The sequence below is a fragment of the Heteronotia binoei genome, chromosome 13, assembly GCF_032191835.1.
Source record: "Heteronotia binoei isolate CCM8104 ecotype False Entrance Well chromosome 13, APGP_CSIRO_Hbin_v1, whole genome shotgun sequence".
Classification (NCBI taxonomy): Eukaryota; Metazoa; Chordata; class Lepidosauria; order Squamata; family Gekkonidae; genus Heteronotia; species Heteronotia binoei.
In genome coordinates, this window is record NC_083235.1 from 18,933,722 (window position 1) to 19,075,524 (window position 141,803).

Genomic DNA, 141,803 nt, shown 5'->3' on the forward strand with positions numbered 1-141,803 from the left:
GGTTGCTGTGAGTCGGCTGTGACTCAGTGGCACTTCCCACCACCATGGTTGTTATACAGACTGTGAAGCCAAGAGGAAGCTAGGTTCACACCACAGGCAGAAAACACAGTGTGAATTCTCTTTCTTACGATGTCTGTCTTCACCCAATATTGGACCTTCAAGTCCATTTTCAAAGGGCTGCAGAGCCTCCAAGGCAGGGTGGTTAAATTCTTCCACTATTCAAATCCTTTTAACTGTTTTACTCTTTTAAATACTGTTTTAAATATGGAGCAATTTCTCTGTCTTTCTCTCTCCGGCTTTGCAAAATGAACTACATGATGTAAGAAAGACCCAAGGGGCACAGCGATGGACTGGTTAAATTGTAAGATAAATGTTCTTTCTCAAGATGGGCCTTAGTGGCTATATTTTGCTTATGAGCTCAGGATATCTCACTTGGAATATGTAGAAGTATGCTGATCAAATTCTCTGCAAAATGGGCAGCAGATACAGCATGTTGTTTTTAATTCTATGTTCCACAGCCACTTTGATGTACATCTGGGTCTGTCTTGCTTGGTTGGGGGCATGTTAATTTAACAGTGCAGTCTCGAAGTGTAGCCTTTGATTCTGCAGATTAATTCATTAAGAGTGTTTGCAGTAAGGATTCCTGCCTCGGTGAAGTGGAGCTATGCTGCCAATTAGCTGCATGCTGTACCCTTCAGAACTAGAAATCCTACAGATCTAGAGTTGGAAGGGGCCATACAAACCATCTAGTCCAACCTCCTGTACAATGCAGGATCAACCTGAAGCATGCCTGACAAGTGTTTGTCCAACCACTGCTTGAAGATTGTCAGTGAGGGGGAACTCACCACCTCCCTGGGCAGCTGATTCCACTGCTGAGCCACTCCTCCTGTAAAAAAAAGAATTAATTATACCCAACTGGTTAGCTTTCTGTCTGCAATTAAAACCAACATTGTGAGTCCTCTCCTCTGCTGCCAACAGGAACAGCTCCCTACCTTCCCCTAAGTGATAGCCTTTCAGATATTTCAAGAGAGCAGTCATGTCCCTTTCTCAACCTCTTCTCCAGACTGAACATTCCCAGGTCCTTCAGCCTTTCCTCATACGGCTTAGTCTCCAGGCTCCTGATCATTTTTGTTGCTTCCCTCTGCGCAAAGTACTCTAGGTTGTGTACTGACTAATGTGGTTCACAGCAGGACTATGACATCTTGCAATTTGGATGTTACAACTACTATAACTGCTGTAGTGTGAAAAACACATTAAGTGGGCATGTGCGTGCACATGTGACTTTGCTGCAGTTTAAGATGCTTCAGAACTAAGCAGAAAACCATCAAAGGAGAAATCTTAGACATGTTGTATTTCCAGCCAGCTTTATAAATCCAGTTTCGCTCCTAAACTTATTATCTTTACCTTTTAAAGAGTACCCCCCCCCCCTTTGATTTTCTTGTCCTTTGGACAGTTGAATAGTCTTCATCCAAAATTTAAGCATTCTTAAAAATGAAAATTCTCTTGATTAATGGATGCTTGCCTTGATGACGTCACACAAACCATATACTTTGCATTCCAGTTACTTCAAACAATTGGTGGGTTCCTGATGTAATATTTTAGAAATCCGATATGCATGTGTTGAAGTTCCTAGCTTCTTCCTTGCTTTTCTGTGGTTCTGTTACTTGCTGCTTTATGCAGTTATCAAATCCTCATTCTTTAATTTTAGCACATTAAATGCCAAGCATCAAAGCGAAATTTTCCAGGAGTCTCAGCCTATGTAGTGAGAAGAATAAATGGGCAACAGTGACCTCTCGTGGCATGATAAACATGATGCACTCTAGCTGGAGACGACTTTAAGGCAGCGGTCCCCAACCTTTTTGACACCAGGGCCCGGGTTTGTAGAAGACAATTTTTCCAGACCAGGCGGGGGAGGGGGGGGATGGTTTTGGGATGATACAATTATGCACTTTATTTTGGTGTGCTGGTTAAGTGTGCGGACTCTTATCTGGGAGAACCAGATTTGATTCTCCTCTCCACTCACAGCTGCTGGAATGGCCTTGGGTCAGCCATAGCTCTTGCAGAGCTGTCCTTGAAAAGGCAGCTGCTGTGCAAGCTCTCTCAGCCCCACCTACCTCACATGATGTCTGTTGTGGGGGAGGAAGATAAAGGAGATTGTGAGCCACTCTGAGATTTCGAGTGGAGGGCAGGATATAAATCCAATGTCATCTTATTATCACAACATTGTAATATATAATGAAATAATTATACAACTCACAGCCGGGTTGCTAACAGGCTACGGACTGGTACTGGTCCATGGACCGGGAGTTGGGGACCCCTGCTTTAAGGGCTTGTAGCTATGAGGACAAATGTCTCCACTTTCTGTGTGGATATAGACTAGAACCATAGGCTTTGAAAAGATTCCTTGGTTCAATTTGAACCCATTACACTCACTTTATGAGTAGGGTCAAAGTGACAGCATTTCATAGGATTTTTCCAGACAGGTAGCATGATACTCCTGCAAGGAGGAGTAAACAGGAGGCTAGTGGCACCTTAAATGACAGCAAGATTTTATTCCAGTTTAAATTTTTGGAGACTAGAACCCACTTTATCAGATGTAAAGCAAAGGCACCTGCAGATCCAGGCCTGTAGCCACAGGGGAGCCTGGCTTCCAGACAGAGCCCCCTGATTGGAACTGGGAGAGCACAGTGCAGAGAGGAGGGAGGTGGAGGAAGCTGCATGTAATAGGTGGTTGGATAGAGCTGCTGGCTGCAAGGTGCTGGGATGGGGGAAAGGGAGATGGAAGGGAACCCCCGCTTGCACACAACATTCAAGTCCGTTCTTGACTCCAAAGCTTTAGGGTTGTTTGCCTTGGCCACTTTCAGAGCCTCCAGATTTTGCCCCTACCCTGCAGTGGATGGGAAAGGGTGCCTCCTGACTTTTAAAAATGCCCAACTTTTAAAATCCTGGTTACGGCCCTGAGCAGATCGTTTGTGTGGAGGAACATGTCTAGTGAATTGAACATATTACATAGGGAAGGGCACGTAGAGGTGTTTACAGGAAACGAAAGATCCCCTGTGCAAGCACCAGTCGTTTCCGACTCTGGGGTGACATTGTTTTCACGGCAGACTTTTTACGGGGTGGTTTGCCATTGCCTTCCCCAGTCATCTACACTTCCACCCCCAGCAAGCTGGGTACTCATTTTACCAACCTTGGAAGGATGGAAGGCTGAGTCAACCTGGAGCCGGCTACCTGAAAACAGCTTCCACTGGGGATCGAACTCAGGTCATGAGGAGAGCTTAGGACTGCAGCATTGCAACTTTAACACTGCGCCACGGGGCTCTAATTTTATGCCTTGACATAAGTGAAGATCCCTTCACAGCATCTGACAAAGTAGGTTCTACAGAACCTTTTGCTGGAGTAAAAGATGAATCGTCTGGGCAGTCCAGGCTAGCCTGATCTCATCCAATCTTAGAAACTAAGTACGGTCAGCTCTGGTCCGCTCTGTATTTGGATGGGAGACCATCAAGGAAATTCAGGGTTATGAAGCAAAGGCAGGGAATGGCAAACTATCTCGGAATATCTCTTGCTTTGAAAACTCTAAAGGTGTACCATAAGTCAGCTGTGACTTGATGGTACTTTGCACTGCCACCAGGCTGTATTTTATTTAATGTCAGAAGGGGCTACTAATTTAGTCCAACCTCCCAACCCACCAACACAGGAACGACAAGCATCATATCCCCAACAAATAGTATCCAATTGGTAGTTAAAACCTCCAGCAATGAAGAACCCATCACCTTACAAGGGAGAGCATTCCAGTGTTGAAGATGTGTCACTGTCAAGTTCTTCCTCAAATTCAGATGAAACCTCCTTTGCCGTAGATTATATCCATTAGTCCCATCATGACATGACCAAAAATATGTCCAAACCCATCCCCCATGTGGCATCCCTTTTGATAGTCTCTTCTCCAAAATAGAGATTCCCAGCTCTCTGAACCTTTGCTCATAGGGCACAGTCTTCAAACCTGTCACTGATTTCCTTGTCCTACACTGGACTCCTTCTAGGGTTGCCAAGTCCAATTTAAGAAATATCTGGGGACTTTGGGGGTGGAGTCAGAAGCAAGGTTATGACAAGCCTAACTGAAATCCAAAGGGAGTTATGGCCACATTTATAGGGACTGAACGAGCTTTAAATGAAGGATAGGGGCACCTTATTTTGGGGCACATAGAATTAGACCCCCTGGTTCAATCTTTTTTAAACTTGGAGAATGTTTTGAGGAGAGGCACCAGATGCTATGCTGAAAATTTGGTGCTTCTACTTCAAAACACTGCCCCCCAGATCAATTCTCCATTATATCCTATAGGAATCAGTCTCCATAGGAAATAATGGAGTGCCCAGCAGACTCCCCTCCCCCCGCTTTCTGATTACCCTGAAGCGGGGGAGGGGAGCTCCAAACACGGGGATCCCCTGCCCCCACCTGGGGATTGGCAACCCTAACTCATTCCCTAAACTTTGGAGCTGAAAAGTGAACATACCATAAATGTGCCATAAGACTCCTCTAATCTTTCTGTCCTGGATAATTGTTTGCCAGTTTCATGTTTCCAGAAATTGGTAGTGGGGGGGAGAAGTTTAGGACAATTCTGTAGCAGTTTACTATTGTCTCCATATTGCCGGGCAGGGGGCCCTGAGGAACTGTGGTTCACTGGCAGTGCCTCCGCTTGGCATGTTGCAGAAGGTTCCAGATTCAATCCTGGGCGTCTCCAGTTAAAAAGATAAGGTAGGAGGTGATGTGAAAGCCAAACCAGACCCTGAAGAGCTGCCGCTAGTCTGAGTAGACAATACTGATCTCGATGAACTGATGGTCTGATCCAGGATAAAGGCTTAGGCAGCTTCATGCGCGTGTCTTCTGCACAGCCACCAGCGGTGTTCCATAGGTCTCAAACATGCCGCAAGGGAAAGGCATTTTTTGAATTCATAGCAAAAAGAAATCCCCTTTCCCGCATCTCTCTCTCCCCCCACCTCCCATCCGATTGCAATACCTTCTCATTGCCCTCGCCCCCTCTCTGCTTAAAGGCGGGGTTGGGGCGACTGTTTGCCGCTTTTTGTTGTTTGACGGTTTGAAAACGGGGATTTCGAATACAACCAACTGGGTTGGTCCAGTTTCTTTAAAAACCACGCGACCCGCTCTGTTGAGATTTCAGCTCGGGGGGGGGGGGTTAAACTGCCATTTTTGCAGATGTGGACTCTCTCCCCCCCCCCCCCCCCTTAAGACGTTCAAAAAGAAACGGGAAAACAGGGTCAAAGTCCAACCTCTAGACCTTCTACGCAGCCGGACCGGCCCAGAGGAAACCCCTTCCCAAAATCCCAACCCCGAGCAAGGCCCTTTTAAGAAGACAACGTAACGGCCTGCAACTGTCGTTCGTTAACAAAGAAAACCCCCAAACACTGTCTGTTGCCACAGTTACTGGGCACGCATGCGCCTGAGCGGTAACGAGCGGGCTCCAACGCCCTCCTTGGGAAGACGATTGGACAGAGGGAGGGCTTTAGGGCGCCTGCGCCGTGGCGGGACGGCTTGAATCGAGCGGAAGCCGCGGGATGGAGTTGGAGGAACTTCGTTTGGGCGGGTGACTAGAGCGCTTTCTTTGGGGAGGCGGGTGGGAACAACCGGGGATGGGGAAGGAAGCGAGCCAACAAGGTTGCGTCGCTAGCTTGCGTGCTTGCTGGAGTTAGAGGAGTTGCGTGTACTGAGACGGAGAAGTGGTTTTGTGAACGTCCCGCCTTTTCCCTGTTTTGTGATGGGAGATTTCTGGAGATTCGATGGTGAAAGGTAGAGTTTGGGGAGGGATCCCAGTGGCCTATAGTGGCGTAGAGGCCACCCTCCAATGCAGCCGTATGCTGCAGGGGAACTTATCTTTGTCTCTTGGAGAGAAGCTGTAATACCGGGAGATATCCAGGCCCCACCTGGAGGTTGGCAAGCCTTAAAAGCATAGCTTTTATTATAATTTTCAAGCAAACAATTATCACATTCAGTCATAAGGTAATTCGGTAGCATTTTCATGCACATTGTTGTACTCAAAAGCAGTTAATATTCAATTATGTAACATATAAAAGATATGAAAATAAGGTTATTACTAACTTAACTATTATGCAGTAACTACTTGCATCTCTAATTACAAAAAATAGAGCTAATATAATTTCTTATAGTTCTCTAATCTTAGTATTGTTAGCATTCTTATTTCCATTATAACTGTGATGATCTTGCAATTTTCAGGCATTTATTTTTGAAGGATAAGGTATTCCAGAATCAGGTACCAAATAGTGTCAAAGTCAGTAAGTTGGCTTTCCTCAATGCGTCTGTGGGCTTTTCTGCATGAGGCTTTGGAATGTTTTTGAAGAAGCCACAGTGCCTGAGGTTGTCCCTTTCCACACAAATATGAGTTGGGTATCTCCAGGGGGTCTGGAAAGCAGTGTGTGATTCAGTGGAACCCTGGATCTTTTGCAAAACACTGTGAAGTCTGGTTGAAAGTGACAGTGCAAATGGAAAGCATGGTAGCTTTTGGCCAGTGGTTCCCAAACTTCCTGAAGTTGTGCCCACTTCTTAACTTTGTTCTGTGTCGTGGGGCCCCACTTACAAAATAACTGTGCCATACTTTCCTCTCACTTGAAATTCAAGAATGTTGCATCATTATTGTGAAATTAGGGCTGGACTGAATCTCAGTCATCTGCCTATGCTAAAAAGGTAAAGGTAGTCCCCTGTATACGCACCAGGCATTTTTGACTCTGGGGTGATGTTGCTTTTACGACGATTTCACAGCAGACTTTTTATGGGGTGGTTTGCCATTGCCTTCCCCACTGCTTATGCTAATCCTGTGCTGTTTCAATTTCTGTATTAATTAGACTCTATAGTTGAAACTTTGGTTCTGTTCCCAGGAGGTTTTGGGATGCTTCACATCACACTGGGTCCTTCCTGGTACCATAAAATTGTCTTTCAGCCTCACGTGACTTTTGCATTTTGGTGTGTTTATATACTATCAAATTCTAAATAGTTGCCATATCAGAAACTATCTTCCTTGACTCTCTGGGTCACCCTGACTTTCCTTGGCCTTTTTGATCCAGCATGATAGGGAGAAAAGATTGAGCTCTGTTGTGTACATCACTATATGTCAGACACTCATCACAGAGTCAGTTGCTCCTATGGATGGAGAAAGGTACTTAATGTATTCTTGTTCCTGACTGTTCTTGCCAGCAACCCATGTTTTCTGGGCCTTGACAAGAGCATCCAGGGATAGCCTTTCTAAAATTACTATGCATAATGTTCAGGTATTGAATTTGGATTAATTATGCATGGTATATGTTTTAAGGAACTTACATTTGGGATTGATGCGAAATAAGAGGCTTTTTTTTTTTTTAGAACAGTTGTCTTGCTTTCTCTCTTGATGCAACTGGGAAACCAGCTTCTCCCCCTCCCCAAATGAACACAAAGGAAATGGGATTGCATGAAAGAGTTCCTGCAGCCCTCATTTCCTTGATAATTCCAAGCGGGCAGCCATGTTACACTGAGCTTATTTATATTGCATTATTTGTGCTTAGTGTTTATTAATTGATAGCTTATTGAGCAGCAAGCTAGAATTCATAGCTTTTTTTTCAGATAAAGCAAAAAGAAACCTATATCTACCCTCAAGCCTTCCAGAGCATCCTTTCCTTGCTGACTTCATTCCATCTAGTTCCACCTGATCTCATGACCCACCTGTGAGAAAGCCACAGCCCACTTCAGGTCTTGCCCCACAAACTGAGAAGCACAAATTTAGGTAGAAAGAAATGCAAGAGAAAGATGGGGCTGGTGAAAAACATTGACTTAGAAGACTTATTGTGTGTGTGTGTGTTTTTTTTTACCTTTTCAGCGCAGAAGTGAGCCTTCCAAAGGAGCAAACTGAACAAGTAAGAACTAGTTTTAAAGTGTATGGATCATCTCCTGTTTAAGTAAGTCTAAATCTGTGCTTAAGGCTGGCACATTTTTCCATGCAGAAACAGCCTTTAAATGTGTTGTGGTGTTTTATGTAGGTACTTATTTAAATGTGCTGTGGTGTTTTATGTATTTATTTAAAACAGTTATATACCACCTTTGTACACAGGTAGAATCATCAAGGTGGTGAACATCATGATTTTAAAACAAACTTTTTAAGTATATATAAAAACTTGACAACAGAATTTATACACACCCATGTAAACACAACCAGAGAGGAGGGCTAAAAGAGTTTATTGGAGTGGTTTATGTGCTAAATGATTCAAAAAAGTCTTTACCCACTGGTGGAAGACAATGATAGATGGAGACACACAAATTTCCAGAGCTTTGGTACCACACCTGAGAAGGTCTTTTCTTGGGTTGCCACCTATCCAGCCTCAGATGGTGCGGGCACCCAGATCAAGGCCTCTGAAGATGACTGGAATGGTTGGGTAATATGGGAGAAGGCTGCCATTAAGGGCTGCTGGTCCCAGTGTGTGTAAAGCTCTAAAGGTCAATACCAGCACCCTGAATTGTCCCTGGAAGCAAATTGGGAGCCAGTGCAGATAGAACAAGACTGAAATAATATGATCCCTGCAACTCACTTCAGTCAACATTCTGGCCATAGCATTCTGCACCAAGTGTCACTTCCAGATAGTCTTCAAGGGCAGCCCCAAGAGCAAGCATTCAACCAGCACAGCTTTTTCAGGAGGTCCTGCGTTTGTTGAGTTTCTGCATCTCATTTAGCTGTTTAAAACACAGCTTCCTTTAAGAGGAAAAAAGGTAGAAATCCTAGTCATACTGTAGTGGCAGTCCAAGATATTTGAGGTTTAAATAAAGAGGACAGAATCTGGGGAAATACAGGGTCTGGGGATGCCAATACTCTGCCCTACTCCAAGGTGAAAATGGCATTTTAAAGGGACTGGTGGTACACACTTTGAAACAGAAGCTGACGGTCAGCTTGGATCTAACTTCAAACTAGGGTTGCCAAGTCCAATTAAAGAAAAATCTGGGGACTTTGGGGGTGGAGCCAGGAGACTTTGGGGGTGGAGCCAAGAACAAGGATGTGACAAGCATAATTGAACTCCAAGGGAGTTCTGGCCATCACATTTAAAGAGACAGCACACCTTTTAAAATGCCTTTCTTCCATAGGAAATAATTAAGGATAGGGGCACCATATTTTGGGGTTCATAGAATTGGACCCTCTGGTCCAATCGTTTTGAAACTTGGGGGGTATTTTGGGGAGAGGCACTAGATGCTATACTAAAAATTTGGTGCCTCTACCTCAAAAAATAGCCCCCCCAGAGCCCCCAATACCCACGGATCAATTTCCTATTATTCCCTATGGGAATCGTTCTCCATAGGGAATAATAGAGTGCCTAGTAGACATTTCTCTCCCCCCCACGCTTTCTAAAGGGGGGGAGGGCCTCCAAACTAGGGAATCTCGTGCCCCCTCCCTCTCTCTCACACACACTTACCAGATCTTCCTCCAGACAACTCTACTTCCTGTGAAAACGAAAGCAAAGAAAGGGAGGGGCCATTCTCAGAAGCCCTTTCTGCTTCCTGCCCAGCCTTAAAGGGGCAGACATTTTGCAAACGGCTCAGGAGTTCTACAACATGAAGCCTAAAGGTATGTTCTCCCCCCCCCTCCACCCCCCACCCCCTCTTCCAGAGTTTTGAAGAGCGGGAGATGAGGCTGCAAACCCAGAAGTCTCCCGCCAGAGCGGGAGGTTTGGGAAGCCTACTTCAAACGTGTGTTGGATCACAAATAATTCTGGTGGTCGTATGAGATAGTCAAGTTTGACAAATAAAGACAAGTCAATTGAAGAGAAACTGCAAGATTAACTCACTGCCAGTCTGCTGAAAATCTTGGAAGCAGGAAGAATGTTGTCAGACAGGCAAGGCGAAACACTGTGTGCCTTCTTAGTGGTGGAAGCATAAGGAGTATTCTACATATCTGATTCCCTCCCCCTCCCCATGCAGTGCTCCCTCTAAGCTGTGGAATCTTGTGAGCAAACATTCTACTTTGTGAGCTACTGGCATTAGAGTTGTGACCTACTGAATAAATTAGTTTGCTCCGGGGCCATCCTTTCTGAGCAAAGACAAAAAAGTTTGAGCTGGAGACCAAAAAAAACCTGTGAGCTAGCTCACACTAACTCAGCTTAGAGGGAACGTTGCCCCTGAGCTATCAAGCAAGTTGCAGGGTTGTTTTATTTTGTTAAATATCTGTTACATACCACCAAAAATATAACTATTTTTGTTTAGACCTCCTCTCGAGAAAAGAAGCTGGGCTTTGAAGGTGGAGCAGGTGGTTCTGAAGCGTTAGGTAAAGGAATTACTATGCTTAGAAGCGTTTTGCATATGAAATACAGGCATTGGTCTACTGTCACCAATAGGGCAGTTAAATAAAAGGTTTATTGAAGAAAAGCTTAGTTTTGAACCATTGTGCCATTTTGCTTCGTCCTTGCCTGAACGAAAACTGTACTCAACCAATCAGCGTGTAGACCAGGGGTCTCTCAGGAGCTCTGAGGTAGCCAATCCCCCAAGAGCTTACAGGGCTCTTTTTTGTAAATTTTTGGAGTATTGGCTATATCAGGGGTGTTTGACCTAATATGCAAAGGAGCTCCTGCTAGAATTCCACCCCTGGTGTAGACTGAACAGAGAAATGTTTAAAAAGAAAATACTTCGGGAACTTCATGGAGCGTGACAAACGCCCCACCTTCCTCTCATTATATTTTACTCTTTGGCTGCTTAAAATATAATTTTGTTTCGTAGCTTTGTTTCACTGCCCCTTTCTTTTCAGCAGGAAGGTCAAAATATTGTTCCAACGTAAGAGCATATGTTGTACTCTTTGCTGTTGTACAAGTTAAGACCCTTTTTAGCTATTTATTTTACTGTTGTCTTTCCTGCAAGGCCCATCTATTGGAACCTTTAAAAGGAAAACAGCCTTTTTTTGTGCCAGTACATCAGAGGTCCCCAACCTCTTTGAGCCTCCAGGCACCTTTGGAATTCTGACACCGTTTGGTGAGCGCAGCCACAAAATGGCTGCCATTGGGGGCAGAGCCAGCCACAAAACAATTTAAACTTCAGTCACACAGTGAAAGTCATTGTGCTGTGGTGACAGCTGTTGCCAAAGCAACATTTAAAAAAAAAAAAACCCTGTGCAGCCAATCAGAAGCCTTGCTGGGCAAAAGTTTTCTAAAAACTCTTGGTGGGTGAAGGTGTTGGTGGGCACCACAGAGCCCTCAAGCACCACATTGGAGACCCCTGTGCTAGATTCCTGAGTCAGTGGGTTGATTTGCTTTGTGTTAATTTGCAGCATTGAGTGGTATTTCCCCCTTTATTTTAGAGGATCCCCCCAGCCAAGAGAAGATGGAAGCTGCGCATTTTCTCAGCTCAAAGGGAATGACTAGTTCCACATGCGATGCTCCAGCTGACGCCAGGACCAGTGCCTCTGGGACTAGCAAGAGAAAACAACGTCGGCCTCCCAGTCCCAAGAAGGCTGAGGATTATGGCCCCAGCCCTAGGAGAATGTCTCCCCAGCAACTGAATCCTGATGTTGGGAAGGCTTCTACATCCTTTAATGTTTCCTTGGGGCAGCTCCCCAGCCCGCGAGTCTCCCGCCCGTCCTTGAGTCGCCGCAGTTTGAAACAGGATGCTAATCGCCGGAAGTCGCTGCCGCCTCTACACACAGATGTTACTGGTAGGTTTCCCAGAACACCCTGATGATTAAGCTGGCTAAGAACCAGATAGATAAAGCTTTCCACTTCCAAATTCCTAATGAGCTGCCTTCAAATGTACATGGCTGTAAAACAGACTTACACAGGACGTGAGAATTCCATTGAATGGGACTCCTGTTTGCTTAACCTGATTGAGACTTCTGAAAGGTTCAGCGGGGATACAACTCTGGTTCCTTGCTGACGTGCAGGGGTGGAATTCTAGCTGGAGCTCCTTTGCATATTAGGCCACATACCCCTGATGTAGCCAATCCTCCAAGAGCTCACAAGGCTCTTTTTTGTAAGCACCTGGAGGATTGGCTACATCAGGGGTATGTGGCCTAATATGCAAAGGAGCTCCTGCTAGAATTCCACCTCATCTGACATGATTTGATGTTTGGAATCAGCCTCAAGTATATTTCCTGTATATGAGAAATGACTCCCCTCCATGGTTTCCTGTTAGATTTGTGCTGGTGCAATCTGACGGTAATGTGATTCTGGTTTCCAGACAACCCCCACAAATTAGGATTACAGTCTCTGGTTTATTAAGGTTGCGTATTTGAAGCTGTGCATTTGTGGCACATCAATAGTTAATGTAGGGAAGGTGCAAAATAATGACTCCCAAGGGGTGAAGAAGAGTGGGAGGGGAGGGCATGTATTCTCACAGTTGGTCCTCAGTTCTGTAACCTCGTGGTGTGGGTGTGGAATTAAAGCAGATTGTCTCTTTATGTAAAAAAACATGTGTTGCATTTGAACTTCTTCCCACTTTTGCCTCTGCCTTATTGGTTTGAAAAGCACGGAGCTTGTGTAACTTGCATGGTTCTTCACTATACATGCTGAAAGTTAGTGGTCAATGGGACAGTGTGTTGTTCGCATGAAAAGTTCATTTTGAACAGTAAAGCGCACGGTGACTCAGAATATTCTCTTCCTGTGCATTTCTATCTGCCTTTCCTGGCATCTAGGATGAGGAGCCAGCTCATTCTGACTCGGCATGTGTAAAGAATGATTGTAAAATGTATGGCACAGAATAATACCCCGTTTCGAACCTCTGAAGAACCTCCATTGTGAAACAGCCGGTTCCAGCCTGCAGCCCCGTCGTTAGAATGATTGGAATTAGTGGGGAACTTCGTGCTAGAGCAGGGGTGGCCAAACTTGCTTAATATAAGAGCCACATAGAATAAACGTCAGTTGCTTGAGAGCCACAACACAGGAAGGAAGGCACATAGATGGAGGGAGGGAGAGGTGGGAAGAAAGCAACTTTAACTTTAAATGCATTCTCCAAGCTACCAGCTGGCTTGGCTTGGAGAAGTGGTTTAAAGAGAGAAATGCCTTCTCCAAGCCGGCTGAGGGGATGCTGGGGGCTTCAAGAGTCACACAGTATGTGTGCAAGAGCCACATGCGGCTCCCAAGCCACAGTTTGGCCACCCCTATGCTAGAGGTTTTAGCTTGGAGATGTAGATGCCATATAACGTCCTGGAGTAAGTTCTGCAGCAGACAGCTGTTGGGAACAAGTCTGGCTTCTGTGATCGTTCCCCCAGAAGAGTCGCTTTAAGACTGTCTGATGTACAATTTATTTATTTGATTTGATTTGTATCCCGCCCTCCTCGCCGAAGCAGGCTCAGGGCGGCTCACAATATAAAATCACAATAAACAGTTAAAAAACAATACATAAAATTACACATTCTATTATTAAAACACTTTAAAATTAGTTTGGTGCTAATCACTTTGATGTTATATGTTTCAGTGGCGATGGTATCTCTTCCGTTTTCTACGATATAGGCTCCATATCAATTAAAAGTCAACCGGAATAGAGTGGTCTTACAGGCCTTGCGGAAGGTTCCGCAAGACCCTCACTTCCTCTGGCAGTTGATACCACCAGTGGGGGGGCTGCAATCGAGAAGGCCCTCTCTCTGATGACCTTTAGTTTGGCCTCCTTCGGCCTGGGGATTTCCAATAGATTTTGAAATCCAGATCGAAGTAGCCTCTGGGGAGCTTGTGGGGAGAGACGGTCCCTAAGGTAGGCAGGTCCTAGGCCATATAGGGCTTTCAAGGTAGTAACCAGCACATAACGAATCTGGTATACTATTGGCAGCCAGTGCAGTTCCCGTAGCCCTGACTGTATGTGCTTCCATACAGGGATTTTCCTCTGTCCAAAGAACTGGAGCAAATGTAGGTTCTAGCTGCGCATGGATGATTAGCTCTTCTTGGTAGCCGGGAATGGCAAGCTATTTCCTTGCATAAGGTCCACTTTATATGCCACTTTATATGCCACTGGCATCCAGAAAGAAAGCCCCTGTCTAGTGTAATCTCAATTTGGAGTGGTGGTACAATTAAAATAATTCAAATCTGGTGGAAATTATCCAGGGCCACCTCCCCATTAATCCTGATTATGTAATTGGGCCTCTGCTGGTAGAAATGAGGGATCTTGAGAACAGGAGCAGTAGAAATACTACTCTGCTAATGCCCTGTTAGCTTGAGTGTATGGTAGAACTATTCGGATACCTACAAGCAGGGTGCTTTTTTTATTGTAGCAACAGGAATTCCTTTGCATATTAGGCCACACCCCGTGATGTAGCCAATCCTCCAAGAGCTTATGGGGCTCTTAGTACAGGGCCTACTGTAAGCTCCAGGAGGATTGGCTGCATCAAGGGGTTGGCCTAAAATGCAAATGAGTTACTGCTACAAAAAAAGTCCTGCCTATAAGCATGCAGTTGACAAAAAGGGTAAAGGTAGTTCCATTTGCAAGCACCAGTCATTTCCGACTCTGGGGTGATGTTGCATCACAACGTTTTCGTGGCAGACTTTTTGCAGGGTGGTTTGCCATTGCCTTCCCCAATCATCTACATTTCCTGCCCACCCCCCCAGCAAGCTGGGTGCTCATTTTACCAACCTCGGAAGAATGGAAGGCTGAGTCAACTTTGAGCTGGCTACCTGAACCCAGCTTCCACCAGGATCGAACTCAGATTGTGAGCAGAGAGATTAGACCAGGGGTGTCAAACTCATTAATTATGAGGGCCGTATCTGACATAAATGAGACCTTGTTGGGCCGGGCCATGTCAGGCCAGGCCATGTGTGTACCTATTTAAGATTAGGTTGCAGAGATATAAACTTTATAAAGAACAGAAACACAATTAAATATATATTTTTAAACAACTTAAAACATGCTTAAAATGTTAGCACTCATTTAAGATGCTTTTCTTTGTATTTTTCCCATGGGACCCAGGGAATTGGGCAAAGGAAGCTGTGGCTCTTTCCTTCCTTCCCCTGGGGACTTGCGGGGGGAGGAGCCTCAGCCAATGGAAGGAAGAGAGGCTTGGCTCAATAGCTCTGCTGTGTGATTGAGCAAGCCTTGCAAAGCGAGCTGTTATGCAGAAGGAAGCAAGATATAAGGAGAAAGAAGCAAAAGACAACCAGTTGTTCGGGGGCCTGATTCGGCCCCCGGAACGCATATTTAACACCCCTGGTTTAGACTACAGTACTATCTTTACCTTTTATGTAGTTGATACGAAGATATAAATTGGAAATATGTTTTTTGAGAGGACAAATCTGATCAGCAGCAAAACCAAAAACATATACCTGGAATAAAACTTTATTGGCCTTCAAGGTGCTCCTGGACTCCACCTTTAGTCTGCAGCTTCAGACCAACACGGTTCCCCACCGGAATTGAGATCAGAAGCCAGTTACCCTTTGGACATGTGACTGTCAGCTTTGCATACACCGCTGGAAATGCTTCTAAAATAGCCAACAAATAGCTCAGGAATCCAAGTTGTGTCTTGCTTAATTTTCAGAACTGAGTAAAGCCATCAGCCGGGACTTGCCGGAAAAGGACAGGATGGCACAGCTTCTCCTTTCCAGTTTTCAGGTAAGGCAGCCCAGGATCCTTCGTATCAATTTGTAAGGTCTTTGGGCTATTCAGGAGTAGGAGAATTTTGTGCAGTGTGACTTCTGTAAGACTGATTTCAATGGAAATCCAAACGCAGCTCTCTTTCGGACCGTGTATGCGGTATATCAGCTATGCTCCCAAGTTGTGCCATATCAGTTACTTTATTTCAGAGCCCTCCCCACCTGAGAAGGGGTGCAGCTTCAGACCCTCAGATTACTGTGGGTCCTTGAGAATACAGGCATTGGCCATCGCCAAGCCACTGTGCTGAGAAGTCTGCAATGATTGTTAGTTTCTGAGTGGTTCTTCTGCTCTCTAATCGCTCTGACAATCGTACAGAAGAAGAAGAAGATCTCAGATTTATACCCTGCCCTTCTCTCTGTGTCTGTTGTGGGGGAGGAAGATATAGGAGACTGTAAGCCGCTCTGAGTCTCTGATTCAGAGAGAAGGACGGGGTATGAATCTGCAGTCATCTCCTCCTCCTCCTCCTCCTCTGAATCAGAGTCTCATTGTGGTTTACAATCTCCTTTTACCTTCCTCCCCCACAACAGGCACCCTGTGAGGTGGGTGGGGCTGAGAGAGCTCTCAAAGAAGCTGCCCTTTCAAGGACAACTCTTGTGAGAGCTATGACTAACCCAAGGCCATTCCAGCAGTTGTCAGTGGAGGAGTGGGGAATCAAACCTGGTTCTCCCAGATAAGGGTCCGCACACTTAACCACTACATGAAAATGGCTCTTATCTCTGTTGGGAGGCATGGTGAACAGCACAAAAAAATTGCTCCTAAATATGTCTCTATCTTCTCTTCATCCCTGGAGTATGCTGCCCAGAAGTGGGGAATCAAACCTGGTTCTCCCAGATAAGGGTCCGCACACTTAACCACTACATGAAAATGGCTCTTATCTCTGTGAACAGCACAGAGATAGGCATGGTGAACAGCCCAAAAAAATTGCTCCTAAATATGTCTTCTCTTCATCCCTGCAGTACGCTGCCCAGAAGTTTAAGGATTCCTTAAAGCATACTAAAGGGTTTAATGCTGAAACCTTTGAACGGAAAGGTAGGTCTGCTGGGTTTTGCTGTAGCATCGCAGGAAGAGTGTTTTAAGAGTCTCAGATCTAGCTTGTCTCACTGCAGAGTTCTAGTATTTTGGGAGAGGGAGAAAAAAAATCACTTTGTAAACTCTCCACCACATGCATAATTTTATAAACCTCAATCATGTCCCTCCTCCCCCCAGTCATCTCTTTTCTAAACTGAAAAGTCCCAGACTCCTCAGCTGTTCCTCATAGGGAAGGTGTTCCAAACCCCTAATGATCTTGGTTGCCCTCTGTATTTTTTTCAGCTCTGCAATGTCCTTTTTTAAAATATGGTGACCAGAACTGTATACAGTATTCCAGGAGCCAGGTTAGTGTCCATTTGAGTTGAAATAGCCTGTTAGGAAACTGGGAGACAGCAGGCTAAAAATCCGTCATGGCTGCTCCAAGCTGATGATTTGGTCAGGTGAATGGGCTGTACAGAGTATTCAAAGAACTCGTGTTGGCCTTTCCTTCCACCGTATCTCCCTGTTTTTTCTTTAATCTTTCTTTTCTTTCATTCTTGATCATCTTTTCTGGTCTATCTGAGTAGCCACTTTGGTCTGCAGTAGAAGAGCAAGATTCCAGTCCAGTTGCAGATCTGGCTTATCTCACTATAGATCAGGGGCGGCCAAACTGTGACTCAGGAGCCACATGTGGCTCTTTCACACATATTGTGTGGCTCTTCTCCAAGCCTCCACCACCCCATTGGCCAGCTTGGAGAAGGCAGTTGTCAACCTGGCCAACCTTGGTCAGACCTGGTCCCAAAGACTCCTCTCTCAAAGGCCAAAATAGGCCTAGAAAAGGCCACACATTTAAAATTAAAGGTGCTTTCTTTCCACCTCTCTCTCCTTTGCTCCCTCCGTTGCCACTCTCAGGCATTTATTCTATGTGGCTCCTATGTTAAGCAAGTTTGGCCACCCCTGCTATAGATGCTAATTTTCTGCCCCTAAGCATTTCTCCCCTGCTCTAATCAAGCTGATGACATTTTGCATTGTCTGTTTGCATCCTGGTTCCCTTCTCTGCAACACCCCTCCCACCTTCTGACTGGGATACAAGGGCTCAGAGTTCCACGTTCCTACTTGTATCTGGCCAAGGAAGCTTTGACTCTTGAAAGCTTATACCCTGGGAATCTTGTTGGTGTTCAAAGTATAGTGGACTCAAATCTTGCTTCTCTTCTGGCTCACTGCCTGAGAATGCAAAGACAGACTTTGCCAAGTGGGATGCCACTCTCTTTAAAAGGAAATGCTGTGCAGGACTTGCATGTTTATACCGTTACATAGCAGGTTTCATCCTGTCAGCCTTCTAGAAAAGTTTTTCCATCTGAACTTGTTTATCAAGTATCTTCTTGAAGTTCTTTGCACATTGTAGAATGCAGAATGTTCTAAGCCATATATTAGAGCAGGGGTGGCCAAACTGTGGCTCAGGAGCCAAACGTGACTCTTGCACATGTATTGTGTGGCTCTTGAAGCCCCCACCACCCCATCAACCAGCTTGAAGAAGGCATTTCTCACTTTGCCAAGCCAGCTAGCAGCTTGGAGAATTCATTTAAAGTTGCTTTCTTTCCACCGCTCCCTCTCACATGGCTCTCAGACATCTGATGTTCATTTATTCTATGTGGCCCTTACATTAAAAAGTTTTGCAACTCCTGTACTAGAGTCTTCTCAGGCAGTGGCTTTCCAAGTTTTCAGGCTCTGATCTTTCCCAGTAGTGCCTTTTCTTTTAGCTCATTGTCATCTTAAGTGAAATCTGCATACCCCCTAGAACAGGGGTGTCAAATGTCTGGCCCATGGGTCAGAACCAGTGTGCCCAGAGCTTTAATCAGGCCCCTGGCTTGTTTCTCCCGCCTCCTCCCCCTCCTGTCTTCACCCTTTGAAGCTCTGAAGTTCTCAGTTCCTTCTGCCTTGTCTTTGCTGGCTGTAGCAGGAAGCAATTCTGGGCTTGCAAAGCTGCAAAGAAAATGTGGAATGGACTTTCTAAGGCCTTTGTGCCCAGAGAGGTAGGAAAATCCATTCCATGTTCTCCTTGCAACTTCGTGCTGCAATGTGTTTCAATGGAGTGGAGCTCAGTTTCACTTTTCAGCATTCCTATGGCTAGCTGAAGCTGTTGCATCCTGGAGTCGTGTCCTTGCAAATAAAGGGTTGATGCTTTGAGTCAGCTTAGCTCTGCTGAATGGACCTCAGAACTGGTGCCTAGTGAGGACTCTAACCCAGGAACCCACAGCCAAAGGGGAATATTACAGTAGAGAGCCATTGCCAATCTGAGTAGATCCAGAGAGGGGGGAGAAGCTTGCACTGTCCAGCCATCTCATGTTTTCTTAGGCTCAGAGCATTTTATATTTTTAGGTTTTGCTGTGATCCTTATGCTTTTTCTTTGTTTTATTTTTAAAATTGCATTGCCAAATCCCACTATTCCCCCATTTTAAACAAAACATTGCAAGAGTTTTAAGCACATTTGTATTTTAAGTTAAAAAAAAACCCTTTGTGTTTCTGTTCTTTATAAAGTTTTTATCTCTGTTACCCGGCATTACATTTTATGACATGCATGGCCCAGCCCCACAAAGTTCCATTTATGTTAGATCCATCCCTCATTACAAAGCCCCCACCACCTATGAGTTTGACACCTATGCCCTAAAATATACCAGTTGCATATATGTGGCCATATGGAACCTAGACACTTTGCATGATGCACAGCATGGGCTTTTAGCTCATTGTCATCTTTAATTAACCCTGAGTAGCCCCTAGATTACCAGTTGCATCCTTGTCATATGGTCATTTGTGTTGTCATATGGAATCTAGGGCTCTTTACATGCAGAACACGGGCTTGTCATCCTAAATGAACCCTGTGGACTCCCTAGAATATACCAGTTGCACCTGTGTAGTCATATGTTGCAGGAAAAGATTGACAGAATTAATCTTTAAAGGATTTAAGGTGTCTTTAAAGGAAGCTTGCCTGCCTTTCATTTTACTGAGGAATCCAGGGGTTCCCTGGCACATGCATAGGAGCAAACTTTTTTTAATCACTCTTAGATGACATAACCCACAAGCCAAAGCCTAAAATTCCTTTTTCTTAACCTCCTCTTCCACTTGCAGAGGGTCCTTCTTCCCACAAGGAAAAGGGTAGGCAATTTTCAGTGACATTCCCTCCATACCACTGCAGATTTCTGTTTTGTCCTGCTCTTATTGTTCCTACTGTTCAATTGACTCTTAGAGCAGATTTGGATGTGGATGGGGGGATGATAGACAGTAGTGGAAGGTTATAAGAGCACAAGGCCAGTGGCCTATCAGCTGTAGCACCCTGCTCCATGCAGCAGCCAATTAGCCGCCCTGAAGGGCCAGCAAACTGAGCATAGCAGACAAGGCCTCCCCTTTGACATTGCCTCCTAGTGTGGGTACTTACAAGTCAAAGTTTGCGTCTGTAAGCACTCCTCCATTGGTGCAACTTAGAATCCAACATATCTTGTTTTGTCCCTTCTTCCGCTTTCAGTGAATGAGATTTCAGAAGAGCTGAGATTCTGTACCAAGAGGCTGGACCTAGATGGGACCCTTCAAAAATGCTTTGAAGAACCCAAAGGGTAATTCCTGCTTCCTATTGGTTACTCCGGTTGGCTATTAAAACCGTCTCTACTTTCAGACATGCTTGCAATTAAGACCATACCTGCTCTCAGTCTTGCCCCTCCTGTCTTTCCCGTCTTCAAATGGAGTGAGCACAGCTAATAGCTGCCTTTTCTGCTTGGCACCAGTGACCGGCCAGAAAGCTGACCCTGATGCGATAGCACTGTTGAGGCTAAGTGTGAGAGCAAGTCTCCTTAGGATCTGGAAGGGAAACGGTGCAAGCAGCCTTCTAAAGAAGGCAGGGTATATAGCAAGTCAGAACATCACTGAAGCTGTGAAGATTTCTTCTGCCACGCTGTCATAACGGTCTAAATTTCTGTATTTTAGCGATTCATCAGATCCTGTTTTAATTGCATCGCTGACTACGGTGAAGGAGAATATAGCCAGGTAAGAGTATGAGCCGCCAACTGGTGTTTGCAATATCACAGGCATTTAGGGAAATGAAACACAGGGCTGTTGATCACTGGATAGCTGGTAGTATAATTCTGCAGTTTTGGTCCTGTGAAACTGCAGATACTTAGTCCTGGCCTACTAAAGAATCACGTGTTCACTCTCTCCTTGACCGATTTCACACTATGCTTGTTCCGGGGTGGAGAGCCCTTTTGCTACTGGAGCTTCTCTCCATTTTTGCACAAGTTCCCCCGGAGCTGCGAGTTGGTGTGCCGCTATTCCGCAGCAAGTGGAAACTGCTTGTCAGAGGATCTCGCTTGCTGCGGAATAGCGGCGCATCAGCTCGCAGCTCCAGGGCAACTTGTGCGGAAATGGAGAGAAGCCCGTGTAGCAAAAGGGCTCTCCACTCAGAACAAGCATAGTGCAAAATCGGTCCTTGTCTTTGTTTTGAATGCTGATATTTTATGTTCTGTCACTAAGACTGTACTTATAGCAGTGCTTGTGCCCAGTGCAACATAGTTCTGCCAGTCTCCACCAGGGCTACGAAATGAGGAATTGGCCATGAGTTTATCTAGTTCCCCTGTGGTACGAATTCTCTCTTCTCATGCCTTTCAGGTCTAGCCTAGATCAGTGGTTCCCAGAGTGGTTCACATGGGTGCCATGATGCCCGCAGCTGCCCTTCTTGGTGGGCACCAAGTGTTTTTACAAAACGGGCAGAGTCAGGGTGGCTTCTGTCCAGCAAGGTTTCCGAGGTCTGATGGGTTGTACAGATTTTTAAAAAATGTTCTGGCAGCAGCTGCCAATGCAGCACAAAGATCTTTTACGGGGTGGCTGAAAGTAAGCTATGGCAGCCATTCTGGGGCTGGCTCCGCCTCCAATGGCAGCCATTTTGTGTCTGTGGCATGTCAGAATTTGAAAGGTGCCCGCGGGCTCAAAAAGGTTGGAGACCCCTGAGCTAGGGATCTGCAGCTTTTTTGGAATTCAGATACAGAGTGATGGATACAATCATAAAATGACTGCTGTAGAAATTTGCCTGGTGCAGTCTTCTCCCTGGCAGGGGCACTACAGGGGGGCATTCCAGCAGGGGCGGAGTGATGTCATCATGTCCTGGAAACAGCACCCCCCCCTCACTTTCCCCCAACCATTTAAAGGGAATCTTCCCTTTAAATGGTGGAGGGAGGGCCATATGTGCCTGCCCTGCAAGAGGCAAAGTTACTGGCAGGAGCTGGTGGACCCTGCTTGGAAAGAATAGCCACTGCGTGTGCCTGCCCTGCAATTTCCCACTTGCACAGCAGGTGAGTGCAGCGCCCACTCTTTTCTCTTTCCTTGCAGGAGGGGAAGGAGAGGGGCTCTTGGGAGTGGAGCCTCCCCCCGCCGGCCACCTGGCTAGCGTCAGGCTGGAGCCCATGGAATTGGGGGATCCCCTGCCCCCACTTGGGGACTACCCGCACACGAGGAGACTGTGCTACAAAGCTATCCACAAAAGCGCACGCTCATGGCCAATTAGTGCAAAAAGTATTTTGTATTTTTAGAAGAATCGAATAAAGTGTTTATTAGTGCATAAAAATCTTGACAATACACTTGCAATACTGTAAAGACAGCCACAATTCACAACATGCGGATCTGAACAAATAGTCATAAATCACGTTCCCATATAAGCCAAAGTTTTAAAATTGTCCCACATGCTTATCCGTTTGCAGACTTGCCCCATATGCTTATCCATTTACAAGCTTATCCGTTTGCAAACGGATAAGCATATGAGACAGTTTTGAAGCTTTGGCTTATATGGGAACATGGTTTATGACTGTTTGGGTCTGCATCTTGTGAATTGTGACTGTCTTTACAGTATTACAAGTGTATTATCATGATTTTTATGCACTTATGAGCACTTTACTCGATTCTTCTAAGAATGCAAAATAATTTCTGCAGTAATTGACCGTGAACGTGCCCATTTGGGGACTGGCATCCCTAGCAGAGTCATATACCCAGGAAGCTGAACAGGGTTGAGAGTACAAAGCAAAGCTCGTGAGAGAAGAAAACAGACTGTGATGGCAGTTTTGTTTTTGTAGCTGATTAAGTCTTTATTGGCCCGTCAGAAGCCCTGTCGGATTAGAGTTCCCCACTTTCTAAAAACACTTAAGGATTGCCAACAAAAGCGTTGGTGAGTTCTGTAGCACCCAAGCCTCATTTTGGGCAGGAGCTCACAGGAGCAGAGCTCTGGAACCTCTACATTTTATTGTGCTCTTTCTTTCTTACCTCCCCCCCCCCCAAAAAAAAAAAACCACTTGCTTCTGGGCTCTATTGTTCAACCCACCCTGTGAGAATTTTGCTGAACTCTTAAGATTTGACAAACTTTCTAATATTTCCCCACACAAAAATGGGAAAATAACCAAAACATATAAAGCAGACAGATGGAAATCTTCATCAAGCCACTGTGACCACATAGGAGAAAGTAATTTAAAAAGTGTGATGGCAGTGAGGTTTTATTATGACAATTATAACAGAAGCAGCATTTTAAAGTAGATGCTGAGCTGGTATAATTTAGTACCTGTTCTGGTGATGTCAGGGATGTGGCATATGCAAATGAATTGTGCTAATGAACTCTGACACCTTTTTTTCCTACAAAATGGCACCCACGGGCAAACCTTTGGGGAACCTAGGTGAGATTGCATTAGCAGTACCATTAAAGTATGGGAGCAGTTCAGCCAGAAGCATTCTGACCTAAACTACATTGCAGGCCTCACCCAGCACAAAAGCATACTTTGACAATAGCTGTTCTGCAACTCATTTCACAGAATTGTGGACAATCCTTGGTTCTGAAATAACTTTGTACTGTCTGTCACACCTAGAAACTGGTCTTTTACCATTCATTCCACAGGCTTTCTGAAGAGAATCAAGCCTGGGATCGATTGCTTTGGTCTTACCAAAGAAGTGCTGAAGAAATATCAAGGTTAGATCGTTAACCTTTCCCATTTTAAGATAAGCTTAATTGAAGAGACAGTATCAGAGCATTGTGGAAGTAATCCAGAGGTTGGAACATAAACACTTTGTGAATTTATGTTTTCCTATACGAGACTAGTTGTAATTTGTTAGCTGTTCACTCTTATGAAATTATTAATGTTTCTTCTCTCCCTTTAAAACAAACTTCAGGAGTTTTAATATCTTGTCATGTTATATTTGTTGTGTGTGTGTCTGTGTATACATATATACATACACACATCAATACATATATACACTTACATGTACATGTATACGTGTGTTTTTTAATATATATATGCAAGTAGGGCTCTTTCTCTAGCAGGAGCTCCTCTGCATATTCGGCCACGCCCCCTGATGTAGCCAGTCCTCCAAGAGTTCACAGGGCTCTTAGTACAGGGCCTACTGTAAGCTCCAGGATGGCTGGCTACATCAAGGGTGTGTGGCTTAATATGCAAATGAGTTCCTGGTACCAAAAAGCGCTGTATACACGTGTGTGCACACATTATATTTTGATGGACTTGTTCTTTTCAGTCATGTGTGAATTATGAATTGATATGTTTTTTGTTTGTATTTATTTTAAATTCATTTGTACCCTGCCTTTCTCCTCAATGGAGACTCAAAGCGGCATACATCCTTCTCCTCTCCTCCGTGTTATCCTCACTACAGCACTGTACGGTAGGCAAGGCTGAGATTGTGTGACTGGCCCAAGGTCACCCAGCAATCCTCCATGGCATGAGTGGGAATTTGTACCTGGGCCTCCCAGATACCGGTACGACACTTTTAACCACACTGTCTGTTCTTTTTAAAAAAAAAATCAACCACATGTAATTACTTGTATAAAGTAGCCAACCTTTTCTAAACTTTGACGTGACCTGTTGTATATTTTTGTGTGGTTTAGATATTGGCCATCCATTCGCTATATATAATTGAGTACAAGGAAATAACTTGTGTAAATTTGATTTATTCTTCACTTGGAGTTCTAGTTTATAGGACTGTAGGAAGCTATATTCTTGTGGTCTTTGCCACTCATAGGGGGCATGATTCTGCTGCCTTAGGATCAATGATAAAGTGCCATCAAGTCATATAACATATGAAGCTGCCTTATACTGAATCAGACCTTGGTCCATCAAAGTCAGTATTGTCTACTCAGACTGGCAGCAGCTCTCCAGGGTTTTTCACACCTCTTTGCCTGGACCCTTTTTTGGAGATGCCGGGGATCGAACCTGGGACCTTCTGTTTCCCAAACAGATGCTCTACCGCTGAGCCACCATCCCTCCCCAAAGACTCTTAGTGATGCCATGGAGTTACTTCATGTAGTTTTCAATGTAAGAAACGTGCAGAGGTGGTTTGCCATTGCCTGCCTGTGCACAGCAATGCTGGATTTCCTTGGTGGTCTCCCATCAAAGTTCTAACTATGGCTGACTCTACTTACCTACTGAGCTCTGACAAGCTCAGGTTAGTCTGGGCTATTCAGGCTATTTATTGAGGATTTCTGAGATGATAATGTATGTGAAGCTCAATGAACACTCAAAGCCAGGTCCATCTTGTTCTCAGCCAATGACAGTGTAGGAGAAAGCAATGGGTGTGGCTTAACACAGGGAGTGGCCAAACCTGCTTAATGTTAGAGCCACATAGAGTCATAAAGTTGGAAGGGAACTCCAGCGTCATCTAGTCCAACCCCCTGCACAATGGAGGAAAAATAAGCAGCAGATGTTTGAGAGCCGAAAGACATGAACATCAGATGTTTGAGAGTTGGAAGGAAGGAAGTAGATGAGGGAGGAGGGACAGAGAGGTGGAAAGAAAGCAACTTTAACTTTAAATGCATTCTTCAAGCTGGTGGGGGCTTTGCTCACAAGACCCTGCAGCTTAGAGGGAACATTTTTAGACACATGTTAAGAGCCAGTTTGATGTAGTGGTTAAGTGTGTGGACTCTTATCTGGGAGAACTGGATTTGATTCCCCACTCTTCCACTTGCAGCTGCTGGAATGGCCTTGGGTCAGCCATAGCTATTGCAGGAGTTGTCCTTGAAAGGGCAGCTGCTGTGAGATCTCTCTCAGCCCCCCCTACCTCACAGGGTGTCTGTTGTGGGGGGAGAAGATATAGGAGATTGTAAGCCGCTCTGAGGCTCTGATTCAGAGAGAAGGGTGGGGTATAAATCTGCAATCTTCTTCTATGAGAGCCACACAGTATGTGTGAAAGAGCCACATGTGGCTCCCGAGCCACAGTTTGGCTACCTCTGGCCTAGCATCATCTCCCAAGAGCTAAGTCACTGTTGCCTGGGCCCACCATGCACTACCAGCTTGTTGAATCTTGTTCTTTTTGTCTTCAAGCCAGCTGCAGCAATGCAAGCTGAGGCTGGCACCAGAGGAGCCCGTCAGCTATCTTGGATCTTCACAGGCCCACGTGCTTGAAGTCAAACCAGACTACCAGAAAATCCTGGACTCTCAAGGAGAGCTCTTTGACTCCATGGAGCTAGTGGTGAGTAACAGGCCAGAATGAGAACCGGAGGTGTCGGCACTGAAAGGCAGAATCATAAGGAGAGAAGAACAAATTTCAAGTCAAGTAGCACCTAAAAGACCAAGAGAATTTTCCAAGATACAAGTTTTCACCAGTCAAAGCTTCCTTTGTCAGATGGAGCAGCTTTTAATGAGGAATATGGTCAACTTTCGCTGTCACTTATTGCAAGTCCTAGCCTCTGTTTGCAGCAGAGGATAGGACTCACAATGATGGGTTTAAATTATTGGCAGAGGTACCAGCTGGATCTTCATCGTAGTCTCTGCGCAGTCCCACACGTGGGTCTGTGCTCAGTCATGATCCCTACCTCGGAGACTCCAATAGCTAGCCGTAGGCTTTTTGGTGCACTTTTCCCACCGCTTTGGGGAGCAGGCGTCGACTGCGCATGCCTGGAGTGAGCGAAAGGCGCTTCTCCTACTCAGTTTCTTCCTAACCGCCACTCCGTCAACACCTACCTCGTTGCACTGTTCCTTTCACCATCTCAACTGTCGGCATTCGTTTCTCATTTATTCCTTTTCCTTCTTTCTCTGGGGGGAACTTCCCCCCTTTCTTTCTGCTTTCTTCTTCTTTCTCCCCACCCCTCCTCCTGCCCTTCCCTCCAGTTGTATGTCTTGAATGTGGTTTACAATTATTGTACACTTTGCTGAACTGGCAGTGGGCTTCCACGCAGCATTCCTTCTAAGCTGAGTTAGCGTGAGCTGGCTCACAGATTTTTAGCCTCCAGCTCACACATTTTTGTCTTAGCTCAGGAAGGATGACTATTCCAGAGCACACTAATTTATGCAGGAGCTCACAATTTTAATGCCAGTCGCTCACAAAGTAGAATTTTTACCGTCAAGACTCTGCAGCTTAGAGGGAACGTTTTTAGACACATGGTAAATCGGAGTTTGCGGGAGGTAGAGAAACTGCTTCAAAAGATCTGGGCATTGCATATGCCAAAGGATAGAAGTTTGCTGCCTTTGATTTGTAAGAAGCTACAGTTTACCTTCAGGGCATTCTCTACAATATCAGATATATCACTACTAAAAAATGAAAGCTGGGATTCCCAGGCTTTGTGCAAGTCATACCGAGCAGCATTGTAGGATGCTATAGTTTGAACGTGTGGCTAGTCATGGTCAGATGTTTGCGGAATCCGTGGCGTGTTCAAGAGCACCGATGGAACAAGACCAAGGCTCCTCGAATGAGGTTGCCGTTGACAGAGTCTCCTGTGGACTGCCTGCCCAGACCCCATTACTGTTCCAGCCGTGATAATAATGAGCAACTGACCCCCTTCCCTTGAGGTCTCTGTGCAAGCCAAAGTATTCAGACTGTAGGAGCCCACAAAAAGGCTGCCTACCAAGTCCAGTCGGACGATCTGTTTTAAAAGACCTGGTAGCCAAGAGTTTTTGCGAGATAGCAAGCCGTCGGAATGAAGGCAAGTGAGAGTTGGGGCTGGCTGCCTAGGGAGAAGGCAGCTTCTGCATTTCCTGCTGTTGCTGAGCAGTTGTGAAGAATTGTTCTAGCCCAGGGGTGGTCAAACTTGCTTAAGTTTAAGAACCACCTAGGATAAATGTCACATGTTTTAAGATCCGCAAGACGTGAACATCCAGTGTTTGAGAACTGCAAGGCAAGGCAGGCAGGCAAATAGATGGGGGAGGAGGAGGGAGAGAGGTGGAAAGAAAGCAACTTTAACTTTAAATGCATTCTCCAAGCTGCTGACAAATGCCTTCCCCAAGCCAGCTGATGGGGCAGTGGGGGTTTCAAGAGCCACACAATATGTGTGAAAGAGCTACATGTGGCTCCCAAGCTGCAGTTTGTCCATCCCTGCTCTAGTCTCATCTGCCTTGAATGGCTTCCATCAAAGGAAGCTGATGTCGCTTTTAAGATTGCCTAATTGTTTTTTCCCCCATCTTAAAATATTTTGCATGTCTCCAAGCTGGATGAAATCCATCAGGCAGTAAACGTTTTTCAAGCCTTTATGGACGACAATGCACGGCATCTCCAGAAGTTATCAGGGCAACTTGGTAAGCATTTTGACAAGCAAAGGGCAGGGTTGGTTAACCTCTTAACTAAGAGAACTCAACATTAGACAGCTGAGCAGAGTCTAAGATACATTCCCAGTCCTTTGTGCATAGCATTCTTCCAAGGTATGGACCCAACTTTCTTGAGCCTGCAGGCACCTTTGGAATTCTGACTCAGTGTGGTGGGGTGCTGCCACAAAATGGCTGCCGCAGGTGGAGCGAGCCACAAAATGGCTGCCATAGCTTACCTGCTGTCACACAGTGAAGATCCTTCTGCCATGGTAGCTGTTTCTGCCAAAGCCAGGTCTTTAAAAATCTGTACAGCCAGTCAGAAGTCTTTCCAGGTGAAGGCCTCATCTGGCCCTGCCCACTTCCTAAAACATTTGGTGGGCAATAGTGTGCCCAGGGCTTCATGTCGGGCATCCCGATATACAGGAAAAAGATATAGGTGCAGGTGAAAATTGTGGGAGTGCTTCCTTGTTAAACATATGCATTTGGACTCCATTGAGTTCTCCAGACACAACAGATACAAAGATGCTTTATAATCTGCCTTTCACATGGAGTTTCAAGACAGGTTATTGCAACGTCTTATAATTCTGTAAATATAACGCAATAATTGCGGCATGGGGCAGACAGATGCACCACTTCTTTAGCCTTTGTTGTTGTTTTCCTTGGTCTAGAGCTGTTAACCTTTATTACATCAATTTTTTTGCTGGGGGGCTGATACAGAGTCTGATCCAGCCTTGGTAATTCCCACAGACTTTTTTTTGGGGGGGGGGGTATATTCTATCGCCATTCTGTGATTTTTATAGCTACAAGCCCAGGGGTGGCCAAACTTGCTTGATGTAAGAGCCACATGGAATAAACATCACATGTTTGAGAGCAGCAAGACAAGGAAGGCAGGCAGATGGGGAGATGGAGGTGGAAAGAAAGCAACTTTAAATGCATTCTCCAAGCCAGCTGACGGGCAGTGGAGGCTTTGAGAGCCACACAATATGCGTGAAAGAGCCAGTTTGGCCATCCCTGTATTAGCTGCTGGTCTTTCACTTACGGTAGATTTGTATAATCATATTTGAACCTGATTCTCTTATTTGGCTTTTTACGATATTATTCCTCAGTGAGCTTCAGATGATAGTGACAAAGTTCTCAAGTCCTGCATATTTCCTCAGTCTTAAATCTGTGTGTGTGTGTTGTGAATTGTTCAGTACTGGTTGTATGGTGCCGTGTAGAAGTGATAGTTACTAGCCCACCAGTGTTTTCTGCCCTTGATAATGTCATTCCCTCCCCCACCCCTTTATATTTTCTGTTTGTTCCTGTTCGGTTTTGTTGGGTTTGAGCTGCTTAAGAAATTGTTGGTTTTAATGGGCTGGGGTTGTTTGGAATACTGGCTTATACACAGGTCACCTTGAGAGCCTTGTGCTGAGAATGTAATAGCACGCATTCCTGAACAAATTGTTTCCCCAGCATTACAGAAGTTTCCCTTCCTGGTTGCCTGTTTGTCAGTGGGTTAGACTAACAACAGGGTTAAATGATAACGTGGTAGTCAAGACCGATTCAAGCTATGAGAGGATCAGGGGAATAGATCTCCTCTTGTGTTCAGTGTTGGATAGGTAAAAGTTTATCAGTTCTAGGCCCTGACTTGCATGGGCCAGGCTAGCCCGATCTTCTCTGGCCTCAGAAGCTAAGCAAGGTCAGCTCTGGCAGATGGGAGATCTCCATGGAAGTCCAGAGTCATGACCAGTGTTCCCTCTTAGCTGAGTTAGCGTGAGCTAGCTCTCAGATTTTTAGCCTCCAGCTCACACATTTTTGTCTTGGCTCAGGAAGGACGACCCCAGAGCACACTTAATTGATGCAGTAGCTCACAACTTTAATGCCAGTAGCTCACAAAGTAGAATTTTTGCTCACAAGACTCTGCAGCTTACAGGGAACATTGGTCATGGCACAGAGGCAGGCAATGGCAAACCACCTCTGAACTTCTCTCTTGCTTTTGGGAAAGCCCTACAGGGTCGCCATGAGTCAGCTGTGACTCGACAGTTCTGTGTACATGTGTGTAAAGTTCTAGACCAGCGGTGGCCAAACTTGCTTAATGTAAGCGCCACATAGAATAAACTTTGGATGTTTGAGAGCTGCAAGACACAAACATCAGATATTTGAGAGCCGGGAGGGGGGGAGAGGTGGAAATAAAGCAACTTTAACTTTAAATGCATTCTCCAAGCTGCCAGCTGGCTTGGTGAAGTGATTTAAAGAGAGAAATGACTTCTCCAAGCTGGCCAATGGGGTGATGGGGGCTTCGAGAGCCGCACAATATGTGTGAAAGAGCCACATGTGGCTCCTGAGCCACAGTTTGGCCACCCCTGCTCTAGACCCTAGCCAAAAAGGAATGTTATCTAGAAGGCAAGCTGTACTGAGATTAACCAAAGTAGTTCTGTGTGTAAGAAACAAAGTGGTGGTGTGGAGGAGACCAGCTCTGTCCCTAGGAAATAGGGCCTCTCTTGATTATTAGGCTTCTTAAAATGGCAGGTATTCTTCCACATAGGGGGAAACTTACAGGTTAATGAATTGGCTCCGTTTTATTTGCTCTCTGCTTTGTTCAGTTAAGCAGTGGGGTATGTGGAGATAGGTAATGGGATTTTTTTTTGGTCTCCCTTTTCAGGATCAAGGACTTTCCAAGGATTGGAAAACTCTCCAGCCCGGAAACTGCTCATGCTTCCCCAAGCACTTCCATCTGCACCTTAAACTTCAAGTTGGCAGCTGTGTTCCTGATTGGCTTCTGACACTGTTTCTGCTGCATGTGTGCATCTCTCTTCTGCCTCACTCGAGCTATAACGCCTGGAGGGGTGGCATTCTTGCCCCACATCTGCGGCATGGCAGCTGTATAAACACTTTTTGTACTGGGGCACACCCTTGCCTGACAACACTTTAATTAAAAAGAAATGCGTCTCATCCATTGCAGTGTTCAGGGAAGTCCACTGCTGTCATCCTATGAGGTACAGAAGAAGACGACTGCAGATTTATACCCCTCCCTTCTCTCTGAATCAGAGGCTCAGAGCGGCTTACAATCTCCTATATCTTCTCCCCACACAACAGACACCCTGTGAGGTGGTGGGGCGGAGAGGACTCTCACAACAGCTGCCCTTTCAAGGACAACTGCGATAGCTATGGCTGACCCAAGTCCATTCCAGCAGGTGCAAGTGGAGGAGTGGGGAATCAAACCCGATTCTCCCAGATAAGAGTCTGCACACTTAACCACTACACTAAACTGGCAAACATAGCAAGAGATTATAACAGTTCTTTGAGTTGGTCTTGATTACACAGACACTTTGGTATAATTTTTCTTGGGGTTGCTTTGCAATGTCACTGGATTCTAGTATAAACCTGATGGGCAGCAGCAGCAGCAACCTATCATGGGGTTCCCAATGTGTCCGTCAACACCTTTCGTGCTGCCTACAAAGTTTTTTTAGGAAGTTGATGGGGCTAATTGGGGCTTTTGTCCTGCAAGGCTCCTGATTGGCCACTGGGGATTTGATTGGCTATGCAGACGTGTACAAACATTGCTTTGGCAGCAGCCTCCATCACAACATAACGATCTTCACTGTGTGACCACAGGTAAACTGTAGCTGCCATTTTGTGGCTGGCGCCACTTCCTGTGGCTGCCGTTTTGTGGCTGTGTAGGCCATACTTTGTCAGAATTCCAGAGGAGCAGGCTGAAAGAGTATGGGGACTCTTGAACATCTTGCTGTACCTGTAGATCACTGCTGTTGGCATGAGTGGTTTTTGTACATGTCTTTTGAGTAAGTCAGCTTTCCAAAACTGGTCTTGGAATCCTCCAGAATAGCCAAGCATAAGAGAGAAACCTGTCTTCCACCATCTGACTCCTGTCCCAGCAGGCACTGCTGCTGACTTAAGGTTCAACACATGGGTAGGAGGGAATATTCCCAGGGCCTTTTTTTGTAGCAGCAACTCCTTTGCAAATTAGGCCACACCCACTTGATGCAGCCAATCCTCCAAGAGTTTAGAGGGCTCTTGTTATAGGGTCTACTGTAAGCCGTAGGAGGATTGGCTACATCAGGGATGTGGCCTAATATGCAAAGGAGTTCCTGCTACAAAAAAACCCTGAATATGCCCAAATCTGGATTTAGACAACCACTCTACTTTAAATATCCTTTTTGTCAGTGACTGATTTCAGTGCCAAATAATTAAGATGTTGAGTAGGTATTTAGTATATAATTGGAGGAAGTTTATTAAGAGGAATAAAAATACAAGCAAATTTTAAGTGCACTGGGCATAAAAATTACCAAGAAGTCCTTACGTACCTGTAGCTGGTACCAGCATAGTATTTATCTATACCATGGAATCATTTGAAGAGAAAGAAAGAGTGGTGGAAGGGGAAGTATTACCCATCCAACTTTTGTTTAAGGATGTCTCTAATAGATTCAGGGTGTGTAAGCATCACATGATGTGAATAGATCTCAAGACTTTTATCAACCAAAAGGTTCATGAGTTCCAGGAGGGATTGCTTGGCAAGATAGGTGAGTAGGAATCCAGGCAGAGCTTCAAGCGATCATCCATGAAGATTTAGAAGGGAAAGCATGTGAAGCAGACCTCGGAAAGAAAGTGAGCAAGGATGCAGAGTTCAGAGTTGTAGTCAAGCTGACCATGATCTGGAAGGCAGAGGAGCAACTCTTGTTACATGTGTTGGAGAAGAATGAAGACGAAAATTTGATTTGGGGAGGGAGAAGCCAGGAAGAATATAGGTGAAGTTAAAAAAAAATCCCATTTTTCCCCATGATCTGGGACCCAAAACAGCTTTTTCACATGGTTCTCCCATTGAATCCTCGCAAAACATCTCGGTAATGGGTAGGTTGGGCTGAGGGATTGTGATGGGCCCAAAGTCACCCAGCAAGTTTCTTTTGCAGAGCATGGATATGAACCTGATGGTCACAGGTCCTGGTTTGACATGTACCAAGACATCAGAAAAAAGCAGGCTGCATTGGTTTGGAGAGGAGGAGGGGGGAGACTTATGGAGAGGAGGCATATTTGGGAAGGGGTTGTCAAAAAAAAAATTCAGGAACATGAGAGAAACCATGTTGGATTGGGCCAATGGCCCATCCAGTCCAACATTCTACAGTGGCCCAAACCCAGGTGCCATCAGGAGGTCCACCAGAACTTCAGAAGCCCTCCAACTGTTGCCCCCCAAGCACCAAGAGTAGAAATGATCACTGCCCCAGACATAGTGCTCCATCTACACCATGTGGCTAATAGCCACTGATGGACCTCTGCTCCATATGTTTATCCTATCTCCTCTTGAATAGTCTATGCTTGTAGCCACTACTTGCTGCAGCCATTAATCCCATTCCAAAACTAGGAAGGGTGTGGGACGAGAGAATCAGGGCATCTTCAGAAATACCATACAGCTACAGGTTGGGATTGGGTGTGTGTGTTTTTTTTAATGTGGGCACAAGACCAAGCATAGGACATCATACTTGTGTCCATAACCTTTCAGAATGGTGACTGTGGAGCTGACCTTATTGGCCTGAATCATTTCCTCCAGGCTTGTCCTTTACTGCCACAGTTGTACCTTTTAAGCAGGTAAACTGGCTGGCTGTTCATGATTTGACATTCAGTCATGCAAATGTGGTACTGCCTTTTTGCATCCACAAACCCTCTGACAGAGTTCCCTGATTCGTCTGGTAAATAACAATCCCGCCCCCCCCCCTGCCCCAAAAAGATAGCAAGATAGGTGAACTGGTCATAAACTGGGTCCAATAAATGGAGGTGGAGTGGTCATGGCAACAGTTGCACAATGACTGAAAAATGAAAAACTCAGTACTAACAATTGTTCAGTTCTCTTCTTTTTCATCAAAGTACCTTGAGCCAAAAGTACAAAATGCAGATTCTGGCAAAAAAAAAAAAATCTGAAAAGGGCAAGAATTAGATTTTCTCATCCTGTTTCTGCTTGAAGGGAGGATCAAAACCAATACACTGGGGAGACCCTTCTATAGCAGGCATGTCTCTTCCTTTGTTGAGCATATAATGACCATTTTTTGCATAACTTCCTAAAACTCCAGATTCCATGATTTTCGTTTGGTTGCTGGTGACTAACAAGTAGAGGGCCTTTTCTCTAATTTAAGTCATGGTAGCATTTACTATGTAGGGCTCTGGCTTGCTACTGACTGTTGTGATGTTGTATGCTTAAAAAAGAAGCCATGGCTCCTAGAAGAGTAAACTCCAAGGCACTTAATAAAATCAATGAGCAATAGGCTTGGAACAGATAAAGGAAAGTAATTAACATGTAGAATTCATTGCCACAGGAAGTGGTGGCGGCTACAAGCACAGACTTGTTGAACTTAAAGGTGCTTTGTATTTCTCCCATGGGATCCAGAGAACTGGGCAAAGGGAGCTCTGGCTCTTTCCCCAGGGGAACAAGGAGAGGAAGGAGTCTCAGCCAACAGAAGGAAGAGAGGCTTGGCTCAGCACTCCAGTGTGTGATTGAGAGAGCCTGGCAAAGCAAGCGCTGCCTCCCCACTTCCTCTCTAAGGGAGGAACCTCAGCCAACGGAGAAAAGAAGGGTTTTGCTCTATAGCTCCTGTGCGATTGAGCAAGCCTGGCAAAGCAAGCTGTACTGCAGAAGGAAGCAAGAGAGGGAGAAGGAAGCAGATGATAGCCAGTTACTCAGGGCCTGCTGCGGCTCCTGAGCCGCATGTTTGACACCTCTGGTATAGATGGAGCACCCTGTTCGGGGCAGTGATGCTCTATTCCTGGTGCTTGGGATGGCGTCTGGTTTCTGGCCACTGGAACTTCCTCACCCGGAGTTGGCAACTCTCTATTGAATTTCCAGAAATTGTCTGAGCTAGATTTGACATTATGCGTCGGTGTCCTTTTAAATACCTACCCGAGCGGTGGAGGAGGAGGAGCAGCAAACTGCCTCAATCCTGAAGCACCTTGCTGCAAAATTTATAAACCTGAGCCTTGGGACACCTTCAAAGTTCTGGCAAAGTTAAAGGCGCGTGCGCTTATTTCTTGAACTCATTCCTCCCGGCGGGTGGGGGGGGGGGGGAAAGAGCGAAATAATCAACTTGTCATTGGTCCGGCAGTTAGCGTCTCGAAAAGAAGAGAACCAATTGGATGAGAGCCCTCGTGGCGTCACAGACGACGGGCGCCTAACCGTTCCTTTCGGGGGCGGGGCTTAGACTCTCGGGGATCCTCCCTCTCCCACCTTCCGTCTCCCTCAGCAGAGCAGTCGGCGGTTGGTGCCGTTGGCTCGGAGCATTTCTCCCCCCCCCCCCCCGGCAACCGTCCCAACCGCGGCCTCCGTCGCCGTCGAGAGCGGCGAACTGTCCCGAAGCTGCTATGAACACGCCGCTCACAGGGCTGGGCTGGACGTCGGCTGCCAGCGTGGCACCCGCCGGCTGGACTGCGGTGAGAGAAAGAAAGTGACGGGGGAAAAATGTTATTTCCTGAGGGGAACCCCAAAATCTGGGAGAGCCGCCCTTTCCCCTCCACTCAAAAGGGCAGGAAATCGAGAGATGCCCGTTTCCCTCATGGGTTTAAACGGTGTGTGTGTGTGGGGGGGGGGGAGAATTCCAGTCAGCCCCATGTATTTCCTCTTTGCTGCCTCTTCTTCCCTCGCCGGACTGACTTGGCTCCTTCTCACCTTCTCCCCTTTATATCTATAGAGCGAAAGAAATCTATACATTTATTTCCCGATCTGTAAATATATGTCGGAGCGCCAAGACTGGTCTCTGTGTTGGTTTTGTGCCCGCAAAGCTATAACAGGAGCCCAGTGGCAACTTCCAGACTAGCATAGAAATGACGCATAGGGGATCGTAACACACTAGCGCGTCTGAAGAAGTGAGCTGTGACTTAGAAAAAACTGATGCTGGAAGGCGATACATCGATGTATTATTAGGATCCTGGACAAGCAGAGTGTAACGTAGGTTAGCATGCTGGAATATAGGTACAGGTGTGCAGCCGTGTTAGTTTGAAGCAGGGGTGGCCAAACTTGCTTAACATAAGCGCCACAGAGTACACGTCAGATGTTTGAGAGCCATGAGATGTGAACATCACATGTTTGAGAGCCATGAGGTGTGAACATCACATGTTTGAGAGCCAGAAGGCAGGCAAGCAAGCAAATAGGAGGAGGGAGGTGGAAAGAAAGCAACTTTAAATGCATTCTCCAAGCTGCTGCCTGGCTTGGCTCAGAGAAGTGATTTTAAGAGAGAAATGCCTTCTCTAAGCTGGCTGATGGGGCAGTGGGGGCTTTGAGAGCCGCACGATATGTGTGAAAGAGACTTATGTGGCTCCCGAGCCGCAGTTTGGCCACCCCTGGTCTGAAGCAATAGAACAAAGTTGGAGTCCAGGGGCTCCATATTCAAGGTATATGGTTTGATGTGCATGCCCATGAAAGCTTATATCCAGAATTAAACTTGTTGGTCTTAAAGGTGCTACTGGTCTCAAAATTCATGCTGGAGTATGTTTTTATTGAGTCTTTTCAGGTGCTGCTGAGGTGTTGTTTTAATAGATGCGAGCGGGTAGAATCTTGGTGGTCTGAAGCAGCAGCAGAAAGTTTTGAGTCCAGTGGCACCTTTAAATCAGGGGTGACCAAACTCGCCTAACCTAAGAGCCACATCGAGTAGACATCTGATGTTTGAGAGACCCAAAACACGAGTGTCAGATGTTTGAGAGCAGGAAGGAAAATAGATGGGGAGGAAGAGGTGGAAGGCAACTTGAACTTTCAAAGCATTCTCCAAGCTGCTGCCTGGCTGGGCTTGGAGAAGTGATTTAAAGAGACAAAAGCCTTATCCAGACTGGCTGATGGGGCAGTGGGGGCTTCGAGAGCCACACAATATGTGTGAAAAAGCCACAGTTTGGCCACCCCCGTTTTTGAACAATGAAGTTTAATTCTGTGTATCATCTTTTGTGTGCATGCACACTTCCTCAGATACATGCACCTGAAGAAGTGTGCGTACATACAAAAGCTTATATTAGGAATAAAACTTTGTTGGTTTTAAAGATGGCACTGAACACAAACTTTGTTCTCTTGTTTTAATAACATGGGATATATCTATGGTATCTTAAGTTGTACTGCCAAATTAAGCAGGCTTGGGATCCTGGAAGGATACAGTCAAGCACTAAATTAGATCTCTAAGAAATGCTGGATGAAACAGGTTTTCAAGTTCATCTCTAAATTCAGCTGGTTTCAGAATTTTAAAAAAAGCTTTTGCTGTTGCTTCCTTTAAAAACTCTTACTGATTAAAGCAGAAGCCAAAATGATTAGCTAAGGACTTCTAAAGTTCTCTGGTAATCCGCAGCTGCGCTGGCTCCAGGTTGAATACCAAATCAGATTCAAGGTGCTGGTATTGACTTTCAAAGCTGTATACGGTCTGGGACCAGCATATCTGTGGGACCACCACTCCTGGTATATCCCTCAAAGAGCACATCACTCAGGAGAGAAGAACTGACTGGTGATCCCTAACACCTACAGTATGTCACAGAAGTGAGTACACCCCCTCACATTTTGTAAATATTTAAGTCTATCTTTTCATGTGACAACAATGAAGAAATGACACTTGGCTACAATGTAAAGTAGTGAGTCTACAGTTTGTATAACCGTATAAATGTGCTGTCCTCTCAAAATTACATAACACAGCCATTAATGTCTAAACTGCTGGCAACAAAAGTGAGTACACCCCTAAGTGATAATGTCCAAATGGGGCACAAAGTGTCAATAGTGAGGAGTACAAAGACAAGTGTGTCTTGCCTACAGTCAAGCATGGTGGTGGGAATGTCATGGTCTGGGGCTGCATAAGTGGTGCCGGCACTGGGGAGCTACAGTTCATTGAGGGAACCATGAATGCCAACATGTACTGTGACATACTGAAGCAGAGCATGATCCCCTCCCTTCGGAGACTGGGCCGCAGGGCAGTATTCCAACATGATAACGACCCCAAACACACCTCCAAAACAACCACTGCCTTGCTAAAGAAGCTGAAGTGTCTATGGCTCTGGATGTTTCGTTCCTCCCTAAGGTGGTGTCAAGCTTTCATCTGGACCTAGAGGTTCTGCCCATGCTTTATCCTTCTCCCTCCTCATCAGAGGAGCGGCGGCTACACTCTCTGGATGTTAAGCGAGCTTTGCTCTTCTACTTGCATCACACGAAGGGCTTTCGCCAGGACCCTCACCTGTTTGTCTCTTATGCGTCTCTGCATTTGGGGCGCAAGATTTCAGCTCAGAGACTTTCCAAATGGATCTTGGAGGCAATTAAATTGTGCTGTTTACTAGCAAAGCGGCTTTTGCCAGGACCTATCCGTGCCCATTCTACTAGGGCAATGGCCACCTCCACAGCATTCCTTAAAGGTACTTCCCTCGCTGACATATGTAAGGCAGCTATTTGGGCATCTCCTCACGCTTTCAGGAGACACTATGCCCTTGATGTCAGGAGGCATCACAAAGCGCAGCTGGGCAACCTGGTTCTTCAGTCTGTTCATTCAGCATGACCGACAGCTCCCGCCTCCAGGTAAGCCTGGCATGCTAATCTCCCATCGGTGTGAAGCACAGAGACCACGAAGAAGTTAAAGAGGTTGCTTACCTGTAACTGATGATCTTTGAGTGGTCATCTGTGCATTCACACCACCCGCCCTCCTTTCCCTCTGCTGCCGGTTATTCTTTTGACTGGCTGTGGTCAGAAGGAACTGGCAGGATCTCCGCACCATCCTGAGAGCATGCGTGGCAGAGGCTTTTGTGGATGCTTACGGGACGCTGGCATGTCAGAAATCCTGGACTTGGGTACTACCGATCGGGGATCGGCGCTGGTGCTTTATCCCATTGTGTGAATGCACAAATGACCACTCGAAGATCATCTGTTACAGGTAAGCAACCTGTTTTTCTTTGACAGCAGGAGATAGTGAGGACTGAGGAGTACTTGCCCGTAGAATAAGTGATTTAAGACTGAGAGCAGAGAAGTACCTCCTAAATTCAGGTTTGACCACAAACTTTGCAGGATGACTGTGTTAAATATCTCCTCAGAGCAGTGGTGCAATCAAACTGGCATACTTTAGAAGACTGTTGTGAGAACTTCTGAGATGATATATGCATGGGACATTTTGAATGCTTGACATGACTGCTACACAGCTGTTAAGTAGCATCATTAATGTATTAGGGTGAACAAGACTTATGAAAAGAACTTAACTGGACTGCACAGTCTTTAGTCCATGTTGTTGTTGTTAACCATTTAGTCATGTCCTACTCTTGGCGATTCTTTGGGCCAGCTCTCTTCATGTTTTCTGATCTTGTGCTGTTTGAGTTGTTCCATGCTCAAGCTGGTGTCGACTTTTATGGTGTCTCTTTCAGTCCATATTGTTAACTATTAGTGCATTTTTAAAGCCCTACCTTCATCCAGGTACCTCAGAGTAGCATACATCTTCCCTTCCCCAGTAGCTCCTAAGTTCTTGACTAGGAAAGGAAAGGTCCCTTGTGCAAGCACCAGTCGTTTCCGACTCTGGGGTGACGTTGCTTTCACAACATTTTTACGGGGTGGTTTGCCATTGCCTTCCCCAGTCATCTACGCTTTTCCCCCAGCAAGCTGGGTACTCATTTTACCGACCTTGGAAGGATGGAAGGCTGAGTCAACCTCGAGCCGGCTACCTGAAAACCCAGCTTCCACTGGGGATCGAACTCAAGTTGTGAGCAGAGCTTAGGACTGCAGTACTGCAGCTTTAACACTATGCGCCACGAGGGTCTTTTCTTTACTAGGAGGAGGGCAGTTTAAAGTAACCTTGGGTTTATAACTGAGTCACACTGATGACAGTCACTTGTGACTGTTGGGTGAAAACCCTATACCAGGTTCATTAGTCACTGGCCATGTGCACTGGCCATATTGCTGTGAGACACCAGACTACGTAGCATGGAAATTTCGTGTTATTCAGACACCAAACCGGATTGACTTGCAGTGTCCATACCAAGCCCTGGTTTGCTCATTCAGTCCCTTCTTGCTTCCTAGCATCCTTATCTAGCTTCTAAGATTGTTGACAGGTCTGCTTCCTGCCCTTCCCACCAGTTCCATGTTTCACCTGCTTCTGTCATTACAATTTTAATAACTGGTTACTGTTGTAATCAAGGGGTGTGTACTCTTAATATGTAGAATAGCTTTTAAGTGCTCTATGTGTCACCTTAATTTAAAATGGCAGAATAATATGTTCCCAGGCTTTTACTGCGGGGGTTATTTTCTCCTGTATGAGACCCATATTTTTGAAATCCAGATCTTCAAATTGGACACATAGCAGAAGCACTGTATGTGTAATTTCAGCTGCTACTGTATGCCAGTTTCCAAGGCCTGCTGCTGGCTTTCAAGGCTCCTTCTGGGACTATTTGTTAAGAACATCAGTTAATCTTAGACTGTACTTGAGCAGGGTTATGCTTCCGCCCCAGTTGTTTCCTAAGTGCCTTGCTCTCTGTCTTGTAGATCACAGCCACGGTGGAAGGGGTGTCTGCAAACTTTGGAAAGGGATTTGCACAGAAATCTGGTTACTACTTGTGCTTTACTTCAGCTATAAGTGCGGTAAGGGGAACGCTGGGCTGGCTGAGCGGGCTTGTCCATCAGTAACTGTGCAAATTATAGACTGAGTGGAGTCTGCTTCTTTTCAGAACCCTGCAGGAGATATAATATCTGACGTGGTGATCTTGAGCGACAAATCTCCGCTGCCTTGTGGATATGTTTATGTTAAAGAATTTTTAGATCCTAGTAAGTCCATCTCATAGGGCACAGGTTTTTTTAAAATAGACTTTATGTTATGATGATGAGCCTTCAATGGGAACTAACATAAGGATGATTTCTCATGTGCACACTCATTTGTGCCACTTGGTCAACAGCACATAATATTGTGATCACTAAGCTGTAATGATCCAGGGTCTGGTTGGCTTAAAAAAAAAAAAACCAGTATTTTTCTTCTTGAGTCTATTGGACCTGAAAAAATTGGGGATTTCTGAAATATTCTGGATCCAAATACCATACCACTATTAGGATCTGGGATTTTCCAGAAATACTAATCCCCCTGACCTGAACTGATAAAATACTGTTGTTTTTTCGCACACCCCTAGTCGTAACTAGTACCCTGAACAATTCCATATACTTTATAACTTGGGGCTATTAAGACAATATGAACTAAAACAAATTTCAAAATGTACATGAAGGTTCTTTGGGTAATTGAAGTTAAAGACTCAGAAGATGTCAGTTCCTATTGAAAGAGTTTATTGCACAAGCACCCCACTCCGACTGGCTTTCTGTGAGCCTCTTTGTTCAGGTCATCTGCAGATCTGATTAGTAGAATGTAGCTTTGAAGTAGCATAGAGCAAGAAAGGTGTTTATCATTACACATTCTAGTTTACTACATGAGGTTGAAAAATTTACTTAGTTTAAAAAGCGAACATTAGGATTTTCAAGATTTTGACAAAAAAACTCAATGATTGCAAATGATACATGTAAATATACTGACAGTCTTCTCAGTTCTGCTAACTAGTGTATACAGGGGTTTTTTTTGTAGCAGGAACTCCTTTGCATATTAGGCCACACACCCCTGACATAGCCAATCCTCCAGAGCTTACAGGGCTCATAGTACTGTAAGCTCTTGCAGGACTGGCTAAATCAAGGGGGTGTGGCCTAATATGCAAAGGAGTTCCTGCTACAAAAAAAAGAAGCCCTGCAGGTATATGTAGTGCTGTGTCCTGACCTGGGTGGCCCAGGCTGGCCCAGTTGTGTCAGATCTCAGAAACATGGTAGAGTCAGCCCTGGTTAGTACTTGGATGAGAAACCACCCAGGAGGTCCAGGGTTGTAATGTAGAGGCAAACAGTGGCAAACCAACAACCACATCTGTTTGTCTCTTGTCTTGGAAAGTCTGCAAAGTTGCTTTAAGTCAGCTGTGACTTGACAACAAAATAACATTTTAAAAAAATGCAGGCCTGTCCTACCTTCAGCCCCATTCATTTAAGTTTCCCTTGGACATATAAAATCAGCCTTTTTACTAAGGATGACAGTAGTTTCCTATCCATTAGATGTCAGTTTTGTGAAATTCCCTTTTCTACTTCCTGCTGTAGAAACTTCTGTCTCTAAGAAGAAAAGGCTGTGTGCAAAGCTGATTCCGTTGGGAGCTGCAGATCTTGCTGTGCAAGAGATCCTGGTCACCAGTAAGAGTAAATTGCTCCCAAACTACTTGCGAATAGGGTGAGGCACTTTATTGTCTCGGTGTTCATTTGTTTGCCTGTCAGCTGCAGTTGAGATGGCCTTTCAAAGTACATACTATTTCTCCTGCCTAGGGAAATGAGTGGCTTTGCCCTGTGGTGTAAAAAGGATCATGTTCTCAAGCCCAAGCCCCTCCCTAAGCCACGGAAGATCAATCTGGAAATGAAGCAACTTTCACTCGAGCCAGACAAGTAAGTTTCAGACGCTTCCATTGTATTGCATGTAAGAGTTTCTTGTGCTCACTCCAGGCAGTGACTGCTCTTTTCTCTAGCAGTGTTTCTCTCCAGTAGAAAACTGCAAGCCTGTTAAAGGAGCACTTAAACTCCTGCCAGATATCAATCCAGAATGTCATCTCACCTAGTTGCACAGTTACAATGGTTGGATGGTTACACAAAGTTTTACAGCAGTCACACAATTGTGCTGCTTAGTAGGTTTATATATGTTTGAGCTTGTAAAACACACACACATGCTAAGTTCCTGGCATCTGGTCTGGAGAGGGTTGCTTGCCAGGGTCTCTCAGGTCAAACAGGTAAACAGAAGCCCAAATATTCCTTTCCTTATTTGCACAGTGGTAGCAGCAGAAGGAAATTGTCCCCAGCTCTGACTGCCCTGTCTGTGCAGGAAGCAAAGCTGACCTAGTTGCCAGTTTTGAACTGAGAGTACTTGTCATTTCTCACCTGTGTGGATAGATCAAGATGGGTAGCCATGTTAGTCTATCTGTAGCAGTAGCAGTTAGACTAACAACATTTGTGGTAGAGTATAAGCTTTTGTGGGTCATTGCTCACCTTTTCAGATACATCTGTGTGGTGCAGCTGCATTTGCTTCCAGCCTTCCAAAACCGTTTTTTTTTTACAGACGCATCCTGCTTCCGCTTCCTTCATATCTGTAAACTGGTTGCCTTTAGCTCTTTGAATGAATAAGAACTGTTTCCTGATGGAAGAAAGTTTTATGAATGAACAGACTAGAACAGAAAGAGCAGGGGTGTCATGTGGCTTGGGGGCTGAATCAGGCCCCCGAGCAACTGATTGACATCTGCTTCCTTCCTCCTCTCTCTTGCTTCTGCATCATAGCTTGTTTTGCCAAGCTTGCTCAATCACATGGGAGCTACAAAGCAAAGCTGAGACTCCCTAGGGAGGGATAGCTTGCTTTGAAGGAAGCTCTGGCTCTTTCCTCCCTTCCCTAGGGGACCAGGAGGGGGAAGAGCCTCAGCCAATAAAAGGAAGAGAGGCTTGGCTCGGTAGTTCTGCTGTGCAACTTGGAGAATCTGGATTGCATGAGAGAAATACAAAGAAACACCTTTTAAGACTAACGAGAGCTAATGTTTTAAGCATGTTTTATTTTAAGTTTTTTAAAAATCTTTGTGTTTGTCTGTGTCCTTTATAAAACTTATATCTCTGCTACCTGGCATTACTTTTTATCATGCTCATGGCCTAGCCTGACCCAGCTACGTCTCATTTATGTCAGATCTGGCCCTCAGAACAAACGAGTTTGACAGCCCCGAGAAAGAGGATGCCTGCTTAAGTACACTCCACTGTTTGATGCAGTGTCTTCTAACTGCTGCCATATTATAATATGATCATCGAGTGGTCTCTGTGCTTCACACCAATGGGATGAAGCACCAGCGCCGATCCCTGATTGGTAGTACCTAAGTCCGGGATTTCTGACGCACCAGCGTCTCGTGAGCAGGTGCAAAAGCCCCTACCACGTATGCTCCCAGGACGGCGTGGAGATCCCGCCAATTCCTTTTTGACTGCTGCGTCAGTCAGTCACGTTTCGGCTTCTCCGGTTGGTACTTACCCTTTTCCGCCTTTCCGGGTGTTTCTTTGTTTGTTCTTCATCACGATGTCCCCCATCTGAAGTTGACAGCCTGGAGGATCAGCTTCCAGCCTTCTCTGGCAGAATCAGACAGGTGTTGCTAAATAGTAAGAAGCTTTCGACTCGCCGCTCTTACAGTAGCAAGTGGTCTAAATTTACTAACTTTGTCAGAGAACGGGATCTGCCGGCTCAGAGTGCAGGACTTGAACTGGTCTTTGAGTTTCTCTTAAACCTAGTGGATGCTGGTCTCAACTACACTTCCATTAGAGTTTATTTGGCTGCGATCTCAGCCCACCATGATCTGGTGGAGGGCAAGTCATTGTTCACGCACGTGCACACAAAGCGTTTCTTGAAGGGTTGCTTAGGCTATATCCACCTTCCAGTGTAGCCCCCTCCTCCTGGGACCTTCCGTTAGTGTTGGATCGGCTCACAGGAAGGCCCTTTGAACCTCTAGCTACTTGCCCGTTGCATCTGCTCTCATGGAAGACCTCCCTGTTGGTCGCCATCACTTCGGCCAGGAGGGCGGGCAAACTAATAGCTCTGTGTTCTGGCCCTCCTTACATTACCTTCCATGCTGACAGGGTGTCTCTGGCTCTGGATGTTTCATTCCTCCCTAAAATGGTGTCAAGCTTTCATCTGGACCTAGAGGTTGTTCTGCCCACGCTTTATCCTTCTCCCTCTTCATCAGAGGAGCAGAGGCTACACTCTCTGGATGTTAAGCGAGCTTTGCTCTTCTACTTGCATCGCACGAAGGGCTTTCGCCAGGACCCTCACCTGTTTCTGTCTTATGTGCTCCTGCATTTGGGGTGCAAGATTTCAGCTCAGAGACTTTCCAAATGGATCTCGGAGGCAATTAAACTGTGCTGTTTACTAGCAAAGCGGCCTTTGCCAGGACCCATCCGTGCTCATTCTACTAGGGCAATGGCCACCTCCACAGCATTCCTTAAAGATGCTTCCCTCACTGACATATGTAAGGCAGCTATGTGGGCATCTCCTCACACTTTCATGACACTATGCCCTTGATGTCAGGAGGCATCTCAAAGCGCAGCTGGGCAACCTGGTTCTTCAGTCTGCTCATTCAGCATGACTGACAGCTCCCGCCTCCAGGAAAGCCTGGCTTGATAATCTCCCATGGGTGTGAAGCAGAGACCATGAAGAAGATAAACAGGTTGCTTACCTGTAACTGATGGATCTTCGAGGGGTCATCTGTGCATTCACACCACCCGTCCTCCTTCCCCTCTGCTGCCGGTCATTCTTTTGACTGGCTGCGGTCAGAAGGAACTGGCGGGATCTCCGCGCTGTCCCGGGAGCATGCGTGGTAGAGGCTTTTGGGCATGCTCACGGGACACTGGCGCGTCAGAAATCCTGGACTTGGGTACTACCGATTGGGGATCAGCGCTGGTGCTTCATCCCATGTGTGTGAATGCACAGATGACCACTCGAAGATCATCAGTTACAGGTAAGCAACCTGTTTTTACTCACCTACTAGCACAGTTTCTTTGATTTCTTGCTAATGTGTGTTAAATCCTACCAGCGTTCTACTGCACCATGTGGAGGCTCAAGCAAGGAGGGTCATTGGGCAAGATACCCTTCTTCCTTAAATCAGCTGGAAAGTTTTAGGATGCTACTCCATGGCATGGTACAGCGAACATAATTAAATATCATCCAGTAGTAGAAATTTCAGGGCAAATGTAGGAGAGGCTGGACTGCAGTGCCTCTTTCATTTTGCATCCTGGCAGCACCTTGGCTGTTATGCCCCACAAATTCAAGTTCTATGCTAGGGACACCAAAAATTGTCTTATTTTGCTTTATGGAAGCTTACTCAACTGCTGTGCTGTGTTTTGATTTATAATTGGAGGTTTTGTAGGTTAGTGACAAGCAAAGATGTTTTGATGGTTTTGGGGAAAATGGAAGGAGCCCCAAAAGAGTGGAAAGAAGCTATCACTGGAGTGGAAAGAAGCTATCTTCTAATCACTGGAGCTTTTCCCCCTTGCCTGCATGTGTTCAAATAAATGTTCACAAAATGAGGGTGGGAAAAATGCTAGAGATTCTAAGGAGTCCAGGTTGTGGGCTAGTGAACAGACTTTCAAGGGGAATAAACAGTACTCATATCATCAGTGTAATGTAGCTACTCCCATCATGTAAGATTGCTCTGAAATGCTTGTCAATGTAATTCTTGCAGCACAGATGCCCCACCAGAAAGGCCTCCACCTCCATTTGATGCCAAAAAGCAAGCCACTCTTAAGCACCATGAGTCTATATATGAGAGTTCAAATGTCTACACCATTTCAGGTATGTATCATCCTAAATTCTGAGTGAAAGCTGTAATGAGTTTATTACTATGCCTTCTGTCTCATCAAGACTTCTGCCTCTTGTGCTATTTTGAAAATGGATGAATTCTTGCACCTAAAATAATGCAAACCCCCTCACTCTTTCCTTGCCTCATTTTTTTGATTTTTGCTTTTGTAAGAAAAAGGTAGAATATGGACAGAAACTAGTGCTGCAGTGGACATACATGTTTCAAACTTGAGGCCTGCTATATTTGTCTCATGTTCCCTTTTAGTGAGTTTAATGCAAGCATTTCCTAGGTGCTAAAACTGTCACATTCATGTGTCTGTGTATATATAACTTTGGATAGCATCTGAACTTAAATATTTTCCTTCCTTTAGCCATGGACGGGGTACCCTTTGCTCTGCACCCCAAATTTGAGAACAGCATCAGTAGCAGCACTAACGTAAGTACTCAATGGTGTTTTTAGAGTTTTGGCATGTGAAGGAGGAAAAAAATGTGGTATTAGAATGTGACAGGATTTCACTAGAAGACTGCTACTGGGAGTTTTCCAGTAAAGAGACTAGTTTCTCAGATGCCTGCTTTGTTTCTTTACCAGTCGTTCACCTGACTAAGGTAAGCACTTAGAAGCCATGTTTTCGAAACACAATTGGAATTTAACTGTTTTGGAAATCTGGAGTTTAACCGTGGAGATAAGGGGGCAGTGGAAAGCGCTTATGAAATCTTGGTGTAAGATGTCATTTCTGTTTCCCCCCCCTGCAGGCTTCTTCATTCTTTAAAGACTTGCATATTAAATCTCTCACTGACATTGAGAAAGAGGTAAGCAATAACTGAATTGATCAATAATTTACATATGAAGCTGTTAGTCTCTTTGCCACACTGTTGTCTCAGTGGCCTAAGGTCTTTTCTCACCCCAGCTTCATGAAATCTAACTGTAAACTAAACTTAATAATTTCTACATACAAAGCTGGTATTCTACCAGTGAGAGATGTTCCCTCCATAATGGATGAATGAACTATAGTGCTGTGGGAATAAATTTTAGTCACTCTGTGGGTCCAGGGGGGGGGGAGGATCTGTTTAAACTTTTAAATAAATAAAAAAACATTTATTTTCCAATACAAAAAGAAAAATGTTTTATATAAATGTATTTATGAAAAATATAAAGACATGGCTCTTGAGCATATACAAGGTGCATTACGATGTCTTGATAATGTGTCCACTTAGCAAAATGTAAGCATTAGAGAACAGGAAAAATATAGGAACAATAGTATTATTCCCAATCAGCCAGTTGTGAATAAAATTGCAGTCCTTGTACACATGAAGTCAGAGTGGGCCAAGTAATGCTCTCATTTAACCCATGTGATACCACAGTTGTCAGTCAAAAGATCCACTCAGCCTCTTTTCTATAAGGAAGGTCTTATCATTATGGCTGAGTGATCTATAAACTGCTCCAAAACAAAGATCTGCAGGAGTGTCGTTTTCTTCTTAAAAACATTGCACCAACAGTGCTCCAGTTTTTTAACGCAAGATGTTATGTTTGTGTTCACAAAGACACACCTTTATTTTCCAAGTATAAATTCATTTGTATTTACACTTAAAAGTACATCACAAAACCTGAATTGCATGTTGTAAAATAAAGCGTAGTGCTTATTATCATGTGGATTGATAAAAGTTGTTGATAGTTTTACATTAGGCACAATTGTTACATGGGAAATAGCCAGCTGGAAAGTTTGATCCTGGCAAAAGTTTTTGTAGGTTGGCTGATCAGCTATATTACTGTATACTAGTTTCTCTCTCAAACTGTCAGCTTCAGGTACCTATATTAGTCTGAAGCAGCAGAACAAAATTTTATTCTGGCCATAAGCTTCATGTGCATGCATTTTTTTCAGAAAGCTGAAAAATAGGGTAGTAAAAGGACATTGAAGGTGTGTATTTTGCTATGTACTTTTTACATGCTCAGGAGCCTGGTCTTTATGTTATTCATAAATATATTTACACAAAACATTTTTTCTTTACTTGTATATTCCTTTAATATGCCTTTAGTATTGGGAATAAATCTTTTGGTTTTTTGTATTTTAATGCTTATATCGATACCCCTGAAGAAGTGCAGAGCAAAATGCGTTGGGGGCACATAGAGTGAGTAAAATTTATTCCCACAGCACCACTGTTTTGTTCCTTCATTCCTCGGCTTCATTGGTGTGGCCCTTCTTGCTGCCGTCCTTAGCAGAGTGTGTTGGACAGGCTAGTTCATAAAAGGCCCTTCTGTTTTTCTTTTCAGTATGACTACAGTTTTGTAGTTGAAAGAACGGCAGCTGCCAGACTCCCACCTACCATCTCGTAGCAGTTTCTTACAGAAAACAGCACAAATACTTTCCCCTCCACCAAAGGCACTTCAGGCCCAGAACAGTCAACTTAATGCTGCTGCTGCAGTGAAGGAAGTGCTCTTCTAAAAAGAAAAGAGCTATCTGAGGATGCCGCTTTAGATGCTAAAGCTTGTAAATATGACTTTGCCTGTGGTGTGAACAGGGGATGTATCATGCACTACAATAGTTTGCTGCAGGTACAAGCCAAATATTTTTGCATGCATGCTGTAGCATGGGCATGCTATATAGATTTCTATGCAAAGCACTTTTAAAGAAAGAAACTTATTTTATGGGCAAAAGTATTCCTGTTCTTACTTGTTGCTGTTCTGAAAAATTTAAGTTTTCAGTATGTACAACTATAGCATACAGAAGGGAAAGCAAGTTTAGCAAGCACGAACCTTTCTGTAAAAGCCATTCACTATGGAATCAACCATGTTCCTTATTTCAAAATGCACTGATAGCAGTTTAATTACCAAATCCATGACCAATTTTCCAGGAGCAGAAGGGCAATACAAAAATCAACAGCTGCTCTCACAGCTGAAAAAATTTGAAAGTGTAGCTGTATTTCTCCATCCCGCCCCCCCCCCCCCCCGGCAAGTCTTTTATGGTGGTTTCCGAAACTGCATCCCAGCACCAAACTGGAGTGAAAGGCCAGTCCACTGTCACAAGAATAAATTAATTCCTCTTGCAATGCTGTGTGCCGGTTGTTCCCTTGTGTTGTTCTTCACATCTGCCCGGGAGAATGGGATCTGTCTCAGGAAGGCACTTTGAGCTTTGTGCTGCCGAGAAAGAACTGCAGGATTCTGTCCACCATCAAGGCAAGGAAGAAATTGGCCATCAGTACTTGAGTGATCACTAGCTTAAACTGAAAAAGAAGGAAAAGACATGCAGAAGCTCTGTAAGATGATACCCTGTCCACTCATTTGAGCCCTACCGTGCATAGTTATTACTTAAATGGCCTGGTGAAACTGGATGGTAGGGCATCTTTATTCATCTAGTTGCAAGAATGACCAGTGAAACTGTGCACCAACTTAATAAGTGGGCTTATCTGCATTTTTTTTTTGCTCTAGACAACATTCTACTATATAGGGGAGGGGAGGAGAAAATACTGTAAATTCACATTTAGTTCTACCTTGCCTTCTACTGATAGGTTACTGAAGTGGTCCTCTATGCCCTCAGATACCAGTCCAGTGTGTGCTGTAGCTACCATATTGTAACTCTCTGTTTACAGATGTTTGCTGCCTACTATGCAATAATCCTTGAATTTAAGTTAGTGGTCCATAACACTGATTTTAGCTGCTTACCATACAGAGCAGATTAAGACCTGCTTTCCCCATGTTTTAGTTCCTGGAGTCATCCAAGTTAATCAGGAAGTATATTAATTTCAAATTAAATAATCAATCGACACTCACCCCATTGCTGTTTCACAGATTACATAACAATGTGTCAGTTTCCCCCTAAAGTTTTGCTTAGTCAAATTTATTTGCTCAGCACCTAGAACACAACTGACTTTTGCTCTAGCTAAAAGCACGCTTAGCATCTGCCACAGTTCAAACACGAGAGGGTTGGTTAGAAGATGTATGTAAACTCTACCCTGTCAAGGCATTTCTCTTTAGACATAAGGAGTCTTCAATTTCCCTGAGTGGAACAATACAAGCTGCATTCATAAGCAGTTCCAACAGTGACACACACTGGTGGAGAAAAGAGCTGCCAGGCAACTCTACTCACCTCTGTGGGGATATCCACCAGTCCAAACTGTTCATTGAATTCTGGGGAAGAGCCTGTCAAGAGAACTATGATGGCCAGCCCAGACAAGATAATGCTCCACAGCAGAGGTTTGTTTTCCCGCAGACTTTCCATAAATGGGTGACCCTGGAGCAACAGAGACCGGGATTGAAAAGCCAACAGTGCATTGTGTAAAGTTCAAAAGCCAGTTCAGACTTCTCTTGACAAACCAGCTGATCTGAAAATGGATTTAAGTGGACTTCAAAGCTTGTGTTGTGACAAATTCAGAAGTTTTTCCCCCCACAAAGCATTTGGGATTTGCAAGAGAGATCTAGTATCTAACCTCTAATTTCTCTTCAGGATCTATTACTAAAACAATGCGAAAGCCATAATACCCTGGTCAGTTATCCAATCCACTTAATTTTATTCAACCAATTCTGCATAGATGTGGGAGAGATTTGTATTCAAAGCTTCCTTGGGAACCCGGCAACATTTTTTTTTAGTCTTTTGGTGTTGCCTCATGCATCCCATCACAATATTATCCATACCCACAGCTCTTAGTTTTTACTTCCTAGGCCTTGGCATCTTGGTTATTCTTTTCTGCTCACTGGGTTGCACACCTTTTGGAACATGAGTCCTAACCTTAGCACCCCCATGCTGTGTGACGGGGATGAAAAGAGCAGGAAGCCAACTGCAGACATACCTGGCTCTTTAGCAAGAGAAAAGAACATCCTACCTTATAGTTGATGGCAAAGGTGGCCATTTGCATAGCCATGGACATGATGTAAACAGTGCTGTTCACGAGACTGGGCTCAAACTCCTTATAGAGATCCACAAATTCCTCTTTCCTTAAAGAAACAGAATGGTCCTTGAGAGCCTGACTTCTAGAATACCTGGAGCTTTAGTGGATTCTTGGATTTATCACTCAGGTTATGCATATTACTAATTCATGCACAACATATGAACATACGAAGCTGCCTTATACTGAATCAGACCCTTGGGTCCATCAAAGTCAGTATTGTCTACTCAGACTGGCAGCGGCTCTCCAGGGTCTCAAACTGGAGTTTTTCACACCTATTTGCCTGGACCCTTTTTAGTTGGAGATGCCGGGGATTGAACGTGGGACCTTCTGCTTATCAAGCAGATGCTCTACCACTGAGCCACTGTCCCAGGTTTTCCGTTTGCAAGCTCTCTCACATATGTTCTGCCCGCGTTCCAATGAACTACTCATTCCACTGCTGAAGTTATTTTCCTTCACAGCTTTCCAATTTCACGATTAAATCTAAAGAGCACTCACTTTGGGTCACTGCGGGCCTGCGCCCCTTGGTACAAGTAAACAAGGCTGAGGAAATGAACCAGGAACTGCAGCAGCACCGTAAGAACTGTGTACAGGTTGAAGATATTGGGGAGTGGGCGTTCTCGGGAGAGGGTCTTGAGAGGCTGGAAACAAAAGGAAGGGTCAGTATCAGTGCTCCATAAGCTGCTCTTTGTGGTTCTATGGCTATTAAGCATTCTGGACTACTTTGAAAGCAACCCCAGATGAAAGAATGTTGGATCACTTTCCCTATGAAGAAAGCTTAAAACGCTTGGGACTCTTGGAGAAACAGTGACTGAGGGGTGACATGATAGAGGTTGACAAAATTATGCATGGGATAGAGAAGGTAGAGAAAGAAGTACTTTTCTTCCTTTCTCACAATATGAGAACTCGTGGGCACTCATGAAATTGCTGAGCAGTCAGGTTAGAATTGATAAAAGCAAGTACTTCTTCACCCAAGGGGTGATTAACACATGGAATTCACTGCCACAGGAGGTGGTGGCAGCTACAAGCATAGATGGCTTCAAGAGACGATTGGATAAACATATGGAGCAGATGTTCATCAGTAGCTATTAGCCAGAGGGTATAGGTGGAACTCTGTCTGGGGCAGTGATTCTTGGTGCTTGGCGGGGGGGGGGGGAGCAACCGTGGGAGGGCTTCTAGTGTCCTGGCCCCGCTGGTGGTCCTCCTGATGGCACTTGGTTTTTTTGGCCACTGTGTGACAGATTGTTGGACTAGATGGGCCATTGGCCTGATCCAACATGGCTTCTCTCATGTTCTTATAGAAACAAAAGCTGTCGACTAAACACAGTGATCACAAATACCAAGAAGAGTGTAAAATACAACACTGCACAATTACATTTAGATCAAAGTTGTGCAGTCATCTTTGTTGTGGTCTAGTTTAACCGGAGGGTTTCAGAACAACCCCAGATCCATTAAACAGCTAGGTTAAGAAGCCTTCAAAACTTTTAACACATCTGAAGACGTTATGCTTTGAAAGAAGCTTACAGGACTTCTGCTGCATATTTCATACATCTACACAAATTCTATATCAGCCGGTAAAAACCTTGTATGTATTTTCAACAGTTCTCATCTAAAACAGAAGACTGTATACAGACATACACATTTAGGTTAAATGCAATTGTGCAGGAGGGCATTACAGCATCTGTGGTCCCACAGTTAGTAACACTTGGCCAAGGTGGGCTTCATCCAACTCTGGAGTATACCTGCGTCAGTCTTAGGGGACTGGGCAACCTTAATTGTTGGTGACCACAATACCAAGGCATCCAGTTGCACTCCTTACTCCTAAACAGAGCAGAAGTAATTCAATAGAGGAGCAAAACTGGAACAGGAAGAACATGGCAGCCTATTTTTTTTTTTTATGACTGGGATATGGTTCTGAAGTGACATGCTCTGTAGCTTGGAAAGGCAGCCACGAAGTGACACGGGCTTAAGGAGCGCTCTATCTCACCAGTCCCCCATGAGCAACTAGGCAAAAGCAGCATGCAGTGGCAGTCCAGATTAGGCTATGTTCACCTTTAAGCCTTGAGAGGAAACACCATTGCTGAAAGGTAGAAAGCTCATCAGTGCCTCTCTACAAAAGTCCTATACAAGCTTTCCTAACTAAGCAGGTTAAATGGCATTTAGTAGATCGGGGCCGTGGTGTTCTTTTGAAAGATCCTATGCCAAGGAAGCATAATTTTCTTATATTGCTTATATTGGCCATGTTCAGACGCACAGTATAGTCAGATGTTGCTGCTGTTTCCTTCCGGATTTAAAGTGGCTGATTAGACAGCAACATCTGTCTCCCGCTATTAACTTGTGGTAGCCCCCCCCCCCCCCCCCCCCCGGAACCGGATTATTTTGTTACCTGCTCCTTTGCAGTGTTTTTTGAGTTCTCCGGTTTCACCTCGTAGTTTTTTCCTGGCTAGTTCTGCTGCAATATTAACCAACTTCCGGATGTCTGAAGGCTGTCCCAGAGCAAAAGGAGCCTCAGACATCCGGTTTACGGTCACCATTTTTTTAATTAGTACTTAGCAATATGTGCATAACCACATAATGTTTTAGCCTATGCGCACGTGCTCATATTGCACACGTGCATAGTGCGTGCGCATAATGTGCGCATGTACATAATACTGGAGGGGGAAAAAGAACTGCACGGTGCCGTCGTGAGGACAGCAGAAGACGGTTTCACCACAGAGTGATTCGAATTGCAGTATGGCAGTTTGATCGATAATATGCGGAACAAATATATTTGGAACAGAACTTGGAGCAGAACATGGAATCAACATGCTGTGTGAACAGGGCCATTGGCTTACGCTGATCTACACAGGACAATGACTACTGGAAAGCCTACTTCACCACTACACATCCTCATGTTTATTTCTTTCTCAGGTATTGCCAAACCTTCAAACCCTGCTTTTAGAGCCAAACACCTTAGCTAAAGAAAAGCTGAAAATTGATGGCTGCTTATTTTCACAGGGGACGCAAACAGTTCCATGTGTAGGGAAGACTGGTGAGAAGGCAGTACCTATATCACCGCTTCCTCCTTACCTTGGACCGGGAGATGAAGAGGAAGCAGCCAGCCAGCAGCAGCCCCTGCAGCGTTGCCTGGAAATCGCTGAACTTTACCCCTTCCAAGTAAAGGACACTTTGGCTGTAGGCCAAGATGAGGGCGTTCAGTGCCAGGATCTTGAACATTTGAAGGGTGGTGACCAGGGTGCAACGGCCCTGCTTGATCACGTGGCAGACTGCAGAGAGAGGAAGGAAGCCTTGGTTGCTCAGATCTCCGCTTTGAACCCGTGCAAAAGGGGACTGAGACAGGATGGGATGTGGTTTGTTCCAGACCTACCCTGGCCATTCCCATTAGCTGCAACTTTTCCCTAGTTCAACAGAAATGCACTCAAACAGAGACATGCAAATAGAGACAATCTCATGCTTTTGGTATTTCCCTCCCCTGATGTGAAATCTGACTTCTGCTTCACGCAGTTTTAAAAATTCCCCATGGACAGCATCATTGCAAAGGAGGCTCAAAAGATGCTTTTGGCATTAAATGTGAAAATGCCCAATGAATATCCCTCTCTGGCTGAGGGGTGGGTGTACTCTCCCATAATCTCCAAGGCATATACAACAGCTGTATGGCAGCTCTGTGGCCTTCAGTACAGGAGCCCTTCTTACTCCCCCTTCCCTCTGCACTTACTGCACTGTATAGAGGAGAGCTTGGAGGTGAAAGGGGCTGCAATGCTGGCATCACCCAGCTTCACAATGGGTACTTGTTCCTCTTCCAAATCTTTCAGCACCTGGCTGATCCTTTCCTGTCGGAAGGAGGGAGAAGAGCCAAATGTTAATACACAGCAGGGTTTCAGATGGAGCCCTGTGTAGAGAGCCGCCCTTTCTGAAAAGGAAAGGGGTTCCCACCGTCAATGCCCGGCGAGGCGAGAGCTCTAGCAACCTACCCGCTGCATGGCGAGCTGCTCCTCCCTGTGTGACATGAGCCGGTGCTTGGCAGCCCTGGAGGTGGGTCTCATGTTGCCCGCAGACAAGGACGAAGACGGCAGGGTGGGTCTCCCGTCGGCAGGCCCGTCACGGGGTTTCCTCCTGCGCTCGGGGAGTCTTTCGGGCGCGTTGGCTAGCAGAGCCACTCCTGCGAGAAGAGAGATCAGGGCACTGATGGGGAAAGCAGACGGTGAGGAACCACCAGGTGAATGGCCGTCAGGACCAAACACCTCGTGGAGCTCCATGTTTGGAGGAGCCTTTCGGTGCGAGGACGAAGCACTTGGACTGAAAGGATGCTCCACTATGCTCTCCAAATGCAAAAGCCTGTGGAATTTGCAATGTCAAATGTAGGCAGATAGAAACTTGGCATCTCTTTATAGGTTTTTGTTAAGAAGTCTGGAATCAAGAGGAATGATCATTTTCACCATTGATTGATTTTCTTCCCCACCCCCTTCCCGTTGCAGATCAAAATGCCCCGCCAAATGCTGTTCCTGAGGGACCAGAAACCCCTTGAAGCAGCATGTGGGGGGCATTATGGACTACAGCAGGTAGAGGAGATGTGAAAGCTGTAGAAATTCATCAGTGGAATCCCTCTTTTGAATCCAAGGCAATCTAATCTATTCTGCAAGCTGAGTCTTAAGAATCTGAAACACAAGATACAGCAAAGCTGCATTCTCTTAATTAAAAAGCAGCTAAGTTGAATCATTATGCTTTGAACATGAACAAAAGGACATAAGAGCCCTCCATCTAGTCCAGCATCCCATCTCACACAGTGGCCAACAAATTCTTCCCCTGATGTAGCCGCCTGGCTCTGGGATTCAGTGCCCCTGAATGGGAAGGTTCCCCTCAGTCCCCACGGCTAGTAGCCACTGATAGACTTATTCTCCATATGTGTTCAATTTAAATATTAAAAGAGGCAGGAAGTATTACAAACAGACCATAACTTTTCAAGAAGGAAAAAAAAAAAGCCTAGCTTTGTTTTCAGAAACGATTCCCCAACTGAGTTGCTTCCTCCCCATGAAGGCTCCTTGGGGCACAGACTGTAATAGTACGCTGCAGCAATAAAAGTTTATAGCCTGCTGGCATTTTACTGAGGGAGCCTGCAAGAACAGACCTTGACCTCAGAGGTCTGCTTTCCACTCTTCTATTGTTTTAAATCTTGTAACACTGAACTTGATGAAGAGTTCTGTTGGGCTTGAAAGCTTGTGCGGTATTCTGTGCTTATCTGGTTAGTCCAGTTAAAGGTATTGCACAGATTATGTTCTTGTTTGGGGGATTCTGCTTGGACCGGTATGGCTGTACATCTTTTCCAACCTTAACAACCCACTGGTTCAGTGAACAAATGTTTAATGTGATGATGGAAAGGGCTCCCACAGGTACTTACCGACATCAGCATGCTTCAAAGCCCCCACGTCGTTGGTGCCGTCCCCGCACATCAGAGTCACGTAGCCAAGTCCCTTCAGTGTTGTGATCACAAACTCCTGCATTGGAAAGCACATAAGAAAGACTCTGGAGTCTCAGAAGGAGCACTTCTCTTTACACTCACGCTACTGTCTTGCTTTACTGCAGTCGCTCAAGAGTTAAAACGCTGCTTTCTCCTTCTAAATTGGTAGCCTCAGGAAGATGGACAAGTAAAACCTGGCTGCTCAGTGTCCTCTGAATGGCTGGATTTATGATACTAGCAGTTGGGGAAACCAGCTAACCTGGGTACCTGGATAGGAAGGTGGGATGGGGTGCAGAGGAAAAACAAAAAACTTTTCCAATAGCTGTGCCAAATTTTGGTCATGTCTACACAGTATTTGCTTGTAGTCGCTGTTCAGCACCAAAGTACAGAGTGCACAGCATCAGGGGAAAGCCTCAGCCTCAGTGTGCGTTTGCAATAAAAAAGGCCAACGCCATGCTGGGAATTATTAGGAAGGGAACTGAAAACAAATCAGCCAGTATCATAATGCCTCTGTATAAATCGATGGTGCGGTCTCATTTGGAGTACTGTGTGCAGTTCTGGTCGCCGCACCTCAAAAAGGATATTATAGCATTGGAGAAAGTTCAGAAAAGGGCAACTAAAATGATTAAAGGGCTGGAACACCTTCCCTATGAAGAAAGGTTGAAACGCTTAAGGCTCTTTAGCTTGGAGAAACGTCGACTGAGGGGTGACATGATAGAAGTTTACAAGATAATGCATGGGATGGAGAAAGTAGAGAAAGAAGTACTTTTCTCCCTTTCTCACAATACAAGAACTCGTGGGCATTCGATGAAATTGCTGAGCAGACAGGTTAAAACGGATAAAAGGAAGTACTTCTTCACCCAAAGGGTGATTAACATGTGGAATTCACTGCTACAGGAGGTGGTGGCGTCCACAAGCATAGCCACCTTCAAGAAGGGGTTAGATAAAAATATGGAGCAGAGGTCCATCAGTGGCTATTAGCCACAGTGTGTGTGTGTGTGTGTGTGTGTGTGTGTGTGTGTGTATATATATATATATATATATATATATATATTTGGCTGCTGTGTGACACAGAATGTTGGACTGGATGGGCCATTGGCCTGATCTAACATGGCTTCTCTTATGTTCTTATGTTCTATGCCTTGTTGCTGAAGAAGGAATCCTTTTCTGTTTGGAAATCAGAAAGGACTGTGCGGAATACATGCTTTTTGTCGCCAAAAGCTCAGCACAAGTCCTCGACCGACAGAAGTTGCTCCAAAGAGATATATTTTCTATTTCCATTTCAGATGTAAACATGATCACAGTGTGACGCCATCCTTCACTCGTAGAGCTCAGGGCACCATTGCATGGGTTCTCTTGTCCCCCATTTTTCCATCATGCAACACTGGTGCTTTCAAGCAGGCTGAATATTCAATCCATTTTCAGTGCACTTTAACAGCAGGTTGCAAGTGGATTTTGCCGTTTCGCAGAGCAATCCAGAGTTGCAAAGTGCACTGAAAAGGCATTATTAAGTGTGTGTGAAGACACCTAATCAGGCAGTTTGGGTTGAAAACACCATGACTGCCTAAAGATTTCACAGCAGCCTTTTCTGCATCAATAGCAACGTGACCTTAAAGTCTTCTCTGCCCAGCGCTCCCTGTCATTTCAAAAGATCTTTCAACTTTTCAGGTTGTGTTCCACTAAGTCACAGGGTGCCCCAAAGACCAAACTATGCTGCTGTGGTGGCCGTCTGCATGCCTGTGATGCCCACTGGTCAGAAATAAAAGGCACCCAGATTCAGTTGTCGACTGGCTCCAGGGATGGGAGGGGCCTTAGGAATTCTGCAACGGGGAAACACCTCTCACCTTCTGCTTGGGGGCGACGCGTGCAAAGACCTGAACGTGTGGGATGAGCCTCAACAGGAACTGCGAGTCAGTGGCCTGCAGGTAGGAAAGCCCTTCTCCTGTGACACACAGGTTGTGGTTCTTGGTCAGCTCCTGCAGGGAATGTGGCGCGATTGGAAGAGCGATGGTGCCGCTGATGGACTGCCACTGCCAGCTGGAATCTGAAACAAGGACGTTCAGATTAAGATAAGAGAAAACAGCAGGGCAGAACGTGAAGGATTGTTTCTGGTGAAAGCCCTCTGGAGCTCTACTCCCATGCTATGAAGCTGCAAAGCTCCAATTCCTCAGGTGCCGATATCCTTTGCTCCCAAAACTCTGCGGCTCTATGTCTCAAAGAAACAGTTTAATGAAATAGTCTAGTCCAGTGGTGGCCAAACTTGCTTAATGTAGGAGCCAATAAGAATAAATGTCAGGTTTTTGAGAGCTGCAAGACATGAACACGTCAGATGTTTGAGAGCCGCAAAAAAGGAAGGAAGGAAGGGAGGGAGGAAGGGAGGGAGGGAGGGAAAATATATGGGGCAGGGAGAGGTGAAAAGAAAGCAACTTTAAATGCAAAGTAATAATATATAAATGTGTTCTCCAAGCTGCTTGGCCTGCAGAAGTGATTTAAAGAGAGAAAAGCCTTCTCCAAGGCAGTGGATGGGGTGCTAGGGCTTCAAGAGCCACACAATATGTGTGAAACAGCCACATGTGGCTCCCGGGTCATAGTGTGGCCAGCCCTGGTCTAGCCTGATCTCTTTGTGCTGCAGAGCAGGGGATATTGGCACCTGAGGAATCAAAGCTTTGCAGCTTCACTCCAAGCTCCTAACTCTCTACCCTGCAGAGCTCCTGTTCCAAGGCGCATCCTCTTCCAGCCTGGAAAGTCCTCGTCAGGCATTGTGTGCTCTGCCTGGAGCCCCGCCAACTCCCCCCGCCCCCAGCCTTTTTACCTTGGCCACTGGGAGGCTGCAAGATGAGTGTCTCCTCTTTTTGGGTGAAGTGGAGCTCCTGGGCCACGTGGCAAGCTGTCAGTGGGTTGTCGCCTGTGATCATTGCTACCTGAGAAAGAACAGGAAGGGCTGGAAAGGAGCACGCTCATATGATGGACAGCTCAAGCAGACCCCGGAAATGCAATGTCGAGATGCCAGGCAGCCGATAAAGCTTGGCAGCAGTGTTCCATCTCAGCTGAGTGAGCGTGAGCTAGCTCACAGATTTTAGCCTCCAGCTCACACATTCTTGTCTTAGCTCAGGAAGGATGGCCCCAGAGCACAGTCATTGATGCAGGAGCTCACCACTTTAATGCCAGGAGTTCCCAAAGTAGAATTTTTGCTCGCAAGGCTCTGCAGCTTAGAGGGAACATTGCTTGGCAGTACTCAGTTTTCAAATTAAACACCACTTAAACTACAGTGTGGGTAACCTCGCACACACACACGTAAGTGTGTCATACTCCTGAACGTGCATGCAGCTCAAATTTATGTTTTCCCCCACCCAAGAGACACCTGAAGAAGAAAAAAACACTTTCTGAAACGCAGCCTCTTTCAGGGTACATCCCTCTGCTTCAGAATCTACTGCAGGTTAAGATGACTACTGTGGGTTCAGCTGCTGTTACATAAAATGCCTCCTTCCTACCCAACCAATGAGGTTTTTGAAAATGCTCTACTTGGACATTATCATTTTGGCTGTGGCAGACATGGCCAGTGCTCTGGAATCTCCTTGACCTCTCTCTGAGCTACTCCTGGAAAAGAAGCACTGCACTGCATGCAAAAGATGGGGGGAGGGAAGGGGGAGCTCTCTGGCCCTGGGATCAGTTTCTATGGTTCAACAATCTTCAGTTAACCAAGGGAGCAAAACAAAATCTCCATTTTTGGAAGCAGCTCAGATGGTAGGGGGGAAAAAAACCACAACAGGACAGAGCTATTTGGCCTTTACGCTTTTTGAGCTTCCCAGAAAAAGCTGGCAAGCCCCATTTAAAAACAGGATACTATATTACTATATCTCATTCTGTGAATTCTTCTCCAGAAAGCCTGCATGAATATTAAAGCACAAGCAACTTGTGCAAGCTGAGGTAAGTTCTTGACTGCGTTGAAATAGCCTCATCAGCGACCAGAGGACAATTAAAGTGTGCACAAAGGGAATTCCATACTACACCTCTGCACTCTCTTATCACAGGTGTGGTTCGATTTGCTGAACTCCTGGCCGCTAGCAGTGAAAAGTCCTTTATGTTTAAAAGCTGCAGCAAAAGGAGGCTCCAGCTCAGTGGGAAAAGGGGGGGGGGGACAGTGGAAAAGCTGAAGGCATCGAGGCAGGATGGTGGCGTCACCTTGCGGATGGCCACCATGCCCGGTTCCTTCTGCAACACCTCTGCAGGAACACCTATCTTCTTTACTCACACGATGTGATGCGTTCAAGATTTCCCTGATAACTGGCTTGGAGTCAGCTTTGAGTGGGCACGAGACCACAATGAAGCCCATAAATCGAAGGTCGCACTCGAGGGCCTCGCGCTTGATCTCTCGTGCCTGCGGGACGGAAAGAGGACCAAGGTGATCATCTCATTCAACTGCTCCGGCAGAACAAAACCTCCACTGAAATGCACGTTCTGATGCTCGGACAGCCCTCATCTCTTGGCAAGGCTGAACGTGTGTCGGTTTGCAAGCTGGTCAAAGTTTCCAGCTTATGCTGGAAAATGGGATCCAGATTCTGTTCGGCTGTCTGTGGGAGGGTGCGTTCACACTACACTAATTAATGCGTTTTACACCTGGATTTTTGCTATTCTTACACAGTAAAAATCTGGATGTAAAATGCATTAGTGTAGTGTGAATACACTCAGAGAGGCTCAGCCAGAGCTTCCTCTAACGCTGCTATCATACTATCCTTGTCCTGAGCTAGTAGTTCATTGCTTCTTCAAGAAGACATCATAGAAAAATCCAGCACGCTCCCATTGGTGGCTTGTTCCCCCAGACCTTCTTCCACTGGTTCAGTTATGCCACTCTTCTCCAGCGTCTCTCCACTCATCTCTACTGCCTCTCCCTTTCCCCCAAAGCTGCCTGAAAGAGCTGAAAAGGAAGACCCATAGGAGCGCAAAGCCACACAGGAGAGAGAACTGCAGGGAGGAGGAGGAAAGAAGACAAAATTCCCCTCCAGTTTCCTTTGCCAATGTCAGCAGAGTTAGGCTGATGGAACTGAGGGATAAGATTCAAGCCTGTATCTTTTTTACTCTTTTCTCCAAACAGGAATTCCATTTGCTATCAGCCAGACCTCTTTGCGCCCCCCCCCCCCCACATTCTGAACTTATATTCAGGGAGAAGGTAATCTGATGTGTCTCCTAGGCATTTCCCTCCCCTGCTGCCATTTCCTGAGAAAGGCATTCCTAAGCTGCTTCAGGTTGCCCTGCACTACTGCTTGCCTCTCTGCTGCCTTTGACACATCCTGCAAACGCTACAAAGGCGTGGTGACATCTGAGTTCTGCACAGAGCGGACTGAAGTTCACATTTGCCACATAAAAAGCAAACTAGGCACTCTGGCTGCTTTTGCAACTGGAAGTATTCGAGTCATATTTGCAAGGAAGCAAAGGTCGCTGGCTGGGTGTATCCTTCCGTTGTTTCTCTCCTGAATAACTATACCTATTCTTTCCACCCATCTGATACAGGAAAATAAGCTTCCAAAGGAGGAGAAGCTCTGGAGGTCCTGTTCCCATGAAGTCTATCCTGCCAGGAGACAGACTCCTGCGTTGGAAAAAGGGAAGAAGCTGAAGGTCTTTATCCCGCCCTGTTATCCAAGATGGGTGTTTAAGTACCATCTGTAAATGTAAAAACACTTTAGGACAGGGGTGGCCAAACTGGCTTGGGAGCCACATGTGGCTCTTTCACGCGTATTTTGTGGCTCTTCAAGCCCCCAATGCCCTATTGGCCAGCTTGGAGAAGACATTTCTCTCTTTAATTCACTCCGCCAAGCCAGCAAGTTAAAATTGCTGTCTTTCCACCTCTCCCTCTCTCCATTTTCCTTCCTGCTTCTCAAACACCTGACATTCGTGTCTTGCGGGTCTCAAACATCTGACATCGATTCTATGTGGCTCTTACATTAAGCAAGTTTGCCCCCCCCCCCCACCTCGCTCTAGGTTGTAGCCAATGTTCTTCCTTCTCTGCTTTGCAAATGAGATTAGATTGGGGAGCCTGGTGGCAGCTGTGACAGGTACGGAAACACAACAGCACAATTACTGCACTAGAAGTTAAAATGACTAAATGGAGGCTGTCATGCTTTGGTCACATTAGAAGACGACAAGAGTCCCTCCAAAAGACAATCATGCTGGGAAAAGCAGAAGGCAGCTGTCCAAGGAGGAAACGATCAGCCTTACCTGCTGGTGAGTGAGGTGCCCTAATTCCTTGTAGCCGAGTGCAAGTACCCGGGCTCCCTCGCGTGAGATCTCGGTGTGGATGATGTTGTAGCTGCTCGGGCACTGAGAGAACTGCACGAGAAAAAAGAGGAGCGGTCACAACAAGGCCCGAAAGAGCACGGAGGCGTCAATGGAGCAGCACAGCTCAGTGGCATTCAAGCATTCCAGATGTTGAGACCCACAGAGCCGCAAGCACAAGAGGTCTACAGAACAGAAAAAGGCAAAGCCATTATCGTGACCTCTCCGGTGTCAGGGCAACGGGTGGCAGAACCAAGAGAGCTGGGGACAAGAAACCCCAGGAGCAGGCAGAAGTGTAGCGAAGAACAAGCCAGGCGTTAAGAGCCATGGAGGAATCCACTCCACCGTTTGAGGGATCTCACCTCGCAGTCTGGCAGCAACTTGCAAAGAGAGGCAGGAGATACAGGGTCCTTGCTGTGTATGCAAATACCACAGTAAAGAGCAAAAACATACAACAGGCTGTGGAATAATAACGAAAAACACTGTATAAGAAACGCAGTATAAATACTATTCAAACTTCTTAAAGCTAAACAGCCGTAAACCAGATATTTATCATCCAAAGCCCGGAAGTTACTTGTACCATTACAGTATCAAAAACCGTTTACTTCATTCGCCAACATCAAATTCACAGTCCATGTACGAGTTCATTCAAATCCATGTGTGAACGCTGATTTCCGACTTCAAAAGCTTTGCAGATGATTCACCCGCTCCTGTGGGCTGAATTAAAGTGCGAGTGCTTTCCAACGATCCCGTCGCAATAAATTCTTTATAATCTCAACAAATTCATTTAGAGTTTCTCTGTGTATAGTGCTGTGGATGGTCCATTGTGAATTGATAAGTGGGACATGCCTCTTCGAAGAAGGGCCATTCAGAAAGGGAAACCCATGCGCACTCGCTTCTGAATATTCCTTTTCTGTGAATGCTTGAAGCCATCAGATTGGCTAGTTTTGTGAAACTTTAAATGAATTTGTAATGGTACTTTATGGGATTCTGATGATAAATCTCTGGTTTCCAGCTGTTTAGCTTTAATAAGTTTGAATAGTATTTATAATGCGTTTCTAATATAGCGCTTTTCGTTATTATTCCCCAGTTTATTGTACGTTTATGCAAATACGTCAGCAGGAGGTGCTTGCGGAAGGCAGAGAAATCAAAAAAGGTGGATTTCTTGGAGCTTGCAACCCTTGTTCCCTCTAAGCTTCAGAGTCTGGTGAGCAAAAATTCTGCTTTGTGAGCTACTGGCATTAAAGTGGTGAGCGACTGCATCAATTATTGTGCTCTGGGGCCATTTTTCCTGAGCTAAGACAAAGAGGTGAGAACTGGAAGCTAAAAATCTGTTATTTAGCTCACGCTAACTCAGCTGAGAGGGAACACTGCTTGCAACCATCAGGTTTGAGACTGTGACCAACCCAAAGCTCCTGGACCACACGCTGAATACCATTGATTCAGCCCTTGCAGCAGAGCCAGGCAGATTCACATACGAAGAGCGCTGGCTCCATATTGCCCCGTCGTCAGACAAAGGGGAAAGCCAACTAACTGGCAGAGCACTCCTGCATAGTTCAGGGTGTCGAGGTCAGCCTATCATAGATAAAACCCTGACAGGTGTGGCTATGGAAAGTTACTCCTACACATGGCTTTTTTTGCAACAGGAACTCCTTTGCATATTAGGCCACACACCCCTGATGTAGCCAATCCTCTAAGAGCTTACAGGCCTAATATGCACAGGAGTTCCAGCTACAAAAAAAGCCCTGCTCCTACAGGAATTAATGGAAAGAAGAGAAGCAAGTATCGCAGGCTGTGGAAATCTCAGACTGGGGATGCAGTTCGGGGACTGATGTTTTCTGAATTTCAGGACATGCTAAACAAGGGCAGAAGACAGAGACCCATTCACTTGCAGATTACAAAATGCAGTTAGTGTTAGACATATGTGCTCCACCCCCCAAAGTCTTGGAAGGAAACAGAATTAATTGGTAGCTAGCACGATATGTGTAACTAACTCCTCTGAAAGAAGTAGGTGAGAATGGCAAGACTATGGAACATCACCACATGTGATGACCAATCAGGAATCTACAGTGACATTTCACCTCAGGAAAGCTGATTCTTACTTGGACGAAGTTAAGGTCTGTGCTTGTTCAGAGGGGCATTTGCTGAAACTCCTCAGTATGTATTTTAGTGACAGGAGCTTTAAAGCCCAAAACAAAGAATTATTTAGGATTTGAAGGGGATTTTTAACAACATCTCTTACAAATTTATACTGGAAATCAAATATTTTTAGAAAAGCTACTATTGGTTTGGATTCAGTGATCCAGCAACATCAGGCACTGGTGGTCACAGATCTTTCCTACTTCCCCTCCCCCTAAGCAATCACTTATGACCAGTGTTCCCTCTAAGCTGAGTTAGCTCACAGGTTTTTGGCCTCCAGCTCACACATTTTTGTCTTAGCTCAGGAAGGAAGACCCCAGAGCACACCAATTTATGCAGGAGCTCACAACTTTAATGCCAGGAGCTCACAAAGTAGAATTTTTGCTCACCACTCTGCAGCTTAGAAGGAACATTCTTTATGATCCAGAGGGACAGGCCCAGTGCTGAGGTTTCCAGTGCCCCGAGCTGAAATTTGCCCCCTGCCCCCTCCTTTCCCCCCCATAAACTTTCCTTACCACCCCCCTCCCTCGCTGCATTGCAAGCTGCTGCCCTCCTCTTCCCTCTCTTCGCGACACTGGCTTCTAGCGCTGTGCTCCGCTTGCCCCCCCCCCGCTGCCGTGCCTTTGAAGGGCCCGCGGGAAGAGAGTTCGCTCCCTCTCCTTCCTGGAACTGGAAGTGAGGGGGAGTGAATTCTCCTATCGCGGGCTCTTCAGAGCCTTAGAAGCCACGCACAGCAACATTAAACAGCCCCACGGAGGGAGGGAGGTGGCAGTGCAGGGGCCCCAGTGGGAGTCAGCACCCTAGGCTGTCGCCTAGTTCGCTGACTCCCACGCGCCAGCCCTGCAGAGGAAGTTCATTCTGAGGGGTGTGAAATGCACAGCAACATTGAAGCTGGTAAGGATCAGCCTAGGTTCGGCAGTGGTGGTGGCGAGGGGGAAGGTGAGGTGGGGGGGAGGCGAGCAACAATTCAATCAAATGCTTATGATTTATTAGTGATGTTATTAATTGAATTAAGAACATAAGAACATAAGAGAAGCCATGTTGGATCAGGCCAATGGCCCATCCAGTCCAACACTCTGTGTCACACAGTGGCCAAAATACACACACACACACACTGTGGCTAATAGCCACTGATGGACCTCTGCTCCATATTTTTACCCAATCCCCTCTTGAAGCTGGCTATGCTTGCAGCTGCCACCACCTCCTGTGGCAGTGAATTGTTGTGAGTATGATCTTATAGAAGCTGTAGCGATTAGTGTTTTGTCTATTTACTAAATTTTCTATGAAATTATTGCTGCTGCTTTTTGAATTTTTGCTTAAGTATTGGGAATTATTATTTAGTGTATTTCGTAATTTTCCACAGCCATTTACCTATTTGCTATTCTCCAGGTGGTGGCTGGGGATCGCCTAGTATTACAATTGGTCTCCAGACTACAGAGGTCAGCTCCCCAGGAGAAAAGGGTTGCTCTGGAAGGTGGACTCTATGGCATTATACTTTGCTGAGGTCCCTCAAGCTACTGACATTGGGGTTCACGTTTAAATGCCTCTTGTCCCCTGCTCACCATTTTGTGCAGCGTCTCCGGGGCTCCCTTCACAGTTGCAATGTAGCACAGATCAGTGGAGCCGACCTTCTCGTAGGAAGCCAAGACCGACATTCTTTTCAGGGCACTGGCAAAATGAAAGCGCTGGTGAATTTTCAGTCCCTGAGTTTTAATACTTCGGGGGAAAACTTTCTCATCTGGAAACAAAGAGATCGGGAAATCCTGAAAGGGTTCAACAGCACCACAAGCAGCAATCCTCCCTTTGGCTCCCACGGGGCCAGGCCTCTTTCACGTCTGAACACAACAAGAGCAGCCAGGTTGGATCTGCCCAACGGTCTCTTCTATAGTCAGAAGCCAAAGGGGAGGCCAGCAGGCAACAGCTTTCAGTAGCTGACTGCTGCCCAGCATCTGAAAGTCAGAGGCATTCTGCCTACAAACCCAGAGGACCTATTCAGTTACCATGGACAGTGGCTAATGGCACATCTAGCCTCCTTAAGTGGTCTAAACTTGTGGCCTCTCCCACATCCTGAGGCATTGAATTCCACCAGTTATAAAAATGGTGGGAGCCGTTCTGGATATCCCTCTGGCACCTCAGGGAAATACATGGCCATCTCTTTGCACGTACAAACGTGTTTCTGTGAATTATACATTTTAGACCAAGGGTGGCCAAACTTGTTTAATCCAAAATCCACATAGAATAAACATCAGCTGTTTGAGAGCCACCACATGAATAAATATTGCACACGTGTCTTTTTTAAAACTCTTAATATATTTGCACAGAAAGATAAAATATACGTATGCACTTTAGAACATGACCATGTTAAAAGCAGACTTTAAAAAAACAAAAGCTGTGAATAACAGTCCCCATAAGATCAGCATAGGGAAAGGTTAAGGAAGTGTTTTTCTGGCACCAGTGGGAGAAGGAAACACACAAATACCATATACATCACTGACTACTGTTTGCATCATTATGGATCTCTCTTTGGCTTGACACCAAGCTTAGTAAATACAGCTCCTACATGAGTTATGAAACTAAGAGGGAGCTCTGCGCCACCCTCGTTAATTCTGTCCCTCCTTCCAGTGGCTCCCTCTTGAGTTCTCTTTCCCCACTCTAGGTCTCCAGGTGACCTCTGTGGTAGAGAAGCTTGCAAACCTGCCTATTTCCCCCTGCTTCACACACAGCAGAAAGAGTCACCCACAGAACGGTCAGCACTCAGAGGTTGACTGAGGTCCTGATGCTAAGCACACTTACTGGAGAATAAGCCTGCCTTAAGTTTCTCCTTGATCTCTGGGAGCCGCACAATATGTGTGAAAGAGCCGCATGTGGCTCCTGAGCCACAGTTTGGCCACCCCTGTGTTCGACTGTACAGTAGATAGTACTACTACCTAAGCATTGCTTTTGAAACCCCTCAAAGTGTTTCACATTCATAATCTTGTACCTGCAAGGTAGAGAAGGGCTTAGGCCAGCAGGTGAGCTCAAAGGTGATGGAGGACTGAATCAAGGACTTGCCAACTCAAACTTTTAACCAGTAAATACATCACACCAAACTCTCCCATTTTCCAGCACTTCACAAACCAGTTTAATTTCTATGTTTATGTCTTGGATCCAAGGAAAGACACACTGCTCACAATCCTCTGTGAACACACACACACAATTACAATTTTATGCCCAGGTATTTAGAATTATATCAAGGAAAGCTGGAATCAGAGACCCGTGCATAAAGAACACAGGTTTACATAAGGTCACTCGGTTCTGCACAATTTTGCCGGAAGTGGCAACCAACTGTAAAGGCACAGTTCCTACTCTGACACAAGCAACTAATGAAGTGGTGGAGGGGGGGGGGCAGTTTTAGAAGGTCATAACTGCACTGAAAATTTGAGAGCTTCAAAAATACTGCAAGCCAATGCTGGAAAACTAGGTCTATTCTTATTAACATATCCTGGGTTGGATACTGAGGAACTGTTCTGCTACTGAAGGGTAAGGAGTCCTTCCCTGATACAAGGAGCTCTTCTTAGCATGATCAGTTCTAATCTCTCCTCGCGTGGCAGCTTTTAAAGGCTTGATATATTTGCATATTTTGGCCTGATTCAAATGGTCCCTTAGCAACCCCTTTAAACCAGAGGAGCCCCTGGAGGGCTCCTATCAGGCCCCCGAGCAACTGGCTGTCATCTGCTTCCTTCTCCCTCTCCCTTGCTTCCTTCTGCATCACAGCTTGCTTTGCCAGGCTTGCTCAATAGCACAGGAGCTACAGAGCAAAACCTGTATTTTCTCCATTGGCTGAGGCTTCTCCCTTGGAGAATGGGAGGGAGAGCTTGCTTTGCCAGGCTTACTCAATCGCACAGGAGCTACAGAGCATAGCCTCTACTTTCTCCAATGGGATGGAAGGGGGGAGGGAGAACTTGCTCTGGCTCTTTCCTTCCTTCCCCAGGTGACCAGGAGGGGGAGGAGCTTCATCCAATAGAAGGAAGAGAGGCGTGGCTCAGTAGCTCTGCTGTGCAACTTAGCCTGGACTGAACAGGAGAGATACAAAGAAAGCACCTTTAAGACCAATAAATGCTAATGTTTTAAACATGTTTTATTTTACATTTTTTTTTTAAATAACAAATGAGTTCGCCACTCCTGCTTTAAACAGCAATAACATTGTCAGCTTTATTCCAACTACCCAGGCATGGAGCACAGGAAATCCAAAAAGACCATCTCAGAGCAAATCACAGTACTACGGACATTCAAAAAACAAGTTACTATGTGATAATGGGACCCATCAGGCAAAGATCAGAAGAAGCTAAATCCCCTCCAGTCCTATTTATGGGACAGCTGACTTTGGGAGCAAGGACTTTCTCTGCGGCATGCCAAGGGAGTTCCATTTCTCACGGTGGCTGCAAGACGCCAACGAAGTGGTGGGACAGAAGACAGTTCAGAAGCTTACCTTTGGTCAGAGTCCATTCCACAGCAGTCAGCATAGCCTTCTCCAGTGGGTCACCCACCAGGGTCCCGTCATCCATCTGCATCAGCGAGTGGCAGGTGGCGATGACCCGGTGAGTTTCAATTGGAATGTCAGAAACAGGGGTCACGTCTTTCCCATCTCTGCAGGAAGAGGTGGAGGGCTGTGTTAACACGGATAGTTCAGTTAAACCCTACCTTAACTCTGTATATTGTCACTGGAGAGGAACCACGATAAATGATAACTGGAGTGACTGCACAACATGGCAAATACTTTTAAAAAGCAAGGGCATGTTTCTAGTCCTTGTTGCACAGTGAGCTTTGAAAATGCGTATGTAGTGGCTTGGATCCCCGGGGGCTTTTCCGCAGATGGAAGACTATCTGCTCACACAGTGCAACTTTCACATCTTTTCCCCCCACTGCAGTCTAAAATAACCCCAGTCCAATCCAGTAGCTACTTAAAACTGATAACAGGGAATGTGGGGGTACGTGCCTGCTTCTCCCTATTGGTTATCTGGCTCCCTTGGGCCCTGTTCCACTTTCTCTTCTACTTCTATTATCAGCAGAATGCCATATCTAACCCACTCCTGGCAAAGTCTTAATATTACCAACTTGTGATGCTGGAGCAACCGCCATTTCTCTCTAAATCTGGCCTTGTTTTTAAGAACTGTGAAAACTTTGCTGCCCTCCCAGTGCGAAGTGGCACTGCAGTTGCTCATGTACTAACTCTCAAACTCAAAATCTCACTCTTGTGCCAAAAGCACCTGAGTCCACTGGGAGTGGGATACGTGTGTGTGTGCAACTGGTGTTGCATGCACCAGGACATCACTTTTGATAGGAATCACTAGAAAGTCTGTGGTAAAACCATCCAGTTCCTGATGAAAGAAAGATTTCTCTATGAAGAAAGGTTAAAACGCTTGGGGCTCTTTAGCTTGGAGGAACGTCGACTGAGGGATGACATGATAGAGGTTTACAAGATTATGCATGAGATAGAGAAGGTAGAGAAAGAAGTCCTTTTCTCCCTTTCTCACAATACAAGAACTTGTGGGCATTCAATGAAGTTGCTGAGCAGTCGGGTTAGAATGGATAAAAGGAAGAACTTCATCCAAAGGGTAATTAACATGTGGAATTCACTGCCACAGGGGATGGCAGCAGCTACAAGCATAGACAGCTTCAAGAGGGGATTGGATAAACATATGGAGCAGAGGTCCATCAGTGGCTATTAGCCACAGCGTATTGATGGAACTCTCTGTCTGGGGCAGTGATGCTCTGTGTTCTTGGTGCTTGGGGGAGCAGTAGTGGGAGGGCTTCTAGTGTCCTGGCCCCACTGATGGACCTCCTGATGGCACCTCATGTTTTTTTGGCCACTGTGTGACACAGAGTGTTGGACTGGATGGGCCATTGGCCTGATCCAACATGGCTTCTCTTATGTTCTTATGATTCTTAGAGTGATGTGACATTACTTCTGGGTTTTCTCCAGCTGCGACGTCCATGCCATGCACACCACGGACATTTTTTTAAAACTCTCCTGCCACTGCTCCATGCGGAGGGAAGCAACCAGGAGTACTGGTGGGGAAGTCCCTCAATATGTTCCGGGGCAGGAAGGGACATCACCTGGCCAGGCCCTCCTTCCCTCCCTTCTCGCTTCCAGACCTACCTGAGCCCAGCCACGCCCCTCACCACCAGACTGTCGCTGGTGAGCGTGCCGGTTTTGTCAAAGCAGCAAATCTGGACCTTGCCTGCAAAAGGGATACGGAATGGTTCTGTGCAGTAGACATCTGCGAGGAAACAAAACGAGGGAAGTGTTTAAAAGCAGGCCGCGCCACCTCCTTTCTGCTCCCGACTTCACCCTGTGTGGTCTCCTGAAAATTGACAACATGGCCCTTGCCACCACACTCACCCCTTTCTAACACCTCTTAAAACCTAACACATTTTCAGGAGGAGGTTCTCCCTTCTTGTAGGCCTCCTCCCCAGGTTAAACTCCTTCCTCTCCCAGCACGGCCAATTCTCAACCTTCACAATCCTTCAAACCCCTTTCCCTCCCTTATTCTTTATGGGAGTTTCAAAGCGTTAACTACAGAGGGGTGTTTTTGGGACGGGAGGCAGCTCTTGGCAAGGAGAAATGGCATTGCACAAGGGCTGTTACAAATGTGTTCTTGACCCTGTTCTAAAACCCAATTATTGATGATGATATTGGATTTATATCCCGCCCTCCACTCCAAATCTCAGAGCGGCTCACAATCTCCTTTACCTTCCTCCCCCACAACAGACACCCTGTGAGGTGGGTGGGGCTGAGAGGACTCACAGCAGCTGCCCTTTCAAGGACAACCTCTGCCAGAGCTATGGCTGACCCAAGGCCATTCCAGCAGCTGCAAGCGATGGCCCCTCTAAGCTGCATAGTCTTGTGAGCAAAAATTCTGCTTTGTGAGTTACTGGCATTAAAGTTGTGAGCTACTGCATAAATTATTGTGCTCTGAGGTCATCCTTCCTGAGCCAAGACAAAAATTAGTGAGCTGGAGGCTAAAAATCTGTGAGCTAGCTCACACGAACTCAGCTTAGAGGGAACACTTGCTGCAAGTGGAGGAGTGGGGAATCAAACCCGGTTCTCCCAGATAAGAGTCCGTGCACTTAACCACTACACCAAACTGGCTCTCCATCGCTTTAAGCCTTGAGTGGGCTGAGGCTGGAGGCAGCTTGACCACCCTCTCTCCCAATGGAAAAGGTGAACCCTGTTTGTTCGCTGGGCTCTTTCATTTCGTTGAGTTTGAAGGGCTGGCAAGGCGATGCTTTCGCTCCGGTAAAGACAGATATCCTGAGAAGCACAGCTTCTAAGGATTAGGCTCGTGCCTTGCAAAAGAGGCACTGCAGCCACCAAGCGACAAGCGTATTAAAAATTAGCTGGTTGTGAAACAGAGAATGGTTCAGGCTCTCCTTGGATTGTATACAGCACAGTGGTGATCTTGCCCTGCCCCAGATAGCCCAGGCTAGCCCATTCTCGTCAGATCTTGGAAACTAAGCAAGGTCAGCCCCACCTAATACTTGGATGGGAGCCGTGTTCCCTCTAAGCTGAGTTCGTGCCAGCTAGCTCACAATTTTTTAGCCTGTGGCTCACACGTTTTTGTCTTCGCTCAGTCTGCTCAGGAAGGATGGCCCCTGAGCACACTAACTGATGCAGGAGCTCACAACTTGGATGGGAGACCTCCAAGGAATACCAGGGGGGCTATGCAGAGGCAGGCAATGGCTGACCGCCTCTGAAGGACTCTTGCCTTGAAAGCCCTATGGGGTCACGAAACGTTTGCTAGGACAGCAAAAACAGTGACGGTGTTAGTGAAAGTGAAATTGCTCAGCTGCATTTCATCTCTTCCCCCCTCCTAATTTAAATGCAAGGAAGTGATGGGACTTTGGCTTTCAGAAGCAACAGAGGCAAATTCACTGCACCTGGTATACTTGCTGCCATGCTCTTAATGCCCATAGGGTTTCCAAGGCAAAAGGCGAACAGAGGTAGTTTGCCACTGACCTGCTGCAAGTCAGTATTTACAGATATCCAGGCTTAAATCCAGAAAGTGGCAGGTGGTGCTTGACCTATGGAATGCACTTTTGCCACTTCCTGAAATCTCCCCCCTCAGCATGAGCTGAAGTTCCCTTCTACTCACACAAGGGGAGCTTGGGGGCGGGTGGGCTGAATGCAAAACCATTGGGACGTGAGTCTAGTTAACTGTCAACATGGGTAACATTTTATGTTGTGCTGTTTCAAGTCCATTGCTGCAAACACTTTAGATCAAATGATCCCATTTTTGGTTTTTGAGTGAGCTGTTCTGATGGAAAAGCGGTAATAAAAGATGCCTCTCAGATGCAAAATACCACCGATTCTGTGCACTCCAAAGTGCGTGGACGCAGTTCCCGGGGAGGCTTGGTGACTTACACAATTTGGCAAGAGCAATGAGCGAGGTGTTGACGGCCAGGGAGAGTTCGATGGGGAGCTCGGGGGGGACAACCGAGGTCAAGATTAAAGTGCATTCCAAGAAGAGCTTGTAACGGTTCCTGCTGGGGTCCTTGGTACCTTGGAAAGAGGAGCAGAGATACACCAGGTCATTTGACTGCTGTAAAAAGGTAAAATTAGCCCCCTGGGCAAGCACCAGCCATTTCCGACTCTGGGGTGACGTCGCATCACAACGTTTTCACGGCAGACTTTTTATGGGGTGGGTTGCCATTGCCTTCCCCAGTCATCTACACTTTCCCTCCAGCAAGCTGGGGACTCATTTTACCAACCTCGGAAGGATGGAAGGCTGTGTCAACCTTGAGCAGGCTACCTGAAAACCCAGCTTCCACCAGGGATCGAACTCAGGTTGTGAGCAGAGCTTAGGACTGCAGTACTGCAGCTTTAACACTCTACGCCATGGGACTCTGTGAAAAGGAAAGGTCCCCTGTGCAAGCACCAGTCCTTTCCAACTCTGGGGTGACGTTGCTTTCACAACTTTTTCACGGCAGACTTTTGCCTTCCCCAGTCATCTACACTTTCCCCCCAGCAAGCTGGGGACTCATTTTACCGACCTCGGAAGGACGGCTGTATGGAGTGGCAAATCCAGGGCAGAAGATGACCTTCCTTCAGAAAGAAGTCGCTCATTCAAACCCCCGCCCCTTTACAGAACACTAACCCATTCAGTCACCGATATAATTCCCCCTGCCTAGGAGGACTCTACCCGGCTTCCGAAAGGCAAGAAGAGAGCTCAATATTTTGAATGAATAAATACCTTCAATCCACACGTACGACGCAGCTGCAATGGCAAAGACCAGGAGGAAGAGGATGAAGATGAAGGTCTCCAAGTTGTTGGCTGTCACCCGCTTCACGCCAAACAGGATTGTGCGCAGCAGTTTTCCCTGAGAGGGAAGAAGGTGGAAGCAGCAATTACCTACTGTGACGGGCATGGGTTTAATACAGGGTACAAATACTGCCGCTGCCACCCACAACAGCCTATCTGCACGAGCTTTAAACAAAACCAATTGTCAAATGAATTCTGGTAAGCTGGTGGTGTCTGTTTTCTAGGGCTTTTTTTGTAGCAGGAACTCCTTTGCATATTAGGCCACACACCCCTGATGTAGCCAGTCCTCCTGGAGCTTACAGTAGGCCCTGTAAGAAGAGCCCTGTAAGCTCCAGGAGGATTGGCTACATCAGGGGTGTGTGGCCTAATATGCATAGGAGTTCCTGCTACAAAAAGAGCCCTGAATTGTTTTCCACTCTCTCCTCCTATATGGGCGTGCTATTCAAGAAAATGCCTTGCCTGCTCTACAATGACACAGAAATCGTGAGGTTAAAAAAATAACAAGCGACTTTTATCTGCCTGGAAAGGGTCAAAGGCTTTGAAAGAACAATGGAGGCTGGAAAATATTTACAACTGCAGCTCCTGGCTTCTGCTGGGCATGACATATGCCTTATTCTGAATGAGACATTGGTCCATCAAGATCACTACTGTCTACTCAGACTGGCAGCAGCTCCCTTAAGGTCTCAGGTGGAGATTGTTCACATTAGCAACTACTTGATCTTTTTATGTCAAGATGCCAGAGACTGAACCTGGGACCTTCTGCATGCCGACCAGAGGTTCTCCTATGGAATCACAGTCTCTGCCAGTTACTAAATAATGTCTCCTGGGGACAGTGAGCAAACAACGGCCAAACTGCCCTTAGAGAAAATTATAAATGACAGGACCCCAGGTTACAGAATCCCAGAGCTGGGCTACTGGGGTAATTTAAAAGAGGACGATAGTCTGTTCTATAAGCTTGCCTCGACCTTGAGAGACTAATCAGTGATGCAAAATCATTAAGTCTTTCCTGGACATCATGCTCTACCAGCCTGCTTCCCTTGAAACCAGATTCTGAGGGGAAAAAATGCTGACTCTTGGGACCAAGAACTGCCTACCCTGCTTCACCGGCAGCCGAACCCCGTCTGGAGGAAAACCGGCAGTTTAACTGCTTTTTGCTCCAGTGACCCCCCCCCATCAATTCCATCAAGATTGGTTGTCAATAAATATGGAATGTTCAGTGCCAGCCAATCAGGTTTAAAGGGGATTGGTAGCTAGGAAACAGACAGGACTCTGACCTGTCCGTCACTCCTACCTCAGAGGGTTTTGTCACAAGAATGGGGCATGTGAGGAAGTGTCTCTGAATTTAGGGAATGGGGAGGAGGAAGGCAGAAGAAACAAGATTTTAAACACATTCCCAGCCGCACCTAGGCTGGATTTACCTATCGCTGTTCTTCCGCTCAGTGGTAAAAGATCTATGAAAGTTTCCATTACCAGCTCCTTGCAACAAACTGGGGTTCTAAAAATATCAGGCTGGAGTGTTCCGTTTCTTCCCACTCCCCCGGAATGGCTGGTCTCTGCAGTGATGGAAGTTCCCCTCCTAAGGGGCTTGACCGCAAAGTCTGCTATCATGCAAGCCAGTTCAATTCTCTGCTTTACAGGGCCTGCCAGAAGCTCCAAGTGTAAAGGACAGGCAGAGCCCCCTAATAATCAAGGGCTCCTGATGATGGGGCTATAAATCCTTTGCTGATCTTCACTACCCCAACAAATCCTTGGCTCACACGTGAAGCTGCTTTACAGTGACTCAGACCACTGGTCCATCAAGGTCAGTGCTGTCTGCTCAGACCGGCAGTAGCTGCCCGGGGTCTCCGATGGTCTTTCCCATCACCTTCTGCCTGGTTCTTTTTAGCTGGAGATGCCGGGGATTGAACTTGGGACCTTCTGCATGCCAAGCAGAGGCTCTTTCACTGAGCAACCGCCCCTCCCTGGTTTGGTGTAGAGGTTAAGTGTGCAGTTTTAAGTGTGCGGACTCTTCTCTGGGAGAACCGGATTTTAGTCCCCACTCCTCCACTTACAGCTGCTGGAATGGCCTTGGGTCAGCCAGAGCTCTCACAGGAGTTGTCCTTGAAAGGGCAGCTTCTGTGAGAGCTCTCTCAGCCCCACCCACCTCATGGGGTGTCTGTTGTGGGGGAAGAAGATACAGGAGATTGTAAGCCGCTCTGAGTCTCTGATTCAGAAGAAGGGCGGGGTATAAATCCGGTCTTCTTCTTCTGGTCTCTAATCAGGTCAACACCCCCTCCCCCCCCACACACATCGGAACATACGTTGCAACCAATGTTCCCTCTAAGCTGAGTTAGTGTGAGCTAGCTCACAACTTTTTAGCCTCCGGCTCACGCATTTTTGTCTTAGCGCAGGAAAAATGGCCGCAGAGCAAACTAAATTATGCAGCAGCTCATAAATTAGGCCAGTACCTCACAAAGTAGAATTTTTGCTCACAAGCCTCCACAGCTTAGAGGGAGCACTGGTTGCAACTATCTCTCATAATAGCAATGCCTTTCCACCGTGTCTTACCTGGGATGTATTGAAGCCTGTCCTCAGAACGTATGCCACACAGCCATTATCTACAGCTGGAAAGGGGAGGAAGGGGCAGACATTAAGCTACACACTAAGAACCAGGATGTACAGATGAGCATCACGTCAGATGCTGAGGGGATGGGAGAGGAAGAAGAGGAACCTTCAGCAAGAGGAGAGCCAGTCTGGCGTAGTGGTTATGTGTGCAGACTCTTATCTGAGAGAACTGGGTTTGATTCCCCACTCCTCCATCTGCAGCTGCTGGAATGGCCTTGGGTCAGTCATAGTTCTCACAGAGCTGTCCTTGAAAGCGCAGCTTCTGTGAGAGCCACATCTACCTCAAAGGGTGTCTGCTCGGGGTGGGGAGGGAAGGTAAAAGAGATTGTGAGCCACTCTGAGACTCTGATTTGGAGAGAAGGGTGGGGTATAAATCTGCAGTCTTCTTCTTTCAGTAATCACAAAGCACTTTGGTATTAAATGTGACAACTTTTAAAGACGTCTTCACCAGCCATCAGGAAGCCTTTGGGGCTGAAAGCTCTCATAGCTGATTTTAAGGATGGTGAAACCAGGGACTTGGTGAGTAGATTACCAATCCAATCCTGGCTCGCCTTGACAGATGCTGGCTTCACAGCCTTTGCTTTGTTACAGAGAGGCTTGGAAAAATGAGCAAAGGTTCTATCCTGAGCTGTCCCAGCACCTCTGGGGACGGCACAAAGTCAATGCTGGGGAACAAGTCGAGATTGTCCCTGTTTGCCTGGCACGTGAAACCGTGATTAAGACGAGCCTTGGTTAATAGAACCTTCAACAAAAGTCCCAGAATCTGGTTGGACAGCCTGTAATTTCCTGCGGATGGTGTGACCTGCACACAAAAGATCATGCTAAACGTAGTTGAATTAAACTGTGGTTTTGCATGACATCTAAACACAGCCCAATTGTCACCAATACTGTGTACAATTCTGGAATGCTGTGTACAATTCTGTGTACAATACTGGAATACTGTGTATTCCACCTGGTCACCGACCTCAAAAAAGATATGATAGCCTCAGAAAAAGTCCAGAAAAGGGCAACTAGAATGATTAAAGGGTTGGAACACTATGAAGAAACCCTATGAAGAAAGGTTAAAACACTTCGGGCTCTTTAGCTTGGAGAAATGTTGACCGCAGGGTGACATGATAGAGGTTTACAAGATTATGCAGGGAATAGAGAAGGTAGAGAAAGAAGTACTTTTCTCCCTTTCTCACAATATGAGAACTCGTGGACATTCCATGAAATTGTTGAGCAGTCGGGTTAGAACTGATAAAAGGAAGTACTTCTTCCCCCAAAGGGTGATGAACACATGGAATTCTCTGCCACAGGAGGCGGCGGCTACAAGCATAGACAGCTTCAAGGGGGGATTGGATAAGCATATGGAGCAGAGGTCCATCAGTGGCTATTAGGCACAGCTTAAATCGAAATATAAATCAAAATATAAAATTGTTGGAACTCTCTGTCTGGGGCAGTGATGCTCTGTATTCTTGGTGCTTGTGGGCGGGGGGCACAGTGAGAGGGCTTCGAGTGTCCTGGCCCCACTGATGGACTTCCTGATGGCACCTCATATTTTTTTGGCCACTGTGTGACACAGTGTTGGACTGGATGGGCCATTGGCCTGATCCAACACGGTTTCTCTTATGTTCTTATCAAATGTAGAATGATAAAAGGAGAGGTAAGGGACTGAAAAGAGGCCAGCCACAGTATGTATGGCACAGGACACAAAGAGGTCTGGTATGCAGCAGAACCTTCACGAGATATTACATTTTTCCTGCTTCTCCCTCTCTCAAGATTGTACCTGATTTTCCACTTGCCTTATTTTGACATGATACATTTGGTCTATGACTCTACTTTTTTATGGGAGACTAATCCTATAGTCTGTTTGTGTAAACAGTCTGGGGGCTGAATCTCCATTTTCCAGTCATTTCCAAACAGGTACAGTTGCAGGAAGTCATTGCCAAAAAGGATTCCAGCGCCAAGTGGAGACTCTCAGAACAGGAAAAACAAATTGAAGTTCTGTAGCACCATTAGAGACCCAACAAGATCTTCTGGGTAACAGCTTTCAAATCTCAAAGCTCCCTTTGTCAGATATAACGAGGAATGGAGATACAAGTCTTCGTAAAGCTCAATCAAAAAGTGGGAAGTGTGTTGTAAAGAAGGAATTTGGGGATGCAAAGGTAACAATGCATATTAGATTAGAGCAGGGGGGAATTGTTTGGGGGCGGGCAGTGGAAATAGCATCTGTAGTGAGATGAGAATCCTACATCTCTATTCAACCCTGGGAGGAAGCGGTCCATTGTTTTGAAACTATGAATGACCTCAAGTTCAGCAATCGGAAGGAAAAGCCCTGGTTCCGACGGCCTTTCCCATAGTTGGGGGACTTTCTCAGAAAAATGGATTTAAAGGGTTTATTTTGGCACATAACACCCAAATCCGGCTACTCTTGAATTACGTGTGCCATGCTCGTATTAGCAGTCAAGCACCTATTAAGCCATTCAGAGAATGGTTTATTCCCCATCCAAAGATCCTCACGTCAGATCTCAGAGAGATCTTTCGATACTTAAAAGAGCGTCCCCTCGCTGCTACCGATCCCAGGTACGTACGTTTCAGGCCCGTGCTGGCCTTCTGGGGCGGGATGTGCTGCACGACTTTTGTTCCGCCAAAAATGACATGCAGTCGGGAGTCTGCCTGCATGTCCAGAACATGCTCTGGGTCCAGTTCCTCTATTGGCTCCTGTGGGAGAGCAGAAAGCCATTCATAAAAGTGCTTCATTCTTGTCTACACAGGAAGAAAGTTATGCATATGCAGTGCTACTTAGCATAAGGGGTGCACAAGTCCTGGGGCGGGGAGACAAGGATTCCCCTATTTCAGTTTTAAGCACTGGGTTTATTTCTGTACCTCTACTATAAGATTCAGAATCACTTCAGCTGTCATTCCACAGGGCAAAAGAAATGTGCTCCTTGGACTATGGGAGTAGCAAGGTATGTTTTTTTCAGCCCAAACAGACAATACAGTAGAGACATATCATTCCAGTCTTATTCCATCTCCACTGGCTTCCAATCTGCTTCTGGACCCAACTGAATGTGCTATATTTGACCTTTAAACACTGTACAGCCTGGAGGAAGGGGGGCAACGTAACTTAAGGACTACCTTATCCCATATGAACCTACCTGTACACTCTGGTCATCCTCAGAGGGCCAGCTTTGGTTGCCCCCGCCATCTGAGGCCAGATGGGTGGTGATCCCAGAAAGGGCTTTCTCAGTTGTAGCACCAAAACTGGAACTTTCCCCCCTCCCAGGAGATTTCTCTGTCTCCCTCTACTGGTGACTCTGGGAGAAGACTTTTTGTTTTGTTTGGCATTCCCCCAATGATGGTTATCAGACCTCCTCTGGTATTGTTAAGCTTATGCATTTCTGTTGAATTAGTTCAAATGTTGTTCTCAATTGTTCTAATTGTTTAACTATTTAATGTTTTTATGAGTGCAGCCTTGGGGACCCTGATTGGGTGGAAAGGCTGCAATAAAATGGTTTAAAGAAATAAATACCATTTTGTGCAGAGACTGTCAGAAGCCTGAATTATCTCTGGATATTGCAACTGAACCTGCAATATCCTTTTATTAAACACAGGCAAAGCCACTGATCAACTTATCTTCCACACACTGGACTCTGTCATTGCAGCAATAATGTTTCCTGGGGCATAAATTCAGGGCTTTTTTTGTAGCAGGAACTCCTTTGCATAATAGGACACATACCCATGATGTAGCCGATCCTCCTGGAGCTCACAGGACTCTTATTACAGGGCCTACTGGAAGCTCTTGGAGGATTGGCTACATCATGGGTATGTGTCCTACTACACAAAGGCATTCCTGATACAAAAAAAGCCCTGCATAAAGTAATGCATCTATGCTGTTTCCCCCAGTCAGCTTGGAGAATCTAGCCTTCAATAGTCAAAAACAATCTTCCTATGCTCAGTGTGACCTTTCCCTTAACCTCTCTTTGTTGCTATTCCTAGCATCTGTCAACTTGACATTAGCCTCCCATGTTCCCTCCCCAGTGCTCCCATAGCTTGAGTTCCTTAACCTGCAAATGCTCCCTGGCTGAATCCATTATAGAATCATAAGAGTTGGAAGAGACCTCCAAGGTCATCTAGTCCAACCTCCTGCACAATGCAGGAAACTCACAAATACCTCCCCTTACACCCCCAGTGGCTCCTGTTCCATGCCCAGAAGATGGCAAGAAACCTACAAGATCGCTGGCCGAACTGGCCTGGAGAAAGATGGCTGCCTGATTCCAAAGTGGCAATCAGCATTTCATAAGAACATAAGAGAAGCCATGTTGGATCAGGGCAATGGCCCATCCAGTCCAACACTCTGTCAGTGGCCCCCAACCTTTTTGGTACCAAGGACTGGGTTTGTGGAAGACAATTTTTCCACGGACTGGTGGGGGTGCTGGGTTTTTTTGCTGCCCCAGGCTGCCCCCACCCCATCCCTGCCCCTCATGGGGATCTTTAAATGAGGAGTAGGCAAAAGTCTCTGCCTCACTCCACGGCCCGGTTGCTAACAGGCCATGGACCAGTACTGGTCCGTGGGTTGGGGACCCCTGCTCTATGTCACACAGTAGTCAAAAAAACCAGGCACCATCAGGAGGTCCACCAGTGAGGCTAGGACACTAGGAGCCCTCCCACTGTTGCCCCCAAGCACCTACAGAGCATCACTTGCCCCAGACAGAGTTTCAACAATAAGCTGTGGCTAATAGCCACTGATGGACTTCTGCTCCATATGTTGATCCAATCCCCTCTTGAAGCTGGCTATGCTTGCAGTCCTGGGCATGTAAGAAGGGGCCATGAGCACTAAGCAATGATGCAGCCCTTCCTGCCTTCTTTCTCATGATCTGCCTAAGTTCACAGAACCGGCATTGCTGTCAGATGGCCATCTAGCCTTAAACTTTTCGCCTCCTCTCACCTTTACCCCCTTTACCCCACCCCCCCCCAGGCAAATCTGATCTCTTCAGCTAGTACAGTTCCAAGTACCCTACTGAGATTCAAGAAAGGGCAGCAATCGCCAGCAAACCTTCATCTGGGGTACCGACTCTCCGGTCAGCATCGCTTCATCCACAATGCACCTCCCCCGGAGCAGCAGCACGTCACAGGGCACAAGGTTCTCGTGGGGAGACCGACCTAGAATTGAGAGTGGAGTGTTCAGAACAAGCTCTCCAAAGGCAAAGTATGGCCTTGTTCCCAGCACACCCGTTGCTACCACTTTGATCTGACTGGGCCAGGACACATGAAGCTACCTTAAACTGAATCAGAACATCGGCCCATTAAGGTTGGCCCTGTCTACTCTGACCAGCAGCAGATCTCCAGGGTCAACGTTTCCTCTTCTTATTTCCCTGACCGAGCTCAGCAGTTCACAGCCTGAGCAGAATAGAACTGCTGTGATCTTAAGACCGGCAATGGGCAGTGCAAGACCCTGCGCAGCTTCAGAGTGCCGCATTGGGGTTTCCTCTGCTAATCAGCAGCTGCTCCAACCCACAGCTCAGAGGGAACACTGGAGCCAGAGGTCCTTTGTATCACCGACTACTTGATAAAGGTTCCAGAGGTGATGGGGACTGAATCTGAAACTTTCTGCGGGAGGCAGATTCCTTCCCAAGGCACTCCTTTCTTGGCAGTACAATGCTACCAGAATTATGAGCTAAGTCAGGGCCATATGTTGAACATATGAAGCTGCCTTACACTGAATCAGACCCAGGGTCCATCAAAGTCAGTATTGTCTTCTCAGACTGGCAGCAGCTCTTCAGGGTCTCAAGCTGAGGTTTTTCACACCTATTTGCCTGGACCCTTTTTTGGAGATGCCAGGGATTGAACCTGGGACCTTCTGCTTCCCAAGCAGACGCTCTACCACTGAGCCACCGTCCCTCCCCTACCTGTTCCAGGTATTTGGAAGCCTGAGCGTCCCATCCCCATCTCTGCCTGCCACCAGTCCCCTCTCTGATTACTCCCTTCCCATCCACTGACCCACATGCCTGCGCATCCTTCCCCACCCTCATGAGCCCTCTCGCCACCTACATGCCTGTTTCTTGATGATGCTGGTCAACCGGGAGTATGAATGGCACAGGGCTTGCAAGCAAGCAGGTAGGGGAAGGATGGGAAGGCAGCAGGGGGAACCTGCGGTCCACAGCAGTGGTTCCCACTATAGAAGCCCCGAGCCCTGACAGCTACCCCACATCAAGATTTGCTGATGCTGACCCTGGGCTAAGTGCCACAATCCCTCCTTGCTGATCAACATAGGTAGGGGTCAATATAGCAACCTTTATTTTGCAGGGACACCATTTTACACTACGCCCCCTCCAACAGAATACACTGCAAGTTCCATACGCTCTTCGGCAATATAAGGGAATCCAACAAGACATACACCTGGTGCTGTCTTGCCTATATACTTTTTGGCTTCTGTCCTTAGAAGACCTCAAGTTACGAGGAAGTGAGATCTCTTTCCATTTCAGACTCCTGTTACCCAAAGCAGGATTTTGGGACAGTTTATCAGCTTTGAAGATCTGGCCACGCAGGTATCAGGTCAGCACCTCCCTATCTCTCAGCTACCTGACAGATTCAGGGATGTCTGGAGACAGGAAATGAGTAATGCTTCAGTTTCGATTCGCTGCAAGCAAAAAGCAGCTCGACAACGTTCTTAGTGACCGCAACGAGAAAGCAAACTCTCGTACCAACTGACACGATGTCCCCGGGAATGATCTCGTCGCTGGAAATGGGACGCCACTTCCTGTTCCTGTAAACCTGCAATATGGAGGGGGGGGGGAACAGATGAGAGGAGAAGTACAATGCAGGATGGTACTGGAAAAGAAGCCCATGTTATCCCTTTATTTCCCCTGCATCAGCTCTCCCCAAAGGGCTCCTACATAGGAACCATCATTCGCTGAAGGTAGATCAAGATGGGAAACTGTGTTTGTCTGCCTGTACCAGCAGAAGAGAGCAAGCACCTTAAAGACTAACACAATTTGTGGCATGGTATGAGCTTTTGGGAGTCACTTTCTCTCAGCATGGATATGCCTGCAGTCCATCACAGTCCATCAGCCTGCAGATTTGAAGAAGTGAGCAGTGACTCATGAAAGCTTATACCCTGCCACTGAGAGTATATAACAAATGCCAAGTCAGTGCTATTTTTTGCCACTAAAAGCCAAGTTATGGTGACCAGTGTTCCCTCTAAGCTGAGTTAGGGTGAGCCAGCTCACAGATTTTTAGCCTCCAGCTCACAACTTTCATGCCAGCGGCTCACAAAGTAGTATTTTTGCTTACAAGACTCTGCAGCTTAGACCCCCAAGTTTAAGGCAAGAGATGAACAGAGATGGTTTGCCATTGCCTGACTCTGCATAGCAGCCCTGGGATTCCCTTGGTGGTCTCTCATCCAAATATTGACCATGGCTGACCCTGCTTAGCTTCCAACAAGATTGGGCTAACCTGGGCTACTCAGGTCAGGCCTGACTTGCCGTAGCTTCTTCCACAGGGGGAGGCATTTGACAACCTGGATCTGACAACCCAGAGTGGGAAGATGAGAAAGGAGCCCACAAACGTCCTCCCCTCACAGTCTGAAGCTTCTGTCTGGCAACCCTGGGCTTCCTTGGTGGTCCTCCATCCAAGGACTAAGCAAGGATGACCCTGCTCAGCATCTGAGATCTGACAAGACCGGGCCAGCCAGGGCTATCCAGGTCACGGCAAGGCAATGGTTATGCTCTAGCAACTCAGGCACAGGCTACATATGCAGCAGGATGGAGAGTGGACTGCGTTCCTCTTGCCACTGAGAAATTCAGCACATCATGAAAGATGATTTCTGGTCCTGTCCATTTTCTTCACCGCTAGTTTTCTAAATGCTTTCATTGGAAAGGAGCCTTCACAATGGTCATCTCCAGGGCTTTTTTTTGTAGCAGGAACTCCTTTGCATATTAGGCCACACACCCCTAATGTAGCCGATCCTCCAAGAGCTTACAGGGCTCTTAGTTCAGTGTCTACTGTAAGCTCCATGAGGATTGGCTAAATAAGGTGTGTGTGGTCTAATATGCAAAGGAATTCCTGCTGCAAAAAAAAGCCCTGGTCATCTCTAACCCATGGCCTGAAGATTTACTGATGTTTTCTGCGACATACGGAAGACAAAGCCTGCTGAGGCAGACGACTTATGGGTGACTTATCCACTTTTCCCACTTCTTTCATAAGCAGAACTGTGAGATTTATGGCAAAGGGTGAGAAGTCGGATATCACTAACCTGGTAAGATGCCCAACGTTTAAGGCAGAAGTTCCTAGCGTGGTGCCCATGGGTGCTATAGTACCCACTGGCACATTTCCTGGTGCCCGCCGTTTTTAGAAAGTTTCTGGTTGGCTACTGGAGATCTGACAGATACTGCCAGATGAGTGTTTCCTAGCCTAATATGTTACCTGGAACCCCCAATGCCCTGGAGCCAGAGATGTGAAGGCCCAGAAAAAAAATGGAAAAATTTGGGGGGAGAAATGTTTTTTTCTGTTTTTTTCCTGAAGACTTTTTTGGGGTTTTTTGTTTTTTTTAAAAAATGGAAAAATTGAAAAAAAGAAAAGAAAATGATTAGGGAATGTTTTATTTTAACATGATGAATAAAATATTTTAAGACAAGGGGTTCAAATATTTTCCAAATCATTTCTATAAAATATGTACGGTATCAGATTATTCTAATTTCTGTGCACTGAAGACAAGCAAGTCCTAGGTCATGCCCATTCACTGAAGCTTAGTCCTACACTCCCTTCTATACACTTCCCCCTCTTCATTGAAGCTTAGTCCTACACTCCCTTCTATACACTTCCCCCTCTTCATTGAAGCTTAGTCCTACACTCCCTTCTATACACTTCCCCCTCTTCAATTCTTTTTATGAGAATGAGCTTTTAAATTTTTATTTAATACTGTGGAGAGGAAATATGAATAATTGTTACTTCTGGATTTTTAAAAATTGTTTTGTGGAGGTTTTTTTGTCTGTTCCACATAAACCAGTAAACAGTTCAGGAGATTGTTGCTCCATCTGTTACAATTACAAATAAATATTATTTTAAAAGTAAATTCTTTTTGTAATATTTGTTTGGATAACTATATTTTTAGTAAGCTAGTTGTGATAATTTCATGCCAAGTAAAATTGTCCATAGTCATATTTTATGTTCCTAAAGTAACAGAATGACTTTCAATCTGGAAAAGAAAAAAGAAGTGCTAATGTAGCATTTCTTCCCAATTTTTCCAAAAAATTCAGGTTTTTTTCCGGAAAAAAAACCCTGGGTTTTTTTCCGAACTTCAAAATTTCCAGAAATTTTACATCTCTACCTGAAGCTATAGCTAACAGCAAGCCCACCAGGTGATAAAAGAGCCACGTAACTAAGGGATTCCTCTCCTTTCAGCTGACCTTGAAGCCCTACCTGCTGCCTTGGCTTACCCCAACACAATCATCTTCTTCCCAGTTATTCTCACCCTCCGACCCAACTGTCTTTACTTCCTCCTTCCCACTTGGGGTCAGCAGCTCTCTGTAGATAGCATCGCCCCCAGCAACAGGGGCCCCTTCAAGGTTCTGGAAGTCAGACCTCGCATCATAATGGGCAGCTGGCCGTGGCAGGAAGCTTCATCACACACCCAGCTGTCCTTTTTCGGCTCGCTTACTTGGATCATGTAAGGCTTGTTGCCCATTTTCCGGATCTCAGACATGTTTCTCATCTGCTGCTGGACGAGAGATGCTTCGAAAGCCACAAGCATGGAAAGAGTGAAGACGCTGTAATACCAGTATTCGTCCAGGCACCACAACCCGACACAGAACACCTACGGGAAGCAAACACAAAACACTCCAGTATTGATGCGAGGACCAGTGGGACCTGGTGTCAGGAAGTCTCTTGCCATGTACTTTCATTTTCCAATGTTTCTGCTTGTGCTGCTGCTATCTCTATGTAACAGTTGAAACATTCTTTTCTGCCTGGTCTCAAGAGTTACCAAGGTCACTCTTGTCTGATTAAGTGCACACCTGCTAGGGGCCAGGGAAGACTCTTGGAGGGAGGGACTACTCGCTTCCCGCTTTTCTTTGAATGTAACGGTTTGGACCAGGGACTATAAGGGAAGGGAAAAGCCCACTAAAGCCAGTTTCCGCAAAGGCTGCCTTGTCATGTCTCAATAAACAGCTATTCTTGTAATGGACTGTCTCTGATCATTGAACAGTCGGGGTCCTGACACCTGGGTTCAAATCCTTGGTCAGCCAGGAAGCTCAGTGACCTCAGACCACTCTCGGCCAAACCTTCATGTCAGAGTTGTTGTGAGGATAAAAGGCAGGAGAACTATACCACCCTTAGAGGAAGGGCGGGATGAAAAACAAACTACATAAATGCATTTTGTTGGCAATCTCAGGGGCTGGGCCTCTTTGGCGCCTACAGCTTAGAGCTGGCATCATCCGCTAAGACTAAAAGCATAACTAGGAAGGCCCCAGTTCAAATCTCACCTTCACCATGAGTTCATTAGGTGGCCTTTGGCGATGCCTCAACAAGATCTGATTGCTTCTCCCGTGCAAAACATGCCTTTTTTTTTTAAAGGGGTAAAGGTAGTCCCCTGTGCAAGCACCAGTCATTTCTGACTCTGGGGTGACGTCGCATTTCTGACTCTGGGGTGATGTCGTTTTCACAGCAGACTTTTTACAGGGTGGTTTGCCATTGCCTTCCCCAGTCATCTACACTTTCCCCCCAGCAAGCTGGGTACTCATTTTACCGACCTCGGAAGGATGGAACGCTGAGTCAACCTCGAGCCGGCTACCTGAAAACCCAGCTTCTGCCAGGGATCGAACTCAGGTTGTGAGCAGAACTTGGACTGCAGCACTGCAGCTTTAACACTCTGCACCATGGGGCACTACCTATCTATCATTATAATTAGTTTATTTATATTCCGCCCATTCCTCCATAGGGTCTCATAAATAACTTATTATCATAATAAATTTATTATCATAAATAATAAAATCACAACAGCATAACAATAAAACCAATTACAATATTCAGTATTCATCCATTATCCCTATCCATCCATCTCTCTCTCTCGTATGTTTATCCCATCACTTCCAAGGGGCTCAGAGTGGCAACTCGCCTCCATTTTATCCCTGTGAAGCAGGTCAGACTGATAAGAGAGCAACTGTTCCAAGGGTACCCAGTGAGCTTCCATAGCAGAGCAGGGACTCCTGGATCCTAGTCAGACACTCTAACCCAGGGATGTTGAACTCATAAGGGCTGGATCTGACATAAATGAGACCCTGTTGGGCTGGGTCATGTGTGTCATGAAATGTAATGCCAGATAGCGGAAATATAAATTTCATAAAGAACATAGACACAGATTTTTTTTTAAAAAAAAACTTAAAGTAAAATATGTTTAAAAGATTAGCACTCTTGCAATATTTTACTAACTGAAACGTTTCTGATAACTGATGCCTCTTGCTCTGAATTATTGCATCCAAATCTGGAGACAATGTCTGTGCTGTAGCAATCTTGAGTAGGCTGTTCAGATGTGTGTCTGTAAGTGTCAAACCTACTTCTGATTTATTGACATTCATTACAGAAATCTCATGGTCAAAGCTTTGAGCCTAAGACCCCGAGGAATACATGAAATGACTGGGCATTGGGAGCTTTTGTACATAAACTGCTTCATGTGTTGGTCAGCCAATGAAGAAAACAGAGGCTTTGCTCTGCAGTTCCTGTGCGATTGAGCAAACCTAGCAAAGCAAGCTGTGATGCAGAAGGAAGCAAGAGAGAGAGAGAGAAGGAAGCAGACGACAGTGACTTACTCAAAGGCCTCATAGGAGCCTGCCTGGGGCCTGATCCAGCCCTCAGACCACAGGTTTGATACCCCTGTACCACTATAGCACCCTGGCACATAATCATCCTGCTTGGTAAAAAAGAGCGGTTAAGGGATGATCTGCTTAATTCCTTCAAGAAATAATTTGATCCAAGGCTCAGGGCTGTAAGGTATTTTCAATGCTTTGTCAATTCTTTGTCAATAAGAACCATTCATTTATTTACAGTCCTTGCAGTGAATTTTTGCTAGATAAAAGAACCCAAGTAGCAAGACAACTCAGAACCCCCTCTCCCACAGAGCCCTACTCTCCTGTGCTGACCTTAGAAGCAACTGGCAGTTCAGGGACTTGCTCTTTTCCCAATGTCTCTGTTGAACTGTCTGCACGAGACACAGGTCTGTGTGACCTGGACAGCTGTGTATGGCGATGGACTGTATGGATAACAGACCGTGTGTTTCAGAAAGAGAGGAACTCCTGAACAAAGGAAAGGTCTTGTATAACCTTCATTTACCTGGAAAACGAAGAAAGGAGCCGTTGCTCTCTCCTTGAACAGTTCGAGGAACTCTGGCACCACCATTTCTGCCCTGTGCGAAAAACGTAACTGGTTACTTATGCTTCTTGACTCTAATTATCCTTCCTGGAAACACCCTCCCCATTATCCACCTATATGTAATGGCTGGTGACTTCCGTTTGGTGTCCAAAATTGTTTTTAAACAACTACTTTTTGGTTGTTATAGTCATAGGGAAAGTTTTTGGAAAAAAGTTAACTGGTTTGGGGTAACAGGTAAGAAACTAGTGGTAACCTGGCTGGGCAAAAAGCCCTCTAAAAACACTCCAACACAAACTACTGACCCCAAATCCCATCTATCCCACAATTGTCCCATCCTGCTTTACTTGCCATTATTCTCGCTGTTAAAAAATGTGTTAACATTCTGGACATTTTAATTTAGCGACTTACACCCCGCCCTATCCTGCCAGGCAGGCTCAGAGCGGTTTACAACATTAAAACATTGCAACAACAATAAATAAAACAGATCCAATTAAACAAAACAGATTTAAAATCTCATAAACATAATACATAAAATAGAGGATCATAATTCCAACAGTAATACAGCCAGAAGCCACAGTTCAATCAAAGCCGAGACAACACCTCAAAGCCTCTCCACGTAACAAAAATTAAATAATACTCCTTTTTGTTCCTACTTATCCAGTATTTACTAATAACAAACACAGTGCTTACAGTGATAACCAAACATAATATAAACAAGCATATTTATACAACACAAAATCCCTCCAGAACTGAAAGCACACGTTGCTCCTACTGTATAACGGATCAATGTCCTATAGAAAAAATATGGAGCTGTGATACAAGTCCAACAATATCCAAGACCAGTCCGATATTGTCCAAGACCAGTCCGCTGCGTTCTGCACCCGCTGGAGTTTCTGGAGCAGAGTCAAGGGTAGCCCCACATAGAGTGAGTTACAATACTCCAATCTGCAGGTGACCGTTGCATGAATCACTGTGGCTAAATCACGGGGTGCCAGCTAGAGGGCCAGCTGCTGGGCTTGCCTCAGATGGAAAAAGGCGGTCCTTGCAGTGGCTGCAACCTGGGCTTCCATAGATAAGGTGGCTTCCAGGACTACCCCCAAGCTCTTCACCTCTGTCGACAGTGTTAATGGAGCACCGTCAAAGGGTGGGAGCCTGATCCCACTGCCTCCCCACCCCCCTTCCGATCCAAACACAGGATTTCCTGCAAACAAACTAAACCAGCCCAAGTTGCCTCGTGATTGAACTTGGGCAAAACCTTACAGAACACTTAAGTAAGTATTAGGTTATGAACATGCTAGACTTCTAATGCTAATAATGTATGAATAAGATCAGGCCACAGGCGTTTAAACAGACCGGGCCCCCTCACTCCTGCCAGATTTGCAGAACGCCTCCAGTTGTTAGATGCTGGACAGATGTTAGGAAATGAGGCCTGCAGTCTGTGGGCTCTGCTCACTGGATGCTGAGCTAAGAGGGTGACTGGCCTGGCCCAGCAGAGCTAATGACGTTCAGGTTCTCCCCAGTACTGCTGCAGACAGGCAGCCCGAGCCCATCTGGACTCCTGCTTACTTGTTGGTGCCGTATTTCTTCTCTGCCGCTCGGATCTCTTTGTCTTCCTGGTAACCTCGTGCATTTTGGTAATACTGCAGGGGGTGCTCCACGGGGAATGCCACAGGGAGGAACTTCTTCTTCTCTTTTAACTCATAAAAATATTTTATTTTCTGAAATTCAAAGGAAAGGACTTCCTGCCCATCTTCCCCCTAGCAGGAAAAAAGAAAAGAAAGAAAAAGCATAACCAAAAGAAGACGACTGCAGATTTATACCCTGCCCTTCTCTCTGAATCAGAGACTCAGAGTGGCTTACAATCTCTTATAACTTCTCCCCAAACAACAGACACCCTGTGAGGTGGGCGGGGCAAGAGGGTTCTCACAGCAGCTGCCCTTCAAGGACAACTTCTGCAATAGCTATGGCTGACCCAAAGCCATTCCAGCAGTTGCAAGTGGAGGAGGGGGGAGTCAAATCCGGTTCTCCCAGATAAGAGTCCACACACTCAACCACTACACCAAACTGGCTATCTATCTATCACTGGAAGTGGATAATCATCTATGTGAGACTGTCAGCACTTAACCAGAGCAAATCAATCAAATGCGTGGGGGAGATGAAACCTCAGTGAGTTGATATTTAGAGAACTCATCGGGAACTGTTGGTTTTCAAAGGTGAACCTCGCCTGTCCCCAAATTTCAGACACTCAATTTACAGACCAACCGGCTGGCTCTTGAAAGGTCTGCTGACTTCCACTATACAACTTTAAGGGGAGGGGCTGTGTGTGTGTCACTGGCAAAGCATCTGCTTGGCATGCAGAAGGTTCCAGGTTCAATCCCTGGCATCTCCAGTTAAAAAGATCAGACAGTAGGTGATGCAAAAGACCTCTGCCTGAGACCCCGGAGAGCTGCTGCGTTCCATGATATCACATCAGAACTCTGGCCTGACAGCCCACATTAAGACAATTCTTTTTCAAAGGCAGCCCACAAGAGACTTAGAAGGGCTAGCCACCAATGACTCCACCCGCTATGCTTTGCGCAGCTGATCCATGGACAGCACAAGAAAGTCATTTTTGCCGTCAGATTTGGACCCACTGGAGAGGGTGTGCTGGCTAACCTACATATGGCCCAAGGGTTTTAAGGCTTTACAGGCCAAAAACCACGTCCTTGCTGTAATGCTCCCTTTACTTAATTTTGCCTCGCTATGGAACCGCAACCCTGGCTGTAACACATTGTTAATGCCGTATATTGTTACTCTGCATGCAAGAGGATCTGGAGCAGAAAGGGTTAAGAGAATTCTCTCACTGGGGTGCACCTGGAAGTTGGCCCCGCCCTCTCATCAGTCAGATGCTGACCCTCTTTGGCCTTTGCTTGCCTTCTGTGTTCCATCTTCTATGGGGCCCATATTATTCTCTCTCTCATTTTTTTTACAGTTCATCCAAATAGCTAAACCTTACTAAATACCAGGTTGATCAAGAGCAATTTGTTCTCTTTCTGGATAATACCCTATGAACCTAAAAGCAGAGTCTGGCAGGCCCTTTCTCTAAAGCAAAACAGCCATTCTGTGCAGCTGCAACAGCCGCAACTTCTAAACGTTTTTTCTAGAGCAAACCCAAACTGAGCACATCCCAGCAGATTTACTTTCACAAAGGCATGGACAAAAGCTTCCTATTGGACAATAAAGAGTCACCACTTATAACTGGGAGAAAGCAAGGCTGGAAGTTGTGGAGAGCTGGAAACCATTCATCCGGCCTCCATTAAAAGCATTACTTCTACATCAAAAATCTGTACTAGTGGCTTCTTATTAACCACTTGGAGGAGCTCCAAGGCCAAGTCATAACCTTAGTTGAAAAACTTGGGATTGTGGGGGAGGCGCTTGTCTTTTCAAGCTGCCGTCATTTGCTTACCTGGTCTCGGTGGAGCGGCACCAGTTCTGCGGAACCGTTGTTTGGCGTTGGCACCACTTTCGCCAACGTGGCTTTCCTTGGACTGCGCACCTGAAAGGGAGAGACATGCGCAATTGGGGGAAAAAATGTGGGTTTTAACGTTTAGAACGAGCTGAGCGACATTTAGCAGAGGAAAACTGGACGTGCCAGGAGACAGTGGGTCGGGCAACTGTAGCTCTTGTGGGAGATGAGAACGGGGGAAGCGTTATGTGGCCTGACATACCCAAGAGGTATGCTTGCATATTGCCTGATGCTTAATCTCCCAGTAGTGATGGTGGAAGGTGCTGTCCGAGGGTGGAATTCTAGCAGGAGCTCCTTTGCATATTAGGCCACGCACCCCTGATGTAGCCAATCCTCAGTGACACAGGTTCAGATCCTAGCCCAGGGGTGGCCAAACTTGCTTAATGTAAGAGCCACATGGAATAAACATCAAGATGTTTGAGAGCCCTCTCAGCCCCACCCACCTCACAGGGTTTATGTTGTGGGGGGAGAAGATATAGGAGATTGTAAGCTGCTCTGAGTCTCTGATTCAGAGAGAAGGGCAGGGTATAAATCTGCAGTCTTCTTCAAGAATGCATTTGTAACAGCCCTTGTGAAATGCTGTTTCTCCTTGTCAAGAGCTGCCTCCCACACTGAAAATGCCCCTCTGTAGTTAACACTTTGAAACTTCCATAAAGAATAAGGGAGGGAAATGGGGTTTGAAGGATTGTGATGGTTGAGAATTGGCTGCGCTGGGAGAGGAAGGAGTTAAACCTGGGGGAGGCCTAAAAGAAGGGAGAATCTCCGTGCATCCACTTTGTTGGCAGTAGGTCAGTATAAATCTGTAGTCTTCTCACAGCCTAACCTAATTCACCGGTGGGGGGGGGGGAGTGGGGGCGTTGCTAAGAATAATATGGAGAAAAGGAGAATGACATAAGGTACTTTGGATCCCCACTGGAGAGGAAATGCAAAGTATAAATGAAATAAATAAATCAGCCAGTTTGGAAGGTGAAAGCAAACAAGCGTCATGAGCCACACAATAGCCGGATCTTGTCAGTTCTCAGAAGCTAAACAGAGTCAGCCCTAGTCAGTATTTGGATGGGAGACCAAAGACCACCAAAGAATACCAGGGTCATGACACAGAGGCAGTTCATCTGGCAATATTATGATGATCTAGCTAACCAAATAAGATGTGGGGAAGATTACTAGGGGAGATTTCCCTTTCAAGGACCACTTCTGCAAGAGCTATGGCTGACCCAAGGCCATTCCAGCATCTGCAAGTGGAGGAGTGGGGGAATCAAACCCGGTTTTCCCAGATAAGATTCCATGCACTTAACCACTACACCAAACTGACTCAAGGTGACCAGGCAAGCTTCCATGGAGATCAGATGTTTGAGAGCAGGAAGGAAATCGACAAGGGAGGAGAAAGGGAGATGTGGAAAGAAAGCAACTTTAACTTTAGATTCATTCCCCAAACTGGTTGATGAGGTTGTGGAGGCTTTGAGAGCTACAAGATATGAATTTCAGGTGTTGGACAGCTGCAAAACCGGAAGGCAGGCAGGCAAATAAATGGGAGGGAGAGGTGGAAAGAAAGCAGCTTTAAATGCATTCTCCAGGCCACCAACTGGCTTGGCGAGAAATGCCTTCTCTAAGCAGGCCAATAGGGCAGTGGGGGTTTCAAGAGCCACACAATATATGTCCAAGAACCACATGTGGCTCCTGAGCCACAGTTTGGCCACCCCTGTCCTAGTCTGACACTCTAGCCCAGGGGTGGCCAAACTTGCTTAACGTAAGAGCCACATAGAAGAAGATAGAAGATATTGGATTTATATCCCGCCCTCCACTCCAAAGAATCTCCTTTACCTTCCTCCCTCACAACAAACACCCTGTGAGGTGGGTGGGGCTGAGAGGGCTCTCACAGCAGCTGCCCTTTCAAGGACAACCTCTGCCAGAGCTATGGCTGACCCAAGGCCATGCCAGCAGCTGCAAGTGGAGCAGCGGGGAATCAAACCCGGTTCTCCCAGGTAAGAGTCCGCACATTTAACTACTACACCAAACTGGCTGTCAGAGCGGAGAATAAGCACCAGATGTTTGTGAGGTTTAAATCCTGCCTAGTGGAGGGATTGATGTGTCTATGGGTGACTTTCCGTCCCAGCTTCCAGGCACGGCCAGTGTGCCAGTGAGAAGAACTCGCTGGAGGTGAGTAGAAAACCTTTCCAGTAACCAAGACCTTTTGCTTTTTTGTGAGCACCAGACCTGAAAGAGTTCAAATTAAACTTGGACATTTCCCCTTTTTTTCTATGTTATTTTGCATCATTCCAGAGAGAAAACTGGCCTGAGAATGCGTTCCGGTGAGCTCCTGCTGAATCCAAGACCTGGATGCCACTAAACTATGTGGATGCCTGCATGCCAGCAATTTGGGAAAAGATCTTGTGCGTGCCTCCGCAGGAGGAGGGGATGTTTCTGTTTCTCCAGCACTAGAGTGTGTTCAGCCCCACTCTGCTTTTACAATTAGACTGCATAATTGATAAGCTAGAAAAGTGGAAACCATCAACCTAATAAAAATCATCTCCTCTGACTTTCCACGCTACAGTGGAATTAAGCAGGTCTTAAACCATCAGTGGTGGACTATATCCAAGCAATGTCCGCTAATATTAGCTTAAGAGGCCCTGCTGTTCATTCCTTCCTTGTCTAATTCCACACCCTGCGGTGGAGACCAAGCCCTGGAGGAAAGGCTGAGGGACTTAGGAATGTTCAGGCTGGAGAAGAGGAAGCTTGGGGGGGGGGGGCATGATGGCTCTCTTGAAGTATTTGGAGGGCTGTTGCTTAGAGGAAGGCAGGAAGCTGTTCCTGTTGGCAGCAAACGAGAGGACTTGCAGTAATGGGTTTAAATGAAGGGTGGGAAGGTAATGGCTGGACATTAGGAAAAACATTTTTACAGAAGAGTGAAATCAGCTACCTAAGGAGATGGTGAGCTTCCCTTCACTGGCAATCTTTAAGCAGTGGCTGGATGAACACTTGTCAGGGATGCTCTGGGATGATCCTGCAATAAACAGGGAGTTGGACTAGATGGCCTGTATGGCCCTTTCCAACTCTGTGATTATGTACAAGAATGGTCCCTTCCGACTCTACGATTACAGATAAGAATGGCAAAGTGCCTATTTTCCTGTCCCTCCAGTGGCAAAATGACTAGCTGTCATTTTCTGAACTGAAATAGCAGGGAAGAGAAGGATGCTTTGAGTCCCTTCCTGCATGGCTTTAGCAACTCAAGTAGCTGTTCGCTTGGCCACTTTTGGCAAGTAAAGTTCTCCTCCAAGAATCCACGTAGAGAAATTTCTGTAAACAGGAAAAGAGCTGGGTTTTTCTCTCTATTTTAAGCCAGGAGTGTCACATACATGAACGAACTAATTATGTGTTTTACTTATATCCTGGGAGGCACTGAGAACTCGGCATTTCCCCACAAATCAAAAATCCAGAGGGAGATTAAAAAAAAAAAGTTTGGGAAGGTGGAGAGAAAATAAAAGGAATGGGATTTTAATTAGTAAGCAAGGAATGCAATTGCAGTTCACAGCGTTCAACAAAAGAAAGTGATGAGAAAAATAAATTTCCCAAAACATATTCAAAATAATCAGTGAAAAAGAGAGGAAGGCAACAAAATATTCATGTTAGCTGTTTTCCTATTTGATACCTCCCATGACAGAAATAGCCCAAGCCAGCCCAATCTCAGAAGCTAAGCAGAGTTGGGTCCTGGCTTGTATATGATATGGGAGACCTCAGAGGAATACCAGGGTTGTGACACGGAGGCAGGCAATGGCAAACCACCTCTGAACATTTCTTGCCTTGAAAACCCCATCAGGGGTTGCCATAAGTCAGTTGCGACTTGACAGTACTTTCTACCATGACAGAAAAACTTACACCGATTTTGCACTAGGGCTTGTTCTGAGTGGAGAGCCCTTTTGATCCCGGCACTTTGCTCCGTTTTCGCACAAGTTGCCCCGGAGCTGCAAGTTGGAGTGCCATTCTCCCGCAGCAAGCAGAAACCGCTTTTCAGAGGATCTCGCTTGCTGCGGAATAGCGGCGTGCCAACTTGCAGCTCCGGGGCAACTTGTGTGAAAAAAGAGAGAAGCCCCGGGAGCAAAAGGGCTCTCCAACTGGAACAAGCCTCGTGCAAAATCAGTGTTACATTCTTCTGGATGTCAAGGGGTCAGCACAGACATATAAAGGCTTTTTTTGTGTGTGTGCCAACACCTCTGGCTGGTAAAACACCTGCCGTTCCTTTTGGGTACCGAAGCTGAAAAGCTTAAGAAATAAAAGGCACATATTGTGCTGCGTGAGACTGCGGGATACATCACGTGCAACAGTGTCCTGCACGGACCTTATTTCCCTGTTGATAATCTGATATAGATCATGTGGTTGACTGGACATGCTAGTTTTTACCAGACACTGATGCAACAGGAAGCTTTAAGTGCCCCTCCCCATCTTCCCCAAATCTGTTCACTAATCCCTCTATTTATCTATCAGATTTGTACCTTGTTTTTTTTCCCCTGGGAACACAGAGCGGAATTACAAGTTTTTCTAAATGTGCAGATGCGTGCGTGCACACATTCCCCCCACACTTGGACAACCTGCGGAAGTGATATCCTTGTTGGAAACTCTCATATATAAGCCAGCTCGGTGATGTTCTGCAATAAGGTGTACCCACACATTCTAGGTGTGATACAGAATACTGCAGAATAAGCAACAGATTTTGGAGAGACCATTTCGCAACACTATAAAAGATCCGATAATCACAGTGCATGAAACCAAAACCTGCATATAGGGCAACAAATGCAAATCCCGTTTGGGGATGTGAAATTCCACTGAAAGAATTAGGAACAGTTAAGTACACTAACAGGACCCACCCAAGGACTTTCAGGGAATAACCAAAGCCTAACATAGGCACACCCAGTCACAGTTCTTGTCCTACAAATCCCTTCGTGATTCATCACCCACATGCACTTTTGACTTGTTCTCAGCCTCCTCTCCTCCCATACATTCTTTATTTTATTCAGCTAAAGTCTGCCCTTTTCACTGAGACTCAAGATGGACTGTGCTGTGTAATAAACACAATAAAAAGGATGAGACGTCAAAAAGGCAATGCAACAGGCTTAGGTTTGCACCCATCTCAAACAGATGAAACTGGCAAGGCTTACTTTATATCACGGTTGTTACCTTCTTCTAAATGCTGTTGCCAACACCCAATGCAATTTATAGAATGAAATAAAGGGCCCTTGATCAAGGGCAGAGTTTCTTTGCCTTGCCACTAAACAGTTCCCATACAAGGGGAAGAATTCTACACGAGTGGCCAAGTCGAACAACCTATTTATTGCAGCATACTTTTTTTTTTATGGAAAAGACACTAGTTCCAATCCTATGAAGCACACTGCTGTCCACAGAAGCTTCAGTCACAACAAATGTGGTTTTGGAGTCACCCTAAGCCTTTCTCCTTGTTTTCAATGAAACATACTAATAAGAACTGCTACCATTAGAAGTAGGGGCTTCCCCAAGTTTTTTAAGCTTGTGAGCACATCTGTAGTTTTGAAAACAGGCTGTGGCCACCATCACAAAATGGCTGGCACAACCATAAAATACAGAAAAGTTTAAAGTCAAACAACCTCCTATGGCGCAGGGCAGTTACTCCTCAGCAAGTGCTCCCTGCAGGCATAAAAGTGATGGATGGTTGTAAAGTACTTCCTGCTCCTGTAAGATGCACTGCCTCTCTAGAGACTCGCCAAAGGCAACTTAGCAGAAGGAAGTGGGCATCATGTAACACAGTGGTGGCCAAGCTTACTTAACATAAGAGCCACATAGAATACACATCATATGTTTGAGAGCCACAAGACATGAATGTCAAATGTTTGAGGGAGGGAAGGAAGGAAAATAAATGGGGGAGGAAGGTGGAAAGAAAGCAAATTTAACTGTAAATGCATTCTCCAAGCCACCAGCTGGCTTGGCTTTGAGAAGTAATTTAAAGAGATAAATGCCTTCTCCAAGCCAGCCAACAGGGTGGTGTGGGCTTCAAGAGCCATATGAATATGTGTGAAAGAGCCACACGTGGCTCCCAAGCCACAATTTGGCCACCCCAATGAAACACAAAGGCAAGCTCCAGGTGCATCCAGTCCCCGTGTCACTGCACTGGAAGGTGACATTTCCTTGCAGACTCACCCTGCTCTCCTCTCCTTTCCTAAGAGGTGCAGGGTTCCCTCTAAGCTAACTTAGCGTGAGCTGGCTCAGATTTTTAGCCTCCAGCTCACACTTTTTGTCTTAGCTCACAAAGTAGAATTTTTGCTCACAAGACTCTGCAGCTTAGAGAGAACATTGCCCAGGGGCCATCCATTTCGGTATTCAACGGCCTCTCCCGTGCAGAAGCGAGACGCGCCAAGCTTTTCCCGCCATAAAGAGAGGCACAGAGTTTGAGGTCCGCCTGTGGGGCCAGGGCTCAAGCCGAAGCAGTGGGGCGAGCCCAGCTGCCACCCGGGCGACCCCGGCCAGTCCACCCCCCTCTCCCTGCCCGTGACCTTCGCCCCCTGACCCCATGGGTGTGTTACTGACCCAACAGCAGTAGAGGAGGCAGTGGACGTTGACGCTCCACAGGCCGGCCAGGGCGGTGAGGAGGTGCAGGGCGGCGATGGCGGCGAGGTAGAGGAGCGCGGCCTCGGGCACCTCGGCGGGGCCGCCCCAAGCCCAGGCCCAGGCGCACGGCCCCCAGCACCACAGCCAGAGCGGGTACAGCGCGCAGAAGGGCAGCACCGTCCCCCACAGCAGCCGCGACCGCCGCCGGTAGGGGATCACGTCTTGCACCAGCTCGTCCCCCGGCCCCGGCCCGGCTGCTGCCGCCGCCATCCTGCTTCCGGGAGCCCCCTCCCAGGTGCTCCCACCGCCGGTGGGACGCTTCCGCTTCCGGGGCAAGCAGCGGCCGGGCTGCGCATGCGCGTCCGGTCAGACGTCCCGCCTTTCCGTCTCGTTCTCAAGTAAACTGAAAGCGTCCCTTCCAAAGAGGCGACGTAGGCCTTTCGGGGCGCATGCGCCGAAGCGCGGCCTCCTTCGGCTGTCGTGGAATACTCGAGCCGCGGTTTCTCTGGAGCATGCGTAGAAGGACGCCCCCGGCAGCTGAGGAGCATGCGCTGTAAGGAGAAGGAAGGAACAGGCTGAGTTCCTCTTCTAGGGGAAAGTAGCACCATGTAAGTGGCAAGTTTTAAGTGTCTGACCTTGTTTGCTAAATTGGAGTGGGGTCCCTCTTTGGTCTGGGGTTTTTTCTGGCTGTCAACCTGAGCCTGGAAAACTGCTCTGCACAACAAAAGAGTTCTGCTGGATCAAAGCCAAGATTCAGCTAGCCCAGAGTTTCTCGTCTCCGGCAGTGGTCAACCAGAAACGTTCATAATCATAAGTAGCTCATTGAGAGAGGCGCTCTCCCCTGTTGTCTGTCCCTTTGTACTTGCTGTCCTGTGATATACTGCCTCTGGATATGGAGGTTCTTCGCTTTTATGGCTGATAGATCTCTCTTACAGGAGTTTGTTGAATCTCGGGGTTATATTGCTTAAGCCACTGTCCGTTTTATTCTCACAACAGCTGTATGAAGTAGGTTAGGCTGAGAGTGCATGATGAGCCAAGGTTACTTAGTGAGCTTTCATGGCATGGGGTTTCGAACCTGGCTTTCTGAGATCCTAGTCAGACATTCCAACCATGCTGGCTCTCATGCACGCTCCTTTACATTCTCCTCCTGAAATCCCTGTCAGTGCCGACTGGCATCCCTAACGCTGTTGTGTTTCCCCCTTCAACAGGGAGGCAGCGCTGCAAGTGACGGCGCGGTACTGTCGCAAAGAAATGGAGGAGTACGGCCAGTGTGTGGCCGCCAACCCTTCTTCTTGGCAGCAGGAGTGTCACCAGCTCAAACTCGACATGGCCAAATGCTCATCTTCCCAGTAAGTCTCTCCCCGCCCCATCCCGGAGCAGCATCAGTCTTGTACAAATCTGAATTTCCTTGGCCAATATACAGCCGAAGTCCAGGTGAAGGAGGAAGGGAAAAAAAGTTTATTGCAATGAACTGAGAGCAGAACTAAACCGAAGCCTGCAATACCAAGCTGCTTTACCTTCTTTCAAAATGGTCACACTGGCACATGTTAGCATGTTCACATACTAATTGGCTGCAAATTCCAGCATGATTTCATTACGAGAGCCAGCTACACACTATTGATATGCTCTGCCAGGATGGCATTAGTTCACTGGCTAAAAAACTGTGGCATAGCAAAAAAATCTGCTTTGCATGTGCCCTAACCAGATAAATCCAGTTTGGGCTCCAACAACCTCCTACTTCTGTTGTTGCTTAGAAACACAGTAGAAATGCAGTAAGGCAAAGTGCAAATTATGTTTCTGTTATAGATAAGACTAGAATGTTGATAACTCTTCTGTTTTTTCTTCTTTTCAGTCTGGCCTAGCTTTGTGTTAACCCTTAAAGGCAGGGCTTTTTTTGTAGGTGAAACTCCTTTGCATATTAGGCCACACACCCCTGATGTAGCCAATCCTCCAAGAGCTAACAGGGCTCTTAGAACAGGGCCTACTGTAAGCTCCAGGAGGGTTGGCTACCTCAGAGGGGGGTGGCCTAATATGCAAATGCTACAAAAAAGCCCTGTTTAAAGGTTATTTAAGCATGCTTGTGGCCGTCTCAGCTAAAGCTGTGTCCCGCAGTCTGAACAAAGCCTTAATTTTTTAACATTTTATTTGCATAATATGAGTTATTTATGTAATATGATTTATAGCCCACTTTACAATTAATATACAGTGACTCATAACGTTGTTCTCCTCTCTCCCTTTTTATTTTCAGAATAACAACCTTGCGAGGTAGGTTAAGCCCAACATAACTCAGGGAGCTTCCATGGCAGAGTCAGGATTGGAACAGGGGTGCCCAAAATTCCTATTTGTGCACTCTAACCACCAGGGGGTTTTTTTTGTAGCAAGAACTCCTTTGCATATTAAGCCATGCCCCCCTGATGTAGCCAATCCTCCAAGAGCTTACAGGGGTCTTGGTACAGGGCCAGTGTAAGCTCCAAGAGAATTGGCTCCATCAAAGGGGTGTGGCTTAATATGCAACTTTTTTTGTTCCTCCTAAAAAAAAAAGCCCTGCTAACCACTATTATTCAGTGCCCCTTAATGTGCAGGGGCAGGGAGAAAGAAGCCCTGAGTGGTTTGGGAAAACCTGTTTTTTGCTGGGGGTATAATTTTATATAAGCAATGTGTGTGTGGGGAGGGGGAAGAGAGACCTTGGATTTTTCCTCCGTGGAGGTGAACCCCCATTTCTTCCTCCAGTTGTGATTCAGGTGCTTTGAGAAAGATGCTTGCAAGCAAACCTAACAGGTGGTGGTGATGAAATGCAAACCTCTCACCTATGTTCACTTGTCCATCTGGGGCACAGTGGTTCAGGGGCAGTAGGTTCAGGACAACTTATACCGGGGTGGCCAAACTTGCTTAACGTAAGAGCCACATAGAATAAACGTCAGATGTTTGAGAGTCACATGACATGAACGTCAGATTTTGAAAGCCGCAAGACATGGAGGAACGGAGAGAAGCAAACAGATGAGGTGAAGGAGAGATGGAAAGAAAGCAACTTTCACCTTAAATGCATTCTCCATGCCACTGGCTAGCTTGGCTTGGAGAAGAATAATAATGCAGATTTATACCGCACCCTTCTCCCTGAATCAGAGACTCAGAACAGCTTACAATCTCCTATGTATTCTCCCCCCACAACAGAGACCATGTGAGGTGGGTGGGGCTGAGAGGGCTCTCCCAGCAGCTGCCCTTTCAAGGACAACCTCTGCGATACCTATGGCTAGCTCAAGGCCATTCCAGCAGCTGCAAGTGGAGGAGTGGGGAATCAAACCCGGTTCTTCCAGATAAGAGTCTGTTCACTTAATCACTACATCACACTGACTCTCTTCTGATTTACAGAGAGAAATGCCTTCTCTAAACCAGCTGACAGGGGATGGGGGCTTTGAGAGCCACATAAAATGTGTGAAAGAACCACATGTGGCTCCTGAGGTGCAGTTTGGCCACCCCCGAGTTATACTTAACACGGAAGGAAATACTCCTTTACACAGAGAGTGATTCAAATGAGTTATTTGCTGCCAGAGGATGGAGCTACAGGATGAAACCGCTTTAAAAGGGGATTAGAAGGATTCATGGAGGATGAGTCTGTTAGTGGCTACTAGCCATGGTGACTGAGGGGAACCTCCACATTCAGAGGCAATAATTATCTGAATCAGGGGAAGGCCTCTATGCCCTGCTGTTGGCTGTCGAGAAGAACTGATTGGCCATTTTTGAGGCTGGAAGCTGGACTAGATGGACCACTGGTCTGATCCAGCAGGGCTCTTCTGCTGTTCTTATGAAGGCCTCATCCCCTCTGCCCTGTTGTTGGCCCTCTAGAGGAACTGGTTGGCCACTCTGTGAGACAGGATGCTGGAGTAGATGGACCACTGGTCTGATCCAGCAGGGCTCTTCTGATGTTCTTATGAAGGCCTCAGCCTCTCTTCCCTGCTGTTGGCCCTCCATAGGAACTGGTTGACTGCTGTGTGAGACAGGATGCTGGACTAGGTAGACCATCAGTCTGATTCAGCAGGGCTCTTCTTTTGTAGGCCTCGACCTCTCTGCCCTGTTGTTGGCCCTCCAGAGGAACTGGTTGGCCACTGTGTGAGACAGGATGCTGGCTCAGATGGACCACTGGTCTGATCCAGCAGGGCTCTTCTTATGTTTTCACCACAGCCCAATTATTCAGAAGATTCGCAACGACTGCGCAGAACCGTTCACGGCATTTGAACAGTGCCTTAAAGAAAATCAGACCTCCGTGATGAACTGCACGGAGCACGTTCAACGGTTCCTGCACTGTGCTGACCAAGTGAAACTGGCAGCATAAGGTTGGTGCCAAAAATACTGATTTATGTTACTCTGTGTGTGTCGTCTTGGGGGATGTGGCTGTATGTATATGTTGGTTTGGGTCCAGCAATAGGGAAATAGACATGGACTTACAGTGCAGTCCTGAGCAGATCTACTGAGAATCCTACTGAAGTCTACTCAGTGGGGTTTACTCCCAGGGCAGTGCTTTTAGGATTGCATTGTTAGTGTAGTTCCAATTATATAAGCCCTTGTGCAGTGTGGGTTGCTCAATGGGTTGCTCAAGATCTTACGCAAGTCAGAATGCAAGTGGGGAAACAATGTCTGACTTGGTGCGAGTGGCAACCATGTTCACATTTCTTGCATTTTCTCTAGCACGGCCAGCTGTATGAAACAGCAGAGTTTGCTGTAGCATCCTATTATTCCCCCACCTCACCTCCCAGAGTGCAACAGAGAGAAAGCAAAGAGCAAGTCAATAACGTCTGAGTTCTGTGGACTCATGTATCATCTGAGTTTCATAGGCTCATGTCTTTCTGTGGCATTCATTATGAGTACGCCCAGACAGCTAAGTTCGAATCCAGTAGCACCTTAGAGACCAACAATATTTTGGGAGGGGGTTTGCACTTTCGCTCAGCTCATGACCTGAGTTTGATCCCGGCAGAAGCTGGGTTCAGGTAGCCGACTTGAGGCTGACTCAGCCTTCCATCCTTCCAAGGTCGGTAAAATGAGTCCCCAGCTTGCTGGGGGTAAAGCGTAGATGACTGGGGAAGGCAGTGGCAAACCACCCTGTAGAAAGTTTGCCAAGAAAATGTCATGATGTGACATCACTGCATGGGTCGGTAATGACTCGATGCTTGAACAGAGGACTACCTTTACCTTTATGTGCTTTCAAGAGTCAAAGCTTTCTTTGTCGGATACCCAGAGGTACACCTGGAGGTTTGTTGGAAGGCGATGCATGCTTGTTCCAAGTGACCAGGTAGGTGGCTTTCACCAGGAGTGAATGATCACAGTGAGTCTCAGTGGGCAGAGACAGGGGTTCTTCTCTTGAGCCAACAACCCAAGCATGACAGACTCAATATCTGGACCGAGTAAGATAGCACTGTAACGTAACTCTTGGAACGGCACAGGACTTTCATGTGCGTCTGTTTTCTTTTTTCCTGTTGCAGTGCAAAATGGTGCTCTCCCTTGGTGACCACCGGATTGTGGAGTGCCCATAGGACTGAAGTTCCTGCCTGGAATGACAGCAGGAATGCCACACATCCTCAAGACCCTGCAAGGATCGGGAATTTACGCCCACCTGCTTGCCCAGTTGGGGCCATCCGTGCCATCTTGGCTTGACATGTTTTTTTTAAAACCGAAGTCTAGCCATCCATCGATAAGTCATGTAAACTGAACGGACATGACAGGGTTATCTTGACTTTATCCACCAGGCCACACTTGAAGAATGCTATGTCTGTTTTTTCCGGATCTGGACTTCAGTCAGCTGTGGTGTGATAAACCACGTCTGTAGCTCAAAACAGCCTTTTCTGGATCTTCCACCCTAATGGTGCCGTTAGAAAAAGAAGTAATAAAATATATATTCACACAAATTTCAGTGTGGTCCGGGCTAGATTTTGCAAGAAAGATCTCTTGAAAGGAATTAAGTGTCCCATTCAAAGCAAAACTGATAACTCGTCTCTGCTGGTGGGAAGCACCATCACGTTGCTACCTTGTAGAGCAAGGGTGTCACTCATTTGTTATGAGGGCTGGATCTGACGTAAATGAGATCTTGTTGGGCCAGGCGAGGCCATGTTGGGTTGGGCCAGGCCATGTCGGGCTGGGCCATGTGTGTACCTATTTAAGATTCGGCAGCAGAGATATAACTTTCACAAAGAACACCGACAAACACAAATATATATTTTTAAAAAACTTAAAATGTCAGCACTCATTGGTCCTAAAGGTGTTTTCTTTGTATTTCTCCCATGGGATCCAGGGAACTGGGCAAAGGAAGCTCTGGCTCTTTCCTTCCTTCCCCAACGGATGGGGGGGGGGGGGAGGAACCTTAGCCAATAGAAGGAAGAGGGGCTTGGCTCAGCTCTGCTGTGCAATTGAGCAAGCCTTGTGAAGCAAGCTGTGATGCAGAAGGAAGCAAGATATAGGGAGAAGAAAGCAGATGACAGTCAGTTGCTCGGGGGCCTGATTTGGCCCCCAAATTGCATGTTTGACACCCCTGTATTTAGTGTTTTCAAGGCAAAAGCCTGCCTCTGCATAGTGACCCCAGTCTCCTATCCAAGTAGTTATTAGGGCTTATCTTACTTAGCTTCTGAGATCTGATGAGAGTGGGTAGCCTGGACCAGGGGTGTCAAACATGCGGCCCAGGGGCCAATTCAGGCTCTCAGAGGGCTCCTATCAGGCCCCCAAGCAACTGGTTGTCATCTGCTTTCTTCTCCCTCTCTCTTGCTTCCTTTTGCATCACCACTTTGCTTTGTAAGGCCTGCTGAATTGTACAGGAGCAAAGCCTGTATTTTCTCCATTGGCTGAGACTCCTCGGGGAGGAAGGGGGGGTGGGATAGCTTGCTTTGCGAGGCTGTCTCAGTTGCAGAGCTACTGAGCCAAGCCTCTCTTCCTTCTGTTGGCTGAGGCTCCTCCCCCTCCTGGTCCCCTGGGGAAGGAAGGAAAGAGCCAGAGCTTCCTTTGACAATTCTCTGGATCGCACGGGAGAGATACAAAGACAGCACCTTTAAGACCAATGAGTGCTAATATTTTAAGCATGTTTTATTCTTAAATTGTGTTTGTGTCCTCAACAAAGTTTGTATCTCTGCTACCCAGGGCTTTTTTTGTAGCAGGAACTGCTTTGCATATTAGGCCACACCCCTGATGTAGCCAATCCTCCAAGAGTTTCAGGGCTCTCAGTACAAGACCTACTGTAAGGCCCAGGAGGATTAGCTACATCAGGGCTGTGTGGCCTACTATGCAAAGGAATTCCTGCTACAAAAAAAAGTCCTGCTGCTACCTAATCTTAAATAGGTACACGTGGCCCAGCCCGACAAGGTCTCATTCATGTCAGATCCGGCCCTTGTAACAAATGAGTTTGACACTCCTGGCCTGGACTGTCTTTAGAGGGAAACATACGTAATCTTCCTTGAGTGCCCTGCTTTGTAGTCACTGTTGTTCAGTTGCACAGTCGAGTCCGACTCTTTGCGACTCCATGGACAAAGTCACGCCAGGCTCTCCTGTCTTCCACCATCCTCCGAAATCTGCTCAAATTCGTGTTTGTTACACCAGCAATACCATCCAGCCATCTCAGCTTTTGCCGTCCCCTTCTTCTTTTGCCTTCTGCTTTCCCAGCATCAGGATCTTCTCCAGTGAGTGCTCCCTTCTCATTGGGTGGCCAAAGTATCTGAGCTTCAGCTTCAGCATCTGACCTTCCAGGGAACAGTCTGGGTTGATTTCCCTTAGGAATGACTGATTTGATCTTGCAGTCCAAGGGATTCTCAAGACTCTTCTCCAGCACCACAACTCAAATCACACCTCTAGTCACTAGAGGGCACTATATCAACAGCAAAGCCTTGTTGATTGCAAATGCCAGAGGGTCGCTGCATTCGTTGCCAAGGAACCAAGATGCAGGTTTTGCAGTGTCTTTAAGACTTAACAGATACCTTCTAACATGCCTTGCCTTACAAGGTGCCTCTTATGGGGAGGGGAAGGGAAAGCGACTGGAAGCCACTTTGTGGCTCCTTAAGGTAGAGGAAAGCAGGGTATAAAAACCTCTCGTTCAACAACCATTCATATTCCCTGAAACCAGTGATGACAACAGTCTCCCTAGTTGTGACATAAGAACATCACAAGAGCCCTGCTGGATCAGCCCAGTGATCCACCTAGTTCGGTGGAGCCAGTTTGGTGTACTGATTAAAGTGTGCGGACTCTTATCTGGGAGAACCGGGTTTGATTCCCCACTCCTCTCCATGCACCTGCTAGTATGACCTTTGTTCAGTTTCAGTTCTCTCAGAGCAGTTCTCTCAAAAGCAGTTCTCAAAAGAGCTCTCTCAGCCCCATCTACCCCACAGGGTGTCTTGTGAGTAGAGGAAGAGAAGGAGATTGTAAGTTGCTCAGAGACTCCATGTGAAGGGTGGGGTATCAATACAGTCCTCCTTCAGCATCCTGTCTCACATAGCAGCCAATTACGTTCCTCTGCCCAGCCAACAACAGGAAATAGAGGCCAAGGCCTTCTGTTGTAGGATACTTAGCAGAACGCATAAAACACAACAGAAATAACAGATCATAGACACGTGTTTAGTTTCTAAAAAAGCGTTCACTGCAGGGCTTTTTTTGTAGCTGGAACTCCTTTGCCTATTAGGCCACACAGCCCTGATGTAGCCAATCTCCTGGAGCTTAAAGTAGGCCTTGTAAGAAGAGCCCTGTAAGCTCCTGGAGGATTGGCTACATCAGGGGTTTGTGGCCTAATATGCAAAGGAGTTCCAGCTACAACAAAAAAAAAGCCTTGGTTTACTGGCACGAATTTCCCACTTACCATACACCAATCTCACGTTCCTCTTCTCAGCGGCACTTCCTTCCGATTTCACACTATCTGCCCCGAGGCTGCAAGTAATGTCGGCGTTTTCACGCGGCAAACAAACTGGTTTTTAGAGGTTTCTGTTTGCTGCATGCAAACACCAACATTACTTGCAGCCCTGGGGCAGATAGTGTGAAATTGGAAGGAAGCCCCGCTGAGAAGAGGAACGAGAGAGCGGCGTAAGGTGAGTGGGAAATCGGCCTGAAAGAATTAGTTTTCTTCCCATGTGACCCTTCTCTAACAGTCTGACTCATCTTTCTAGTTCTAACTCGCGTCGTGTTTCTTTGTTCACCTCTGTGAGAACAAAGGAGACAAAAGTTTCCCCCCAAAACTCCACCCCCGATGCATGTGCAGGATAGCATGTACTAGCCACAAAAATATTGATTAGCCAACTGTCGATCTTAAGAATTATGCCTCCCCCTTCTTCCGGGGGAAGATTCAACTTGACCCCTAATTTGTTCTAAGCCAATTAGTTAATAGTAACATAGAGAAACTTCAGCATAACCCTTTCATGACTGAAAGGATGGCACTTGCAAAACCCAACACCTTCCCTCCCGGCTTTGGGATTCAGAGGCTTCGTGCCTCTAAATGTGGAGGTTCCCCTCAGCCACCGCGGCTAGTAGCCTTTGACAGACCCATCCCTACACGGATCTATCGAAAGGTAAAGGCAAGCACCGAGTCATTACCAACTCATGAGGTGACATCATATCAGGGTGTTTCCTTGGCAGACTTTTTGTTATGGGGTGGTTTGCCATTGCCTTCCCCAGTCATCTATGCTTTACCCACAGCAAGCTGGGTACTCCTTCTACCAGCCTCGGAAGGATGGAAGGCTGAGTCAACCTTGAACCGGCTGCCTGAACCCAGCTTTCGCCGGGATTGAACTCAGATCTTGAGCAGAGCTTGGACTACAGCACTGCAGCTTACCGCTCTGCGCCACGGGGCTCCTGAAGCTTTCTAATCCCCTTTTAAAGCTGTTTCCACCCCCCCCCCCTTGCCATCACTACATCCCCTGGCAGCAAATTCCCCGTTTTAATAACTGTGTAAAGCAGGGGCGGAATTCTGGCAGGAGCTCCTTTGCATATCAGGCCACACACCCCTGATGTAGCCAATCCTCTAAGGGCTTGCAAAAAAGAGCCTTGTACGCTCTTAGAGGACTGGCTACATCGGGGGGGGGTGTGTGTGTGTGTGTGGCGTAATATGCAAAGGAGCCCCTGCTAGAATTCCACCCCTGGGGTAAAGTAGCATTTCCTTTCATCCTGCGATTTAACAGCAGTATTGGCTAAGAAAGACATCAGTGAGTTAGATCCAACTGCGAGTGTCCCAAGATGTGCAGGAACCGCCACCCATGAAGCGTGGCATTTGTGGCAGCCCAGAACGCTCCCTGAAATTCTGCTCCTAGGACTGAGGAGATACCCCTCCCCTCCTTGGAGTGGGATTTTGGGGCCATTTTGGACTGTTGCAGGAGGGGAGAACCGCTGAAGTTGCACTCTGTGGACAAAAGTCCTTGCCCATCGCAGAAACAGTTGGATTTACCCCGGTGTGTTTAAGCCCCGGTTAATGCCATAACAAAGGGAGAGTTTGCAATAGCTGTGGTGGAATTTATCAGTGGGCTTATTTGGGTTTACCTAGAGCTGACATCCCTCTTAGCCCTCCCAGGTGTTAAGTGCTTCTGTATACTGAGGCAGAGTAAGTGAATGGTTGCTTTGCTCCTGTTGCGTCCTTCTGGGTTTTGCAAAGAAATGTCACAGGCCGGAGTGCTTGGATTTCATGGACTTTTAACCCCCAAGTTGACATTTGTATTCCTTCTATATCCCCACGTCTATATATCATTTCTCTCTCTCTCTTTCTCTCTTTGTGTATGTAATGTAGATGTCAAGATGCATTTCACACACCAAATGAAACAGAACGTAGTCCACAAAAATGCATGCCCTGATAAATGCATTCAGGGTGGCAAAAGATCCCTTTTTGGTTTTGGTGGAAAGTGCTGTCAAGTCTAGATGATGAAGAAGAAGAGACTGGATTTATACCCTGCCTTGTGCTCTGGAATCATAGAGTCTCAGAGCGGCTCACCATCTCCTTTACTTCCCCTCCCCTCACAACAGACACCCTGTGAGGTAGGTGGGGCTGAGAGAGCTCTCCCAGAAGCTGTCCTTTCAAGGACAACTCTGAGAGACCCATGGCTCTTCCAGCAGCTGCAAGCTGAGGAGTGGGGGAATCAAACTTGGTTCTCCCAGATAAGAGTCTGCACGCTTAACCACTACACCGAACTGGAGAAGGAAGAGGCCCACCAACTCCCTCCTCTTCCAGCCTGAAGCCACATGAGTGGGCTGCAGACTTAGGGGGCATGAACTTAGCAGGGCTGTGGTCCTTCATGTGGCAGGTGGGCATAGGGTTGTCAGGTCTGAGTCAGGAAATATCTGAGGACTTTGGGAGTGGAGCCAGGAGCAAGGTCATGACAAGCACAATTGAACTCCGAAGGGAGTTCTGGCCTTCACATTTAAAGGAACAATACTCTTTTTAAATGCCTTCCCTCAAAAAAAAAACGCAGCCCCCCCAACCCTGGATACTCACAGATCAATTCTCCATTGTACCCTACGGGGGGACTGGTTTCCATTAGGGAATAATGGAATGCCCAGTGGACATTCACCCCCATCCCCTACTTTCCGCTAACCTGGAAGTGGGTGGAGGGTCTCCAAACCAGGGAATCCCCTCTCTTGCCCCCAGCTGGGGATTAATACAAACTGGAAACCACAGTGTATGGACTGGTTTAAATTGTAAATAAACACTGTGAACACTTATGTATTCAAATGATTTTTGCACACTTTTTTCTATTTTTTTAAACATGCATATTTGATTGGAACTCAAAATGTACAGCTAAACAAAATTTATATGGCTCTAACCGAGCTCCAAGTCTGCAAGTATTTTGTTGGTTCCAATGAATCCTGTGCCACACCTGTTGGATAGAGGACTGCTACCCAGGGCCGGTGCTCGAGGCTTTCTGCGCCCTAGGCGAGCTGCCCACTAACGCCCCCCACAGAAATTTAAAAAACAGAGAATTGTAGGAGAAATGAAGAAACTTGAAACTATTTACATTTCTAACTTACAGTTTTTTATTTTAAATTTTATTTTTATTTTTTTAAAAATTGTGAGATTAAGCAATAAACATTGTGAGAATACTACTTGATCCTTTTAGCTGGAGGTGCCAGGGACAAGACCTTTACATGACCATTTCTACATGATTCTTTTAATTGGAGGTGCCAGGGACAAGACCTTGTGCATGCGAGAAAGATGCTCTACCACTGAGCTACGGCTCCCACCCCATGGCTCTGTTGAAGTAGAATAGGGAGGATGAGTGGCAGCACACAACTTCAACAGGAGTCAGTTTTTAGAAACTGTAATTGGCTCTTCTTCAGCTTTCACAATGGGTTAATTTATCCCTGCTGGTTTCCAAGGAGCTCACTGTGCAGGTGCCATCCGCTTTCACATTTCTTGGGTCTGTAACAGACCCAGGGAATGCAAAACCAGCCAGGCAGCATCTGATCTCCATGAAGCCTGCTTTCCATTGGGAAGGCAGGCTCCAAGGAGCACACACGCTGCGTGTGTAGAGAGGGGGTACCTGACTGCGCTCTCTAGGCCAAGTGATGCCCTAGGCAACCGCCTACTTGGCCTACTCCCACGCACCAGCCATGCTGCTACCTCTACGCCATTCAAGCATTATGGTATACCTGCGTCCATCAGAAAACGGGATTCAAGGACAGTAGGAAATATACCTAGTGATTTGAGGACTGTATATGGCAGGGGTGGCCAACCGTAGCTCTCCAGATGTTTTTGGCCTACAACTCCCATCAGCCCCAGCCAGCATGGCCAATGGCTGGGGCTGATGGGAGTTGTAGGCAAAAACATCTGGAGAGCTACTGTTGGCCACCCCTGGTTATATGGACTACATTGGAACCAACACAATACTTGCAGAACTCAGAGCTCGGTTAGAGGCATATGAATTGTGTTTAGTTGTACATTTTGAGTTCTAATGAAATATGCGTGTTTAAAAAAATAGAAAAGAGTGTGCCAAAATCATTGGAATATATAAGTGTTCACAGTGTTTATTTACAATTTAACCCAACTGGGGATTGGCAACCTTAGGTGGGCACCCCTAGAAGTGAATGTTTCTTCACACCAAATCAAATTCCCTCCGGGCTGAAAAGTAGATCTGGAGAAAAGGTGACATCCCCCCTCCTTGACCTCTGCCCTGTGCAAGGAATTTCCTCACAGGAGCTCCCCACCTGTGGTCTGAAGGGGGGCCCTCCCTCCAGGGGCAATTCCTCACCTCAGCAAGAGCCAGTGTCTTGGTCTGAAGGATAGCCAGAGCTAAGCAACCTGTTAAATGATCGTGTGGAAGGAATGCTGGTTTGTTTCGAGTCCACAAAAGTACTTGGGTGTGCGTTAGGGAGAGTGTCAGAAATGATGCAAGGGGGATGCGCTTGCCTTAAAAACAGATGGATAAGAATTCAAGGTCTAGAGCAGGGGTGTCAAACATGCAGTCCGCGGGCTGCATCAGGCCCCCGAGCAACTGGCTGTCCTCTGCTTCCTTCTCCCTCTCTCTTGCTTCCTTCTGCATCACAGCTTGCTTTGCCAGACTCGCTTAATTGTACCGGAGCTACAGAGCTAAACCTCTATTTTCTCCGTTGGCTGAGGCTCCTCCCTTGGGAAGGTAGGGGGGAGGAATAGCTTGCTTTGCCTGGCACTCATGAACAGCAGAGCTACTGAGCCAAGCCTCTCTTCCTTCTATTGGCTGAGGCTCCTTCAATTCCCCCTCTCCCCCTCAGTCTTCAGGGAAGGAAGCAAAGAGCCAGAGCTTCCTTTGCCCAGTTCCCTGGATCCCATGGGAGAAATACAAAGAAAGTATCTTTAAGACCAATGAGTGCTAATGTTTTAAGCATTTTTTTTAACAATATGTTTGTGTTCTTTATAAAATTTATATCTCTGCTACCTAATCTTAAATAGGTACACACATGACCCAGCCCAACATGGCTCGGCCCAACCCAACATGGCCTGGCCCAACAAGATCTCATTTATGTCAGATCCAGCCCTCATAACAAATGAGTTTGACACCCCTGGCCTAGAGGCATAATTACATACGACCATTTTTCGTGGGATGTCTGTGCTTCAGGGGGAGAGGCATGTTCAGAAATTCTGCACTGCCCAAACGTTTGCAGTCCCTGAATGTGATTAGGATGATGAAGAGAAGGGGCTCAGACCGCCCTGCTTTTTTTCCTGAGATGAAATTGCTTAGACCAGGGGTGGCCAAACTGCAGCTCAGGAGCCACATGTGGCTCTTTCACACATACTGTGTTGCTCTTGGAGCCCTCACTGCCTTGTCGGCCGGGTTGGAAAAGGCATTTGTCTCTTTAAATTACTCCTCCAAGCCAAGCCAGCTGCCAGCTTGGAGAATGCATTTAAAGTTAAAGCTGCTTTGTTTCTGCCTCCCCCTCCCCATCTGTTTCCCTCCCTCCCTCCTTCCTTCCTTCCTTCCTTCCTTCCTTCCTTCCTTCCTTCCTTCCTTCCTTCCTTCCTTCCTTCCTTCCTTCCTTCCTTCCTTCCTTCCTTCCTTCCTTCCTTCCTGTCTTGCGGCTCTCACACACCTAATGTTTATTCTACATGGCTCTTAACGTTAAGCAAGTTAGGCCAGCTTAGATTAAGCAGTTATGCATGCAAGCATTGGGCACCCAAGTTCTGGCAAGGGCAGATTGTTATTTATTTGCCCTTTTGCCACCTTGGAGATTTTGGAGGTGGAGCCTGGGGAGTGAAGGAACCGTGGATCCTACCCTTCATAGCGTCCATTTTTTTCAGGGGAAATGATCTCAATAGTCTGGAGACTTGCGGTAATTCCAGGAGATCTCCAGATGCCTTTTAGCGATCGGCAGGGGTGGAATTCTAGCAAGAGTTCCTTTGCATATTAGGCCACACACCCCTGATGTAGCCAATCCTCCAAGAGTTTACAAAGCTCTTTTTTGTAAGCTCTTGGAGGATTGCCTACATCAGGGGTGTGTGGCCTAATATGCAAAGGAGCTCCTGCTAGAATTCCACCCCTGATGATTGGCTACTCTTGGTGCAGTGCTAAGACAAAGGGAAGTGGCATTAAGGACATGGATCTTTGGACTGCGTCTTTTCTTCTGAGCTTGCCTGCCTGCCTAGGGTTGCCAATCCCTAGGTGGGGCAGAGGATCCTCTGGTTTGGAGCCCCCCCCCCCGCTTCAGGGTCATCAGAAAGCGTGGGGGGGGGGAGGAAAATTTCTGCTGGGCATCCATTATTCCCTAGGAAGACTGATTCCTGTAGGATATAATGGAGAATTGATCCACAGGTAACTGAGGCTCTGCGGGGCCTGTTTTTTTGAAGTAGAGGCATCATATTTGCAGCATAGCATCTGATGCTGCTCCTCAGAACTCCCTCCAAGTTTCAAAAAGATTGGACCAGGGGGTCCAATTCTATGAGCCCCAAAAAAGGTGCTCCTACATATTTCATTGTTTCCAATGGAGGGAAGGCGTGGAGAAAAGGTGTGCGGTCACAGCCTTGCTCCTGGCTCCACCCCAGAGTTTCCAGGCTCCACCCCCAAAGTCTCCTGGCTCCACTCCCAAAGTCCTCAGATATTTGTTGAATTGGCCTTGGCAAACCTACTCCTGCCCCTCATTGTTGTTCACCTCCGTTTCCTCCTTTTTTTTTTTTTGGAACAGGGCCATCTTGTTTTCCTCCCCTCTCCGCCCAAAGAGTTAAAGGAAAGCTAATTAATTAAAGGTTTCAAGTGGGCGGTGGTGTGTTCTCGAAGGGGAGTGCCAAGGCCCATTAGGTTTCTGTTTATCCCTCTCCCTTCTAGCTTCGACTCCCCCGAGCTGTGAGGCTGGACGCAGAGGATGTTGCAGGGCATCGCCTTCCAAGCGGAACCGGTGTGCCCAGGCGGCACCGATTAGAAGCCTTTAATTCCTCATCCAGAAAAATGCCCTCATTTTACACCCTGCCTCTTGCTTGTCAAGGAGAGCCATCCATCAGCTCTGCCACCTTTGGTGTCAAATGGTTCTCTCTGGCGGAGAAGGAACGGGCAGAAACTGCATTCCGGTCACGCATATGCTTTGACTTGGGTTGGCTCTCCTCCAACCAAAAGCTAGACGTGGCTCAGAGGGGTGGCTGCCACCGCTAGGATGGGAAATTCCTGGAGACTGGGGGGAGGGCAGGGAGAGACCTCAGCGAGGTATAAGGCCTTAGAATTCGCCCTCCAAAACCACTGCTTAATTAGGGGAATGAGTCTGTGTAGGCTGGAGAGCAGTTCTAATTCTGGGGGGATCTCCAGGTCCCGCCTTGAGGTTGGCAGCCCTAATCCCATACAGGAGAAGAGGGTGAATGGGAGGCTTGTCTGCTTCAGGTGCGGTCTGGAGATCTGGGCTTACCGGTGATTTACACGCTAGAGCAGGGGTGGCCACACTTGTTTAACGTAAGAGGAGGCTAAAATATAGTTGGTGGGGTTTAGAAGGCAAAGTGGTAGGGACGGTGGCTCCGTGGTAGAGCATCTGCTTGGTAAGCGGAAGGTCCCAGGTTCAATCCCCGGCATCTCCAACGAAAAAGGGTCCAGGCAAATAGGCATGAAAAACCTCAGCTCGAGACCCTGGAGAGCTGCTGCCAGTCTAAGTAGACAAGTCTGACTTTGATGGACTGAGGGTCTGATTCAGTATAAGGCAGCTTCATATGTGGTACAAAGTTAAAATCTAATAAGTAAGCTCTGTTTACTGTGCCTCATTCCTTGTCTAAAGACGTGTGCATGCGCACAAAAGCTTGCATTCTGAATATAACTTTGTTGGTCTTAAAGGTGCCCCTTGAGTCCTGCTTTGTTCTACTGCTTCAGACCAACACGGCTGCCCACCTGGATCTATCTATCCGGAGAAGCAGAGACAGTCAGTTAGGAACACGGAGAATTCTCTCAGGGACTTGTTAGATGCATCTGATAATGGCAGCCCTCCTGCTGTCGGGGAGTGCGAGGGTTAAGGACAAACAGGGTGCTGTGCTGATGGAAAGGCGAATGCTCCCTCAGAAGAGAGCTACAGTTGGTGTATTGGTATCCTTTGGCAACAAGGAACCATTCCTGGGCAGGGAGGGTGGGGACAGTCTTAGTCCTTAGGCATGTAGACAGATTATTATTATTATTATTACCTTAAATTTCTATCCCGCCCTCTCCACAAGCGGACTCAGGGTGGCTAACAGTCAATTCAGACATCTATATTTACAATTTAAAACCAATAAAATACAGTTGCCATTCAAAACATTCCATGGTGCTGTACCACTTCAATATAGGCGGGTTCTTCTTCCTGATGGGTGGTGAAGCCATCTACCGACCGCACGGTGACTCGCCTGCACGGTGCAAAGGTAGTGGGCGTTACATGCAGTGTTCCCTCTAAGCTGCAGAGTCTTGTGAGCAAAAATTCTGCTTTGTGAGCGACTGGCATTGAAGTTGTGAGTGACTGGCATGAAAGGCTGTGAGCTCCTGCATCGCTTAGTGTGCTCTGGGGTCATCCTTCCTGAGCTAAGGTTAAAATCTGTGAGCAGGAGGCTAAAAATCTGTGAGCTAGCTCACGCTCACTCAGCTTAGAGGGAACACTGGTTACATGTAATCTAGATAAGCTGCTAGACAGTGCTGGGGAGGAGCCAGCGATCGTACCACCAATGATGTGGGAGGGTATAAATGCCACACAGTCCATTTTTCAGGGCATCAGATTTCTCCAGAGGAACTTGTCTGCCATCAGCTGTAATTCCAGGTGTTCTCCAGGCCCAGCATCCTGTCTCACACAGTGGCCAATCAGTTCCTCCGGAGGTCTAACAACAGGGCAGAGAGGCTGAGGCTTTCCCCTGATGTGGCCTCCTGGCTCTGGGATTCAGCGGATACATGCCTCCGAAATGGGAGGTTCCCTTTAGTCACCATGGCTAGTAGCCACTGATAGAGCTGGCAAGCGTGCAGGTAAGGTTGCCAGCCTCCAGCTGGCACCTGGAGATCTCCTGCACTTCATTAGAACTCTAGATTTCAAAGAGCAGTTCCCCTGGAGAAAACGTAGGGGCTGTCAATCCCCAGTAGGGGGCAGGGGATCCCCTGGTTTGGAAGCCCTCCCCCTGCTTCAGGGTCATCAGAAAGCGGGGACAGGGAGGAGGGAAATGTCTGCTGGGCACTCCATTAGATCCTATGGAGATTGGTTCCCATAGGGTATAATGGAAAACTGATCTGTGGGTATCTGGGGCTCTGGGGGGGGGCTGTTATTTGAGCTGGAGGCACCAAATGTTCAGTGTAGCATCCCATCCCTCTCCTCAAAACACCCTTCAAGTTTCAAAAAGATTGGACCAGGGGGCCCAAGTCTATGAGTCCTCCCCAAAAGGTGCCCCTATTTCCAACAGAAGGAAGGCAGCTAAAAAGCATGCGGTCCCTTTAAATGTGATGACCAGAACTCCCTTTGGAGTTCAATCATGCTTGTCACAACCAGGGCTCTTTTGGTAGCAGGAACTCCTTTGCCTATTAGGCCACCCACTCCTGATGTAGCCAGTCCTCCAAGAGCTCACAAGGCTCTTAGTGCAGGGCCTACTGTAAGGTCCAGGAGGATTGGCTACATCAGGGGTGTGTGGCCTAATATGCAAAGGAGTCCCTGCTACAAAAAAAGCCCTGGTCAGAACCTTGCTTCTGGTTCCACCCCTAAAGTCCCCAGATATTTCCTGAGTCGAACCCTAAGAAAATGGCTGCATGGGAGGGTGGGTTCTATGGCATTGTACCCGGCTGAGGTCCTTCCCCCCCAAACCTCACTATCTTCAGGCTCCACCCCCCCAAATCTCCAGGCACCCAACCTGGACCTGGTATCTCATTGCCATTCATGGTTTAGGCCAATACCCCGTAATGTCACACAACACAATCAGATTCCCCATAGCCTTCACAACCGTTGGTATCTGACAGAAGAACGACGGGCCGCACCAGTTTGAGACCACTCTCGATGGGCACTGATATCGTTTCTTTCTTCTTCGAATTTTGCCCCCACAAGGCTCCGGTCTCAAAACGGTTGAAATTGCACCTGGTCAGGCAGACACACACCTTTTGATTTTTTTTTGGATGTTTTAATTCCCAAATGCACATGCAAAGACATCAGCACGACACACAGCACGAGATCACAACTGGCATGAAAAGTTGATATCACAGCGGGCCTGACATGATCCGGAGGGCGCTGATCCGTGACTGATCCCTTGGCGGAAACACTTCTTTCAACTTAGCTGACCGAAATCTGATGCAAATGTCCTGGTGGGGGGGGGGGGGGAGGGGGGAATACCCCCCCAAGGAAATTCTCTTGTGCAAGTCCCATTAATTACAAATATGCCTTGCCCTCTTTCCCAGTACTTGCGTCCCTACAGCCCTCATTTTTTGAGCCAAAGGGCTTTTTCACACTTTTATTTCTGTTGCTTGCGTGCTCCTGCTGTGTCACTTCCCCCCTTTCCCACATGTCTTTTGATTACTCTAGTGGCAGCTTTGCTATATCATTGCTGTATCTCCAGTTTTATTTGCCTATGCCAAGGGGTCGCCAAACTGTAGCTTGGGAGCCACATGTGGCTCTTTTGCACATATTGTGTAGCTCTTGAAGCCCCCACCACCCCCTTGGTCTGGTTTGGAGAAGGCATTTCTCTCTTTAAATCACTTCACCAAACCAAGCCAGCTGGAGGCTTGTAGAATGCATTTAAAGTTGCTTTCTTTCCACCTCTCAATCTATTTGCCTTCCTCCCTCCCTCCCTCTGTTGTGGGTCTCAAGCATCTGACATTCATATCTTGCGGGTCTCAAACATCTGATGTTTATTTTATGTGGCTCTTATGTTAAGCAAGTTTGGCCACCTGTGGCCTACGCTTTTGCAGGCAAATTAAACTGAAGGTGCAGCAACAATATATAGAAGCAACCACTAGAGGGAGCAAAAACTCACAGAAAAAAAGCGGGGAGGGAGACGCAGGCACACAAAGCGACATTAAAAACGAGAGTGTGGAAAAGCCTTAACGCACAGCCAGTACAGGGACTTGCTCCTGCAGGTTCTCTTGGGAAGTCACTACTGACATGATGCAGGGCTAAATTCTGACTAAGATGGCCACACAAGAGTAAGGGAGGCCTCCAGCCTCCCCCCCTTCCCCCGCAATTCTCCCAATTTGGACTGCCCCAGGATATTCGGTGCATATAGAGGCAGGACCGTTTTGGTTTGGGAAAACGGGGGGGGGGGGGGGGGGGCGGAGCAGAGCCATAACTAGCTAATGTCTTGTGCCTAAGGAAGAATATGAAATTGCACTCCCTATACTTTCGTAGTAGTTACTTTGCCGAAAAGGTAAACACAGAGATCATTTTGTAGAAAAATAGGTGGTGGAGCTCATCCAGGGATTGTTATGCAGCTGCAACTGGGGAGGAAGAGGGGGAGCCCTCAGAAAGGTTCAGGAGCTGTGCTCCAGTGAGCTCCTGCTGAATTCAAGGCCTGGGTTAACACATAAATAACAAGTAATAAAAACATGTTTAGTTTAGTAATGTTATCCTTTCCCTGCACCCCTCAGCTTTGTGTGGCTGAGGTTAATGCCTCACTTGCCCTTGTAAGGTCTCTGTGCTGAAGCCCCTTCTCCCCCATGCTTGGTCCACACCTGAATCCACCCCCTTTTTGGCATGACAGAATTGAGCCCCTACTTGGAACCTGCAGCTGCTGTGTGATGGCAAATCCTTGGGGTGGGCCCAAATTATGTATGATGCCTAGGGCTTTCCTGACATAAGTCATGAAACAGCAAGAAGAAGCAATTGGATTCATATCCCGCCCTTCACTGAATCTCAGAGCGGCCTACAATCTCCTTTCCTTTCCTCCCCCACAACAGACACCCTCTCAGGTGGGTGGGGCTGAGAGAACTCTCCCAGAAGCTGCCATTTCAAGGATAACTCTGCGAGAGCTATGGCTGACCCAAGGCCATTTCAGCAGCTGCAAATGGAGGAGCGGACAATCAAACCTGGTTCTCCCAGATAAGAGTTGGTGCATTTAACCACTACACCAAACATGAGCCTGATGGGGGGTTTCTCTAACATGACTTGCATTTCACATCTGACCTGAAGTCACCTTCCAAATAGTTTGGGGAGGGGGGGGGCAAATGAGCTGCAGACTATAGCCCAGTAGCAGGGGTGTTGGAATACAAGTTATTTACATTCCAGCCATTATAGAGTTAATTGTTTATGTTTACCTAAAAGAGGAAGTGATGTATTGTAACCAGGGCTTTTTTTTGAGCAGGAACACACAGGAACGCAGTTCCGACTGGCGTGGTGTCAGGGGGTGTGGCCTAATATGCAAATGAGTTCATGCTGGGTTTCTCTACAAAAAAGCCCTGTGTGAAACAATGGCGGTCAGGAGGTGTGACCTAATATGCAAATGAGTTCCTGCTGTTTTTTTCCCTACCAAAAAGCCCCTGATTGTAACCTAAACCCAATTAGGTGCTGACTCTTCTAAGCATGGGGAACAGGTAAAGACTGTATTGGTCAGTTGGCATCTTGTGCCTGAAACGCCTTTGATGTTGTATGCACGCTGAATTGCTCTTCTTCCTGGCACAAAGTTCTCTAGGGAGAAGAACCAGCTAACAAAGGGTTGTTAATTGTAGCCATGTAGCAGATAAGACCTAGTCAGCCTTCCTGCCATGCTGCTTTCAACAGCCAAAACCAGCCAGGGTGGACTCTTCGTTCTGCTGCAGATTCCACCTGTCCTAGGCAAATGTATGGAACCAGCGGTGGGACAAACACCCCCCAAGTCCAACTTGCATTTCATATCTCATGTAATAATAGCCTCAGTTTGGCTCCTCAAGGGAGCCTACAGTCTTAGCCTGCAATCATTTGCTGCTCCTTGGCTTCTCCATACTTGGTTCTTTCGAAATATAACGGTGTGTGAGATCACATCTGCTTTCATCACCAACCAGAAATAGAGGATCATGGGCTACAAACGGAACCTGCAGCTGGCACCACCTGGACTGGCTATGGCTCCTAGCTGCAGTGCGGGCAGGCAAAAATCTCAGGGAGATACAACATGTCTGAAGCTTTCCCCCTGTGTCCACCTAGACCTCGTGTGCCCAATATGGTGCCTGTGGCTGCCCTCGTGCCTGTCAACATGTTTTCTGGAGCCCACCAAAGGGGTTTTAGAAATAAGCTGGGGCTTATGCCCAATAGGACTTCTGATTGGCTGTTGGAAATCTGATTGACTCTGCAGGTGTTTTTTTTTTAATTTTTTTTTTTGCTTTGGTGGCTGCTGCCACCACAGCACAAGGATCTTCACTGTGCCCACCACACTGTGTCAGAAACTGTAAAGGTCAGGGGTGGAAATCTAGCAGGAGCTCCTTTGCATATTAGGCCACACACCCCTGATGTAGCCAATCCTCCAAGAGTTTACAAGTCTCTTTTTTGCAAGTTCTTGAAGGATTGGCTACATCAGGGATGTGTGGCCTAATATGCAGAGGAGCTCCTGCTAGAATTCCACCCCTGGTAAAGGTACCCCGGGATGAAAGAGGATGGCAACCCCTGACCTATGAGAAGGGTCCTCAGGTGGGTCTTAAGCCTCTAGAGTCACCATTTTTTTTTGCTGCATTTTGAAAGGACCAGCTGCTGATGTGCATGCACAGACAGCTAGGGAGATGCACTTCCTGCTTCATTTTGCACGCAAGCTGATATGAGCAGCAGAATATTAAGGTAGGGTTGCCTGTCCCCCACTCCGGTCTGAGTGGGGGAATCCCCAATTTGGAAGGCTTCTCCCCACTGTGGACCAGCTGGCTGGTGGGGAAAACCTGCCCCTAAATAAGGACATCACGAGGGGATGCTCTAGTTTTTGGACAAGACTTTATGGTTTGAGGGCAAATTTACCTCAGCATTTCACTCAAAAACCAGAGCATTGCTGACACAATGATGTCACTTCCTGGTCATGTCAGCATGTGGTGCAACGTTGCACAATGTCCCCACCAACATTTGGAACACCTCTCACATCCCCTCACCGGCTCAACAAGGGACCTGGCAACCCTGTGTAAGGTTAGATTTGTCTGCAGAGGAATGGATTCCTCCATGTCTTTGACCCTTCACCTGTGTTTCACTAGGATGATCTTCTGTTTCCTGTCCTCGGCTATCTTGGTCTGCTGCCCACAGTCCTGGCCTTGACGCCAGTGTGGTCATAGCTCTGGCTTTCCTTCTTTCTGTCATGTGACTCTAACATGTCACATGACTTCCTGCGACTCGGCTGGCCCCCATGCTGTCACCTGGGGAGTTAAAGGTAGGTCCCAGATCTGAAAAACGTAAAGGTCACTGATCTAGACTGGTACCTTGTGTACAGTTTGAAGCAAAACAGCTCACGAAAGAGAGGACAATTATCGACTTCATCAGTAGACCTCCTGGTTTGGTACTGCGAGAGGATTAGGGGTACCCTGGGACTGGAAGTTAAACTCTCTCCCTACACACTTCATTTAACAGCCACTGGTGCTCCACATGGCTTCCAGGTGGTTAGTCTCTCTGCAGACCATTCAGACGTGCCTGCATGGAAAGAGAGAACTCCCATTATGAATCTTCCCATTTTTCAATGCCCTATCAAAATGCATTTAAACCAGGGCTGTCAGATCATCTATGTTTAAGGGGATATCCTTCCTCCTCCCCTCCAGAGGCTCTCCATAGAAGTTTGCCCCAGCCTTTGCACAAAAGCATCTACCAGTACATGATGATATCATCCCTCCCTTTTGATGTCTCGATCTGAAGGTTAAAATGGGCTATGCACCACTTGTTTCCTTAAAGGGAGCACTGTCAGTCTGTGATGGCTCGTCTGGCAGTGAGAAGTCTGTTTTCGTACAAGCTCTTCTGTCAGCAAAATCTGCCATATAGCAGGCAGCTTCTGAACAGATTCCAAATATTTTCTTGGCCCTGGTGTAGCACAGCCCATCTATCACCAAACGGTTCCCCCCCCCCTCCGCAGTCTTGCAAAGCGGAACGGGCCGCCATGGATGGATCCCAGGGATCTTGTGTATGTTCTGTTTTGTTGCTGTGCTCTCGGCTAACAAACCCTGATTGGAAGCAATGAGGGATACACAAAGGAGTGACTACAGAGTCCATGGAGCTGCATCGGCCAGTGAAGCTACGCTGCCGGCCCTGGATGGCTTGGAAGGCTACATGGCAGGAGGTCTCCATCATATGATTGTTGGAATGTGATGGCACATAATAAGACAAATGGAAGGCATTGAGGAAGCTAAAAGGGTGAGTTTCAGCCAGATTCACGGGGAAAGGGTGGCAAACTAAGTTTGGGGAAACTTGTTGGGTTCACAACTGGGCGTAGTCCTCAAGCAATCCCTTTAAGCCAGGGCAGAACCCCTAATTCTCTCTTAGCAAAAAAAAGATGATGATGATATTGGATTTATATCCCACCCTCCACTCCGAATTTCAGAGTCTCAGAGTGGCTTCCTTTCCCCCAACAGACACCCTGTGAGGTGGGTGGGGCTGAGAGGACTTTCACAGCACCTGCCCTTTCAAGGACAACTCCTACGAGAGCTATGGCTGAGTCAAGACCATTCCAGCAGGTGCAAGTGGAGGAGTGGGGAATCAAACCCGGTTCTTCCAGATAAGAGCCCGCGCACTTAACCACTACACCAAACTGGCTCACCAAAAGGCAAGTCCGTCCTTGTGTGCTTAGGGAAACTCAGTTTCAAGGCAGGCTTGTGTGCCGGCATCAATCTTAGCATTATGAAAGCTTTGTTGGGAACAGATGGGGGGGGGGAAACCTGGGCCTGTGACAGTTGTTACTCGGACTGAATGGAAGCTTGTGAAAGATACAAGGAGTAGAATAAAACTGGCTGTTCACCCAGACCATCTTGAACATCCTCGCCAAGCCCATGTATCTAAGGTCTATCTACACTGAGGCCTTATTTATATTTATTTATTTACAACACGTTAGCCTGCTTTTTTCTCACAACGGCAGCTTAAAGCAGATGAACATGGGTCGTTCTCCCCAATGAACCCTGGGAACTGTAGTTTGGGCAGGGAGGGGGGTGGGATCATTAGCCAATGCTGCGCTTGTCTTGGCCAGACCCTTTCCCCAGAATTCTTAGGATCAGGAGGGAGAGAGGCCACAACAACAAAACTAGTGTAAAACTAACGTAGGTGGGGTAAGTTGTTCCTCAGTGTTCTGTGCTTTTTTTTCCCAGAAAGGCAGCAGGCTCACCTGATGTCTGACGGAGCTCTTAATTTTGCCAACACGAAAGAAAATTTGACAAGAAAACAAGAGGCTGGAGAGAAATCACCGTCTTGCTGGAAACCTGGTCCTTCCCAAGGGCTCCAGTGAGAGCTCCCGGGTTTTCCGTCTCTGCTGATGCATCAACCTAGCTTGGATACCCTACAGTTTCAACACCAAACACACTGCTATAATTACAGCTACACAATGTGAAATTGTCCACCTATACGCCTTCAGGCTGAGGGAGGGGAGAGGCAGTTTAGCAAAGTCCTTTGAAGACTCAGTGGCTGGTACCCGAGGATTTAGTATCCGGATACTTGACAACTACACATGCCTTGTGTGCTCTGCCAGATCCGAAGAGTTCTTCCAGAGTGGCCTCGCTCCTCCATGCAATTCTCCATTCAAGCCCAGAGTGGCATGTATCAGGTAGAAGAGCCAGAAACGTCCCCACGGTCAGGAGGTGAAGTAGGAGCTCTGCATGGAGTAGAGCCGGTCGATGGGGTTCCCCACCCGGGTCTGCAGGAGGTTGGCTTCTGCCGCCGACAGCAGGCAGTCCCCCAAATGGCCAATGGTGTCACTGTCCATGTCGTGGAAGACGCCTTCGGAATCTAGCGTGAAGAGAACAAGCAACGGTTAAGGAGCAGGCCTTGAATTTGGCAGGAGCTCACAGGAGTTCAGCTCCTGAACTTTTCTGAGGGTTCCCCCTCTTCCTCCCTGCCTACCTTGCCCATTGAATAGTAGGTGCAGCTGCATAACAATCCCTGGATTAGGAGAGCAGGCAGCCAGCCACCCACCAGAGACTTTGCCATGCCCCCAGCAGCCCTCGTTAACCCCTGGAGAAGCCCATGCCACCCTTTCTTCACTTCTTATGTGATTTTGGGTGGCGGGTGGCTTGCTGGCCTTTTGACTTGGGTGGCCAAGGAGAGCCCCAGGTGAGTGAGGCTTGCTTGGGCTGGCTGAATCTTTAGCCAACCCAAGCAGGACTTTCTTGCCCAGGGCTCTCCTTTCTTGCATCAGGTTGCTTTTGGCTGGTGGGGAGGGGGTGGCATATGCTAATGAGTTATGCTAATGAGCTCCACCACCTATTTTTCTACAAAATGACCCCTGTTAAGGAGGATTTCAGTCTTTCCCTCTAGGATGCTTTCTGATAGAAATCTCCAGATCACAAGGCACAAGCGTTTATGTCCCTGTGACATCAATTCTTTAGATTAGGGGTGGCCAATGGTAGCTCTCCAGATTTTTTTGCCTACAACTCCCATCAGCCCCAGCCATTGACCATGCTGGCTGGGGCTGATGGGAGTTGTAGGCAAAAAACATCTGGAGAGCTACCGGCCACCCCTGCTTTAGACACTATGAGGGCTTTTTTTGTATCAGGAACTCCTTTGCATATTGGGCCACACACCCCTGATGTAGCAAATCTTCCAGGAGCTTACAGGGCTCTTCTTACAGGGCCTTCTGTAAACTCTTGGAGGACTGGCTATATTAGAGGTGTGTAGCCTAATATGCAAAGGAGTTCCTGCTACAAAAAAAGCCCTGGACACAATTGATCACATAATTCTGGATTGCTCTTTTTATGAGTGCCCTAGGAAAAGGCTGCTCTCTAACTTGATATATTCCAAAAGTAATTTGAAGAACAATCTTAAATATCAGTTCCTTTTGAGTGATTTGATTCCTGAAATTATGTAGTCGCTACCTTTCTTGTGGAAGTCCTTATTGCATATACCAACCCATCCTCCACTGTATTTTAATGTCTTCCTTTTTTTCTAATGGCAAACTATAATGTATGTTATAATCTCTTGAGAAACCATACCCTCTATTTAAACTAACAAAGCCAGAATGTTACCTAGATTTATGGCACTTCACACCTACAACAGCAGTTTGCTTTTTTTTTTATCACCCTCCAGTGTTGTTTCAGCCCTGCTTTGTTCTAAAGCTAACAAACACAGATCCCTATTTGTGATTCTTTTAATCTGCAAAAAACATTCCCATGATTCTACATACCAACTCACTTGTATTAAGAATTGCTGCTTGCCATTCCCATTTTGTCTGATGAAGTCTGCTTAAGAGCATATGAAAGCTTACATTCTGAATAAAACTTAGTTGGCCTTAAAGGTGCACTTGTCTACTGCTTAACTCTACATAGTGTTTCAGTTTTTCCCTTTCTTTTCTTTTCTCATTAATCTTCTGTACAAAGTTTTATATTTGATGGATTCTGTATTTTATGGATTAGATAATTTACTGGTATGCCAATACAGATAGATGATACGTTACAATATGGTTATTTCAGCCTCCACTGAACAAGGCTAATATAGTAATATATGGTAATATAGCATCTTACAGTTACAACATACAAGCATATCGTGAGATGCAAAACAGAAGAGAGGAGGAGATGGTGGCACTGAAAGAGTTGGGTCAAGAGAAGCACTTAAAGGAACAGAGGGCTTGGGGCCACTGGGCTCACCGTAGGGATGCAGATGGTCTCCTGGCAACTGGGGTGGGGTGAGTCCTTGCCGGTACAAGTCTGTGCTGTAGCTGTTCTGGTCCAGGGGAAGCAGCTGCTGCTGGGCGATCCTGGAATATGGCACCATGAGCCCATCCATGCCATGCACACTGGCGCCATCTATTGAGCAATCCATGAAGCCCAGTCAGGAGCAAGGAAGGAAGGGAGCAAACCACATTAGAGACACTTGAAAAGAATAACAACCAAGGGTTGTTTTGCACAAAAATAGGTGGCAGAGCTCATTAGCATAACTCATTAGTATATGCTATTCCCGCACCAGCCAAAAGCAACCTGACGCAAGAAAGGAGAGCCCCAGGCAAGCGAGGCCTGCTTGGGCCGTTTAGAGATCCAGTCAGCCCAAGCAGGCCTCACTTGCCTGGGGCTCTCCTGGGCTGCCTCCCCCAGTCAAAAGGTCAGCAAGCCACCCACCACACTAAATCACATAAGAAGTGAAGAAAGGGTGGTGCGGGCTTTTCCAGGGGTTAATGAGAGCTGCTGGGGGGCGTGGCAAAACTCCTGGTGGCTGGCTGGCTGCCCACTCTCCTAATCCAGGGATTGTTATGAGTTGCACCTATTATTCAATGGACGAGGTAGGTGGGAAGGAAGAAAGGAAACCCTTAGAAAGGTTCAGGAGCTGTAATCCTGTGAGCTCCTGCTGAATTCAAGGCCTGATAACAACTAGATACAACTGGCCTTTTGCTCCCCAAGTCTTTTTTTCTTTCCTAATTATTGGGCTTTTCCTAGCTTCTGAATTGCTGTTGCTTGGGTGGGGGTGGTGTTCTGCTTGTCTTTTGCTCCCTCTAGTGGTTGATTTGATATTACCCCAGTTTATGTCTGGGATATCATCCTACAGATTGAAGCGACGTGTCTTTATGTTGGACACAAACCAGTGTAATATAGAATCAACCACTAGGGGGAGAAAAACATATGTGGATCAAAGATGGTTTGCCATTGCTTACATCTGTGAAGTGACCCTGGACTTCCTTGGAGGTCTTCCATCCAAGTACTAGCCAGGACTGACCCCCAGGGATCTAGTGAGATTGGGTAGCCTGGGCAATCTTTAATACAATGGAGAAATTACTTTGCAAGGAGAAATTGGATGTCAGGTTTCTTTTCTCTTTAGGAAGTTTACTTTTTCCACAAGGGAAAATGCTCACATGGCATCACTCTGTACTGACAATCTGAAATGGTACAGTTCACATTAGGGCCTCCTTCTGCAGTAGGTGTAGAGAAAGCCCCAATAGTCCCCTTGGATCTAGAGCTGCCATCAACCAGGAGAAAGAATGTCCAGCTCCTTTAACAGAGCCTCAAAGTGGAGTTACTTATTTGGTAATATTATTTATCTTTGTGCAGGCCTCAGATTCAGCAGGAGCTCACAGAAGCATAGCTCCTGAACCTTTCTGAGGGTTCCCGCTCTTCGTCCCCACCTATCTTGTCCATTGAATAGTAGGTGCAGCTGCACAACAATCCCTGGATTAGGAGAGAGGGCAGCCAGCCAGCCACCAAGAGCTTTGCCATGGCCCCAACAGCCCTCATTAACCCCTGGAGAAGCCCACGCCACCCTTTTACCACTTCTTATGTTATTTTGGGCAGCAAGTGGCTTGCTGGCCTTTTGACTGGTGGGGGGCAGGAGAGCCCCAGGTGAGCGAGACCTGCTTGGGCTGGCTGGAACTAATTTGCATATTGGGCCACACCCCGTGACATCATCCTTGTTCCACACAGGGCTTTTTGCAGAAAAAGCCCAGCAGGAACTAATTTGCATATTAGACCACATCCCCTGACATTGTCCTTGTTTCACACAGGGCTTTTTTGCAGAAAAAGCCCAACAGGAGCTCATCTGCATATTAGGCCACACCCCCGATGCCACTCCAGCCGGAACTGTATTCCTGTGCGCTCCTGCTCAAAAAAAAATGCCCTGGAGTTGACCCTCCAAAGCATCCATTTTCTCTAGGGAAACGGATCTCTGTAGTCTGGAGATGAGCTGCATTTGTGGGGGATCCCCAGGTCCCACCTGGAGGCTAACATCCTTATCCAGACCCCACCTGGAAGTTGGCAACCCCACCACTGCCAGAGAGAGAGAGGCAAATCCTCTGGCAGCTTTCCTTGCAACTCCCCTTACCTTCGCTGTCCTCGTTGCTCTGCCGGCTGCTCCGCCCGTTCCCTCGTCCGGCCCCCAGGCGGGCGCTTCCCAGCTGCTCTTGCTCTTGCTGCTGCTGCTGCTGTTGCTGCTGCCTGCGGGCGATCTTCTTCATCTGCAAGGAGGAGTACGGATGCTCCTGGGCAGGGGTGCAACAAGAGGGGGAAGGGAGGACAGGATCCCCCTCCTCAATGGTGGCGAGAGGGGGGCTGTCCCCTTCCACGGTGGGTGTTCTCCATCCCCAGCCCCTGCCTCCACCACTAAGTAGTGATGACAAATGAGTAGGGTTGCCAGATGCCCTGGCAGAGACAGGGATCCCCTAACACCAGGCCCTACCACCCCAACACCTGGTCAGCGGGGGGGCTTACCCCCCAAAAGAGGGAGACCCAGCTGACATTTCAGCAACATGCCTGTGTCGCTTCCAACCAATGTTCCCTCTAAGCTGCAGAGTCTTTTGCATATTAGAAATTCTACTTTGTGAGTTACTGGCATTCAAGTTGTGAGCTCCTGCATCAATTATTGTGCTCTGGGGTCATCCTTCCTGAGCTAAGACAAAAAGGTGTGAGCTGGAGGCTAAAAATCTGTGAGTTGGCTCACGCTAACTCAGCTTAGAGGGAACAATGCTTCCAAAATGACTCTGAAGTGACATCATCCTGTTGGGGTGACACTCTGGTATTTGGGCAAAAACTCTATGGTAGAAGCCAAATTTCCCATAGAGTTTTAGCCCAGATACCAGAGCATTGCCTGACATTGCTGTATGATGATGTAACTTCTGGGCCACACTGGAAGAGATATAGGCATATTGCTGAAATGTCAGCTGGGCCTCCCTCCCGCTCCTGGTGAGTCCCCCTCCAACCCCCACTGGTGGCCAGGAATGACCTGGCAAACGGCAAACGAGCCATTTCTCCATTTGATACAGTCAGATGGGCTACCTTTTTGCCACTGATGTCAAGGCAGTTTACAATTGGACATAAAAGCAGGGCTTTTTTGTAGCAGTAACTCCTTTGCATATTAGGCCACACCCTCCTGATGTAGCCAATCCTCCTGGAGCTTACAGTAGGCCCTGTCCTAAGAGCCCTGTAAGCTCTTGGAGGATTGGCTACATCAGGGGCGTGTGGCCTAATGTGCAAAGGAGTTCCTGCTACAAAAAACCCCCTGCATTTTTAAAAACACACTGGGAAAAAGGAGTGGAAGGACAGAATGAAACCAGCACTGGTAGCAGCTGCCATTGATACAACATTGTTTGGCACAACTGAATACTTGGCACCGGGGTGGAATTCTAGCAGGAGCTCCTTTGCATATTAGGTCACACACCCCTGATGTAGCCAATCCTCCAAGAACTTACAAGGCTCTTTTTTTGTAAGCTCTTGGAGGATTGGCTACACCAGGGGTGTGTGGCCTAATATGCAAAGGAGCTCCTGCTAGAATTCCACCCCTGCTTGGCATAGCCAATCAGCTCTCAAGCGGCCTTTCAGAAGTTGTGCTGGGCAAGACCTCCACCTGGCTCCACCCTTGTCTCCATGCAAGGTGTTGGCAGGTGCCATGGCATCTGTGGGGTCCCCTGTAATACAATATGCATGGCATCAAAAAAAGGGGGCTGGTAAAGAAGGTACAAACCCTTAGAACTTGTTGCCGTTTCTTCCATGAGTTTATTTTCAACAATTTTATTTTCCTTTTGTTGAGAAAGCCTCTGGGACTGCTGTATGAAGCAGGAGAATGGGGTGGGGAGGCTTTAACCATTTCCTCCCCAGCTGTTTTCTCAATGGAAAAAGCCACTTTCAGGTTGCATTTAACCCCACTGGGAAAACTTACTGATGACAGTGCTTTCCCCTCTGCAGGGGCTGGGGGGATGGTAAAAGCAGCTCAGGATTGGCTTGTTTTCCAGTGAGAGAGTGCTGGGGAAGGAAAGAATTAAAGAGAGCCAGTTTGGTGTAGTGGTTAAGTGTGCGGACTCTTATCTGGGAGAACCGGGTTTGATTCCCCACTCCTCCCCTTGCAGCTGCTGGAATGGCCTTGAGTCAGCCATAGCTCTCATAGGAGTTGTCCCTGAAAGGGCAGCTGCTGTGAGAGTCCTCTCAGCCCCACCCACCTCACAGGGTGTCTGTTGTGGGGGAGGAAGGTAAAGGAGATGGTGACCACTCTGAAATTCAGAGTATAGGGCGGAATATAAATCCAATCCAATATCTTAAAGTTTCCATCTCTTCCACACCTGTGTGCTCCTTGACAAAGCAATCCCAAAGTCTATATTTGCAAAAGGAAACAAAGCTTTTAAAACAAATACACCTGCCTGAGTAGATATAAATTACCTGCCTACCAACGTCTTCTCAATTTGACCGAGAGAGAACTCCAGTTTTCTCGGTTACACCTCTGAAGATGCCAGTCACAGTTGCTGGCGAAACATCAGATCTCACAATGTCAAGACCATGGCCACACAGACCGGAAAATCTACAACAACCAGTGGACTCTGGCTGTGAAAGCCTTCAACAACATAAACTACAGAAGAAACCACAACAGGTGGTAATTGAACGCTCAAATAATTTATAGGATGGTTCTAAAATAACCGGAGAGAATAACCACTCCTGGAAGTGTGTCCTCCCCTTCACGAACCCCACAACCTCAAACTGGTTCAGGAAATGGAAAAGTTCGTGGAGGTTCATGAACCACAGACTTCCATGAATCTCCATTTTCCTGGTTCATCCCCATTTTCCTGGTTCGTGCCCATCCCTAATAGCCACAGCTGGAGATGCTTCTGCCAGAGGAGAGGTCAGCTTTGGGTTGTGAAATCTGGGGGTGTAGCCTGGAGAGGGCAGGGTTTATGGAGGGGGCGGAGACCTTAGCAGGGTTCTGCATTAATGCTGCCCTTCCCTTTTTGTACAGAGCTTGTATGCCCATAATAGAAGAAGAAGATATTGGATTTATATCCTGCCCTATACTCTGAATCTCAGAGTCTCAGAGCGGTCACAATTTCCTTTACCTTCCCTCCCACCCACAACAAACACCCTGTGAGGTACGTGGGGCTAAGAGAGCTCTCCCAGAAGCTGCCCCTTTCAAGAACAACTTCTATGAAAGCTATGGCTGACCCAAGGCCATTCCAGCAGGTGCAAGTGGAGGAGTGGGGAATCAAACCCGGTTCATCCAGATGAGAATCCACGTACTTAACCACTGCACCAAACATGTGACAGCAAACAAAATACCGTGATAAGATTACGAAGATTATTAAAGACAGTAACAACAATTTAGTCAAAGATTCTAATAAATATAGTGATATTATCACAATTTTTTCAAACAGTATTACAACAAGATCAGTAATTCATACATAGCCATTCATGAAGCCATTCTCAATAACTGAGCACATATAAATCTTCAAGAGACATATAGTTCTCACGATAGAGTGCTGAGTGCAAAAAGTGCTTGTATACTAATACTCAAAAGTCCATTTTATGGAGACTCCGATGGAGCCTGAAGCTGGCTGACACTTGCCATGTTGTTTCAAATTCCTTTGTCAAAGAGGGGAGATAGAAGTTCTTCTGAAACTCTCACAGTAATATGCCCTTGGAAGACTTGTGAGTGCTTGTACGTGCTTTTGAAGGATTCTTTACTGTGAGAGTTTCGGAAGAACTTCTATCTCCCCTCTTTGACAAAGGAATTTCATACAGCGCGGCAAGTGTCAGCCAGCTTCGGGCTCCGTCGGAGGTGGACCTGTGGAGTCTCCATAAAATGGACTTTTGAGTATAAGTATACAAGCACTTTTTGCACTCAGCACTTTATCAGGAGAACTATATGTCTCTTGAAGATTTCTATGTGCTCAGTTATTGAGAATGGCTTCATATGGCTATGTATGATTGATCTTCTTGTAATACTGTTTGAAAAAAATTGTGATAATATCACTATATTTATTAGAATCTTTGACTAAATTGTTGTTACTGTCTTTAATAATCTTATTTTATAATTTATAATGTAAATTTATAATTTATAACGTAAATTATGTTTACATGTTAAAAAGTAAATTAGGTGGACAAGAACATCGCTATCCAATGTATTTCTCTTCTACCTGCATTGACACACTCAAACAGGGACTTTGGTTGCTTATCCCATTACATATATTGAACCCATCTCCCATTGTCATTGACAGACAATCTCACATTTTGACATACTACTGTTTTGTTGCTTTCGCATGCTCATGCTACTCAGATCAAAGGTTTGCTCAATTTGTTAATTTTACTATTCTGTCATTGTACCATTTGGCATTCTAAAGCACTGCCTACCAAATAATTTTACTTCACTGTCACCAGTTCTTAAATCTGTACCATGTTGCATTCTGGGCCACTGCCTACCAGCTATGTATGGCTTTGCTCACTGTGCTGGATTCCTCGTCTGACGAAGTGTGCTTAAGAGCACACGAAAGCTTACGTTCTAAATAAAAATTGGTTGGTCTTAAAGGTGCAGCTTGACTCCTGCTTTGTTCCACTGCTTCATACCAACACGGCTGCCCGCTTGGATTTAATAATCTTTGTAATCCCATCACGTTATTTGTTTGATTTGTTATCTCCCCGTGATTCTCCTTTGTTATATCACCAAACATGTGACAGGCAGATATTCAATATGTACAGCATCCCCCACCTTGAGTCTATGATATGATGCTGGGAGGGGGAAGACCTCACCGGATGGATTTATGCCTGTCCTGGTAAACCACTGAAGCCATGCCAGCAGGGCTGGTGCCAGGGTTTTCAGTGCCCCAGGCAAGGGGCATACACCACCTGCATTCAGCACAGACCTGGAAGGGGCTGAGCGGGGATGATGGTGTGGCGTGTTCGCTCGCCTTGGAGGTGTCTGGAGCTACTCCAAGTGCCTCTAAGGTGAGCGAACACGCTGGCCCTTCTCAGCCTTCTCCCGAGTCTGTGCTTCGGCACAGACCTGGAAGGGGCTGAGTGGGGATGACGGCGCAGTGTGTGCGCTCAGAAAGGCAAACACACAGGGGACATTGTGGCATAAGTGGGGAGGGAGTGCCCACCCCTTGCCCCAGCAGCCAGGTGGCATCCTAGGCTGCTGTCTACCTGGCCTATTGGGTTATGTCAGCCCTGCATGCCAGGCATAAAAAGCAAAAATTAAATTAAAACAAAACAAAGCCTGAGTTGAGAACTGGGATTGGCATTAGTGGAGCGGTCCAGAGTCTACAGAATGAATTTGCTGCTTTATCTGGAAGGAAAGGATGGGACAAGATAGACCTGTGTCTTACAGGGAGACAGAAGCCTCGTAATTTTGATTTTAATGTGGATCTAGGTTAGGGATTGCTGTAGGCCAGGGGTGTCAAAGATGCAACCCAGGGGCTGAATCAGGCCCCTGGAGGGCTCCCATCAGGCCCCCGAGCAACTCTCTGTCATCTGCTCCCTTATCCCTTTCTCTTGCTTCCTTCTGCATCACAGCGTACTCTGCCAGGCTTGCTCAGTCACACAGTAGAGCTACTGAGCCAAGCCTCTCTCCCTTCTATTGGCTGAGGCTCCTCTCCTACTGGTTCCCTGGGGAAGGAAAGATAGAGCCAGAGATTCCTTTTCCCAATTCCCTGTACTGCATGGGTGAGATACAAAGAAAGCACCATTATGACCAACAAGTGCTAATGTTTTAAGCATGTTTTTAAGTTTTTTTAAAAAATTTAATAGTGTTTGTCTGTGTCCTTTATAAAGTTTATATCTCTGGCATCACATTTCATGACACACATGGCCCAGCCCGACAAAGTCTCATTTATGCCAGATCCGGTCCTCATAACAAGTGAGATTGACACCCCTGCGGATACCTTGGGCTCCATAGTGAGTTTAGAGAAGCCAAATTTGGCAGTAGGGTTGCCGGTTCCCCCCTGACCAATGGCAGAGAACAAGCAGTCAGGTTGTCAAATTCAGGTTTGAAAACTCCTGGAGATTTGAGGGTGGAGCCTGCGGAGGACAGGGACCCACCTCTGTGGGGTACAATGCCCTAGAGTCCACCCTCCAAAGCACCCATTTTCTCCAGGGGAACTGAGTTCTGTCACCTGGATACCAGCTGTAATCCCAGGAGATCTCCAGCTATCACCTAAAGGTTGGCAATCCATGCTGCCCCCTCCGTAGTGCCTCTTCCTCTCTCCCTCCCCCACCATTTGTGTATGCGTATTTCAACGCCCAGGAAAGAAGAGAGGAGGAGACAGCGGCCACTCTTTCAGCAGCTCACTCATCCTTCCTGCCGCTGCTGCTCCCTCAACCCAGCACTGATCTTGATCACGCCAGAGGGCCGGCATAGGAGCTGGGAGCCTCCAGCACTGTTTTACCTGCTGATCATCTGATCAGTGGGAGAGGCCTTTAAAGAGCCCGGGAAGCACGGCACTCCACTGCCCCTTCCCGAATATTGAAATATATATACACACAAATGGTGGGGGAAGGAGGAGGAGGCACCGTGGAGCACAGGCAAAGGAGGCATTTGCCTAGAGGGAGGGGGGAGTGCCAAATTCGGCACCACCACTCTGCAGGCACCCTAGGCAACTGCCTAATTTGCCTAGTGGGCAGGCCAGCCCTGTCTGTAGTCTGGAGAGCAGTTGTAATTCTGGGAGATCTCCGGGCTGCACCTGGAAGCTGGTAATCCTGCCTTACCAGCTTCTGTCAGGGATTTGTACCACAGCCAGGCCTGTGGATTCAGACAACGAGGCCAAGTGGGCTCAAGGGATAAAACTCTACTAGCCAGTGATTTCCCTGTTCACTAAACTGCCCCAAGGACTTAGTGTTGTGTGGATGCAAAGCTCTGAGGTAGTCACTCACCTTGGCCCTTTGATTCTGGAACCAGACCTGCACCACCCGGACAGTCAATCCGGTTTCAGCTGCTAAGGTCTCCCTCACCTGTCCAGGGTGGAGAGCAGAAAGGCTAGGTTACAAAACTGGAAACAATTCAGAATTAAATGTGGCCTGCAACTCACCACCATTTAATATTTTGTGGGTCAAAAACCTCCCTCAGAACTCAGCCGCTGAGGACTTTTTCCTTTTTGTGGTATGGGTGGCAATGAGACAGGCACATAATTGTTCAACCTGTTCCTAGAACTCACTAGAAGTATACTTCATACATACATTTGTGTCATTCTGGGGAACATCACAGCCCTCAAAGTTACAGAATTTGGTGTCACAAATGCACGTCTGAAGCCATGGTGATCCTAAGTCAACGCACTGAAGGATGACTTTCTAAAACAGCCTTTATTTACATCTTATTATTATAAATGCTTCAGACCCTTTTTTTTCCAAGTTGACCTAACAGAACTGAAAACCAACTTCCACCCTTTTTGTAGGGAACTCAAAAGACTCCTTTGAGCCTGGCCTAGCAAGAGAACTGGGAAAACATAACATTGTTCATTTAAATCTCTTCACACTCTCTTCACAAATTACCACTAAGCATTTGGAACATCCCTCACAGCACATTTCTCCTCAATTCCACACCCGCCCCAATACCACAACCAGATAGACCAGGTGCAGATTTCCTGCTAAAAGCCAATGGATTGAGAAAGGGATGAGGAACAGTGTATAGAATAGTGGCATTGAGGCAGAGGTTGGTGACTAGGGTTGCCAAGTCCAGTTCAAAATATATCTGGGGACTTTGGGGGTAGAGCCAGGAGACATTGAGGGTGGAGCCAGGAGCAAGGTTGTGACAAGCATAATTGAACTCCAAAGAGAATTCTGGCCATCACAATGAAAGGGACCGCACACCTTTTAAATGCTTTCCCTCCATTTGGAAATAATGAAGGGTAGGGGAACCTTCTTTTGGAGCTCATAGAATTGGACCCCCTTTTTGAAACTCGGAGGGAATTTTGGGGAGAGGCACCAGATGCTATACAGAAAATCTGGTGCCTCTATCTCAAAAACAGCCTCCTCAGAGCCCCAGATACTGTAGTTCAATTCTCCATTCTACCCTATGGGAATAGATCTTCATAGGGAATAATGGGTTGCCCGGCTGACATTTCCCTCCCCCCCTGCTTTCTGATAAACCTGAAGCGGGGGGAAGACCTCCAAACCAGGGGGATCCCCTGCCCCCACCTGGGGATTGGCATCCCTATTGGTGACAGAGAGCTCACATTCGGCCTGTCTGGATTCTGGAATGTCTACTTGTTGCCTCACTGAGGGAAATGGAATGATGTAACAAAAGGATTCTGTGGCAGTTGAGCGTGGCCAGAAAAACAGAGAGGTAATGGAGGAGGCTGCTTTGATGCTGAAGGGTTTGAGCCCCAAGCCATCTTACCCTCCCAAGTTACTGCTTTTCAGGCAGCCTTATTTCCAAAAAGACATGCTCCTCCTTTTCTCCTGAGGGCTGAAGGACAGCTTTTCAACTTTGAAGGTAGGCTGTTGATGATACATGGATGATGTACACAAACTTGCCTTGTACTGAATCAGTGCCATTGGTCTGTTAAAAACAGTATTGTCTACTTCAGGGGTGTGTCAAACATGCAGCCCAGGGGCTGAATCAGGCCCCTGGAGGGCTCCTATCAGGCCCCTGAGCAATTGGCTGTTGTCTGCTTTCTTCTCCCTCTCTCTCGCTTCCTCTTCTGCATCACAGCTTGCTTCTCAAGTCTTGCTCAATCGCACAGGAGCTACAAAGCAAAACCTCTATTTTCTCAATTGGCTGAGGCTCCTCCCTTGGGAAAGAAGGGAGGGAGGCAGACCTTGCTTTGCCAGGCTGTCTCAATTGCACAGCAGAGCTACTGAGCCAAGCCTCTCTTCCTTCTGTTGGCTGAGGCTCCTTCCCCTTCTGGTCCTCTGAGGAAGAAAGGAAAGAGCCAGAGCTTCCTTTGCCCAGGTCCCTGGATTTCATGGGAGAAATACAAAGAAAGCACCTTTAAGACCAATGAGTGCCAATGTTTTAAGCACGTTTAAAGTTAAAAAAAACCACTTTAATTATGTTAGTGTCCTTTATAAAGTTTACATCTCTGCTACCTAATCTTAAATAAATACACACATGGCCCGGCCTGACATGCTCTCATTCATGTCAGATCCGGCCCTCATAACAAATGAGTTTGGCACTCCTGGTCTACTCAGACTGGTAGCAGCTCTCCAGGGTCTCAAGGCAGAGGTCTTCCACATAGCCTACTGCCAGAACTTTTAACTGGATATACCAGGGATTGAACTTGGGACCTTCTGCATGCCAAGCAGATGCCCTACCACTCAGCCACAGCCCCTCCCAGACAGCCAAGGCCTCCCTTGCCCTAAACTGGGAGTGCTTTTCCAGGTAGAAGGAGGAAAGCAGTGAAACTCGACCTTCCGGCAGGGTTTGGAAGAGACTTCAAAGGAGGCCTTGAACGCTCGCCGCTGCTGGGTGGTGAGGATGGTGCGTGGGCGTTTGGAGCGCTTGTGGTCCTTGCCTTCCTCGCCCCCTTTGCCATGCGGATGGCTCCCATCCTCATCTTCGCTCTTCACTATAAAGGGAAGTGGCAACCATGTTAGTAAGCATTCTTTCACAAAGCATCCGCCCACCGACTGGTCCCTGATAAGCGGATACCCAGGGAGGCAAGTTTCCTGAATGTTATTTGTCAAACTCCCTTTCAGCTCCCAGATTATGACCAATGTTCTCTCTAAGATGAATTAGTGTGAGCTAGCTCACAGTTTTTTAGCATCTGGCTCACACATTTTTGTCTTGGCTCAGGAAAAATGGCCCCAGAGCAAACCAATTTCTGCAGTAGCTCACAACTTCAATGCTAGTAGCTCATGAAGTAGAATTTTTGCTCACAAGACTCCACAGCTTAGAGGGAGTATTGATCATGACTGCCATCCTCCAGGTGATAGCTGGGGATCTCTTGGGATTATAACTCATCTCCAGGCAACAGAGACGGTTCCACTGGAGAAAATGACTGCTTTGGAAGGGGAACTCTAGGGCATTATACCCTAACGAAGTCCTTCCCCTCTCCCAACCCCACCTTTCTCTGAATAATAATAATAATTCTTCAATAAAACTGGATGATGATATTTTTACAGGCCTTGTTCCTGAACTGTTACAGACATTAGCTTAGTTCAATCCAAGTGGGCAGCCGTGTTGGTCTGAAGCAACAGAACAAAGCAGTAGACAAGTTTTTTTTTTCACCTTTCAGACCAACTAAGTTTTATTCAGAACGTAAGCTTTTGTATGCTTTAAGCAGACTTCATCAGACAAAATTGGAATTAGCTTAGTTCAAGCATCACATGAAACCATGGCTTCTTATAGCTACGATCAGGGCTTTTTTTTGGAGGAGGAACTCACAGGAACGCAGCTCCGGCTGGCTTGGCATCAGAGGGCGTGGCGTGGCCTAATACACAAATGAGTTCCTGCTCGGCTTTCTCTATGAAAAAGCCCTGTGTGAAACAATGGTGATGTCAGGCAGAGTGGCCGAAAAAGCCTTGGGCAAAATAATGGTGACACCAGGGGTGTGGCCTAAAATGCAAATGAGTTCCAGCAGAGCTTTTTCCTATAAAAAAAGAGAGGTCCTGCATATATATGCCTTGCAAGGCTGGGATAATAATGACACTTAGGATTCATATCAGGCTTTCTGTGCTGAAAGCATTTCACAGTACATCACTTTGCAGTCCTTGCAATAGTCCCATAAGGCAGGCCAGAAGTATTACTACCCCAAGCTGCAGACGGGGAAGTGACTGAGAGAAAGCAGCTTGTCTGAGATCCCCAATCATGCCTGCCACAAAGACAAGATTTGAACAAGGGTCACTCATTTGCTGATATTCCCACAGTAAGCGGTATCAGATGCCTGAAAGCTGGCCATGCTGAATTGGTAAAAAGAAGACGGGTTTGCACATGCTCAGAGGAACTCTCACCCCTCTTGAGAGAGCAGGCCTTCGGTGCCCTGGCCTCCTCACCTGATTCAGTGGGGGCGGGGCTAATGGCGCTCAGCATCTCCCTCTCCTTCTCGTAGTCACTGCGGCAGAGCAGCTGCCCTTCTTTGAGCACAAACTCGTCACCACGCTGCAGCCGCCGCTCGCACTCGCAGCAGGAGAAGCAGTGGACATGGTAGACATTCTCCAGCACCCGCATGATGAACTCTGAAGGAGCGACGGCTTTTAGGCAACCGCTGCATTTGGTCTGGAAGAGCCTGTGGGGGGAGAAGAGGAGTAGGAGATAAGGCAGAACAGTTAGGAAGGGAAGAGACCAGACATGCAGACGGTTGCCAGGTCCGACTCACGAAATATCTGGGGACTTTGGGGTGGAGCCAGGAGACTTTGGGGGTGGAGCCAGGAGCATGGGTGTGACGAGCATGATTGAACTCCAAAGGGAGTTCTGGCCATCACATTGAAAGGGACCATGCTCCTTTTAAATGCCTTCCCTCCGTTTGGAAATAATGGATAGGGGCACCTTCTTTTGGGGCTCATGGAATTGGATCTCCAGGTCTGATCTTTTTGAAACTTGTGGTGGGGGGGTGTTTTGAGGAGAGGCACTGGATGATATGCTGAAAGTTTGGTGCCTCTACCTCAAAAAACAGCCACCAATACTCATGGATCAATTTTCTATTATACCCTATGGGAACTGATCTCCATAGGGTATAATGGAGTGCCCAGCATTCTGATGATCCTGAAGTGAATGAAGGGCCTCCAAACAGGAGATTTCCCTGCCCCCACCTGGGGATTGGCAACCCTGGATGTGCAAGCCAGCCTATGGAAGTCCACAAACCGTTAACACTAGGCTTACTCCCCCACCCCACCCCAAATCAAAGTTAGTCATTTGTGGCACATCAGTACCCCCTTCAAAGCAGCCATTTTCTCCAGGGGAACTGATCTTCAGTTTGGAGGAAATGGTTGGCCCTTGTGTGAGCCTAGAGTAGATTATTTTAATCTTTTTTCTTTGGTGATTTTTACTGTTTTCTCCAGGGGAGCTGATCTCTGTCAGCTGGAGATCAGTTGTAAAAGCGGGAGATCTCCAGGCCCCACCAGGAGGCTGGCAACCCTCGTTTTCTCCAGAGTATCTGATCCCTGCGGCCTGGAGACCAGTTCTAATTTGAGGAGATCCCCAGCCACTACCTGGGAGCTGACAACCCAATCCGCAGCCCCCTCCAGCTTTCCTTGAATGCCTTCCGCCTGCTGGCATGTTGAGAGGCCCTCAGAATAGAGAAATAAACACCGGCAGCCCAGGCGTGAGCGGCAGATGGCTCTGATGAAGTAATTTGGGAGCTTAACAAACGCGAGCCGGGCTGGCTGGCTGGGCCAACAGCTTCTCTTTAGCCACTTGACAAGAGAAAGTAATAAAATGGGGATTAATTAGGCTGTTGTTTAAACACACACGGCCCTCCCAGCCAGCAGGGAAACTCATAAACCGGGATTGAGAACAAGACGTGGGTTAATCCTCCCGGCAAACTCTTTGCCGGAGCAGCACGGGATGGAGAGGATTTACCCGGGGAGGGCTCAGCCCCTTCCTTAATACCACCCTGCCTGGATTTGCACTCCTTTTTTTTTTGGCTTTGAGCGGCTGGGACTGTCCTGAGCGCCGCAGAGGCTGGGTGGGATTCGGGCCTGGTTTGTTTGCGGCTGGGA

General features: G+C 46.8%; 5 protein-coding genes across 7 annotated transcripts in view; 3 read left to right on the forward strand and 2 right to left on the reverse strand.

The window, feature by feature from the left end:
• Positions 1-5,513: 5,513 nt before the first annotated feature.
• DSN1 (DSN1 component of MIS12 kinetochore complex) lies at positions 5,514-31,085 on the forward strand. Of its 2 annotated transcripts, none has more exons than XM_060251997.1 (12): positions 5,514-5,603; positions 7,881-7,917; positions 10,247-10,307; positions 11,331-11,684; positions 15,486-15,559; positions 16,558-16,630; positions 20,130-20,217; positions 20,585-20,644; positions 23,526-23,597; positions 25,957-26,104; positions 28,056-28,143; positions 30,794-31,085. In XM_060251997.1, exons 1-12 carry the CDS (start codon positions 5,575-5,577, stop codon positions 30,874-30,876), a joined length of 1,167 nt encoding a protein of 388 aa, XP_060107980.1. In that variant the 5' UTR covers positions 5,514-5,574; the 3' UTR covers positions 30,877-31,085. The 2 variants fall into 2 exon arrangements, with proteins under 2 accessions (XP_060107980.1, XP_060107979.1); XM_060251996.1 differs by having other exon boundaries at positions 5,539-5,806.
• Positions 31,086-35,321: 4,236 nt separating this feature from the next.
• MVB12A (multivesicular body subunit 12A) lies at positions 35,322-49,532 on the forward strand. The gene is made up of 9 exons (XM_060253360.1): positions 35,322-35,559; positions 40,601-40,696; positions 40,783-40,879; positions 42,230-42,356; positions 42,449-42,565; positions 46,372-46,481; positions 46,859-46,923; positions 47,241-47,297; positions 48,757-49,532. Exons 1-9 carry the CDS (start codon positions 35,491-35,493, stop codon positions 48,817-48,819), a joined length of 801 nt encoding a protein of 266 aa, XP_060109343.1. The 5' UTR covers positions 35,322-35,490; the 3' UTR covers positions 48,820-49,532.
• On the reverse strand, positions 49,277-99,879 carry ATP13A1 (ATPase 13A1). The gene is made up of 26 exons (XM_060253359.1): positions 99,535-99,879; positions 92,926-93,015; positions 91,047-91,237; positions 89,442-89,514; positions 86,776-86,931; positions 83,822-83,891; positions 82,174-82,280; positions 79,709-79,838; positions 77,079-77,134; positions 74,463-74,589; positions 73,634-73,771; positions 71,369-71,489; positions 69,698-69,855; positions 66,792-66,967; positions 63,034-63,144; positions 61,073-61,198; positions 59,633-59,741; positions 58,665-58,864; positions 56,761-56,857; positions 55,337-55,524; positions 55,081-55,195; positions 54,435-54,631; positions 51,864-52,006; positions 51,303-51,414; positions 50,570-50,713; positions 49,277-49,706 (listed from the first exon to the last, which is right to left on the reverse strand). The coding sequence occupies exons 1-26, from the start codon at positions 99,823-99,825 to the stop codon at positions 49,596-49,598; spliced, it is 3,537 nt and encodes a 1,178-aa protein (XP_060109342.1). The 5' UTR covers positions 99,826-99,879; the 3' UTR covers positions 49,277-49,595.
• Positions 99,880-99,977: 98 nt separating this feature from the next.
• On the forward strand, positions 99,978-105,452 carry CHCHD5 (coiled-coil-helix-coiled-coil-helix domain containing 5). The gene is made up of 4 exons (XM_060253361.1): positions 99,978-100,163; positions 100,764-100,904; positions 103,735-103,886; positions 105,030-105,452. Coding segments are annotated over exons 1-3 (294 nt in total). The 5' UTR covers positions 99,978-100,161; the 3' UTR covers position 103,886; positions 105,030-105,452.
• An 18,901-nt stretch (positions 105,453-124,353) lies between these two features.
• Positions 124,354-141,803, reverse strand: part of LOC132581245 (LIM homeobox transcription factor 1-alpha-like) — a 126,089-nt gene continuing 108,639 nt past the window's right edge. Inside the window, exons 3-8 of one of the 2 annotated variants that reach the window (XM_060252408.1) lie at positions 140,139-140,371; positions 138,555-138,712; positions 136,080-136,157; positions 129,283-129,415; positions 127,125-127,283; positions 124,354-125,271 (exon numbers count right to left, since the gene is read on the reverse strand). In XM_060252408.1, coding sequence (XP_060108391.1) covers positions 125,117-125,271; positions 127,125-127,283; positions 129,283-129,415; positions 136,080-136,157; positions 138,555-138,712; positions 140,139-140,371 — 916 coding nt within the window. In that variant the 3' untranslated portion in view covers positions 124,354-125,116. Of the gene's footprint in view, positions 125,272-127,124; positions 127,284-129,282; positions 129,440-136,079; positions 136,158-138,554; positions 138,713-140,138; positions 140,372-141,803 lie in introns of both variants that reach the window. The other variant, XM_060252407.1, reaches the window with a different exon arrangement.

Excerpts from the sequence above, each read along its gene's own strand:
- DSN1 (XM_060251996.1), top strand. The coding sequence starts at position 5,775 with ATGGGAGATTTCTGGAGATTCGATGGTGAAAG. Across the intron at positions 7,918-10,246 it reads CAAAGGAGCAAACTGAACAA|ACCTCCTCTCGAGAAAAGAA; the intron begins GTAAGAACTAGT and ends ATTTTTGTTTAG. Across the intron at positions 20,645-23,525 it reads GTGAAGGAGAATATAGCCAG|GCTTTCTGAAGAGAATCAAG; the intron begins GTAAGAGTATGA and ends TTCATTCCACAG.
- MVB12A (XM_060253360.1), top strand. The coding sequence starts at position 35,491 with ATGAACACGCCGCTCACAGGGCTGGGCTGGACGTCGGCTGCCAGCGTG. Across the intron at positions 40,880-42,229 it reads TAAAGAATTTTTAGATCCTA|AAACTTCTGTCTCTAAGAAG; the intron begins GTAAGTCCATCT and ends TTCCTGCTGTAG. Across the intron at positions 46,482-46,858 it reads AAATGTCTACACCATTTCAG|CCATGGACGGGGTACCCTTT; the intron begins GTATGTATCATC and ends TCCTTCCTTTAG.
- ATP13A1 (XM_060253359.1), bottom strand. The coding sequence starts at position 99,825 with ATGGCGGCGGCAGCAGCCGGGCCGGGGCCGGGGGACGAGCTGGTGCAA. Across the intron at positions 59,742-61,072 it reads TCTTGAACGCATCACATCGT|GTAGCAATGATCACAGGCGA; the intron begins GTGAGTAAAGAA and ends GTTCTTTCTCAG. Across the intron at positions 52,007-54,434 it reads TCTTCATCTCCCGGTCCAAG|CCTCTCAAGACCCTCTCCCG; the intron begins GTAAGGAGGAAG and ends TTTTGTTTCCAG.
- CHCHD5 (XM_060253361.1), top strand. Across the intron at positions 100,905-103,734 it reads GCCAAATGCTCATCTTCCCA|CCCAATTATTCAGAAGATTC; the intron begins GTAAGTCTCTCC and ends TTTTCACCACAG.